Source organism: Morchella sextelata, assembly GCF_020137385.1.
Source record: "Morchella sextelata strain SCLS chromosome Unknown scls_4, whole genome shotgun sequence".
Lineage (NCBI taxonomy): Eukaryota > Fungi > Ascomycota > Pezizomycetes > Pezizales > Morchellaceae > Morchella > Morchella sextelata.
Window position 1 is genome coordinate 353,859 of NW_025408619.1, and position 137,453 is coordinate 491,311.

At 47.1% G+C, this 137,453-nt stretch overlaps 38 protein-coding genes across 38 annotated transcripts; 17 read left to right on the forward strand and 21 right to left on the reverse strand.

The window, feature by feature from the left end:
- Positions 1-1,121: 1,121 nt before the first annotated feature.
- Positions 1,122-5,044, reverse strand: H6S33_010013 (uncharacterized protein; the record flags this gene model as incomplete). The annotated part of the gene is made up of 3 exons (XM_044841930.1): positions 1,122-1,341; positions 1,404-2,223; positions 2,278-5,044. 3 exons carry the CDS (start codon positions 5,042-5,044, stop codon positions 1,122-1,124), a joined length of 3,807 nt encoding a protein of 1,268 aa, XP_044697156.1.
- A 2,178-nt stretch (positions 5,045-7,222) lies between these two features.
- On the reverse strand, positions 7,223-8,953 carry H6S33_010014 (uncharacterized protein; the record flags this gene model as incomplete). Its single annotated transcript, XM_044841931.1, has 1 exon — positions 7,223-8,953. One exon carries the CDS (start codon positions 8,951-8,953, stop codon positions 7,223-7,225), a length of 1,731 nt encoding a protein of 576 aa, XP_044697157.1.
- Positions 8,954-15,367: 6,414 nt separating this feature from the next.
- H6S33_010015 (uncharacterized protein) lies at positions 15,368-16,076 on the reverse strand (the record flags this gene model as incomplete). The annotated part of the gene is made up of 2 exons (XM_044841932.1): positions 15,368-15,559; positions 15,624-16,076. The coding sequence occupies 2 exons, from the start codon at positions 16,074-16,076 to the stop codon at positions 15,368-15,370; spliced, it is 645 nt and encodes a 214-aa protein (XP_044697158.1).
- Positions 16,077-19,178: 3,102 nt separating this feature from the next.
- Positions 19,179-20,250, reverse strand: H6S33_010016 (uncharacterized protein; the record flags this gene model as incomplete). Its single annotated transcript, XM_044841933.1, has 3 exons — positions 19,179-19,484; positions 19,611-19,677; positions 19,763-20,250. The coding sequence occupies 3 exons, from the start codon at positions 20,248-20,250 to the stop codon at positions 19,179-19,181; spliced, it is 861 nt and encodes a 286-aa protein (XP_044697159.1).
- A 603-nt stretch (positions 20,251-20,853) lies between these two features.
- H6S33_010017 (uncharacterized protein) lies at positions 20,854-21,354 on the forward strand (the record flags this gene model as incomplete). Its single annotated transcript, XM_044841934.1, has 3 exons — positions 20,854-20,961; positions 21,029-21,100; positions 21,166-21,354. 3 exons carry the CDS (start codon positions 20,854-20,856, stop codon positions 21,352-21,354), a joined length of 369 nt encoding a protein of 122 aa, XP_044697160.1.
- A 1,112-nt stretch (positions 21,355-22,466) lies between these two features.
- Positions 22,467-23,082, reverse strand: H6S33_010018 (uncharacterized protein; the record flags this gene model as incomplete). The annotated part of the gene is made up of 2 exons (XM_044841935.1): positions 22,467-22,658; positions 22,732-23,082. The coding sequence occupies 2 exons, from the start codon at positions 23,080-23,082 to the stop codon at positions 22,467-22,469; spliced, it is 543 nt and encodes a 180-aa protein (XP_044697161.1).
- Positions 23,083-24,381: 1,299 nt separating this feature from the next.
- Positions 24,382-24,754, forward strand: H6S33_010019 (uncharacterized protein; the record flags this gene model as incomplete). Its single annotated transcript, XM_044841937.1, has 2 exons — positions 24,382-24,562; positions 24,660-24,754. The coding sequence occupies 2 exons, from the start codon at positions 24,382-24,384 to the stop codon at positions 24,752-24,754; spliced, it is 276 nt and encodes a 91-aa protein (XP_044697162.1).
- Positions 24,755-25,627: 873 nt separating this feature from the next.
- On the reverse strand, positions 25,628-29,227 carry H6S33_010020 (uncharacterized protein; the record flags this gene model as incomplete). Its single annotated transcript, XM_044841938.1, has 6 exons — positions 25,628-25,909; positions 25,966-26,079; positions 26,133-26,209; positions 26,390-28,781; positions 28,832-28,917; positions 28,981-29,227. 6 exons carry the CDS (start codon positions 29,225-29,227, stop codon positions 25,628-25,630), a joined length of 3,198 nt encoding a protein of 1,065 aa, XP_044697163.1.
- A 2,158-nt stretch (positions 29,228-31,385) lies between these two features.
- Positions 31,386-37,741, reverse strand: H6S33_010021 (uncharacterized protein; the record flags this gene model as incomplete). The annotated part of the gene is made up of 9 exons (XM_044841939.1): positions 31,386-31,448; positions 31,507-32,501; positions 32,566-32,767; positions 32,824-34,389; positions 34,448-35,019; positions 35,069-36,745; positions 36,804-36,921; positions 36,978-37,194; positions 37,323-37,741. The coding sequence occupies 9 exons, from the start codon at positions 37,739-37,741 to the stop codon at positions 31,386-31,388; spliced, it is 5,829 nt and encodes a 1,942-aa protein (XP_044697164.1).
- Positions 37,742-38,020: 279 nt separating this feature from the next.
- H6S33_010022 (uncharacterized protein) lies at positions 38,021-38,883 on the forward strand (the record flags this gene model as incomplete). The annotated part of the gene is made up of 6 exons (XM_044841940.1): positions 38,021-38,223; positions 38,294-38,309; positions 38,374-38,445; positions 38,526-38,655; positions 38,716-38,739; positions 38,813-38,883. The coding sequence occupies 6 exons, from the start codon at positions 38,021-38,023 to the stop codon at positions 38,881-38,883; spliced, it is 516 nt and encodes a 171-aa protein (XP_044697165.1).
- Positions 38,884-39,271: 388 nt separating this feature from the next.
- On the forward strand, positions 39,272-39,882 carry H6S33_010023 (uncharacterized protein; the record flags this gene model as incomplete). The annotated part of the gene is made up of 3 exons (XM_044841941.1): positions 39,272-39,494; positions 39,609-39,731; positions 39,818-39,882. The coding sequence occupies 3 exons, from the start codon at positions 39,272-39,274 to the stop codon at positions 39,880-39,882; spliced, it is 411 nt and encodes a 136-aa protein (XP_044697166.1).
- Positions 39,883-40,805: 923 nt separating this feature from the next.
- Positions 40,806-41,135, forward strand: H6S33_010024 (uncharacterized protein; the record flags this gene model as incomplete). The annotated part of the gene is made up of 1 exon (XM_044841942.1): positions 40,806-41,135. The coding sequence occupies one exon, from the start codon at positions 40,806-40,808 to the stop codon at positions 41,133-41,135; it is 330 nt and encodes a 109-aa protein (XP_044697167.1).
- A 1,603-nt stretch (positions 41,136-42,738) lies between these two features.
- Positions 42,739-43,591, forward strand: H6S33_010025 (uncharacterized protein; the record flags this gene model as incomplete). Its single annotated transcript, XM_044841943.1, has 4 exons — positions 42,739-42,885; positions 42,945-43,078; positions 43,145-43,438; positions 43,501-43,591. 4 exons carry the CDS (start codon positions 42,739-42,741, stop codon positions 43,589-43,591), a joined length of 666 nt encoding a protein of 221 aa, XP_044697168.1.
- Positions 43,592-44,745: 1,154 nt separating this feature from the next.
- H6S33_010026 (uncharacterized protein) lies at positions 44,746-46,103 on the reverse strand (the record flags this gene model as incomplete). Its single annotated transcript, XM_044841944.1, has 6 exons — positions 44,746-44,891; positions 44,961-45,237; positions 45,288-45,716; positions 45,781-45,811; positions 45,878-45,919; positions 45,985-46,103. The coding sequence occupies 6 exons, from the start codon at positions 46,101-46,103 to the stop codon at positions 44,746-44,748; spliced, it is 1,044 nt and encodes a 347-aa protein (XP_044697169.1).
- A 2,825-nt stretch (positions 46,104-48,928) lies between these two features.
- Positions 48,929-50,165, reverse strand: H6S33_010027 (uncharacterized protein; the record flags this gene model as incomplete). Its single annotated transcript, XM_044841945.1, has 2 exons — positions 48,929-49,731; positions 49,781-50,165. 2 exons carry the CDS (start codon positions 50,163-50,165, stop codon positions 48,929-48,931), a joined length of 1,188 nt encoding a protein of 395 aa, XP_044697170.1.
- Positions 50,166-50,742: 577 nt separating this feature from the next.
- On the reverse strand, positions 50,743-51,083 carry H6S33_010028 (uncharacterized protein; the record flags this gene model as incomplete). Its single annotated transcript, XM_044841946.1, has 3 exons — positions 50,743-50,755; positions 50,815-50,929; positions 50,999-51,083. 3 exons carry the CDS (start codon positions 51,081-51,083, stop codon positions 50,743-50,745), a joined length of 213 nt encoding a protein of 70 aa, XP_044697171.1.
- A 425-nt stretch (positions 51,084-51,508) lies between these two features.
- Positions 51,509-53,116, forward strand: H6S33_010029 (uncharacterized protein; the record flags this gene model as incomplete). The annotated part of the gene is made up of 6 exons (XM_044841370.1): positions 51,509-51,623; positions 51,847-51,966; positions 52,021-52,124; positions 52,176-52,747; positions 52,805-52,992; positions 53,046-53,116. The coding sequence occupies 6 exons, from the start codon at positions 51,509-51,511 to the stop codon at positions 53,114-53,116; spliced, it is 1,170 nt and encodes a 389-aa protein (XP_044697172.1).
- Positions 53,117-53,280: 164 nt separating this feature from the next.
- Positions 53,281-54,699, reverse strand: H6S33_010030 (uncharacterized protein; the record flags this gene model as incomplete). Its single annotated transcript, XM_044841371.1, has 3 exons — positions 53,281-53,605; positions 53,666-53,892; positions 53,950-54,699. The coding sequence occupies 3 exons, from the start codon at positions 54,697-54,699 to the stop codon at positions 53,281-53,283; spliced, it is 1,302 nt and encodes a 433-aa protein (XP_044697173.1).
- A 779-nt stretch (positions 54,700-55,478) lies between these two features.
- H6S33_010031 (uncharacterized protein) lies at positions 55,479-57,208 on the forward strand (the record flags this gene model as incomplete). Its single annotated transcript, XM_044841372.1, has 3 exons — positions 55,479-55,485; positions 55,562-55,923; positions 55,985-57,208. The coding sequence occupies 3 exons, from the start codon at positions 55,479-55,481 to the stop codon at positions 57,206-57,208; spliced, it is 1,593 nt and encodes a 530-aa protein (XP_044697174.1).
- Positions 57,209-58,047: 839 nt separating this feature from the next.
- H6S33_010032 (uncharacterized protein) lies at positions 58,048-58,665 on the reverse strand (the record flags this gene model as incomplete). Its single annotated transcript, XM_044841373.1, has 1 exon — positions 58,048-58,665. The coding sequence occupies one exon, from the start codon at positions 58,663-58,665 to the stop codon at positions 58,048-58,050; it is 618 nt and encodes a 205-aa protein (XP_044697175.1).
- Positions 58,666-58,959: 294 nt separating this feature from the next.
- Positions 58,960-60,682, forward strand: H6S33_010033 (uncharacterized protein; the record flags this gene model as incomplete). The annotated part of the gene is made up of 6 exons (XM_044841374.1): positions 58,960-59,152; positions 59,214-59,287; positions 59,356-59,534; positions 59,598-59,743; positions 59,809-59,864; positions 59,924-60,682. The coding sequence occupies 6 exons, from the start codon at positions 58,960-58,962 to the stop codon at positions 60,680-60,682; spliced, it is 1,407 nt and encodes a 468-aa protein (XP_044697176.1).
- A 2,982-nt stretch (positions 60,683-63,664) lies between these two features.
- On the reverse strand, positions 63,665-65,054 carry H6S33_010034 (uncharacterized protein; the record flags this gene model as incomplete). The annotated part of the gene is made up of 4 exons (XM_044841375.1): positions 63,665-63,850; positions 63,902-64,816; positions 64,876-64,905; positions 64,986-65,054. 4 exons carry the CDS (start codon positions 65,052-65,054, stop codon positions 63,665-63,667), a joined length of 1,200 nt encoding a protein of 399 aa, XP_044697177.1.
- Positions 65,055-67,395: 2,341 nt separating this feature from the next.
- H6S33_010035 (uncharacterized protein) lies at positions 67,396-68,578 on the forward strand (the record flags this gene model as incomplete). Its single annotated transcript, XM_044841376.1, has 3 exons — positions 67,396-67,857; positions 68,159-68,376; positions 68,509-68,578. The coding sequence occupies 3 exons, from the start codon at positions 67,396-67,398 to the stop codon at positions 68,576-68,578; spliced, it is 750 nt and encodes a 249-aa protein (XP_044697178.1).
- An 11,577-nt stretch (positions 68,579-80,155) lies between these two features.
- Positions 80,156-80,974, reverse strand: H6S33_010036 (uncharacterized protein; the record flags this gene model as incomplete). The annotated part of the gene is made up of 3 exons (XM_044841377.1): positions 80,156-80,412; positions 80,476-80,777; positions 80,844-80,974. 3 exons carry the CDS (start codon positions 80,972-80,974, stop codon positions 80,156-80,158), a joined length of 690 nt encoding a protein of 229 aa, XP_044697179.1.
- A 9,549-nt stretch (positions 80,975-90,523) lies between these two features.
- Positions 90,524-90,691, reverse strand: H6S33_010037 (uncharacterized protein; the record flags this gene model as incomplete). Its single annotated transcript, XM_044841378.1, has 1 exon — positions 90,524-90,691. One exon carries the CDS (start codon positions 90,689-90,691, stop codon positions 90,524-90,526), a length of 168 nt encoding a protein of 55 aa, XP_044697180.1.
- A 1,557-nt stretch (positions 90,692-92,248) lies between these two features.
- H6S33_010038 (uncharacterized protein) lies at positions 92,249-93,357 on the forward strand (the record flags this gene model as incomplete). The annotated part of the gene is made up of 4 exons (XM_044841379.1): positions 92,249-92,458; positions 92,527-93,067; positions 93,127-93,248; positions 93,304-93,357. 4 exons carry the CDS (start codon positions 92,249-92,251, stop codon positions 93,355-93,357), a joined length of 927 nt encoding a protein of 308 aa, XP_044697181.1.
- A 1,712-nt stretch (positions 93,358-95,069) lies between these two features.
- H6S33_010039 (uncharacterized protein) lies at positions 95,070-97,065 on the reverse strand (the record flags this gene model as incomplete). The annotated part of the gene is made up of 3 exons (XM_044841381.1): positions 95,070-95,171; positions 95,334-96,438; positions 96,599-97,065. The coding sequence occupies 3 exons, from the start codon at positions 97,063-97,065 to the stop codon at positions 95,070-95,072; spliced, it is 1,674 nt and encodes a 557-aa protein (XP_044697182.1).
- A 5,638-nt stretch (positions 97,066-102,703) lies between these two features.
- On the forward strand, positions 102,704-103,423 carry H6S33_010040 (uncharacterized protein; the record flags this gene model as incomplete). Its single annotated transcript, XM_044841382.1, has 3 exons — positions 102,704-102,979; positions 103,041-103,308; positions 103,383-103,423. 3 exons carry the CDS (start codon positions 102,704-102,706, stop codon positions 103,421-103,423), a joined length of 585 nt encoding a protein of 194 aa, XP_044697183.1.
- A 1,852-nt stretch (positions 103,424-105,275) lies between these two features.
- H6S33_010041 (uncharacterized protein) lies at positions 105,276-107,621 on the reverse strand (the record flags this gene model as incomplete). The annotated part of the gene is made up of 1 exon (XM_044841383.1): positions 105,276-107,621. One exon carries the CDS (start codon positions 107,619-107,621, stop codon positions 105,276-105,278), a length of 2,346 nt encoding a protein of 781 aa, XP_044697184.1.
- A 2,617-nt stretch (positions 107,622-110,238) lies between these two features.
- On the forward strand, positions 110,239-111,855 carry H6S33_010042 (uncharacterized protein; the record flags this gene model as incomplete). The annotated part of the gene is made up of 4 exons (XM_044841384.1): positions 110,239-110,433; positions 110,671-110,797; positions 110,880-111,399; positions 111,456-111,855. 4 exons carry the CDS (start codon positions 110,239-110,241, stop codon positions 111,853-111,855), a joined length of 1,242 nt encoding a protein of 413 aa, XP_044697185.1.
- A 1,897-nt stretch (positions 111,856-113,752) lies between these two features.
- H6S33_010043 (uncharacterized protein) lies at positions 113,753-114,190 on the forward strand (the record flags this gene model as incomplete). The annotated part of the gene is made up of 1 exon (XM_044841385.1): positions 113,753-114,190. One exon carries the CDS (start codon positions 113,753-113,755, stop codon positions 114,188-114,190), a length of 438 nt encoding a protein of 145 aa, XP_044697186.1.
- A 1,831-nt stretch (positions 114,191-116,021) lies between these two features.
- Positions 116,022-116,999, forward strand: H6S33_010044 (uncharacterized protein; the record flags this gene model as incomplete). The annotated part of the gene is made up of 5 exons (XM_044841386.1): positions 116,022-116,096; positions 116,295-116,367; positions 116,479-116,723; positions 116,786-116,851; positions 116,913-116,999. The coding sequence occupies 5 exons, from the start codon at positions 116,022-116,024 to the stop codon at positions 116,997-116,999; spliced, it is 546 nt and encodes a 181-aa protein (XP_044697187.1).
- Positions 117,000-118,852: 1,853 nt separating this feature from the next.
- On the forward strand, positions 118,853-121,067 carry H6S33_010045 (uncharacterized protein; the record flags this gene model as incomplete). The annotated part of the gene is made up of 6 exons (XM_044841387.1): positions 118,853-119,170; positions 119,243-119,271; positions 119,342-119,673; positions 119,730-119,927; positions 119,995-120,200; positions 120,258-121,067. The coding sequence occupies 6 exons, from the start codon at positions 118,853-118,855 to the stop codon at positions 121,065-121,067; spliced, it is 1,893 nt and encodes a 630-aa protein (XP_044697188.1).
- Positions 121,068-123,479: 2,412 nt separating this feature from the next.
- On the reverse strand, positions 123,480-124,869 carry H6S33_010046 (uncharacterized protein; the record flags this gene model as incomplete). The annotated part of the gene is made up of 9 exons (XM_044841388.1): positions 123,480-123,515; positions 123,734-123,769; positions 123,874-123,911; positions 123,974-124,023; positions 124,086-124,129; positions 124,274-124,368; positions 124,542-124,548; positions 124,717-124,760; positions 124,842-124,869. 9 exons carry the CDS (start codon positions 124,867-124,869, stop codon positions 123,480-123,482), a joined length of 378 nt encoding a protein of 125 aa, XP_044697189.1.
- A 2,352-nt stretch (positions 124,870-127,221) lies between these two features.
- Positions 127,222-128,214, reverse strand: H6S33_010047 (uncharacterized protein; the record flags this gene model as incomplete). The annotated part of the gene is made up of 3 exons (XM_044841389.1): positions 127,222-127,333; positions 127,394-127,514; positions 127,578-128,214. The coding sequence occupies 3 exons, from the start codon at positions 128,212-128,214 to the stop codon at positions 127,222-127,224; spliced, it is 870 nt and encodes a 289-aa protein (XP_044697190.1).
- Positions 128,215-128,366: 152 nt separating this feature from the next.
- Positions 128,367-128,826, reverse strand: H6S33_010048 (uncharacterized protein; the record flags this gene model as incomplete). Its single annotated transcript, XM_044841390.1, has 4 exons — positions 128,367-128,421; positions 128,473-128,529; positions 128,677-128,714; positions 128,770-128,826. 4 exons carry the CDS (start codon positions 128,824-128,826, stop codon positions 128,367-128,369), a joined length of 207 nt encoding a protein of 68 aa, XP_044697191.1.
- A 95-nt stretch (positions 128,827-128,921) lies between these two features.
- H6S33_010049 (uncharacterized protein) lies at positions 128,922-129,775 on the forward strand (the record flags this gene model as incomplete). The annotated part of the gene is made up of 6 exons (XM_044841392.1): positions 128,922-128,926; positions 129,017-129,071; positions 129,151-129,228; positions 129,415-129,479; positions 129,576-129,667; positions 129,759-129,775. 6 exons carry the CDS (start codon positions 128,922-128,924, stop codon positions 129,773-129,775), a joined length of 312 nt encoding a protein of 103 aa, XP_044697192.1.
- A 6,980-nt stretch (positions 129,776-136,755) lies between these two features.
- Positions 136,756-137,387, reverse strand: H6S33_010050 (uncharacterized protein; the record flags this gene model as incomplete). Its single annotated transcript, XM_044841393.1, has 2 exons — positions 136,756-136,817; positions 136,877-137,387. The coding sequence occupies 2 exons, from the start codon at positions 137,385-137,387 to the stop codon at positions 136,756-136,758; spliced, it is 573 nt and encodes a 190-aa protein (XP_044697193.1).
- Between the last annotated feature and the right edge of the window lie 66 nt (positions 137,388-137,453).

The following is a 137,453-nucleotide window of genomic DNA, read 5'->3' on the forward strand; positions in this document are numbered from 1 at the left end:
GGGAGGGTGAAACGGAGGCTTAGTGACTGACTGACTGACTGCCCTACGGACCCGATACTACATGACATGTACCTACTAACCATACCGTACAGTACCGTCCGTACTCGCTAACGGGGAACGCCTAACTGACTAACTGTTGAAAAAATTGCCAACCCACCCACCGGGCCCCTACCCCCCCCCCCCCAAGCTTACCCTACCCTCCCCCTCCGTCATTCCCCCCTCCATGCATATGTCACTGCCATCAAGAATTAAGAGCCTCAACTACATACATGTACCTACCTGTCTAACCGCCTTACACAAAAAACACGCGAAAAAAAAAAAAAAAAACACTACGAACAACGTTATCCCGGTCGATCGCCGCAAGTCGATGCGCACCACTAGCTCTGTTCCACCCACGAGTGACCAGCCATGACCTCACCACAGCTGCTTATACTAGCATGTACTACAGCTAGCATAGCCTCACTGCCATCATAACTGTGACATGTTGGTCCGTTACACGGCTTCATGTTCGTGCTCAGCGCCGTTCTTCGTGCTCAGCACGTTACTACGTGCTGTAGATCTCCAGGGCAGATTCTTGCCGGCGCACTTTTTCGGTTTGATCTCCCGAGCAGTAGAAGTAGTGACGATCGCGAGGAGTAGAAGTAGAGGGAAAAACGCCCCCCTACATCTGTCTGTCTATTCCGGCCCTACCCGATTTTCGTGATGAGTTTATCCAGGACTACACTGCTGGCTGACTAACGCCCCGATTCACCGAGTGATAATTTATGACTTATACCAACCAATCATCTATCCCACTCACCCACTACACGCCAACCACACCGTGAGATTCTTACGCATTATATTTTGTTCATCTATCGGCCGACATTACACCCCACACACATCTTATTCTAGCTACCCCTTTACCTTGACCGCTAGCTAATACAGCTAACCTACCCTGTAAGTACTAGTACATCCATCCAACTTTTATATCCCGAGCAGCACACAGCACAGCACACCAACCACATATCATGATCACGAATATAAAGCACACAAAAAAAAAACGAAAAACGCCAAACATGCACCACACATCATCCTCAAAAACGCAAAAGCAAAAGATAAAAAAAAGAAAGAAAGAAAAAAATCTAAATACCCTGCACCTTCGCATAACTCGGTGGCTTCAACTTCCTCCTAACCGCCTTTGCAATCCACGGCGGTATCAGACTAATCGCACTGATGACCGCAACCCTCCACACGAACCCTATTGTTATGATGTAGCTGAGGTCGAAATACTCGCTCAACAGCGGCATGCTGGCGAAGAAGAGGACGGCCGTGCCGACCTCGGCGAAGATCATGTATGCGTGCCTATTTATGCACCGTTAGCATTCACCTAGGGGAGGGAGGGGAGGGAAGAGAGGGGAGCTTACCAGGTCGTTATCTCGAGCGCAACCATAATCAGCTCGTTAAGGATAAGGACCGTGAAAGAGACCGACACCATACGCTTAAAGTTCTCCTCGCCGAGGCCGACCAAGATCTGTGACAGGCCCTGTATGATACTACCCTGATAGATGCTCACCAGCACCCACACGCCAAAGCTACGGTAGCTCAGACTGCGCCCCTCCGTCAGCTCCTTATACAGCTCCGGATACAGCTCCGCGAGGCGCTCATCCACGTCCCGATCGAGCACCAGCGAGAACACGGGCGCCATCGTATACACACTCGCATACCCGACAAGCAGCCAGCCCTGGTACAGCGCGATGGGCTCGAAGCGGCTCGCGATGCTGAATATGGTCTGGCAGACACTGATGATGAGGCCGCGGTGCATGACGAACTGCGCGAGCTTTGCCGAGCGCTTGTACGAGTTGCGCCCGTGCCACACAAGGAGTTTTGTCAGGTGGCAGAACTGCTCGACGGAGAAGTCGGCCGCGAGGGAGGCCTGGCGGCCCTCTTTGCCGACGATGCCGACGCCGACGTCGGCGGCTTGGATCATGGAGACGTCGTTGCCGCCGTCGCCGATGCAGCAGATGCGTTTTTGCGTGTGTGTACGGATGAGGCGGGCGATGTCGGCTTTCTGCGTGGGGGTGCAGCGGCAGGCGATGACGGCGGGGAGTTGAACGGCGAGGGTGATGAATTCGGTCTGGTATACGGATAGGAATAGCGCCAATGACTCTCCGTCAATTAGCAGGCAGGAGTCAGTCTTGTTCCGAAGAAACTCCAGCGCATCGTAGGCAAGATCCTTCCGTTTTACTATTGCATCATAGGTCAGCACTCGCCGCCACTTCCGAGAATGAAAAAACTTACGTTTCGCAATTGTATGGACATACTGTCCCCTCGCCACCAGCTTCGCACTAACCGCCACACACCGCGCCGTCTCCACCTTATCTCCCGTCAACATCCATATCTTGATACCCGCATTCCTCAGCAGCTCCAACGAGCTCTTCACATCCTTCTGCAGCTTATCCTCCACGCCCGTAACACCCAGCAGCTCCAGATCCCGCTCCAGGTACTCCTCGACCACCCTCGCCATCTGCGTATCCCTGCTATGCAGCTGCAAGCTAGCGGCCTTGTACGCGGCTGAGAACTCGGCATACTTCGAGTGCGAGAGCTTCTTCCGCCCCACAACGAGCGTCCGCAGCCCCTCGCGTGCCATGTTGGAGCACTCCTCATCCAGCCAGTCATTCGACTGCACGATGGGCGACATTGTCGTATCTGCACCCTTCTGATAGAACCAGATATCACCACTTGGCTCGTCCGGTCCGCTGAGAAGGTCGGTGGTGTGGCTGTTGACAATGAACTGCACAACAATACCCATACGCTTCCCCTCACTCGTGAACGGGAAGACCTCCAAGATCTTGACACGGACAACGACTTCACCGGTCGAGACAGAGACCAGCCGCATTCCATTACGGTCGCGGTGAACAAGACGCAGCCCAACAGACTCAGTCCAGCGGACGATCGCAATCTCATCGGGTGAAGAGGCCTGATACGTCGTCGTCGCCTCAGTCGCGCCCTCCTCCGTCGCCGTCGTCGGCGTAACATTATGGCACAGCGCAAGCGCCAGCACCACATCCCTCACCCTCGTCCCAATCTCCCTGCGTGTCCTCGTCGTATTCCCGCCCCCCGAGCTCGGCACCGCAACGGCGTTCTGTGTGCCACTTCCCGCACCGGCTTCGCCGGGGAGGAACCCTTGCTTGATGTAGTCGGCCACCTCCTCCATTGCCTCGCCCGCGTATGATACTGTGCCAACGTGGATCTTCTTGAGCTCCATGTCGTTCTGCGTGAGCGTGCCCGTCTTGTCACTTAGCAGGTACTCGACTCTTCCGAGCTCCTCGGGGATGGTGGATGTGCGGACGACGCAGCCGGCGATGTTTTGGTCGTGCTCAATGAACCAGGCGTATGCGGACTTACCCATGTCGAGATTTACACGCAGGGAAATCGGGATGATGGTGGAGAAAAGGACCAAGAAGCGGAGGATCTGGAGATACCATGGGATTGGCTTATCGCCGCCGTCTTCTTCTTCCGCTGGGTGGCCTTCGGCAGCTTGCAGGACGACGAGCGCGATGGAGAGGGAAAAGGTGATTGCGCAGAGAATCTTGGTCAGATTATTGATCTCCTTCTCGAGCAGACCAGTCTTACTACGACTCCGAGAGGTAGACAGAGCAGCACGGGTTTCAGGACCCGTATAGATAATTGCCGCCAGAGTCGTCGAATTAGATGCCAGTACCGTATTTGCCCACGCCGTATTATCAATCGACAACCCGACCTTGAATCCCGCCTGCGGCGTACTCGGGCTCGCAAGCGACGACTCTGCATTCTCATCCTCCGGTATCGAATGTGGCTCGTACGCCAGGGACCCCACAAAGTTATTCACCTCTTTACTCGGCGCACTCGCGGTGACCGTGACCCCCGCCAGCCACCCGGCCCTCAACGCCTGTGTCGGCGCCGGCGCAAGCCTCAGCTTCCAGTCCGTCTCTCCGTCCAGCTGGTCGGTACGGATGAATGCCTCTCCCGAGGCCGCCTCCTCGTCTGTGCTGTTTGCTTCGTTGGATATCGTCTTGAGGATCACCACGTCTGCGGGTACCCGCTGGTCTTTCTTCAGGATCAGTATGTCGCCAACCTTGAGGTCCCGTGATTTCCTCATGAGCGTGAGGGTGTCGTCTAGGTGGCCCACGTTCTTCCGCTTCGTTCCGGGGGCGAATGAAAGGACTTCGTAGAGCTCGCTGTTGGCCTCCTTGTCCCGCCGCCGGCGTGCAATGTCATCGTGTGCCTCCTTCCCTAGCGTGATTGCGAGCACAAACACCAGCGGGACGATATAACTGCTGAGGTAGCCTATCCGTAGCGCAGGAATGCACTGACTAAGTGCCACCAGTAAGAAGTAGAGGTTGAAAAAGAAGCTAAACTCATGGTACAGTGTAAGCGGGAGGAACGTGATGGGTGTGAACTTATGGTTCGAGATGATATTCGGCGGATACACCGCCTCTTTTCCTTTCCGCTTACTGAGCGCCTTCAGGCCTCCCACCCCCGCCACCCCCGACGACCCCAACCCCACCACCCTCGTCTCCTTACTCGGCTTAAACGCCAGATCCACCTCCGGCTCCGCATCATCCCCCGCCGCCGCCCCCGCCGCCCCCGCCGCTCCCGACCCTCCAATTCTCCCCGGCCGCAGGCTCAACCGACTACTCAACCTCCTAAGCAGCTTCCTCTTCCCCCCGCCGCCGCTGCCGCCATGCAACGATTCCCGATCCCTCTCCCTCCCACTATTATTTCCGTCCTCGTCATCGTGCTCTCCGCCCAGCAGCGCCTCCTCGTCTTCGTCCAGCTCCTCCCGCCGCACGCCCCGTCGCCCCAGTCCCATCCTTAGACTCCGCAGTGCAATGCGCGCGCTGTCGCCGCTCTCCCGTGTGTTTGTGTCACGCTCCCGATCCCGCTCGCGCTCGCGCTCAGACGAGAGGATTGAGCGGCTTGCGGCGCCGTCGTGGAGCTCGGCGAGGTCGAGGTCTAGGTCGGAGGATGAGGCCGTCGAGTATGTGGGGGAGGGTGGGCGGTAGTGCGGGTGGTGGTTGGACATCTCAGGGAGTGTTTTCGGGGGGGCGTGGGGAGACGGATCCCCTATTTATCAATGGGTGTGTGGAGGGAGGGTAGGTGCGTTGTTAACTGGACCGGGGGGGGGGGGGGGGCAAGATGTGCTGTGCTGCTGCTGTTGTGCTGTTCTGGAGTTATAAGAGGAGGGTGGTGGTGGTGGTCGTGATTGATGAGCTGTGCAGAGCACGTATCGGGATAGGGAGGGTGCGTGTGTAGACAGATAGCGGCTCAAATGGGAGCTGTGGGATGGCTGGCAGGATGGATGGGATGTGATGCAGGTGTGCTGTTGTGTGTGTGTGCTGTGTGTGTGTGTGTGCTGCTGCTGCAACGTGTGTGGTGGGTGTTCGTATTCCGGATGTTGATCGTGTGCTCCTTGCCTTGCGTATAATAAATAATAAAAGGGAGCAGCCCGAGGAGCGAGTGAGTGAGTGAGTGAGTGAGAGAGTGAGTGTCGAAGGGATGATGATGAACGATGACGATGGAGCAGACAGATCGATCCAGCGTAGATAGATAGATGGTGATGAAAAAGACAGAAGACGAAGCAGACGAAGAAAGAAAGAGAGAAAGAAAGAAAGGGAGAAAGAAGCTCTCTCTCTCTCTATTCCCGAGATATCCGTATATTCCAGCACGGCTCTTTTTCCTCTTTCCTTTCACTTTCACTTTCAGCTCCGCCCGTTCTCTGCTACACTCTAAACATTACGGACCACGCGGCGTTCCCGGGGGCCTACGACCAGTCGGGGTTCCGGAGAGCAGCCCACGGTACGGCAACGTAACACCCCGGCTTGGCGGGGGGCTGTTGGGTTAGCTGGGCGAGGTCGGTGGGCAGCTGGTTACTAAGGCTTGGTCGGGGCTTGGGGGAGGGATCATGGGAGAGCACTCGGGGGGGGCACGAGAGGGGAGGTTCGAGGTACATAACAGCACTTTGCAGAGGTGGTACAGCTGTGCTACTTGGGGGGACGGGGGGAGAAGTGCACGTCGTACAGAACTTTTGGAAAATCCACAAGGTATGACGGTATCGCTTGTTTACGGTTAAAGCTGTACAGGCATCTGTGGAGTACAGCGTTTCGGATACAATTGGAAAATAGAATTGAGTTGCAACCAGGAATAAGCCCTACTGCTAAACTAGAGTAACCGCATCTCACTCATCTTTCAGCTATGTAGCTCCAGCTAGACAAACCAACTTTCTCTCTCCCTCCACATTACCAGACACACACCGTATCTCCCACTCCTCAAACTCACAAGTATACCAGCAACTAGAGTCGATCCTCAATTCCGGCATCAATGCCATCATCTATCTACACTTCTATAACACCTCTAATCTATACAACGCCCCCCTCCCACCCACCCCACAAACCAAGAAAGAAAACACACGATATCACCAGACTACAACCAGCCACACACCTTCACATCACAAGAGCGCCGCTACGAGTTATGATCGCCAATGATTCGCCCACCCACCAAGCCAAGACCCAGCTGAAAACGACGTAGCAGTAGAGCAAGTCGATAGGTCGCGGCCAATTAAGGTTTAGCCACCGCACCACACGAAAGAAAGAGAGAAAGGAAAGCCCACAACCGCCAACATGCAAGAAAGAAAGTATCTCCGATCCAGCCCCAATGGCTAAATGTGGGGTATTATATACGCCCCAGTCCACGGCTTAGTCCAGCCTCACATCACAGATATAGGTACATGACAAAAATAGAAGAGAGAGAGTGAGAGAGAGAAAAAGTGCACCAACGGCACTACCTAGTATCTAGCTAGCTAGCCTGCATACCCCAGGGTATCAAAGAAACTGCGAAATAGAGAGCCACCCTTACATACGAAAGATTTCCAGGAAGGAATGTCCGAGTGTGAGTGAGTGAGAGAGAGGAGAGATAAGATATATGCTCGAGAGAAAGAAAAAAAGCGGAGAAGGTATGAAATAGAACCGATAACAACGCAACCCGCCCAGCTTTTTTGTAATATGATACCGATAAGGAAAGCAAGAAAGAAAGAGAAGTCCTAAAAAAATGCCCGTGAATTGCCCCTGTGCAGAAAGTATATAAAAAAAAGCGAGAAAGAAAAAACAGCCAAATAAACCAGCAGCAATAATGGTACAAACCAGAGAGAGGGAGAGAGTATAATCCAGCCTGCCTGAGGGGAAAAAAAAAATCCACTTTTTTCCAACTACGACGTTGATCCCGACCTCCTCAACGTATCAAATAATCCACTAATCCTCCTCCCCCATTTCCTTTTTTCCCTCTCCGATTTCCTAGTTTCCTCAGACGGGGTCGTCGACGCGGCCTGCTTCTGCTTCTCCCTATGCTTCGCCGGCGAATTGGGTAGCGACACAGAGTTCGTATGCCTATGCCCCTTAAAGCTCCTGTGGATACACCCCACCGTCGGCGGCGTTGTCGGCGGCACCGGCACCCTGATCGGCGCCTCCGGCGTCCCCGCCCTCGACCTCTCCATGACCGGCGACGCCCTCCCAAAGTTCCTCAGCACACCTGTCGAGTGCGCCCTATCTCTCGGCTGGGCACCGCCCAACGAGTTTGCGCGTCTCGGCGGGGTCAATGATCCGGCCTCCCCCGGGGGCGGCGCGCTATGTCTGTGGTGGTTCGTCGTGACGTCGTGTGCCAGCAGCGTCCCCGTTCGACGGGGCCTCCGGAGTGTGTGCTCGTCGTGGGCGCCCTTGCCGCCGGCGGGGTCGGAGACGGAGCGCGAGGCGATGGAGGGGCGGTTGTAGGCGGGGGAGAGACGGCCGCCGGGGAAGAGGGAGGAGGAGGGGGTGAGGGGGTAGTGGGGTTGAGAGGGGTCGTCGAGGCGCATGCTGCTTGCGACGAGGCCCTCGCGGAGGGCGATCCAGATGCCGGAGACGAGCATGAGGGAGCGCATGTGCTCGCTGGTTTTGACCATAATCCGCTCGTCGGATATCTGGAATGCAACGCCTAGGGGACTGGATGTTGTTGGGGTACCTGGCCGCGAATGAGGTGGTGTTGTTGCGGGGGATGCAAGAGGGGATCCTAGTGGGGATGATATTGATGGCAGTGGGTAGGTGTCGTTGATCTCGATTGTCTGCTTCGTCAGGCTCCCGAGGATGGGGTGCTTCCTGGAGTTTGGGTTGACGAGGGAGAACTGGAACCTCTTCTCCTCCTCTCCAGTCTCGCTCTTGGTGGTCTGGTATGACCGCCTGCGTGGGTTCGCAGACTTTGGGTTCCACCGCGCCATCAATATACCCCCATCCTCGTCATGAGCCACAAACTCGTATCCCCCAGCAGCCGTTGTCGAAACCTCCCATTGCGGGCCACTGCTCAGTTGAATAACTGTGATCCTTGAACCCTTGCCATCCTCGCCATCCATCTTTCTATATCCTGAAGACACTGATGCAACCACTTGCCTAGCATTCAAGCTATCCTCGTCATCATCCTCGTCCTCATCATGTCCAAAATCCTCGCTCGACAAAAATACCAAATCCTGCATCCCGACGCCATTCCCAAAGAACTTCCCAAGCTTCCTTTTTAACCTTGGAGCAAACACTGACGCTGGCAACACATCTAGCGTTGGTAGCGGCCGTGTGGTATTCGAGAGCTTCTGCAGCTGTACCACAAGTGACCTCGACGGTTTAAATGTGTGATGTGAGCCCGGCGGGGGCTGTGCAAGATGATATGATGATTTCGACCTTGGGAGCTTCTTTGGTGGTGGTGGGGGAGGCGTTGGGATCTCCTCAAAGATGGGCGAGGAGGCAGCGACGGGGGCCGGCACTGGGGCAGTGGTGATAGAGGTCCTGGGGGACTGCTGCGCGTTGGGATTGAGCATCTGGAGGGCACACGAGGCCAGCCCGCTGGGTGATGTTGGGCCAGAGAATTCGTGGCCGTGGGCCGCGGCGGCGTTGGCTGTGAAGAGTGTTAGGAAGGACATGGTGCCTGGGGCATGAACCCTGGTAGCTGGAAGAAGTGCACTGGAGCCAAGTTGAGCAATGCTTCTTGCAGGTGGATAAGTACCTGCCTGGTAGTAGTGTGGAATTGGTTGTGAGAAATTGGTTCAGGTGTCGGGGGGTGTTGTCCTGCTGCTAACTGGAGATGGCAGTGAAGTTCCGAGACACGCAGTGAATAGTACCTGGATATCGAAAATCAGGTACTGTGGTTTGTAGATGTATTTGAATTGATATATCTATCGATCAAGAACTTAGGGAGGCTGGTAGTAGATATAAGTAGCAGCAGGATGTAGTTGCAGCAGCAATAATAGTAGTAGTAGTAGCAGCAACCAGTGACAGGGGGAACCTTTTAGTATATGAGCGAAAAACGAGCGAAGGTGAAAAGGGACTTAAGGGAAGGATGTGAAGGAAGGGGGGGTGGAAGGATTAGATAGGGCTGGAGGGAGGAAAGCCATGATGATATAACCCATAGCTTCAGCAGGCACCGGCAGGTAGTGGTAATGTCTGATGAGTGGGCGTTCCTGTGCATACAAGGCAAGGTTGCTCAAAGCAAGGTGGAGGGGAGGGGGGAGGGAAGGTTTCTTTGCAGGGCGGCGCCAGGAAGTGTGTGCAGGCCGCTAATACAACCAACCCAAACCCAAAGCTTTAGACACGGAAACTCAACGTACCCACACACCGACGTCTCTCGGTGCCCCGGGGCTCCGGATACCCGTATGAAGGGAAGGGGAAGAAGGAGCGTTCTGGATAATTTATTGACAGTTTCTAGATTCCCGTGATGTGCAGTGTCAGAAGTCTATCTCCAAATATACATCCTTAGTAGTACTGATCGCTTAATTGCATGTTTTGGTCATGGTGGTGGGAACGAACACGAGCTGATTGATGAGTAGCATGTTGCGTAGGACCGACCATGTGGGTTGGTACTGGTGGAATTAAACTCAGAGACAGAGCCAGGCAAGGACAATGCGCAGAGAAAAGACAAAGACAAAGAGCCTCTCTCTCTCGAACTCTCTCACCACCCAAATCCTCTATCTACATGTATGTACGGAACTGTAGGTACAGGTACATACACTACGGTAGGTACCTCTCCTCTACTACGCCCCCATCCTACACACTCCCTCCCTCCCTCTCGCTGGCCATCTAAGGCGCTTCTTCTGGTCGCCGTAGCCGGACCACGTCTCAAGGCCTCTGCATCCTCTCCTCCTCTCGACCTGGTTCCATCATTTTTTTAACCACCACTCTCCCAAGACGATGATAAACCATGGGAATGAAAGAAAGAAAGAAAAAAAGCCCTACAAATCCAGTCTTATTGGCCGAAAGCTTATTGACCAAGATCACTCACTTTGATATGAGGTTAGTCACTTCCGGATCCTGCTTTTGGAATTCCTTAAGGCCTTCTTTGTGGGATCTCGCAGCTTTTATTCCTCCGACTCCGAGTCCCCAGTAAAAAAAAAAAAAAAGGGAAAAAATATCCCCGATCACCTAGTGCATCCTGAACCACTCATCGGGACTATTGGGACTATTCTTAATCCCAGCCACTATTTCCCTTTGGAGAGCCGCAGCTGGCTGTGCATTAAGCGAACTTTTCTCCCATTGGCCAGATCTGTAGTTCCAGAGATGTGTGCTTTTTAAGCGTAATCTTGCTGAACATGAGACGAAACCCAACCAAGTGCCCTGTGATCCAGAAGAATTTCCAACCGGGGTGGATGGGGACATCGTCCTTCTCAGAGGCCGGATTTGTGCGGGGCTCTACCTACATCTGATTATTGCTGTTGTTAGATCTGCCGACATTTCTGAAATCGTTCACCTGGATCCCGCAATTGTTTCTCTCCCTCGGTGTGAATTACGAAATAGGTGAAAGATGCCAGTAATCTACCCTATCTTGTTCCTACTTTACACATACATACCAAGACTCGCCTTTTTCCCACGTTACGTGCCCATACTCGCACGGGCTTACGACTGCAATTAGTCGAGAAACCCACCAATGAGCGCTGGCCATTCCGTCCCGCTAGAGGTTGCTACCCTTTTCTATTATTCTTCCAGAAACGATAGCAGTGCAACTACTTGTAGATCCACCTATCGATTGCGCGGGTTACCTACGTACACCCATGGCCGTGGCATGCAGACTGGCAAATAGAGCAGATTCGTAGAGTACCTACCCAGAGAGCACACTCATGGGCAAAGGGCAAAGAGAGGAACGTCGTACGTCCATGACGAACTCCTCCATGCCAAAAAACCCCCAATTCCAAAAACAGGGTATTCCATCACTAAATTAATGAACAGAGTACATAGCTGTTGCTCATAATGACCACCTACATGTACCTACATGTACCCACTCCCTCCAATCTGCCTGTCCCACCAGTTCAAGAGGGTGTGCAGCTGCTGTGTCCAATACTCATAGCCAATATGCAGCTCGCCTACCAACCACCCTTGACCCCTCCCTCACACACTCTCACTCTCTTACCCTATCGACCCCAGCCATCTCTGTAGTCCTCACCAATAAACATATCCTCACGCCTCAGTAAACAACCCGCGTTATAGCAGCCAGTAACCGGGCAATCAAAATTGGGGGCCAATGCTCTGAGCACTCACTCATGTGGGCGTCCCGACCACATCCATCCTGTAAGTCCAAATAAGCTCTGTACTCCACACACATAACGTGCCAATATTGATTATAATTCTCTTTTCTAGATACCGATAACCACTGGTTACAATCCCGAGGAACGTTCGGGGTCTGGTGAGGGGTTGGTTGTTGTTGAAACGGAGCACCGATGCCATCCATCGAGATGTTAAAAAGAAAACAGAAAGAAAAAGAAAAAGGGAGCCACAATCAAGCCTGACGTCTGCAGGCTTTTACGCCGACTCAATTAAACTTTGCTTTCCTCTTCATCTTCTCTCCTCCTCATTGAATCAAAATCTTCAAAAGAGGGTATCCACAAAATGATCCACAGACCCAGCAGCAGAGTCTATGCACAACACTGTCACCTGCATATTGGCATATTGGCACCCACATGGACGCACCTCACATCACTCGTCCCTTAACCCGTCCAACGGCGAGATGGAAAGGAAGGGGGGGGGGGGGGGGGGTTGGGGGGGTGAAAGAATGATCGCTTCTCGGATTCCGGAACACCACACATCCCGGCCCGGACAGACACCACAAAAAATCTCACGTGCGACGTCGATGGGATAACGTTCCATACAGGCAACGTTTTACAGGAAGGGCAAAAAACGTTTTTTTCTCGGTGTCACGGCTGTCGGAAAAACTTGTACCGGAAGGGAAGGGAAGCAGGAGGAGGGAAAAAAAGCTTGAGTTTGGACCCTGCCAGGGAAACGCCAAGAATATAAAACCACTCCGGTCCATGGCCAGGCCGCCAGCCAAGCAGCATTCCATGATTGCCGTTTAGTGTCGAAATGGCCGTTCCTTTCTTACTCCACAGTACTACTGAGATCTGGATTGTGAGGGCGCGCCACGTATTCTTCTCTACGAGGTTCGATTTACTTGACTCTTACTGTAAGCCAGAAAGTGATTGATCTTGTACTCGAGCTCATGCTACATAGCTGCTACTACCTAGCTGTTTTGTTAGGATTGTTTGGTCTGTCGGCCAGCCTCAGAGCTGGATATGAATGACATTCCTGATAAGTAGGAAGAATGCGAGCCTCACTCAGGAAGATCTCACGCACCCCCGGAGAGCCTTATCGAATAGGGTTTGATATCTCCAGTATTCTAGATACCTACATATAACCCATGGTATCATATCTTTTGGCCCATCCAGCCAGCAACCTAGCAATTTCCAGGCTGCATATGTCACATCGTTTTTTCCCTCTCTTCCTCCGCGACCAGAAAATCAGACACCCGCGTCTAGCTCTATAGATCTAGCTATGATATAAATCCGATGGCCACATGGGTATGACAGGATCCAACTAAATAATCAACAATCCCCGCTACAGAGCCAGCTAGCTAAGCCTTCCCGGTACCAGTTGTCACTTGCAGACAAATCGGCCCACTGGTAGATCCAGAGAGGGCGGTTAAGTAATCATTCGTTCGTTCTTTCGGGGCCCGGGACAACCTCCCAGCCTGGCAAAAAGAAAATCTGCATAGTCATGGTGTTTCCTCATCCGATCCGTGGGGGTGAAGGTGGAGAGGAGATCATGATTCAGCGTCCTAAACTTCTCCTAGCCTTACCTAGCTCAATTATATCACACTCGATTCCTTACTCATCATGCCACCCGCCGCTGGAATCTAGTAGACATGTATGTGTAACTAGCACGGCGCACCCACATCATATAATTATTATATACCGAGGCTTTTCTACTCCTCCGCGTCCTCCAATTGCTGCTAAGGCCAGCCTAGTAGCTAGGGCTCGCCCGCCCTACGTTATAAATCCCGGGCTCTACTCTACTCTAGCTAGCAAGGCTGCGGGTGTTCCCGCCTAGCTGGGTCGGCATGATTCATTAGCTCATTCAGTAGCTCTGGCTGGCCTGATGATCCCCATCGCCGAGGTTGGCGAGAGGGAAAAAAAATTATCACTCGCCGACACGCTCGCTTCTTGGAAGAGCGTCATGAGCTGTAGCCGGGGAAGCCGAGGGAGAGGGGAATTTTGTTTGTTCAGATGTTTGATACGGCCGCCTGGCTAGTTAGCTGGCTACTCGCGCCGGCCGCACACTCATGACAGGGCAAAGACTAACGAGCATTTTTCGACATTGGAATGAGAGAGCCCAGGAAGAAGAATGTGAAGGCTCGAGAGAAAAAAATTGGAGCGAGAAAAAAAAAATTTCTCACGGGTGGATATCTTCCTGGGATTTTTTTCCCCTTCATGGCCATAGCCCATGGGGGTATTTGGCAGTTCATGACTCATGACCGCTGGTTAGCTGGCTAGCTAGCTCGTTCCAACCCGGGTATGATCCGAAAAGGGATAGAGCTCGCGTGAGGAATTTTTCTCTCTCTTTCTTTCTTTCTCACAGGTTTGTAGAAGTTGCTTCGGCGGGCGGAATCCGAGGCTGTGGGGCGAGTGATGGCACGTGCTTGGGATTCTATCTAGACACATACACATACACACACACAAAGGTACATGTAGTTACCCCTCGTTCCTTCTCCCTCCTCTTATGGGAGAAGCCGGAGGACGATGATGATGAGGGGGGGGGGTAGATAGTATATAGCAAAATATGGTCCGCCGGATCCATGGCCAGCTGGACCAGTTAAGTACCGGGCCGAAAGGAATCCGGCGGCCGAGAAGCTGCTCGCGCATGCGGTTGTGAGGGCCTAGCTATATATCAGCGCCGTCTGGAAGCCGGCGGATGGTCACGCAGTGTAGAGAAGAGGCGCTTTTTGGCGTGCATGCAGGCCGGGGCATGGCATGGGTGAAGGCTTCTTTGGATATCGGCCCGAGAGGAACCCGACGGACAGAGGTGGGGGGCTTCGGGTCATTTTGCGCGCAATATTGTGGTCATGCGTGGATCTCCCGGTGGCTGCCGTGGGGACAAAACGTGCTGGAGGCCAACAATCTGATCTGTTCGTCTGGCTCGATGGATGGTTCTAGCTGGATGGTGCAGTGGGTGGATGATATGATGCAAGTACCGCACGTCATGGGACGATATTATCGTACTACATACCAGACCAACCACCCGGTGGATATAGATTGGCCTCTACACAGTCACTGTCGGGTGAGTTGCAAATTGTTATCGTTGTCTTCATTTGATAAACGACGGGCGCGGTGCGGTGCAGTTGCGGGCGGGCGCCCTGGTTGCGATGCCATGCCGCGCCGCACCGTATTAATTGCTGATGCGGTATTCCTAGATACCTGGTTAGGTACCGTTAATTCTCGAATAATCCACTATCCCCGTATTTGTGTGTGGTAAGTCTGGACCAAGGCGAGTTGGCGTATCAAAATTCACGGATTCGTGCAGATACACACTTTTTTCACCCGGAATTAAGATTTAACGAAGCGGAGATAGTGGATTTCTCGAGAATTAACGGTATTGCCCTGGTTGCCTCTATTTTTGGAATAGTTGGTTACTATCTACAGTGTCCTCTCAATTACGCGGAGGATAGACGCCGCGCCGCAGATAGTTGCGCCGGTCGCATGTAGAGTAATCTATTGTTGGCCCGGCCGCGTGCTCCTTCTGGGTGGAATGAGCCAGTAGCCGGGTGTCAATGATCGCAATGCTCAGAAATTGGATCCAGCTGCGGAAATGATATTTCAAGACAATGACGGATTATGTTCATAAAAAGTGACGGAGAGAAAAAATGCAGCAATAATTATGCCATTCAAAAAACGATAAAAAGCCATTCAAAGCTTCGGGGCTACGGGGTAACTCCAGGGCCGTAATCATAATGTGATAAAAATTTGGAACAATAAAGCCTCCAAAAATATTTGCTACTACAGAAAGTCTACACATATCCCTCAATGACTATCCCCCTTCCCACGCTCCAGCTTCCACTGATCCGCATCCTCTTTCGTTGTATTCATCGATAACTCCTCCCTCAGCTCCTCACTCAGCACATACTCCTTCTCCTCCGGCACAAACTTCTCCGCCTCCTCAATCTTCCCCTCATCCACCAACTTCTTCATCTCTCTCGCCCTCTCCGTCACATCCTACCACAACATTAGCACACACACACCCCAAAATCGAAAAGCAACAAACGGAATAAAGACATACCTCAATCGCCACAATCATCTCCTCCACCCACTCCTTCACCATCCCCCTCCCTACGCCCACCTGAATACTCCTATACGGCAGCTTCTCCAACGCCACCGTCCTCTCCGGGTCCCACTGGACCCGTATCTCCTTCCTCTCCTTCCACGCCACGGACGCATTCTGCAGCAGCTTCTCAAAGCCCTCGCGCTTGACCTTGAGCGCGAGGATGTGCGCCTGCCGCTCGCTCTTGTACGAGTACCCGCTGCGGTACATCATCCACGTCCAGCTCGGCTTGATCCATGTCATGCGGTCGAGGCTGAAGTCGGGCGAGGCGGAGAGCTTCTGCGAGGCGACGGCGGGCAGTGCGATGCTGGATTGGTAGGCTTGGTAGACGGTGATTGTGTCGGCGTCGTAGAAGGCGCGGATTTGGCGGTAGGGGGTCTCGGTGCTGGTGGTACCGGTGGTGGCCGACATTGTGGTAGTGTTAGTTTTTTTTGTCTGGGCTTTATTTTCAGGGTTTGGTTATTTTGAAAAAAATTGCGGAATTGCAATTGCAGGATTGCTTGCTGATTTAAGATTTGTAGGTGCTGTGGTGGGATTTTATACCCCATATCCACAGGCTTTCTTAATTCATTGACTCAGCCCTATAATACCGGGTCTCCCATGCAGCCAAGACTGATATACAGTCATTGGAATGCTGAGCCCGGTGAATGAGCCATACAAGGACAGAAATGAAGAAAAAGAGAGACAATCCTATTGCTCTGGAAGCTGGCTTAATGTCTGAAGCTGTGGTGCCTATTATCGAGGTTAAGCTATATATGTATATTCGCTTAACATCGGCCAGGGGTGCACGTAGCACAGAACAAGTGGTACCAGAAAAAGCAAACAACAGTGGCACTAATAAATACATAGTACTTACGATACGACCGCTTTTTGGTGCCAGCGCATGGAAGGCTGAACTTGGCCGGGCTCGATTCATTTGGCACGGGTTGTTGTTGTTGTGATGGTCATGGTGGGTCACTCGAAAGTGCAGGCGGTTACAAGGGGTTCGAGACAGGCAGGGCTTGCGTCATGGGCGCTCACTCGGAGCGCATACCTGCTACACTAGGTTAGCGGGGTTCTGAGGAAGATACGACGAGCAGTGCTATGTGGAATCTCGGTGTGTAGTTATTGTTATCTGCGCACCGGGATGTGCGGAAAGATATAGGTTGGGAGTCTTCTACTTGTGTTGTCGGGGGCCGGGCGTGCTGCTGCGGGATAGGTACGGTACGGTCATATCGGTCAGACAAGTAAGGCACCCGGCACCGCCGGCAGAACTACAAAAGCCTCGCCCGTGAACTCCCGTAAATAAAAAGAACAAAAAGTACTTCTGGCCGAGGAATACATTTTTTACGGGGGGGAGCAGGTCCGGTTTATTATATATATTCCACAGGACCTCCCGACCCCGGAATTGACGATCATGGGGAATTCAAAACACCCGGTGTTCCTTACCGCTAGATCGACCCACATAACTCGCCCACACAATTTTCTGTGGCCGGGAGGTAATATTTAAAGGCGTGCAGGTAGAGATTTAATTGGGCACCCAGGCCAAAATGACACAGTTTTCGGTATACGTGCTCTGCAATAACACATGATTCAAATGGCACAGTTCGCTACTAATGTTCCAAAAGTCTACTCGACCTCACGCCGAGAGTATAGCGGTAGGTAATAAGTGATGGAACGCTCTGAGGTACAGTTATACCTGCAAACACCGTATGTTGGTGGCGTTTTACCTAAAACAGGTATCACTGTGTCTCAGGGCGTTCCATCACTTATTACCTTCGCTGTACAAAGACATCGGGCAAAGCCAGCAATAAGGGGTCAATCCCCACCACTCAACCCCCTCCTCCTCAAAAATCAAAATAGTCTGCTAATTTATTTCACTATAAATAAATAAAAAATATAAAATAAAAAAGAATAGAGCGTTCTGCAAAAGGTACTGCAGCGACTTATTGGTCAGTGTGCGCTACTACCCCCACCCCTGGTTTGAACCCAGGACCTGGCGTCCTGGGTAAACACTCGGTGTCTAACCCGACGAGCAGTCTAACCACTAGACCACCCGCCCATAGTGGATGCTGCGCTGGAAGTGATACTTAACCTTGGCAGTGTGCCAAGATGAAGCAGAACCCCTAACCCTTCGATGTCAAAGCTCAGTCACACATGTACTGGGGAAATAGTCGTCCACAGCAAGTAATGATTATAACCGCAACAACTTGCTACAAATAACAAACACCCAGCGCAATAGAGTGGGAGAACTCAGGGACAGACAGAATTGGGTCTAGCTGGTTGGCTTTTCACCCGTGCTGGTAGGGACGCGGTGGGGTTGACATTATCACTGCTAGTCATAGATTCTCACTCGCTGCTACGATGTGATGCTGTTTTTTTTTCTGTTTTTTTTTTCTTTTTTTTTTTTTTTTTTGTTTAATTCATTAATTGTATGCAGCCCTTAAGCCATGACAATATCACACTACCCCCAGAACTACCCTTCTAGCCTCCTCCTCCCACCTCTCACTTATACAAAGGAAAAATAAAAATAAAAATAAAACAAAGCAAAATATAATAATAATAAAATAGAACTCGTAACTCGTAATTTTTCCTGACAATTTCCCTTTTCCGTCCGTGTCTTGCTCGTTATCCCTCTATATATATGGGGGCTGTCTCTCAATCCTCCCCATCCTAGCCCCCCGCTTCCCTATTTTCCTTCCTCTGCCTCTTCGTCTCTTCCCCCCCTCACGATGTGATGCTGGCTGGCTGGCTGGCTGGCGCCGACACTACATGTACATGTACTTACCGCGCAGGATTCTGCTCGCATGCGCATATATATGCGTATATCCCGACGACACGGCCGTGAGTCAGATCAGTGCCTACTACGTAGCTGGGGAACAAGTGGCTACACGTATGTAGGTAGGTCCCGCAATTACATTAAACTCTCCCAACAGCCTCTCGAGCATCGAGCGTGTATCCTTCATTACCTTCTCCCTATTCCTAACCTACGGTTCTACCTCTACCTTGAAGCGCAGCTAGCCATCACTGCCATTACGCGCGCTGCCAGGAGATGTGCCTACCACATATGCATATCTTTTATCTGTGTTGCCGCATGGAGGGGTGGTGGGGGGTCTATCGCCAGGGAGGGAGGGGCAGATGGGGGTGTTTTTGGTGTAGTTGTAGTTGTAGCTAGCTGTAGTTTCCGCTTTGTGTTTTGGTTATGTGGTTGGTGGTTGGTGATTGTCGATTGATGGAGTATATTCACAACCTATCACTCGCACGCCTTTCCCACAACCACACCTGATTACTGACACGCACGCGCATGCGCACGTAGTACTGTACCGCCAGCGCATACAAACACATCTTTTCTGATACACAACTTGGTATACTCCTACACCACCACAAACACTACAGCAATAAAATACCGCAACACAGCACAGCACAATCCGAACAAAACAAAAAAAGAAAAAAGAAAAAAGAGAAAAAAACACAAGCAAGCAAGCAAAAAAAAAAAAAGGTCTATTAATTCCACCCCCCTCTCCCACCACCACATCAATACGCCTCCTTCACCACATCCAGCCCCCCCGCCCCGCCCCCCGCCTTCCCCCTACTCCGACACTTCACCCCCCAATCCACCAAGATCGGCAAAAACTTCCACAAATCAAAGTCCGGCCACAAGCACTCCAAAAACACAATCTCCGTATCCTTGTGGCACTGCCAGAGCATGAAATCACTCAGGCGCTCCACGCCCGACGTGCGGATGAGCAGGTCGAGCGGCGGGCAGTCGGCCGTGAACATGTGGTCCGTGAGCGTCTGCTCGGTGATGCTCTCAATGTCCATGTACGACGGCGTGGCCGTCTTGGAGGACGTGGTGGAGGAGGTGGACGTGGCGGATGAGGTGGATGAAGTGGAGGAGGCGGACGTGTCGGATGTGGGGGAGCCGGGCGGGGGCGTGGAGTGCGAGGGTGTGGTGGAGAGGGAGACGATGGTGCGGATTGCGGTGGTGATCTCGTCGCGGGAGGTGTAGGGGAAGCAGACGTTCAGGATCGCCCTGTTTCGTATCTCTGTTAGTGTTTCCGCAGCTTGTAACCAACTTCACTACCCAGGGGAGGGGGGGGGGGGGGGGAAGAGCGCACTTGTTATTCCCCCTCGTCATCTCCGTCGCCTGCTCAATCACCTCCAACACATCGGGCCTCAACAACGGCAGATGCCCCAGCACCCTCAGACTCGCGCCATAGCGATCCATCAGATCCCCATGCTGACACAGCTGGCCGAGCTTAATCTTCGCAATCTCCATGAGCGCGTTGACCTCGTGCAGCGGGCGCTTGAAGTTCTCGATGCTGAACGCATAGATGGTGACGACCTTGACGCCGCTCTTGTAGCACACCTCGAGGATCTTGGCGAGGGCTTCGAAGCCCATGTGGTGGCCCTCGACGGTCTCGATGTGGCTGCTGCGCGCGAAGCGCCGGTTGCCGTCCATGACGAAGGCGATGTGCTGCGGGACGGGGCCCTGGCGCAGCGCGTTGATGAGCAGCTCTTGCGTGAGGGAGATGACGTACTCGATGGGCGGGGAGGAGAGGAGCCATTTGCGGGTGCGGGAGGAGCCGTGGAGGGTTGCGGGCATGGCGGCGGCGGTGTTTGGGGGGGAGGGGGGGGGGGGGGTGGTCAGGGAGTGTTGTGGGTGCGCTGTGGGGAGTGCTGGTGGAGGTGAGTGGGGAAGGGGGGGAGTGGTGGTTTATCTATGTAGCAAGGTGGGTGAAGTGAGGTGTGTGAGGTATCGGTTGTTTCCCTCTGCCGGTTGCTTCTCGGATGGCGCATGCAGCTGCAACCGCAACGACGTGCGGCTCCACGTCATCCCCAAGCTTTGATTCCGGCTATTTCACGTGCAACAATCGCCAGCTCCGGAATGGCAGCTGCGGTGTCTGCAGCATACAAACATACAATACACTTGCAAATACATACAATTCTATCAGAAAAGCTCTCCAGGGAAAACATTGTGTGCATGGAAAAGTAGTTCACTATTAGATAACTCAAAGAGTGCCTGCAAATGTCTCAGCACAACCAGCCCACCACAATGTACTAGCGCACCCCCTATGTACCTGCATACATACACGCACTCCACCCATACCACCATAACCCTCCCCCCCCTCCTCCCCCACAGCTACCACCTCCCCTCCCACTCCTCCAACCTCCACTCCACCACCACCCCCCCAACCTTCCACCACAAATGCCCACCGACGCCCTCCTCCACGCCCTCACCGCCCTCCACCACACCCTCGCCACAAAATGGCTCCTCCGCGAATTCCGCATGCGGGGCGCACCCCCGACCGCCGCCGTACCTCCCCCCCCAAACCCCCCTCCTCCTCCTCCTACCCTCCTCCCCCGCTAACCGACACGCTCAGGACATGGCCACTGTGATCAGCTTCGAGCACGCGCTCGAGGCGCTGCACGAGCGCGGCTTCGAGGACATGGGTGTACGTTGCGCCGCCCACACCCCCCCCCCCACAAGCTGTTACTAACGCGAATGTATACACTACAGGCGATCACGAAGCTGCTCGAAACACTCGCGGCGCACCCGACCACGCCGCGAAAGCTGCGAGGGACCGCGAACGAGTGTCTAAGGAAGCTGCGCGAGGAGGAGTGGGTGGAGGTTGTGAAGGACGAGGAGGAGCTGGAGAGCGGGGAGTGGGTGGGTGTGGCGAGGGGGGACGATGAGGTGCATGTGTAGCTGTGCTGTGGTTGGTAATTATAATTATAATGGGCTTTTTTTTTTTTTTTTTCTTTTTGTGGGGGTTTGGGGGGGCGGGGGGGCGTGGGGGGTTGTTTTGGGGGTATATATATATTTTTTTATTTTGTTTTGGTTTGTGTAGTAGTAGTAGCTGTTGTAATACTAGATGAGAGCTATGCGATAGACCCAGAGAAGGGAGAATGGAGAATGGAGGATGGAGGGCGGGCGAGTGAGGTTCCATGAAGCCCACAGCCAGATGAGACCGTTTTCCGAGACGAGACCTTTCCGCAATTGCAACGGCCGTACCAAACGCCCGCATGCAGCTAGTGCGATCGATAGCTCCAGACAAATAAAATAAGGTTTTTCCTTGGCAGGGTCCGCTAGCTGGCTGTGGATCATTGCCTCACTGCTTCTCACTCGCACGCTGATCTGCGCCGGCCGGGTTTGAGGACGGTGACTGCGTCTATTCTGCTTGTCTTGGTTGGGCGGTGATTACATGGCATATAGATCGGAGCTTTCCCTTCCGCGCTTGTCGGGGGGGGTTAGCCTGCATGTTGGTCTCGAGCTCGTTCTCGCTGTGGGTGGCCGGGCCGGGTGGCGAATAAGTCATTGACTAGCTCTAGATCTTGTGGCGGATATCTCTGGCTGGCTGCACATACAATCCTCACTACATGTACCTTAACCAACGCAATTATCACGACCACCACCACCACCACCACAAGGCTGCAAATCGATGCCCGAAGAAGAAGAAGAAGAAGAAGAAGGGGAGTGTACGGGAGGCCTAAATCTACAAAGAGGGAAGGCCATGAATATATCATAATTCCCAACAAACTAGGGCGAAAGGATTGTATTTACCCACAACTGGAATGGACAGCCCGAATTGGAAGATGGGATGCGCTCCAGGAGGAGGAGGAGGAGGAGGAGGAAAGTAGTTACTTTTTCACGACAGGCCTCTGATCTACCCTAACCCTACAAACATTATCACAACCGCACTTTCAACCCTTCATGATCTCCAAAAGCACACCTCCATTCCCAACGCCAAACAGCAATTCATTAGTTTCACCCCCCCCCCCACTATCTATCCACGCCAATTGCAATTACCAACCCAACCCCTAGGACATCCACTTTGACGCATTACTCGGGATCAGCACCCTCAAGCTCTCCACATGCATCTCCAGCAGCTTCCTCCGCGCGCCCTCCTGCCCCGACTTATCCATCCTCCTCTCTCCGGCGCCATACAGCACCGTATAGTCCTCCAGCACCTCGCCATCCGCCACCCTCGTCAGCGGCGCCAACTTACAATGCTGCCCTCCCCGCACCCCGATTAGCCTCCTCTCCCCTCTCTCCCCGCAACCCCATCCCCAAGGAATCACATACCTTCCCCACCCTCGCCCCCTTCCCCACCCTCACGCCCACCTCGACCGTCGACCCCTCGCCCACCTCCCGCGCCTCAACAAGCGCATTCACCTCGACGACCACGCCGTCGCCGATGGTGAGCCCCTGCGCGTCCGGCGCAACCAGCTGCGTGCGCTCGCCAATGATGCAGCTGCGCCCGATGGTGATGGGGCCGAGCGTGCTGTTGAGTTTTGCGCGCGGGTGCACGACCGTGTTGGACGCGATGCGCACGCGGTGTGTGCCTGTGAGTGAGGCGCTGTCGGCGAGGACGATGGAGGGCGAGAAGTCGACGGGGGGTTTTATCTCCGGGGCGGGGGCGCGCTTGGGTGGCATGCTGGTGTGTGGGGTTGGAGTGTGGTGGTGGTGGTGGTTTGGTGGGTGTGAGTGGTGAGTGAGTGGTGGTGAGCGGTGGTGGGTTGGTGGGTTTGGGGGAGTGGTTGGAGATTAGAGATTGGAGATGGATTGTGGTGGTGGTGGTGGTGGTGGTGGTGGTGGTGGTGGTGGAGAGCTACCTCTGTGTGTGTGTCTTGGCTGCATAGGCGAGCTGTCGAGCTAGCTAATGATCTGCAGCTTCACCGTTCGATCCGATATCACATCGTCTTGGTGTTGTTTCATATGTATATCGCAGTAAGTAAATATCTCCTCCTCCTGCTCCTTCTATGCACTATCACTGCTATTGCCAAAAGTAGAGTACATGTACCTTGGTGGGTTTCGTAAAACTGCACGTATGTATGCAGTCGATTTATCCTCGCGGCGCAGGAAGTCTGGTATCCCCGCCAGGGTTTAAAAATAGCACACAGCGCTCTCGAGCTCCCCCCCCACATGGGTGCAGCTAGGCTTCGATCTGGATATTCTAGAAGGAAGCATTGCATGCGCGAAGGGGCACATGTAGGTATCGTGAATGCCGGCAAATAGTAGTAAAGCACATTCCAACTCAATACTTAGAATCCTCCATTTCCGTAGAGTCCAAATTCGGTATTGCGATATCATCGATCCCTATCGAGTACCAGGATCACAACCTTTTCCCACGTTTTTCTACATATGGCGGCGGTTGACACAAACCCATTCCCACACCCCCACCGGACTCTGGCGCAGCTTTACTTACATATATACTCCACATAAGCACTCTAAGTCCCCTCCCCTCCCCCCCCCACCCCCCCCCCCTCTCTTCCCCCTGCACCCAGGTACACGCTCCATAATACCCTCACCACCGCGCCGCCTCCGCCATGCTGACATCTCACTGTTTCAGCCTCCCTCTCTCTAGAATACTCCCAGTATGTATATCTACTGTGGCACACACACATACATACCCGCACACCGGTGAGATCTCATGACGCTGAGGCAAAGACGACGCGATATAACAACGCTGCTTCCAAAAATACCCTTAAGCTTGGAAGAAGAAGAAGAAGAAGAAGAAGAAGCAGTATATAGCCGCAGAGACATCGTCCTATCCTCCCGACTGGCTTTTTTGTCACCGTATCGGATACCCCATTCCTCTGAAGTCTGTCTACATCTATCTACACAGAGTCGAGTCGCTATCACAGTACTAGTGTACTCTTGATAAATTACTACATCTCTCTAGCTGCCATTGAACCCAATTCTCCTCAAAAATCAAACCACATAATTCCCAACATGCATTTCAAACTCAAACTCCCCACTGCTGCCACCCTCTTCCTCGCCCTAGCGCAGACCGCCCTCTCAGTCCCCATCTTCAGCAGCGGCAGCATGCCCTACGGACTCAACAACTACGACGACTACAAAGCCGAAGCCGACGAGAGCCGAGTGTTCCGCGATATTGGTATCACGCCGAAAGGTATATCACCCCCCCCCCCCCCTCTTTTCTTCTCCCTCTCTCTCCCGAATAATGTAAGTGGTGGTAGCGCAGTGCTAACGGATATTCTCGGGAGCAGAAATAAGAGAGATTCAAGAGTTTGAGGAGGAGTTCGATTTGACGCTGCTGGACGATGTGTTGGATATGATTAGTGAGAGTGCTAGGGAGCTGTAGTTGTATTGGGAGAGGGGGAAGGGGGAGGACTGGGAACGGGCCTTAGGGCTGGTTTTGTAACAACAAGGCATTGGGATTGGAGTTTATTGGATAGATATTTAGAGTTTAATTTCTATGAGTGCGCTTGATTGCGCCTAGATTCCGGATTAAAGTTTTTTTGTCGTGATTGTGATTGGGAAATGACCGTAGCCTCGGTTTTTTTGCTCCAATTTTATTAAAAATGACTAGCCTGATATTCAAAAATCTACATAGAGTGTGGAAGAGAGAAACCTTTTCTTCTTCTTCCAGAATAATTGGTACCAACAAGGATTAAACACCAAAGGAAGTTCAACATCATCAAGAATAGATGACGAGGAGAAGATAAGAGCGAAAAAAAAAAAAAAAAAAAAAAGGAAAAAGGAAAAAGGAAAAAGGAAAAAGGAAAAAAAAAGGAAATTTGGAAATTGATTCAACTTCTCGACTCATGACGCCGTTTCGTACATTTGATCTGTCTTTCCTCTCAAACTATGACCTAGCTCGTATCATTTATTGTAGCACATTGTTCCGAATTTCTCTTCAACTGAGACATTCCAGGTGACAGACGTAGATTTTCATTCCTCTTTTCTCGTTGCATATTTCCCTGATTTCTTTCCGGGCTAGTTGTTTCCATATGTTTTTTTCATAACTCGCAGCAAAAACGAGGTAGGTAGTGCCCAAAACAGGAGTTGAAAAGGTCTTTTTGAGACCTCAGATGATGCCAAGCCAAATATTAAAAGCAATCTTAGGTAAATCTGTTCACTGAAAGAAGTTCTCCCCATCATTTCGTGATTTATATCTCCCAAACTGAAAAAAAAAATCAAGTAGCCTCCCAGTATTCCTTGTAAATCAGTCGTTTTAATTCCCAGCACCATTGTCGGTATAGGAGCGACGAAAAGCAGCGCTCTCATCGATTAGCTTGCACAAAGCGGCACCACAATCAGTGTCGATTTCCTGTCCATCACGTCCAATAAGGACCGGTTGGTCCTCGTTCAACCGGTTGTTAAGATGTGCTACTCGGTGGAAGCTAATGTCACAAATAGTGATCCAACGAATGCGGAACGGCCCAGAAGATTCCCAGAGAAGATTTTTGGCCCAGATGGGAATCGATGCTGTTCCAGGGGCAGATTCCATACGGGCCTTCATTATGTTAACACATGAATCATAGGTAGAGTGGGTGGCTATGAAAAACTCACATAGCCTTGGAACTTCCCGCTCTTGTTGACAGAAAAGACTAGTATAACGTCACGTGAAGTTTTGAAGGCTTCATCAAAGATCTCCGAGTTTTTCTTTTGCGTTGCCCAAAGTTCCTACGCAATACCATTAGGTCACAAAACCAACATGGCAGAAAAGCTCATCTTACATCTTTTTGCGCCATTGTCACATTATCGTGATTAAAACTTTTTACCACAAAATACCTCGTATCATTACCCCTTGTATCTAAAAGATCAAGACAGTAAATTGTGAGTTACTTTTTTTACTACAAAAAACAATACTGCAATAGTTACCGAAATTCACTACCTGATTCAAACTAGCGCTCAATGCCACGCCATGAATGCAATATGGTTTGGTAGTTTATTTCGGTAACTATGGAGACACACTAAGACGCAGTCGACTTACCAATGGTATGTTCTGGCCTCCTATCGACGTCCATAGTGTCGGCATAGAACTCCTTGTTTTCATGACGAGTGGAAGGATGGAATTCTTTATGAAAACCTCCGCCACCACGGCCACGACCCCGGCCATATGGTTTTTTCTTGAAATCTTCAAACGAAGGTCGTCGACCTATGTTACCTCCTGGGTGAGATTCATCAGAAAAACGCCTTGGTTGGAAGGGCTTTCGAAATTCATCTCGAGGGACAAACTTCCCAGAAGCTGCACGGCCTGGTTTTTGAAATTCTTTTTGAAACCTAGGCGATTGTTCCGGAGTACGATGTTCTTTATCGAATGCCTTGCGCTGAGGACGACCGTCCTCTCTGTGGAACTTGTTTGGTTGTCCTGTAGCACCGTCTTCATGATCCCGCTTGACGAAACCCTCCTTGCGTGAGTCATTTTCATATACACGACGAGATGGGCTCGGCTTCCGGATACGACTTTCTAGTAGTGCTGGAGGCGATGCCTCGCGGCCGCGACTTGCAGCAATTCTCTTGGATAAGCTTTGACGCACGGCAGAGGCTTCATCCTCAGTATCTTCAAAACGTTCTTCCTTGATACGTCTCGATGGATGTCTATTGTCAGCAGGCTCTGTATGCCCAGAACGGGCACTGGAAAAGCCCTTGTTATGTGCACCAAATGCTTCATTATTGATATATTCTTCTGATTGGGGTGTACGGTGTGAAGCCTCGTAGCTAAGACGAGCAGATTTTCCAGTAGGGCGGGATTGATCCTCATAATCATCCTCGCGAAAGGAGATCCGCCTCTTAAGATTTCCAGCATCGCCCGGGGGAGATGCCCGAAATTCATCTGCATAACGTGGTCTTTCATCCCTTGGAATAGGTGGATACATAGCTGCCCTGGATGGGGCACGAAGCGGTACACCTTCATGAGCACGGACAGATAATTCTCGCTCATCACGGGATGGTATTCCTGATGGCGGTGGCATAGCATATGCAGAAGATGCGCGCACTCTTCTTATATCGTCATCCCGAGGAGCAATTGTCTGCGAACGTGCCATGTATCCTCTTGAGGCCTCTGGATCATCTTCTAAAGCCAGCCTCCTTTCCTCTAAAGCCCTGTTTTCGCGGTGGCGTACTAGAATCATCTGACGATGATGGAAGTCGTGGTAGCCGGTAATATCAAGCCATTCCGCCAAATCCCTGTAATAAAGCGCAGCGTAATCTGTTTCTGGAGGACGGATCACGCGAGGATCGTCGCGGGGAGGAAGATAGCGGCCAGGAGGCCCAGCAAGATAAGAAGCCTCGATCCCAAGGTCCTGTCCATGCCAGGCTGTTTGTTGGTGCCTTAAAGCTCTTGAATAAGGGTCCCTAGATTCATCTCTGGGAGCTTCTGGAATTTTGTATAATTGATCATCTCTGCGCCCACGAACTTTTTCCTCTTCTTCTGCATAATGGCCACGATGGTCACTATCGCTCCTTCGACCTTCTCTATCAGACGGGCTTATTTTTTCCCCTGGGTGTCTTAATTCTTTTGCCGAAAGCGGAGGGTCTTCATATCGATGACGAACATCCTGGCGGGTGCTATCTCTTCTATCCCGTTCTTCATGTTCATAACGTGGACCCCGAGAAAATTCTGAACGTGTCGCTGAAGTTGGTGTGCGACTGAAACTACCACCGTGACCTTCCTTGTAATCTTCCCGAGAAGCATTCCTTCCTCGATACTGCTTCTCATTCCGATTTGAAGGGAAATATTGACCTCCAAAACTGCTCCGACGAGAAGAGTCAGGGTCATGATCTGGGCCTGTCCTGGGGGAAGCGTTTTTATGGTGCTCATTTCCTGTCGACTTTGTGGCAAGCTTCAAGTCATCTGGATAATGTTTCTTGCGACGAGCTGGGTCAAATGAGTCCTCAATAGGGGATCTAAGTCCAGCTTTGGGTGGTTCGGTAGATGTGGTATCCGATTTACCAGATGATGGTTTTACCGAGCACATGGCTTCAGCTAAAAGAGCGTTGACAGCTGCATCACGCTCAGGGTTAGATGCAGATCCCTTACGTTGGCTATTCTCCACACCGCTGGCATGATCACCGTTGCTTGCAGCAGATACCGTCTTAATTTCTGGGGAAGGGTCTAGTTTCCCAGTTCCCTCTTTCTCCTGATTCATAAAAACAGCAGCCTTTTTCTTCTTTTCAGCCAATGACTCAAGGACTTTCTGACGTAATTCGTTCGGATCTACATCTTTAGAAGCGGCTGAAGAGTCTTTAGAAGTAGTTGGACTCGTTTCCTTGTCAGCCGAACCTCTAGATATCCCACCATTCTGGTTCGTGTTGAGCCCTAAATATCCACATTTTTGATTGTCACCCGCCATTTCATTGTTAAGGGTCGATTGTACATCCTCCTGCGAAATTTAGTGAATTTTCTGTAAGCAGTGATAGTCGTCGCCCGTACCTTAGAAGACCCCAAAAGCCTTTGGTTCCCGTTTGTAGAATTGTTTTCGTTTTGATCGATATCTTCATTCGCCCCTGGGGAAGCATCTTCATTATAATCTTGATCAGGCATGGAATTAGAAATGCGATCCTCAAGAGTTTTGTTGGGACCTTCATTCTTTTGCTGTTCCTCGTATATGTCCTCCATATTGAACCCAGCTGGAGTGCTATCGTCGTATTCAAGCTGTTCCTGCTCGCGATGACTATGCTGCTTTGCGCGGTTATCGATCGACCTTGATCTGGAGTATCCCTGATTGCTGTTGTTGTACTGATGATAACTTCTGGTCTGGCGAGGTGGGGGATAGTCCATTCTCTCCTCCAGGCTTCTACGCGAACTAATTCTTCCCTCGGGAGGCATGCAAATTTGTACGTCAGATCCCTCTTTCTCCCTTAGGATACGTAATGTGTAATGTTGCTGAATCATCCCCACGTTAGGATTATAAAAGCTGTCATGAAAGCTGGTAGGGTTATCAGAATGTCTTACTCGATGTTTAATTGTAGCAGCAATGGTACTTCTGAATTGTTTTTTTTTTCAAATTATTGCCAAAGAATCCGCATGTGAGTCGAATTGCGTTGTTGCTTCAAAAAAGAAAAAAAAATAAAAATAAAAAGAGTGGCTCTTAAAGCTTTTATCCGATGAAGTACTTCAGGAAGGACTCGTAAATACCAAGCGCAAAAAAGCCTACAGTAGATTGAAGAACAACAGTGTCTCTGGGACGAATTAACTTGTGACAATGCAGCAGGATTCGGGATTCGATCTGTGAACGAGACCACAGCTGGTCTGAAGAAAGTAATTGCACTCAGCGGCTCGCCTGGATGGGTGAATACAGTGAGCTGAATATGGCTGAATCCTCAGGAGCGCAGAGGAAACTAGCAGTGTAATTAAAATAAGCGGGGTTGAAAGAGTGCGAATGGGGGATGAAGAGGGTAGAAGGGGAAGAGGAGAGAGGGGGTGTGAATTATGTGTGTGGGACGGATGATGAGAAAAAAATCCGATGGGAGAGAGCTGTAAGTTGTCGCTAATATGCGACGGCAGAACCAAAGGGCACCTGGCCCGTGTCGTCACAAACTCCGCATCCCTAGGCCCATGTAGCCATGTAGCGCACTAACCACCCTAACATGTACCCAAATTCTCGAAAGTAATCTCTCTTCTGTAAACCAACTGGATAAGTTCCTGCTCCAGGTTCGGCACAGAGATATACTACATTCTTATTTGCACTCTAGCTATTCTTGCATTCACAAGCTGCAGAACTCTGCTTTGGAGTACCTACGTACTCTAGGTGTGTACCCTTCTACTGCACAATATGTGCCTATAAACCATCCAATTGTTTACGCTTACGTGCGCTTGTAAGGCAGAAAAGGCAGACACGGCTTTCTAGTATGGAGTTAAGAACCCAGAATTTCAGACAAACGGCGGCCCTCAAGATTGCCACGTTTAGATCCATAGGAAATCTCGGTATCTACCATCTTACGATACACCCTCTCTACCCTCCTAGGACATGCATGGGCCATCCCAACTACTGGTGCAAGATACATACGGCGCAAACTTTGACTACAAAATAACTGTTGTCAGACATATTCCGATTGGGCCATGCCATGTCCCAGCCTCGCGAAGTCAGTAGCTCATCGTAACTGAAGAACCTAGTTGGATAGGAAGAAGTTAATGGGCACGTGCGCTGAATATTAAAACCGGAACACTACTACTTACAAGAGCGTTACGCTCACCAGTTCACGGAGTCGACTTACTGAACACTCCTGTACTCATAAATCCCCGGATCTGCTGGGCTCAACTTATGTAGGAACTCTCTCTGAGATAATTCCGTGTGGGGACACAGCATGCAGATTCATGCAGTGTGATGTAAATTAGGAAGATCTTCGACGGGGTTTCAACAAGATACATAATAAAAAAAGAACGGCATCCAGATAAAGTCAACACATGAAGTTATAAAATCATCCCACAGAGCTGTTTGATATCGCCGCCAAGCCGAAGAGGTGAACAAACGAAATGGAAAAGAGCCGATGGATTGATAACTCCTGTACTATACCCGAGCACAAACTGTGAATATATGCAAGCCTAGATGCGTTGTACTCGAGTTCTCTATGTCGTTATCCGCGAACTCTTTTGGTTCGCAAATAAGCTTTCCGAGTGACACCACATGCCCCAAGGAAATCTTCCGAGTTTAAAACGAACGAAGGAGCATTAGAAACAAATGATTTAGGTATTTCGAAGTACGTATAAGTACTACGTGCGCTTATTTATAGCCAACACAGACCTTCAGACGAGCTAGCAATGCAATGATAAGATATTTATGTTACAGATCCAAATCCTCATTAGGTGCCCAAATGCTAGGAGTTTTATTCGACTAAGGGCTTATCAGGGAAGAAAATAAAAGAGACAGCCTCATAGCCTTTGCGTATTAACTCTAGTATAAAAGAAAGGCACACTGAACCGACTCCACTGGAGAACACATATTTCTCTGCCCGCTTCCCCCGCCGCAATACTCTGTTTTCCGTGTTTAAGCAAAGTAGCTCTTCCACAGTACACCCTCAAGGTCTTCAAGCTGATCCGAAGTAAAGGCCTATAATTTAGAATATTAGTAAGAGACTAGTCCAGGATATGGTATATCAATGTCATACCTTCACATCTACATGCCAGGTGTCCTGTCTAGTCTTTTTGAATTCCCCCAAAGCTGACTTGACACTCTTACCCACCATGCCTGGGTCCGCTGCAGCTTTTACTGCCAGAGTTGCCAAAACTTCCGGTAGCCAGGTAGGTGGTGGAGATGTGTAAGGGAATGCCTGTACCAAAGCGCCGAGTCCAAGTACTGCTGCGTGCCGTAGCAAGATTATGCGATTATAATCTGGTGTTGGGGTTCCAGCTGGCAACCTTTTCGGCAATCGATTGCTATTCAACATCTTGGTGAATTTTTTCTTGAGTTCTTGCACAATCCCCTCCCGGAGGCGGACTGGCGAGCATCGGACCATCCCGGAAAGTGTTGTTGCAGCCCCAAGCCTAACCTCGAGCTGCGAGTCCTCTAGCATGGTTGAAACACAAGTGAAAATTCGTTCTTTCTCCTCGGCAGTGATAAGGAACAGGCGCCGGAAGTATATGACCTGCATGTTGATTAAAACGCGCAGTCTTTGATGCCACAAAGGTGATGTAGTTCCAATGCGAATGAGAGCCGAAATAAAGGAATGGTCTTCTTTGTAGGGGAGTGGGATATTGGGGAGATGTCTGAACACGTGATACGCAAGCGACATCAATTCCGGATCTTCTTTGATATCCATCATGTGTAGCATCTCACCCATGAAGATATCTGGGAAGAAGGGGATCAACTGCGTGCATTCGTGTGATGATAGAGTTGTATCTAGCCATAGAAGCACCGTCTTGCTTCCTGCCGTGTATGATGATGGAGCTTGTTGGCCAGGCGTGCGTTCATGGCGCCATTTCTCAAGTCGTTTAAACACATCGGTAATTGTTTCAGAGAATTCTGTAGTTGGTTTGTACGGAGTACTTCCAACCGATGAGATCTTTCCTTGGATATCCATCAGGGTCTTCACGTTTTTATAGGACTCATAATGTCTGGATCTATAAAGACTTCCTAATGTTTGCCCCATTGCCTCTCTTACACCTACATCCGAGGGTTAGCATGCCAGTTGATTGGAAATTTGGGTTGACGGGCTTAGTTAAATTACCTTTGTATGGATGATCAATATGTTTGAGGAAATCTTCCAAAATTGGTTTTTCCAATCTAAAATGCCACCCAGCTTCAAGAATACACTGCTGCAAAAGTTGAACCTTGGAGCTTTCCTTGAATGCAGCATTCGAGCTCATATCTAGTCTGAAATTGGTCAGCCATTCAACAATGGGCCATGACCGCCTAAGATCTTTCCCTTGCTGTAAATGAAGTCAGAAAAATGCGCGAGTTATATCCAGGATCCCAGTTAACCTACCAGAACAAGATGTAAGAATGAAGACCAATACGATGAATTCTCCGGAGTGAGGCCATCCTCGAATATTCCCTTCACAATTGGAAAGACATGATTCCACATCGCATCCCGATTCTCGACTGTAGAATCCCTGTACGCAGAAACAAGAGCTCCAAGTATCTCTGCGGTTGCTCGGTGTTGGTGCTTATCACTTCCGTCTTCAAAAACTGCAGCAGTCTCTTCCTTAATTTCATTGTAAGTTACAGGCGTCAAGCCATCTCTAACCAGTTCAAAAGCAAATTGCAGCAACATTGAGCTGGCCATTCGGAATCGATCTGGTGACCCATCGCGAGGCTCTTGTTTGAGATATTCGAAGAAGGATCTGAACCAATTTCTGTCAAGAATATTCGCGATCGTCTTGCGGGCGTTTGTCTCAACTTCATCAAACTGCAGTCCCTCCTTTGGATTTACTTCGTATGCTGGAAAGTCTTTCCCCCATACCAGCCACCCAGGGTAATCGTGGTCCACATAGTATTGTGCGTCTGGCTTCGTAAAAGATTCTAAGAACTCTTCAGTCCAGTCTGGGTCATCTGATCTAGTCGATACCAAAAGCTTGTTTGGTAGGGTAAGCTTATCCAGGAGGAAGTTCCGATAGTTGTGCTCACAGGTGGCCCTGAGCTCGATAAGGCAGAATAGGGCGACCAAAGCCCCTGAGTATAGACCCCTTAGACCAGGATGACTATCGATAGTTCCCTTAGTTGTTAATTCTAGCATGGAATTTGGTGCGATTGTATGGAATCTCAGCCCGAGATTGACAACCACAGTTGCCGTACGACTGGCAGTCTTCCAATGCGAGTTCTTCGCAAGTTCAACAAGCTCCAGCGCAAGGTCAGCTTTCTTACTTTCGATCCGCTTTCTTTTCCTTGCAATCTGTTCTCGTTTCTTGGTAATAATAGCAAGAAGATCTTCGTTCGGCGCAATTCTTCTGACGGTTTCCTCATTTAAGATTACCATACGCTCTAATGGCCGCCCATAATCCATAACTTGGTAAACTGCATTTGTGGCGAGCTTCTGAACGGATGGCTTATCCGCCGTACTTGCTGCAATAAATGCTTTAATCAACGAAGGGGTATATCTCCAATCTCGACCAGCAGTCTTAGCCAGGGACCCAAATAGAAGACTATACATGGCACCCTTCATGCGTCGGAAATCATTGGTCTTCAAGGATTCTTCAAAAGCGGCAAGGAGTGGTGGGATCACAAGAGGCCTTGCACCAATGATAACTTTCGTGGCCGAATCTCCAGCACTCTGTGCATGTCGGCGAATCTCGGTATAAAGTGATACACATGATTCTGCAAGATCCAACAAGAGAGTTTTGTCCATCACGGATAATGGTCGAGGACCAGCATTATGCCTGAGACGCTGGAGATGGTAAACATTCGCTCTTCGCAGCAAAAGCGGCCGAGGATAGTTTTTTCGCAATCCGCTGACTTTAAATGGATGAATATCCGCGGCAAAAAGGCGGGTCACTCTGTCTAACACATGCGCCGATCTCTCGATGCCAATATCTACGAACCATGAGCGATAGGCCTGAAACAAAGTTAGTTTTAAATGAACAAATAATAACAAATAGTCAGAAATCCTTTACCGTATACAGAGCATTAAAACAAGGGACATCGTCCTCTTGCGATTTGGTCAAAAAGACATGCACTTTATGCAATACTTCTCCCAGTTTATCACGCAATTCATGAACAGTGATGTAGAGTGAATCTTCGGGACTTTTGAAGAAATACCCTGCTGGATATCTGTAAGTTGGCTTCACATCGTCATCTTGCGCCTCGCCCATGGGCTCATCGCTATTAGGGCCGTCGTTGGACTCCCCGTCGGCATCTTCCATCTCAACGTCTTCCTCTCTCTTTTCCTTCTCCGCTAGAGTTCCACATGGGACTCTTAAAGGGTCGAATAACACAGAAACTCCCGAGATGACAAGTCTGAGTAAGACTAGGTTCCTGGAAACTTCATCAGACCATTCTTTTCCGGTTCCGTCGCGTTTCACGTCAGATTCACCACTGGTGAGTGATGTCAGTGCCTCCAAGGCATTTCCAGCCTGAGACGTGAATAATTCTACGGCAAATTCGATTTCTGCTTGCGAAGGATTGTGCCAGCGAATACTGAGGTCATTAGGATTATAGACCTTTCCCCAAGCTTCGATGCCGCATGCTATAAATTATGTTAGCTTCTTAATCAACTCTAAGAGTTAAAATCCTACCTTCAGTCGGCTCGACAAGTCCATAATCTACAGTATACACGACTGTCAAATTAAGTAACAAATGATGGATAAAGTTAGAGACATGAACTGTAGGAATTCCCTTGCACCTCTTTTGCATGAATGCTGCGATATCCAACAACTCTTTCTTGTGATTCAACACCGCATCCCCGATATGGACCACGCACATGCTTAAAATGCTCACGTTCCAAACAAGACCTCTGTCTCTAGGAAGAACATCAGAACCTGTGTTACGCGTTGAAGCAGCGCCATTCTCGTCGATTTCCGTTCGAATATTGCGAATCAATACCGGTACTAGTTGTTTCAAAGCCTTTTCCGGATTCACTTTACATAATGAATTGCAAATAAATGCCATTGCATCACGAGCTTGATGGATGACATGGCTGCCCACAAAATCAGTGATCTTTTGGAGGGCAATATCATAGAGTTCTGGGGATAATGCAGCAAGAAGAGGTGTAAAGGCCGCCGGTAATGTGTTAACAATATGCTCTTCTGGAGAACCGCTACGAACCCGAGACGCATCTGGCAAATTCTCCAATAAGGTAAAAACACGTCCCAGAAATGATATTAGGAATTCGCTCAGTCCTGCGGTTGAAGATCTGAGTATTGCAGCTTCAGTCTCATCATCCAGCTCTCCGTCATAATTGATCACAACTTCTGCGCCCTCTCTCTCGAGCCTTTCTACTTCGGAACCAACCCACTCTAGGGCAAGAAAATTTCCACCTCCCCCACCCTCTTCATCTTCAGTTAGATTTCTGAATGGGATGTTGTAAGCCACAGCTTGTACGAACGAAAGAGTATGCAGTGTCTTGTCTAGATCGTTGGCGTCAATTCCAGGAAGCGCAAGGCCTAGTAAGGTTGTGACATGGTTTCGAAATCCTCTAGTCCTAACCATGATCCGAGAAAGAACCTGCAGAGAGCGCAACGAAGAGGTTGTTCGATGTACTTCTACCAAGCCCTGCATACTAGGGTAAATTCTTTGTAAGGCTCCTGGTAGAATAAGATCGGGCTCCAGATATGCCAAACTCTGTAGGGAAGATAGTGAGAAACTCATTGCTGTGCTGCTCTTTGCATAAATACCCATAAAAATGACCTCTTTCAGGCACATTACAAAACGTCTCTTGAGCTCGGGGGTGAGCTTCCGATCTTCTGGGACCTCCATTTCGCCACTTCGCTCCCTATTCCATCTCATAACGAAGAAATCGGCCAGATAATATACAAGCTGGGAAAGAGTCTTTGTCCAGCTGCCTGTATTTGAGGGGTGAAAAAATGTTTCAACGGCCTGAATTAGACCCTCGAGGTTGGAAAGGATAGAATCTGGTTCATTGAGTGAATGGGGAGACAGAGACATAACAATCCATCTCGCAATATGATGCGCTACGGGGTTTTTTCTTTGGTCTCTCTCCAAAGCCATAGCTAAACCGATATTCATATCCACGACGGTGCTGTATGGAGAGGTTGCTTGACCAACAGGTATTTCCAAAAGTCGTAGAATAGCAGTGAATATTAAGGTGGATTGCTCTTTGGTGAAGATACCATACTGGTTAAATGGAATATGCTTGCACGGTAACATATCTCGAGCCAATCGAGAGAGCATATCCATAAAATTTACATCAAACGTTCGGGAACGATTTACGAGTGACCACAGGTGAAACAAAGCTATTCCGGAATTAATATTACGATTCTCATATTCTATTCCACAAAGGGAAATGCTCACTGGGAAGATAATAAGCCGGCTGTAGCTCCGGGTTGTCCGGCGGCGGCGGCCCAGTTGGAAGAAGTAGATTCAAGAGTCCAACTACCACAAAACCTCCTTCTGAGAAAGAAGTACTGAACTATATAAACTATCAATATTTCCTCTCTCATTGATAGTGGATAGACTAAGTCTCACATAAGGTAGGAACTCCTCAAACATTGATGTAATTTCTTCCGGGTCAAAATAAAGTTGCGCAAAGGAACACATTTTCGTCAATGTCCTCACGTTCTTTTTTATTGAGGTTGTATGGACAAATCCTGACTCTTGTGGTAGCACAAATACTTTGAGTTCCTTGAAGAGGGGCCTCCAATCCAAGATAAGGTCTTTTCCAGGACGCAGATAGTGTTTTCGCCTTGTATATTCTTAGCATGCATTATAATTATGGGATCGTACAGCATTATGAGAGACAAAACCAGTGGGTGTTTCCACGCCAGCAGCAAATCAAAGGTACTCATAACAAAGGGAATGTAGGAAAAATACTTTGTAAGGACCATAAACATGCTAGCAAATCTCTCGGCAACTCCAGGATCCAAACCAGGGGCCATAGCTAGCTCATAGTAGAGCTTTGCAAGCTTAACTCTGGTCTTTCGTGGAGGATCAAACTTCAATGTCAGCCAACTTCTGAGCTCCCTCGACCAATGGACCGCCCCTGGAGCAAAATCCCCAGCTTCAATAGAGATGTAAAGGTGCTTGATGATCTCTTCAAGGTTCCTCTGTCTCTCGGCCTCGTCTTCAACCTTATAAGGAAGGTATTTGAAATATGGGTAAGATCGGGGTCTGTAGCGGGTCTGCGAGTCGCCTTCAACATCATCCCGCCACTCGGCTCCGGGACTGGTTGCGCCTGAAGCTGCCTGATCATTCCCGTTGGCACCAATATGGGCCGCCAGGTACTCTGACATTTTGCTCATGATGGCAAAGAGGAAGGCTTTGAATCTCCTCGGGAGGAGACCTCGTTAGGTGAAGTGATAATGCGAGTGGGATGGTGGATGAAGCTTTGATACTGGGAAAAATTAGCTTGTTTTCGGATGATTCAACCCGGCAAAATTAGCCAAACGAAACGGCCTCGCTTGAGGATGAACAAAACGGTGCCTTCCCAAATTCAAAGAAGGCCTGGTGAGGATGAAAACAATGAAGTATGCAATCGATGTTTGATGAAAGCGATAGCAGCAAGTAGATAGATGGGTGGAGGAGGAGGTACTGCAACGACGAGTCTTAGGACTCTGGAGGGGCACGCACGACACAACACAACACAAGGACTTAAAGCCGCGCTGGCTTCTAAAGCTGTCGCTGGATATTCTGATGAAGGGATGGAAAGCTTTATCTCTATATTCCAAAGGAACGAGTTCGGAGATAAAGATGAGGAGCGTAGAGATATTTCACAGTACACGCTTCTATTTTCGATTTGATTGACTACAACAAGAGGGGGATTGTACTTATGTATCAATGCCAAGGCTTACTTTTTCCAGGGTCAGTCTGTACCACGAGGAACCGTAGGTACAGGTACTGTGTTCTAGCTGACATTTGTGTACAGGAGGGCACCATACCGGTTGATCAATCTACATGTATGTACTCTATGGATTTTAGGTGCCTACTACAGCTACATGTATGTACCTATTCTACGTTATTGCCACTTTCAGAGCCGCGATAAGTTCACACAAAGGCTCTGCGCATAAAGCATTTTAGGCGCCTTTAATAAATTTAAAACAAGGCTTACTTACTCCCCTTGAATCAGCTGCGCGCACTGAGGCGTCTCCGGTCTCGCCTGGTCCCTCGTTAGATTCTACGTACCCCACATACGTCAACATCAATACTGGTACCTACCATAATACCCGTTTTATGCACTTTAATAATCAAGAGGCTTTGTCAGAGGCAGTCGATCAAAAGCAGTATTACCAAGGTCTTAACTACACCCTTAGATATTACAATAGTTTCTTATTGTCCTGATCGCTGAGGAACGCACTCATGTTCAGATATAGTGGTAATAAAGGCCGGTTGTGAAGCATTGAAAATTATTCCGAGCCCTAAATTTCTGTTTGATTGATGATCACAATTGTAGTAATACATGTAATCCATGCGCTCGTAGCTTCAAGGCATGGTGGTTACTAGATCTGTAGTACAAATAAGCAAAACACAGAACTGCTGAATTCGCCCAGGTCTTCCTGCAAGGTCTTTGCAGTACTCCATGCTGTTTTGAGACTTCTATATGCAGCTTATGAAAACCCCCATTCCTAATTCCACTGTCTGAAATGAATTAGATACATGAACCTCTTTTCTAGGTATGGTCACGTGATTGATGCTTTATGTAATCTAGGTCCCCGCCAATCACCCGCGGGTCATTTCAGATTCCAACATCAAATCTTTGCCAACTTCAACGTTCCGTTTCCTTTTCGTATCGACTCAACCACCCCGCTTCCCCGCCATTATTGAAGATGTCGCTCTCATCATTCATTTCTGATATCTACAACTCCCTCAGCATCTCTGAGGTCCACGCCGAAGCGCCACCAACTGAGGAGAAGGAACCACAAACCCAGGAGCAGGAGGAGCCCAAGGAAGAGAAGGAAGAAACCGAGGAGGAGCCTGAGAAGGAAGAAGCGGCGGAGGAAGAGGAGGAGGAGGAGGAACCCCAGGATCCTGCTCCAGCGATCACTGAAGGTATACCTTTCTCCGATTTGTGTTTTATCCGGGAATTCCGAGACACCACGGCATTGAGGTTTTGAGTGTTTTGAGAACGAAGAAAATGAATTGAGTTCGCTGATGATAGTATAGAATGCGCCAACTCTAAGGAATGCAGACCATACAAGCACCATTACGATGAATGCGTTGAGCGCGTCACTGCCGCTGCCTCCGAAGAGAATGCTAACGGCCCAAAGGAGGACTGCGTTGAAGAGTGTACAGTTTCCCATTACCTCGGCGGCTGCCTCAATATTCTCAGCGTTTAATACTCTGACTGACTTGAATTTCTACCTATAACATAGTCTTCCACGTCCTTCATTGCGCCACCACATGCGCCGCCCCCAAGATCTTCGCAAAGCTGAAGTAAACCTTACCAATTAAGATCTTTACACAAAGTAGATGATTCTCCCAAAAGATTGGTGTGTAAGGTCGCATCTACGCATTTTTCTTTCCTTTCTGCGAGTAGCGAGGTAAAATTAGAAGTGGTTTGTATGGAAATGATACTATGGAGATAAAGGGCGGGGGACAGAGGGAAAAATGATACCGTAAAAAAGTGTATTTTACTTTTTCCTCCTCCAGTGTTTTTGCGCTTGCAGTATATGGAACATTTGTGAGCGAAATTATAGAGCTTCTTTCCTTTAGCCACTTAGAAGGCTTGAAGGCTCATTCTGTTAATGTCGATTTCGTTTAGAGTTTTATATTCATTAGTAAATATTACCACCTGTGATACAAAGCATTCACATTTGAACCTAGTATTTTCCCTCTGGAAAAGAAAATTATATCCAAGATTTGTCGGGGTATATCGCTTTTTCTCCCGTGAAAATCTTCTGGATCTTTGAGATCCGACATGGCGAGGTGGGACGGACTGCCCGCGTTCTATGTTCATCTTGCGCGAACCGTCGCATAGATCCATAGAGGATGGTGGGGTAAGGGAGACAACGGCTACCGTGTTGTGCCGACCTTCTCTCCTCCACCTTCGAGATTTTCTGGCGTGACAGCAATACTCGAGTCCAACCCCACCACTTGCTGGTCTGATAAACGAACTCCCTCCGCCACCAATCTTTCGTTAAAATGGCCCTTGGTGGGAAAATTCCTTCATTATAATAAGATCCCTTTTCTTCTATCCTAGACCGCCCGTCGAGCTGTTATTAAACGTCCTTCACCTGCCGCGAAATCTCCAATTCCCTGTTTTTCCCACCAACGCACGCCGGTACGAGCCGAATCCAACGATATCAACATCCGTAAAACCGAAAATCGGCATCTATCTTAGCTCGGGCTACACATCTCAAAATGCCTCCTGCAATGCATCCGAAGTCTTTCTCGACAGCTAGTCTCTTCACATCTACTGCCGTATTAGCATTCCTTGTTGTGGCAGCTCCACATATACTACCATGCCCCGCTACGGGCCCCGAGCGCGCCGAATCGGCTTCAACTCCTGCAACTCTCTTGCAAGACAAGCAGCGCAAGAAAAGGCGAAAATGCCCATTGCCACGACCAACCCCAGGAGGACTTATTGGAGAAGTATTGGGAAAGAAAGAGGTTGGGACAGTCGCGAAGGAAATTGAGGCGTTTAAGGGGAAGAAGGTTGTGTTCGAAAAACGGACAGGAGAAGGCAGGTAGCAATTGCTTGCTATCGAGGACTCATTGAAAAGAAGTAAATCACAAGGGTTATATCCACTCTTGTTTTCTTCTACTTCTTCTACCTTAGCGGGGGGCGTGTACAGTCTCAATCCCTTACCGATTTCATGTTTGAGAGTGGTTCATTTTCATTTGCGATCTTCCCATTATACCCGTCTTTAGATGAGTTTAGAGGTGGAAACCCTTCCAGAAAGCTGTGCACATATATACCACTATAAGCCCGTTTATGTAATTACTTTTATACCCCTCTTGTATATATTCTTTTTGGGGTGATGAAATTTGAGAGCTTTGAGACTGGAGCAATAGCGGAAGTTTAGGAATCAGAATAGAGTACGAGCTCTTAAGAGGGGGCATTTTCACGTCATACTTAGGAATTCAGCAAAAGGTCGTGAGAACAGTTATAAATTATATTTCTATATGATATGTACTTACCTTTCAAGAACCCTAAACACGATGTATATGTACGATCTAAGCTTGAAGGTCGAAAATAGTCCTAATTGTCATAGAAGCAATATGCTTATATCTCGACGTCATCACTAGAATCAATTGGTCAGTACAGGATATTATGGCCAGTCGATCATACATGTGTACTGTAATAACCGGTACATACTGGGCCGATGTACATACACTATAAGAACTACAATGCTAGAAACGTCTAGGATCTAATCTCTTGGATAGGCGAGAATTGTTGAAGCCTAGAGATTTTCTAAAAATAAAAAGAAATATAAAAATCTTACCAGATAAATTAAATACATGCGCCATATAAAAAGAACCATTGCGAGAAAACTACATGGCGTATGTACCTACATATATATAAGTATCCATCCGGTAAAACCGTCTACACAGTCAAACCCTTATTCCTGAGAACCACACAACCAACAAACTACAAATCTTCCTAGTTAAGAGAACACTTACGAGAGCCCAGGATTAATTTTTCAGCCATTTATATCAATTAGAGGCTGTAGAGTACGGTAGCGAACTGGTGAGGCCTTGTTGCGCTGCGCATGCCACACGGGTCCCATTTATATACTAGATCGAGGCCACAGAATCTACAACCTAGATAATGATTACAAAATCCGCTATTAATATAATAGAAAGACACCATTCGTCCCATCTCTAATGATTCGAAAACTATAAATATATATATACGGACATCATTCTCTCCCATGGCAATCGCTACTTCTGGTATGTATACCGGATTAGAGATCATTGGAGTCTTGGTACGTAAACTTATTTGTCGGAAACTACATTATATAGTAGTAGACGCATCTAGCCCTAGATTATAGTAGCAACGGGACCTCTTCGAGCTTCGCACTTAATATGTTTCATGGTAATTGGCGAGTGACAACACATGATGTTTTAACTGCCTGTTACCTGATTTGGTAGCAATTTCGAGTGATATTTGATGATGTCGTGGTCGCGATCGGGACTCGGTTATCGGATCATCGGATATAAGTATCATAAGCTATATGTAATTACTCAGCCAACAACCCTCAAAAATGACGTCTTTCCCGGCCCCACCAACAAGATTCAGAAACCATCACCATCTCAGTCAAACAATTCGAGGAAAACAATAATTCTAAAAATGTCTTTCGCACGCCTTGCCCTTCGCCCTGCCGCCTTTGCTAGCCGCGGATTTGCTACTTCTGCAGTTGCTGCTAAGCATACGCTTCCTGACCTGCCGTATGACTATGCTGCCCTTGAGCCCGCAATTTCGGGAAAGATCATGGAGGTCTGTAGTTCTACCTTGAATTGTGCAAATTGAATAAACCACTGATGTGAATATAATAGCTTCACCATTCCAAGCACCACCAAACATATGTCAACTCCCTTAACGAGGCCGAGGAGAAATATGCCACCGCAGTTAATTCCAAGGACGTCAAGGCCCAAATTGCTCTCCATCCTGCATTGAGGTTCCACGGAGGGTATAAATGCTCCTAGCCATCGAAAATTCAGTAGAGGACTCTCTCTAACCCTAATATCTGATCAAGTGGGCACATTAACCACTCCCTCTTCTGGGAAAACCTCGCGCCTAAGTCTGCCGGCGGTGGAGCACCCCCTACTGGTGCCCTTGCTGAGTCTATCAACCAGACATGGGGAAGTTACGAAGAGTTTAAAAAGGTGGTAAATGCTTCACTTGCTGGTATCCAAGGAAGTGGATGGAGTTGGTTGGTCAAGGACAAGGAGACCAAGCAACTGCAAATCGTTACCATGCCCAACCAGGATCCGATCGTTGGGAAATATGCGCCATTGTTGGGTATTGATGCATGGGAGCATGCATACTAGTGAGTTCCTCCTGAAACCGCGGTGAGATCAAAAGGAGGTATCAAAGCTGACAAAACAATAGCCTCCAATACCAGAACCGTAAGGCTGAGTACTTTAGTGCAATCTGGGACGTTATCAACTGGAAGGCTGCCGAGCAGAGGTTCAAGGCATAAACCAAATGGATAAATTCCATAAATGGTTATTAGCTTGAAAAATCGTTACTGTATATATGTGAGGTATTGGTTGATAGGGCAGCGTAGCGTGGGCTTGAATTCGAATTGATCGTCAGAAGTCACAATCGATGCATGTAGCTTAATGCGATTTACATTCCAATATGAACAAGCCATTGTGACATTGGCCTACTGAAAATCGACCTTTATTCTTTTTCAACAGGATTTCTTCGAACATTTACAGAGTCTCAATACTGTACATACGTAGGTGCTTACATGATACACGTTTGTATGTAATAATTCGGGCAAAGAAAAAAAAAAAAAAACATGCGTTTTATCAGGGCGCAGAAATAAGTGTATCACGTCCTATTCAAACCATAGGGACTCGGTATTTAAACCTCCGGGTAAAAGGATACCTGCATCACCATTCGTGGTACCTACATGTACCATGCATCTCACATATATATGTCCCGTCCCAGTCGCAAACACTAATTATTGGCCAATGGGCCATAATTGGTGAACGAGCTCTTACTTTTCGCTTATAGGGGATTTTACTATATGATTCTCATCCTTTTCGGCGGAAAGTTGTTGGCCCTAGTTACATGTAATTAGCTATTTATTAAAGAAATATTTATTTGCATTACTTTTGTAGACCTAGGATGGTAGTATATCGGGGGCAATGGTACATACATGTAGGTATGGTAGAATGTGTTCTTTGAGTTTCTCAGTTGTTAGGCGATGGCTTTTGGAAGTTTACATATGTAGACAATATTAACAATCACCGCTATATATTAGTCAACTTTGGTCAAATTCTGGCAGGCATTGGCCAGCCGGACAGAAGATCAGTGACTGTTTGTCAAATCTCAGGAAGCATTGGTCAATAGGCAATATTTGTCGACAGGATGGCCAGTTAGGCAATGGGCCGGCCTGTTGGCCAATGTGATATACTCGTGACTGGGACGGAACATATACATGTACTTAATGTGGGGATGTTCCACCAAACGCTTTTCGGATTAACAAGTACGAACCAAATCCAAACTACAATTTGTTCTGAAAGAAAAACCAAGACTCCTATTTCCTACAATAATACAAATGCCATAATATGTAAACAGAAAAATGAGCTGCATAGTACAGTGCTCCCCAGAAGACTGTATTATTTACTTAGAATCGAGTTTATCGAGGATCTCTTTTGCTTTCATAACCTCATTGTATGAGCCCATGAAGATTCCCGACCTATCATGAATGTGCTCAGGTACAAGGTCAAGCATCCTCTGGCGGTCACTGGTAATTGCCAATCCGCCAGCTAAATAATCGCGATTAGCTACTAATTATAAAAGCCCTCAGGGAACTGAATGTTTAAAAAGGAACTTACCATTCTCCATGACCATTGCCATAGGCGCACACTCATAAAGAATTCTGAGCTTCCCCTTGGGGCTCTTCTTGTCCGCAGGGTAGGCAAAGATTCCGCCATAGCACAATGTTCGGTATGCATCCGCGACCATAGATCCGATATAACGTGCGGAGTAAGGCTTTGCGCCTGCCTCAGCAGGGTACTTGATGCTCTCGAAGTATGCCTTGCAACCTTCAGTCCAGTATAGAGAGTTTCCTTCGTTGACAGAGTAGATTGAGCGTGATTTTGGCATTTTCATCTTTAAGATGTTAGTAGAGGATATTCCAAGGAAAGCACGTGGGAACTAACGTCGGGATGGGTGAGAATGAATTCTCCAAGAGCGTTGTCGAGTGTGAAACCATTGACATTTCCTCCCTTCATGGTAAGCACCAAGTTGGCTGAAGCACCGTACATGGTGAATCCAGAAGCCACCAATTCAGTTCCGGGAAGTAGAACATCTTCCGCTTTCCCAGTCGCACCGTCGTCAAGTTTAAAGATTCCGAAAATTGTTCCAACTGACACGCCAGCGTCCAAGTTGGAAGAGCCGTCGATAGGATCACAAACAACAGCGTACTTGCTGTTACCGGGGAATATTATAGCTTTATCTTCTTCTTCCGATACAAGAACCTTTACTTTACCGCAACCACGCATGGCATTGATGAAGATGTCGTTACCGATGACGTCAAGCTTCTTTTGGTCGTCTCCAGTAGAGTTGGCAGAGCCAGCAAGTCCGATGAGCTATGAAGAATATAAGCTCTCTTGTCTTTTTCCACCTATAGAACCGAACACTTTATATACTTACGTTAATCAAAGTCGCACGGCGGATATAATAGCTATGCGATTAAGCTTAGGTTAGCTCTCGAGGAACTTCTATAAATCTTTAATGAGGTTTAACGTACGCAATACTCTTGAATGAGAATTGTAGAGCGTGGCATAGTAGTCTGTTCCCACGATATTATGAGCTTTCTATAGACAGTATGATATTTTAAATAGTGGTAAAGCGCACGTAAAGTCACCGGTAGCATATGAACCAAGATCATGCTGGGCCTCAGTAAGGTAACGGGTCAAGGTGATGATGTCGGTTTTGATTTCTGCGTCCGCATTTGATTTGCCGTTTGACGCCATTGTGAATTGAGTTCTGGATTTATGGACGGGATACGAATAGAGTGAGAATATCAGAATCAGTAGGGCAAATAACGTTCAAAGCGATGGGCCAGAAGAGATGATGAGATGAGCTGCTGTATAAAGAGAGTTTGAAATCCTGCGAGCTATTTAAATAAGCTCGGGACTAGGGAAGCACACAAGGAACAGCCATTCCTCGTCCCGAATTGCTGCGATTACCGAGCTCTACCCAGCTCTACCCAGCTCTGCACACGATGCGAACAAGGCCCGTGCTACATAAAAGTTGGGTACACGATGCCCTTCTATTCTTTTCCTCGACTTTTCCGTCGTTAGCCGCCGTTCTTATCTTTTCTTTTTCTTGAATTGTTCCGTCTTTGATATGCATCAGTTATTGAGTATGTAGAGTGGACGCAGGATCCATCCCAGCCAGCTAGAATCTAAAGGTGACCCGCAAAGTTTGATCACGGGTACAGCCCCTCTGCTCCCACGCACAGAAGACAACTACTGCATATAACTGACCCCCGCCTATCCCAGAATCTGTCAATTAAGCAATCCCTTCTTCCCCCGGACCTCCGATCCATCGCGAGATTTCGGCAAGGTAAGAATCCAGACATCAACCGGTGCCTTCCGAGATTTTCCGCCACCGGAAATGTTCATGGCCGAGGTTGAAGATCAATTGTTTGGTTCGATACAGCGTTTAAAGGTCTGAGGTATTGCGCAAGGGATCATCGGACATAGTCTTAGCCTTATTTAGCCGGGCAATCATTGGTAGATCTCCACGTGATCGATATTTAAGTAAGCATTACCGGCACATACATGTATGTAGGGCTGAGGGCGAAGGGTCGGGGACCAGGTTAAGGGTTAAGTCGATTTACCAGTCCCATGCCTTAAAGTTGCCAAGGCGGTGAAAAAAATTACTTGAGCTACAAATAGAAATTTTCCATGCGCTCCACACTTTTTAACCTTTTTCAACCTCATCACCATCATAAGCATCACAAAAGTCGTCAATACACAATGCAGCAGGTAAGCAATTGTCCCCCACTCTTTATGAATGTCTTCCCAAATCCCCACAATCGTTCGACCAATGGTTTCTTTGGTGATGATTTGTACAACCGCATAACTAGAGTCTTTGACTTCTTCCCAACGGGTTGAGGCGTGAAACTACTTTGCACGTCAGGCTGATATCGAAACCTCCATCATCACTTTGTCCCTCACACTGCAAGAGACTCTATTGGTTCTTTGCTAACTGAAATAGATGAGTGTACATAGGAACACAATGCTAACCTCGATCAACAAGAAAGCAGCAAAAACTCTATGGTAAGCCCCACTCCTCCCTTATGCCTCACTACCCTTCACACTTGCCCTGTTCCAGTCCCAGATCGCAGAGATGAACAATTTGACAACTATATACGCTGGAAATTACCGTCCAAGTGCTTCGGCGCGTTGCGGAAATAAAATGGCTATTTCTGAGCTTTCAATTCCCTACACTCTTTAATATACGTCGAACAATTTTTTTTTTTCCTTATACTAACTTTTATCTATTTCAGGTGAACCATGGATGCATCAACGAATGTAAGAACACTTCTTCTTCCTTTGTGAACATCGTGCGTGCGGGCCATCTTGAAGGATGATTTGCAAGAGCACTGGTCTCTGAAATCTAATGATCGAGACGCAACTTCGGCATGGGCCTCAGAAACCCTGCCACCCTGACATCTTGCCCGCACTTGTTGTCATTTCTGCTACGTTATCGTAGGGGATGGTTCATTACTGACATTTATGTTTTTAATTAGTAATGAGAATATATTTTCCGCACATAGACTCAATAACCAAAAGGTAAACCATCTCTTGTTCCTGTGCTTTCTACCCCTCCAATGATGATATCCACTTTAGATGACGAGTCATATCTGGCATTTTGCCAATGACGAGAAAAACTTTTAATACCATTCATGCAATATCTGAGCTTTCAGCTTTACCCTCTTAAATATAAGCAACGCATCAAATTGACAATTTGCTAACTAGTTTTTTTCTTTCTAAGATACAGGGGAAAAAGGAGAATTTTATCTATTTATGACTAACACCAGGCTTACAGCTGTACCATCAACTGTAAGATTCCTATTTGTTTTTAACTTTGCCCTACCCTATTCTGTATGATGATATTTCCTTTACAAAAGACAAGCATATGTCCGAGCTGGAGTAGCATCCTTGCAAAAGACGAAAACTTGGAACGTCTGACTTTTGCCCGCTTATTCTCCCCATTAATCGTTTTTGTTCCTTTTTACAAAGACTAACATATTCTAGAAAATAATACTTTAGGACTCTTTAACACCCACTACTCAATATCCACCCTCAAAGGTTAGTCAATTCCCCTTTCCTTCCTTTTATCCTCCTCCAAAGAAGCATCTTATATGATGATACCCCTTCTACAATCTCACGACGGTCTTCATAAGCCCCCGCCATACGTGGGGTATTGATGAATCTGCCCTTTGACCGGGGCCGTAGCCTGATATTATGTTTCTTTTTTGTTTTTTTCAAACAACACGTCTCTTCACGATTCGATGATGAAACACCATTCTAACTTGGGCTTCTTTACAGATAATAAACTCAATGTGACGTTTCTTTGGGCCAGGTTGGTATAGACCAATCTAGATTATTTAATTATCTACAAATCATAGTAATAATAATAAGAATAATAATACTAAAACACTTGTCCGTGATCTTAAGAACTTTGTGCCTCAAACTCGCGTGTGATATGTGATTCAAATGGCCAACAGTAATAAAACAAGCATCTTAACAGGAGATTAATTATAGTAAACGTAGCGATACGCTAATTAAGGTTTGTTTCTCTTTGAACGCCTCTCTCCTGTGCTGTTTTCTGCTTTCCCATTCTCCCCACTCCTCTTCTTTCCTCCTCTGCTTTCGAGCTTTTTCTTAGCAGCTTGGAATTCCTCCTCTGTTGGTTCCGCGGCATCTCCGTCTAGATCCTCGTCGACAGCTTTTCTGCCCCTACCTGTCTTCCTGCCTTTCTTCTCTTTCTTGACCTCACTTCCATCAACACCATACTTAGCTTCCAAACTAGCTAGAAAGCCTGCCTGTCGATCCGCCTGCCGGTTCTTGATCAGGTTCTCGAGGGCGGATGTGTCGTCCTCCTTCTTTGCTTTCGTCTTCTTCTCAACTCGCGTATTAGGCCTACCCGCCGGCTCAGCCTTTTTCGCAGTTCTCCCCTTTCCTTTACCGCTTGTACTTTCTGCAGTCTCTTCATCCTCGTCTTCCTCGTCCTGGGCTTCATGCATTTCCACGTCTCCCACTGCCTCTGCAGCTTCCTGCTCTTCCTTACGTTTCTTTTTCTCTCCAAATAACACGTCCCATACGCCCAACTCCTTTGCGTACTCCTCTGCTTCTTTCTTCTCACTCTCGGCCAAGTCCCGTCGTGCCTTCTTAGATTTCGCAGACTCCTTGGTAAATGCTCTGTAGGATTCTACTTCGCCGGCATCGATAGCTTGCTGGATCATTATCCTGAAACGATCCTCATCATCGAGAACGCTGGAAACCATGACGCGCTGAAATATCTCATCGAGGGAACCTTTAGTATCTGTATACGCCTGTAGAACTGCTGAACGCTCCCCGTCCGATCCTATATTTTGTAAGAATTGGTATCAATGATTCGCATAGGAGTAACAAACCTTGGTACTCCTTCTTAAACTTCTCTACAGCCTCTGGACTCACGAGATCCTTTACCTGAGCTCGAAAGAAATCCTTCCAGTCAAAACCCTCTTCAAAGACATCCTCACTTGTGCTTCCTGTAGCATCATAGCGTGCACGCCGGTCCTCGTTGTTTAAAATGGCGTATGCGAAGGCTATCTCTTGGAACTTGACATGCGCAGCTTCACGCTCTGCGGGTGGCACTTTGTCGGGATGTGTTTGAAGCGCGAGACGGCGGTATGCAGCTCGTATTTCATTTACGGTAGAGGTGGGTGGGATGCAGAGGACTGTGTAAGGGTTTATAGAGGAAGGCGGCAAAGGGAAGCTGCCTGAATCTGCGGTGGAATTATCTTCGGAGTCTGACATTGTTGATTTCTCTATTTCTAGAAAGACAGGTGGTGGATTTTTGGTTGTGGAGGAGTTGGGAGCACTTCAGAGTAGGAGGATCCACGGTAAATTCCCAGGGTGAGACGCGTTCTGGAAATGGAAACGCGCCGATTTGAGTTAGCGAAATCGTGGCTTGGAAGGGACGTGATTCGGGTAAGTGTGGGGTCCCAAGCGAGGTAGGTGTCGGGTCTTGGGTCTGGATGTTCTGCATTTTACGTCTGAGAGCTCGAGCCACGCACATGTATTTACTATCATTTCTATTTCTCTCATTTGAAGATCTCACGAGTTAAGGTCACTGAACACCAAAACTACACTTAAGTTCTATATCGTGGCTGTGGAATCTAATCCAATGCTTTTTGAACAAAGAAAAAAAAGAATGAAAGAATAAAACCGCGCCTAAGTATCGTACAGTAATAGTTGTTAAAATCGCCACTCATCGATAATAAAATCCCCTGCCTTGGTTTTCCTTGTCCACCAAATACCGCTAAACTCCAGACCCAGTCGTACCGTTACTATCTCGTAACACCCGGTTTGAGAAAATGATTAAATTGTTTATTCAAGCAGCGCCGCTGCAAGAATTGTTAGCATTTCTGTTATACACTCGCGCAATTTAGAAAGGAATACATACACCAAGATATTGTTGACGGGAATGTGAATAAGCTTAACAATGAAGCCAATGGCGCCCATGACAACGAAACCGATACCAACGGCCTGTGAGATCTTGATGAACTCTCTCTTATCCGCTATAGTAAGTAATAGATGTTAGCGCACTGGAGTTGAGAAACTGCGATAGAACAATGAAGGCGGCATACGCTTAGTGCATCTGTTGATGAATAGGGTTCCATCTTTAAGGAACTCTCTGGGGATCTCGGCGAATTGTGCAAATTGGTCAGACATTATGGATGTATTTGAAAGAACGGCTTTGAAGGAATGGTTGGTATCAAGTGGTGGTAGTGGTCGCAGTATGCTGTTGGAAGAAGGATCGAGGCGGAAATCGGGCTACCTAAATGCTCTGGAGGTCAGGGGAGAGGCGAGGTGTTCTTTTGTGTTGCAATGTGATCAGTGCTGCCCTGAGACAGGGCAACTTCCATCATAAGGTCCCTGATGACAAACCGATTGTTGAACACAGATCACGTGTGATTCAATGTCCTACTAACTGCTCCAACACCAGTAACTCCGCCATCCATCATCCATCATCATCATCGTGAACCACCTCCCCATCAGCATTATCCATCTATTCAGCTAGCCTACGGTCATCAAAGATCTAATAAAATACTGTCATTGTCAATTTTCACTCATACAGCATCGTTTGGGCAAGCAACATGGCCCTTAACAGCTTCTTCCACAATAAGATCGAGTCGTTGGAGCTGGAGATCATCGAACGGAACTCTAAACTAAGAAGATTGGAGGCCCAGCGCAATGATTACAACTCAAGAGGTTGGTAGATCTTTTATGTATACATTCCTATTTATCACATCTACAGGATGAGACACAAGCTGGCACCAGTCTTAGAGACTTGTACTCTTTTAATGCGGAATAGCTACATGGCGGGGTCTTCGCGGGCCCTTGCCTTCTCTGATATTTGATATTACCTTTTGTCGCAACTTTGCTGTCCATAATCTATCCTTGATGTCTACGGATGCTGATAATATTTCTCTAGTTCGCCTTCTTAGAGAGGAGCTTGGATTACTCCAACAACCGGGTTCATACGTCGGAGAGGTCGTGAAGGTAATGGGTAGTAAAAGGGTTTTGGTTAAGGTTCACCCAGAAGGGAAATATGGTATGGTCTGATCAAGCTATAATGTTGGGAGGGGCCATCTGATTTTAGTGGTAGTTGTCGACGTTGCGGAAAGTGTCGATATCTCGAAACTCACCCCCGGCAAGCGTGTCACTCTCCTTTCAGATTCATATAGACTAGAAAGGATGCTGCCAAGCTCTGTGCGTCTTTCCCTACTTCTTATTAATTGAAGCTCAAGCTAATATCTTCAGGTTGACCCCCTTGTCTCTCTCATGATGGTCGAAAAGGTCCCCGACAGCACATACGACATGATTGGTGGTCTTGATCAACAGATCAAGGAGATTAAGGAGGTCATCGAACTTGGATTAAAACATCCCGAATTGTTCGAATCTCTCGGTATTGCGCAACCAAAGGGTGTCCTCCTTTACGGCCCGCCCGGTACCGGCAAGACCCTTCTTGCTCGTGCGGTTGCCCATCACACAGATTGTCGATTTATCCGTGTGTCTGGTTCTGAGTTGGTGCAAAAGTATATCGGTGAGGGATCTCGCATGGTTAGAGAGTTATTCGTAATGGCGAGAGAGCATGCACCCAGTATTATTTTTATGGACGAAATCGATAGTATTGGTAGCAGTCGTGTTGAAGGAAACTCTGGAGGAGATTCTGAAGTTCAGAGGACTATGTTGGAGCTGTTGAATCAGTTGGACGGCTTTGAGCCCACAAAGAACATTAAGGTTATCATGGCGACAAACAGATTGGATATCTTGGACCCTGCACTGTTACGGCCTGGGCGAATTGATAGGAAGATTGAGTTCCCTCCTCCAACGTATGTCTCACGCGATCTCACCTACTCTCTGATCAATTATTGACATCCTTATCTTAGTGTCGAGGCCCGTGCCGATATTCTTAGGATTCACTCCAGGTCTATGAACTTGACTAGAGGAATCGATCTTAAAAAGATTGCAGAGAAGATGAATGGTTGCTCTGGCGCTGAGCTGAAGGGTGTGTGTACTGAGGCGGGAATGTATGCCCTCCGAGAACGGCGAATTCACGTAACGCAGGAAGATTTTGGTATGCGATCCCCCTCCTCAGTATTATTTCACCTGTTAACAACCTTTATTCAGATCTTGCAACGGCCAAGGTTCTTAACAAGCACGATGACAAGGAAATGTCATTGTCCAAGCTGTGGAAGTAGGAGGTTTACCATTCTGTATTCTATATTCACTTCTTTTTTTGAGGGCAGGCCAAAACATTGTCTAGATTACCGCTTTGATTGCCGTGATACATACCCGGTCTACACTGTACACTTTCGTACTTATACAAGCCCAGTTTTCATTTTCATGTCTAAGCGATCATTTCTCAAATTTGAACGCCTTCCAGGCCAGAAGCGACCAAGATAGCCCGTCTCAGGTCACTCAGTCCCACTTTTTTCTCTCCCTTCTTCGCAGGGTCTCCAGCTGTAGCCAGAATCTCCCCAAGGCCAGCATTGGCACCGGGGATTCCATTTTCCATGAGATCACGTACCTCCTTGAATAGCTTTTCTAAATCCTTTGGCTTGACCCTGTCGATTTTCGATAACACAATCTGGTATGAGATACCCTCCTGCCCAAACTGTTCTAGAAGCTGCAAATCGTTCTTTTTAAGTCCATGCTTCGCATCAATCAGCAAGAAAGCACGTCGGAACCTATATATGCTAATATCAGTACGCCACCTCCAAATATGTCAATAAACCAAGCCCACATACTGTTTTCGTGACTTTAAGTACTTCATAATCTGCACTCCCCATTCCTCTCTAGAGGCATGCCCATACCCCGGCATATCTAACAACACCAGCTTCCCGTCCGCGATACCAAATGCATTCATGAGCCTCGTTCGCCCAGGCTTAGACGATGTATATGCCAGGTTCTTGTTATTTAGCAACGCATTCAGCAGCGAAGACTTTCCTACGTTCGAGCGGCCGAGAAACGCAACCTGTCTATAGTATTAGCAGAGCATTGAGGTAGAACAAAGAAAAGGGAGACCTCACACCTCAGGCACGTCCCCAAAATCAATCTTCTTGAACTTAGCCTCAGACCACAGATGCTTGGGCGGGTATTTGAGGAAGAAGCGGTCGGCGTCAATGAGCTCGTCGGGGGTAGGAGCGAGCGTCTCCCAGCGGTAGGAGTATGGGGTGAAGCTCTCGGGGATGAGGTCGGAGAGGTGCAGGCGGGGTTCTCTGACGCGCGGTTCCTTGGGAGGTTTTGGAGCACGCTCTGTGGGCTCAATCTCTGCATATGATTCGGCCTTTGACGTGCGCGAGTGGTGGGCGTAGTCGCCTGAATCTTCTTCATATGCCCTGCTCTTTGAAGAGCGCTGACGGGAGCTGTAGGCGCTGACCTCGTCGTTTTCTTCATGGCTCTGATATCGGGGCTGTGACTGGGGTCGAGCCCTTGAGGCGTGCTGACGGGGCGAGTAGGAGGTTATCTCCTCCTCTTCGTATTCTCTAGAGCGCTGTCTCGGAGTGTAGCTACTGGTTTCCTCCTCCGCATCGTAATCTCTGTTTCGGTATTGCGATTGCTGTAGTTGCTGACGACTGGCCGGTATACGGCTCTCCTGCAGTGCGCTACGAGTTGGCGAACTGAGCTTACTAGGCGGCTTGTAGCGGGTGAGTGATTCTGCTTCTACGCCTTCAGGCACATGGGGGTGCGGTTGGTAGTGCGCGGGTGAGGCTTGTGGGGGTGCGCGAAGGGAAGACCGTATATTTGGGCGGATACGAAGGTGACGGACGAAGATCTTCATGGCTGTCAGTTCTTTGGAAATGCGCTCTGTGGTGGTGGAAATGGTTGTCGCAGGTACGGGATTGACGCACAATGACGGAAGTGAAGAATTAAGCTGTGGGTTAGGGGTGGATTGGTATTCGTCATGGATAATCACTCGGCCAAGCGAGTGAGGAAACGTCAGGACATAAGAATCCAAAACCAACCGAGAGCGAAGGTGCAGTATTCCGGCCCCATTTTGGCTGGTCGCTTCACTTTGTTTATCGCAACTGTCCCCGGTAATCATAACCTACTTACAGCACTACATGTAGTTTCGTTGTCTCTGATATCATCCCATACTGGCAGCCGTACTCAACAGATGACACTCACCCAAGAGCGACTATAACGGTCATTTCTCACGCTTTATAAAGTCGAGGGGGTAGAGTGGAAGGAATATTATTGATGTCGTTATAGTGCACTCACCCTACAGAGTTACTATAGAGTAAGGGTCTACTCTATATATATACCCTTATTTAAGCCTGCTCGTCAAATGGAGTTTCCGACGCTGTAAACGGTTACAGTATGTCGAGATCGTTGAGAGGGCCTGGTCAATATCGACCCCAGAAGAGGCTCTGTTTGCTCCCCTCCATGTTTGGCGGGGTCGGTCCTGCCTCTCTCATCTTGTTACCCGGCCTCACTGCGACCGCCCCACGAAATTTTCCTCTGGTCGCAAAAAAATAAAATAAGGCAAGGAAAAAAAGCTTCCTTTCTCTCACTTACAACACAACCACAAAACCCCATTTCAAACAGCAAACCTTCAAAATGCCAAGTGAGTTTGCCATTATACAAATAGCTTATATGTCAATTTGTTAGAATTTGAATTGACATACATTGTCCCTCTGCAGAGAAGAAGTCAAAGCGTGTTCCCGTCCGCCTACGACACAAGATCGAGAAGCGCAGTGCTGAGAAGCAGCGCAAGGAGCGTAAAGATGCAAAAAAGCACCCTGAACTCCACAGGGGAAAGAAGACGGAGAAATTGAACATCCCGAACAGTTTTCCCTACAAGGATCGACTACTTGCGGAGATTGAGGATGGCCGAAGAGCGAAAGAGGAGGAACAGCTCAAGAGAAGGGAGGCTGCAAAATTGAGGAAGAAGGCTGCTGCGGAGAACGGTGAAGATGTGATGGTGGATGCTGACGAGGTTGACGAAGAAGAGGAAGATATGTCCGAGGAAGAGGAGGACAGCGATGAGGACATGGACGAAGGAGTGGGTTTTCTCTAGCCGACCCTAACCAATGCTTAGACAGTTACTAACTGTCTTTCCTTAGAATGGAACTTCAGCAATGGCAGCTCTTCTTGCCTCCGCCCGCGCCCGCGCCGCTGAGTACGAAGCCGAGCATGGTGTCTCCAGCGGCGAGTCAGACACAGAGGAAAACGAAGACGAAACAAACATCACAAAAGATACCTCCCGCAAGGCTTTTGACAAGATGTTTAAGCAAGTCGTTGATGCCGCCGACGTTGTCCTCTACGTCCTTGATGCCCGTGACCCCGAAGGGACTCGTTCCCGCGAGGTAGAGCGTGCCGTTATGGCTGCAGATGGCGGCGAGAAGCGTCTGATCTTAATCCTCAACAAGATCGATTTGATCCCGCCGAGCGTTCTCAAGGGGTGGTTAACTTACCTCCGCCGATACTTCCCGACGCTTCCCCTCCGTGCCAGCAACTCTGCAGCTAACGCTCACACTTTCGACCATAAGGCACTTACTGTCGCCGGCACTTCGGCTGCCTTGTTGAAGGCGCTCAAGACCTTCGCTCACAGCAAGCAGTTGAAGCGCTCAGTATCAGTTGGTGTGATTGGATACCCCAACGTTGGAAAGTCCTCCGTCATCAACGCACTCTGCGGCCGTCTCGGTGGATCTCAAGCATCCTGTCCCACAGGAGCTGAAGCCGGTGTCACCACATCCCTCCGCGAGATCAAGCTCGACAAAAAGCTCAAGCTCATTGACTCCCCTGGTATTGTCTTCCCAGGCAGCACTGAGAGCTCATCGCAGGACGACCAGGCGCGCCTGATCCTCCTAAACGCTATCCCACCCAAGCAGATTGTCGACCCTGTCCCCGCGATCGCTCTGCTGATCCGTCGTCTCTCCACCTCAGACGCTCTATTTGCGAAGCTGCTTGCGCTGTATGACCTCCCTCCGCTTATTAACACAAGCGCCAAAGACGTTGTCAACGATTTCCTTGTACAGGTTGCTCGCAAGCGTGGAAGGCTCGGAAAACGTGGTATTCCTAACATTGATGCTGCCGCAAAGACGGTAATCATGGACTGGCGTGATGGGCGCATCCAGGGCTGGATTGACCCTCCAGCACTGGCGAACACTATAACTGCTGTTGCGGCTGCAGCAGCGCAGGGTGGAGTCAAGCAGGTCTATGAGGAGGTTGGAGAGAGCGACCAGAAGGAGATTGTCAAGGAATGGGCAGCAGAGTTCAAGCTGGAGGGTCTCTGGGGTGATGATGGTGTAGAGGAAGAAGTGCAAGAAGTAGAGATGCAAGATTAGCTTTTTGTTTGAGGACTTTTCTTACTACTTTTCTTCGTGCTGGTCTCTTTTTCCTACCATTTTCTATATTTCTTTTTGTAGTCATGTGTGGCATTTTTTTTGTATGATATAGGACAGGCTGTAATTTGTTCGACGTGGAGTTTTCGGGACATAACAAACGATAACGAATGTCAAAAGTTGTGGGTTTTTTGTTTACTTTGCTTTACTTTGCTGCTTCCGTAATCAGTGCGAGCTATGATCGATGAGTCGAGTAGACGCTGTTTTGTGGAAACCCAGGTGATACTTTTCAATATTGTCAGCTTGTCGTACAGCAAGTGTGTCGAAGAATAATAAAAATGAGAATTATATTTCTTCTATTGGCTGGGTAACTTGAGTTGTTCGTGACAAGCTGAGAAGTTGTCAATTGATATCATGACGGGATAACTCGGGTCGGCTTGCTGAAACGATAGGTGAGTTTGAAGCCACCACTGGAAAGGTGCTTACGCACGGATGAGCCATGTGAGAATTTATTTGATGCAAAGCTTTCAATAGGCGGTACTGCGGTGTTGCTACGTATTACAAGCTAAAGGCCAATGAGGGACTTATAATTATATACAGGGCCCGATTTGGCAGTGTACAAAGAAATAGTTAGCTGCCACAGTTGCCACGGCAGTGGATGCCGTGAGTTTTACTGTGAATATCAAAAATATACATTTCACTTCATTTCACGTCATTTCAATCTTATCATTTTCGTCTTGTTTTACTAGGCCCAAATATATCAATCACGGAATAGCCATTTGAATGTTGAGAATATATGATATATTGCGATTTGATATCGAAATCTAAGCTCTAAGTATCAATCATTTCTCCTCGTCTAGTTGATCCTCTTCTACATCCCTTTCTTCTCTCCTCTTTCTCCACTCCCTGACACCCTCATCAACCACACCCGGTTCCATACCATCTAGCACATGCACCATGCACACTCCGAGTTGACGATCGACCTCCGCATTACGATGTTCATCATCAAAGAACAGCATATCCTCATAGTCAATGCCAGTTTCTTTCATCAATCGCTTGAAATGGGTGATCTTCGAGCCTGGGTAGATCTCCATATAATCAAAGTACCCAATCGCCTTCTCTCCCTCAATCTCAAGGAGCGAGAGCGCTTGCCTCGCTCCCTGCGGGGAATGAGTTCTTGATGCTGCGGCAATTGGTATATTCCTTGCGCGTAGAGCATGTAGAATACGCGGCACAGAATCATAGAAGCCGTAAGGCGTGTCTACACGGTCGAGGACTGTTGTAGGGTTTGAATACCGGAATGGGAGCGTGGGGTGCGTGTCGACCCAGAATGGCCATAGAGTGTAATCCAGATCGAAGGCGAAGAGTTTAGGTAGTGGACCTCCATCCGTAAATGTTTCCGGAAGGACTGCCCCCACGGTGGAGGAGTCTGGAGCAACAGTCTTTGTTCTTCTCGGCATACTCTCCTATATCAGATATCAGTTACGAGGAAGATTATTCGATCATTTGGCGGGGTTACTGGATGGTTACCCGGCTGCGGAGCTCCCTCGAGGTCCAGAATTACCTAATAAAGTATTAGTGGGGGGGGGAGGGTCTGCAGGCGGCTGTCGGGAACTGATACTACATCACCTTAGTAATAATCCCGCCACCACCCCCGGTCTGTTTCAAAGACCTCAACTCACCCCCCCCCCCCGCCGCGTTCTCTAATCGCGCCTGCATCTCCCCTCAACCTCCAATTGAACTTGACCGCCACTATGGCAACTTTTGCTCGCCTGGCTGCGAAGAGACTATGCTTCGCCCGGCCGTCCGCCTTTAAGGCGAACCCGCCGGCGCTGAAGGCATTCGCCATACGCCCATTCTCGAACACAATAATATCGAGGGCGGAGGCGTACACACCCACTACACTTACGGAGTCTGGCCCTGCAGGGGCGGCGCTCGATGCTGCTTGTGGGTTGACTGTGGCGGGCGGATGGATACAATATAGCCGGGCTAACTCTTGGGCAATCAGTTATTACGGACGACGCCAAACACGATCCTACTGCGATCGAGAACAGAAAGATCAGACACTATACCGTCAACTTCGTATGTCGCCACTCAAACGATATACTGCAGAGGAAGATAGGGAAGGCTGACCGAATTGGTTTCGATAGGGACCCCAACATCCGGCTGCTCACGGAGTGTTGAGATTGATTCTGGAATTGAACGGAGAGCAGATCATTCGTGCTGATCCTCACGTCGGACTTCTTCACAGAGGTACGGAGAAGTTGATTGAGTACAAGACGTACTTACAAGCTTTACCATACTTCGATCGTTTAGATTACGTTTCCATGTGAGTTTGTATTCGCCTCCGGCATTATATCTAGGGAATTGCAGAAATTAATTGATTATATAGGATGACCAATGAGCAATGTTTCTCACTGGCTGTGGAAAAGCTACTTAATGTTGAAATTCCGATACGAGCTAAATTCATCCGTACTTTGTTCGGGGAAATCACTCGTATCCTTAACCATCTCATGTCTGTCTTGTCACATGCTATGGGTAAGCCCTTGCATCAATTTTTCAATAATACCGGAAAGAAATATCATGATAACACATGTTCCTAGATGTCGGTGCCCTGACGCCCTTCTTGTGGGGATTCGAGGAGCGTGAGAAGTTGATGGTATGTCACCTATCTACTCTATTTTCCCCACATCGGATAAATTCTCACTTGCCACCCAGGAATTTTACGAACGTGTGTCTGGTGCTCGTCTCCACGCCGCCTATGTCCGCCCCGGCGGTGTCCACCAGGACATCCCCATCGGTCTCCTTGACGATATCTACCAATGGGCCACCCAATTCGGTGACCGCATTGATGAGACTGAAGAGCTGCTTACCGACAACCGGATCTGGGTCGCCCGTACCAAGGGTATCGGTGTCGTCTCCGCTGCTGACGCACTCAACTACTCCTTCACTGGAGTCATGCTCCGTGGTTCCGGTGTTGCCTGGGATGTCCGTAAAGCTGCCCCCTACGATGCCTATGACCAAGTAGATTTCGATGTTCCTGTGGGTATTCACGGAGACTGCTATGACCGTTACCTCTGCCGCATGGAGGAGTTCAGGCAGTCGCTCAGAATCATCCACCAGTGCCTTAACATGATGCCTTCCGGTCCTGTCCGTGTAGAAGACTTTAAGATTTCTCCGCCACCAAGAGCAGCAATGAAGGAGAACATGGAGGCGCTCATCCACCACTTCCTGTTGTACACTAAGGGTTACGCTGTTCCCCCTGGTGAGACCTACAGTGCCATTGAGGCACCGAAGGGTGAGATGGGTGTGTTCGTCGTTTCAGATGGTAGCGAGAGGCCGTATAGATGCAAGATCCGAGCACCAGGTTTCGCGCATTTGGGATCGTTTGATCAGATCTCTAGAGGACATCTGTTGGCTGATGCCGTCGCGATTATTGGAACCATGGATTTGGTGTTTGGTGAGGTAGACAGATAAAGGTGTTTCAGTCAGATGTATAAAGAAGCGAAATATATAGCAGAGCATTGCATCGCATGAGGTTATAACTCATATTGTTTGAATTTTGGGATAGATTATATCCGTGTGTTTCAAGAATTAACCTACTTTTTTTTCTTTCTTTTTTTGAACTTATATATAACCTTTGAGATTTACCCACCATCACCAACCATCACTCGTCACAAGAACCACCAGTAATAATTTTTACTATCCATATTTATGGATTAGAGTTACGTGGAGAAAATACAGTTGATCATCGCGGGCAAATGAGTATACGAAATAACATCCCTCATCATCTGACAGTGTCTAATATCAAGATGAAACGAATATCAATCTTGACAACGATCACGAAAAAAGTAAGACAGCTAAGTATTTTGTTGGTGCCATACCTTCCTTGTGATCTGTGATCATTGTGTTCTTTGATATTTCAAACCAGAGGTTTATGCCGTTTTATTTGGTGGAAGACGAATTAATCTGAAACATAATTTTCTGCATGGCAAATGTTGAATAAATCTTAGACCCTGAGACCCCACCATCGTTATTGGCTTGTGAATTTTCTAGGTTGGATTACTCCAGTCGTTGGAACACCATGGCTTACACTACTCCTAGCCAAGAGGTACGGGTAAAGGGAACGATTGGTACATATATCTCAAGTCGCCGACATTCACTGTGTAAGTGGCCCCCAAGCCAGACTAAAACACATCCTACCACACCGACCTCTCCATCATATCTGCTAGAACCAATTGAACATTTGCCTACACTAGATGCATTCTGGAAAACTAACCATGTAAAGGAAGCTGGGAATACCTGGAATACGGTAACATAGATCAAATGACGTCCAGCAAAGGGAATCGATGCATGCCAAGAAGGCCACCTACAGTTACAGTAGAGTACCCTGAGTAGGGCACATATACGTGTAGCCATAGCTACACCCTTTTCCTCCGAATGTTACAAACAGGTTTCGCGCAGAAGACATTCATCACGCAGATCGACAGGCCCCCAAGGCAATAATAAAATACGTGACTATCCGAGGGCTGAGGAAAGTCAGGTTGATATGTATGTAGGTGCCCCACGCAAGTACTACGTAATGAAAAGAGAAGACATGATTGAGGAGAATATCATGGTCGGCCCGGATTGACCCCTCACCTGGAGAAACGGCCGGTTATCTGCTCCTCTGTCAACGGTTTCCGCAATGTGCATAGCCTGTTGCATGCGCCAGTTATTTTCTAATTCGATCTCGCAGCTGTCAAGAAAACTCGTGGTATCCAAAACGTGGCTGTGTTGTTAGCCAATTAAATTGCGTGATCCACTACACGACCAGGGCAGCACACCCAATTGTATGCACGCCCTCGTTTTGTCCGAGTGATATGTGATATGGCAGTGCTCTGGTTAATAATTAATTACATGCAAAATACGCGTCACAGAGAGTCACTCGGATCTCGGTGCCAATTCTTGTCGCGATGGCGGAGTAAAAAAGCACTCGTAATTGTAGAGAATTCTGCCAGGCGCGCGCAGTATGAGATTCGTATGCTAGTGATTCGTATTCTAGAGATTCGTATGCTAGAGACGGTTTTCAATGACGACTCCATTTGGCAGCCTTGAGCTGGCTTTCATAGCCGGAGCTAAAGATATGCATTCGCTGCAGAACTAAAACCTGAGGGCTTTAGAGGAATATTAGTAAAGTTTTGAGAACAAGGGGCATATATGGGAGTGTTGATCACGGTGATGAATCATATGCCTGGGGGCTGGGGTAGAGAAACTAGGGCTAGGTAAGAAGGTGCTGGAGGCTCACACAAGTGCTCGTGTTCGCAAAGGTTTTTGGTCTTCATACAGTTAAATCCAGAACATCGCAAACTGAGGGTCCAATGGCTCAGGACCTGATATGATACCGTATAATGTATGATAGGACATCTATGCAAATAATTCTTCATAATTTAAGCCACGCGGATTAGTTTCTTGACCAGACGGTTGCAAAGTAACAAAATATATACCATTACCGTACGGTATATACATGTATATCATGCACGTATTACAATTCAGCCCTATACTCGGGATATACCATCAGTGCATATAAATCAGTCTCACTCAAAAAGTGCATGTCTCGGGGAACTTAGGCTCGGTAATCTTCACTGTGTTAAAGCAATAGATTACTTACTCTAGAGTATTCTAGAGTACCTATGTATGTACAGGTTACATACAATTGCAGTTTCTGAAACCGTAGATTAAGCGTGCATTAGCAAATACTCTACCGAGGTGTATTCAGCTTGCGTTCGTTCAAGACATCCGAGCCCACGCGAGCTCAATGCACCACGCCTGAAAATACTTCCTTAGGAACCTGCAACAGCAACGACAACTCAATTGACAACGGCTCGATGAGGTCTGTGGACTCGAAAATAAAATAAAATAATAACAAATAAAAGTAGCCACAATCTCAGCTGAGAGCTGCTGTGCAGTGCAGTTCTTTGAAGCCAACCGGCCGCAGATAATCCCGTGTCGAGTGTAATGCCCCAAAGTCTTTGACCTTCCTCACATCGGTCATAGCGTCATCTCCCCTTTTTCTTATTTTTAGGTGTAAGCTACTTACATGTACCCTATGCATTTTTCGGCTTTTCTTACTTCGACGGTTGGGATTTCTGACTAGGGCGGCCCGTTGAAGGATAGCCCATTACCAGCTCTCTGGTTGTTCCTGCATAGAGTACACGAGTGACAATATGATATATCAAGTTTGTTCTATACCTGTATTTGGATCTCCCATGCATATTTACATAAAATCTTCAGGCAGGAAAGCAAGGGAAAATGAAAACAAAACGAAAAACTGAAAAAAGAAATAGGAAATTTCAATCCACAACCCTGTCATTGATATCATCCACGGAACCAAAAGAAACGGAAAAAGAAGGGAAAAAACACCGGAGGAATATGATTTTATGATATGATTGTAATAAAATAAATTCCAAAACAAATTGATCAATCCTGTCTTTTGAATAACTCCGCGGGATTAGATGCTTCATCTTCAGAGAGAATAGCTTCCTTATTGTCGAATACAGTTTCAACCTCTGTCTTCTCGAGCGGAATATAATCGTTTGTAGTATTAGATTCGGGCTTTGAGTAAAGCCATGTAGCCAGAAGGACAACGCCGGAACCAATCATAAACTGTTAAAAGTTGGTTAGCCCCAAATATAAGCAGCAGAAAAGGAAACTTACATTAATGGTAACCTCAAAATCGAAGAAATAAACGCTCGCCAAACAGCTAATCAAGATGCTAATGCTAGTTGCAAAGTTCTTGGCAATATTATCCGCAAAATTCACACAAAGTGCCACAACAATTCCCCCTGCAGCTTGGAACGCAATTGCGGTCCATACAACGCCATTATATCCGTCAAAAAAACCTCTGCGCATGATTTCCGATCCATCTACGAACGCAACTCCAATAAAAAAGGCGGGGAATAGCGAATAAAACGAAAGCTGAATGTTCCGGACCCAGAGAGTTGCGCTTGAACCTTTGAGAACTTTCTCAAAGTATACACCAGCTAAACCAGAGATCGTGCATGCAATTGCGACAGCTAATAACCCAACTGCTCGGTTCATTTGTAGTTCCGCAGAATTATCACTGTGGGTACCATCATCAGTTGTTGAACGGCGCTGGTGGCTACCATCAGTGCTTTCCGAGGGCTGTGATTGTGTTGAAGAACCAGGAGAGGGCAGCTGGACAATTCCAACACCTATTGTCAACAGTACTAAAGATACCCATTTCCTCAAAGAAAGACTCCTATGTAGCATTGTAACGCTAAACAGAGCAGTGGTCAGAATTTTAAGCTGGTAGGTGACTTGGAAAGTCGCAGCATCCAGATTAGACACGGCAATATATTGAAGAGTGTTCTGAAGTGTGTAAAGACATGCTGGAATGGCCAGCTTCCAGTTATCTGGGCGAAAGACCTCGGTGTAAAGTTGTCTCACAGACTGAGACATCGTAGTTGTTGGGCCGTCTATTTTACGGCGGTCCCGAAGTGCAACCCAGACACAGATAACAAGCTTGATAACTTCATTGAGGAATACTGCTGTTGAGGTAAAGTATCGATGTTGAGATGTCATGGGCATGACGCGGGAGTAGTGCATTATCTACAATCACGTGTGAGTAGGTGAGATCCATGGCAGAGCATAGACGTAGGTGGCTTTACAAGTATCAATGCTGAGTTTTGAAATGTTAACTATATTATAGTTATCGAAGTTAGCTTGCCATTAACTACATGTATCGGCCTGCATTTACTGAAAGAAGGGGGCGTTGTACTGTAACAAGTGATAAGTGCTTCATTGGCACGCCCATAAAGGAGGGAACTTCGGGGGTTTCGGCCACCATGATGGCGGCTTGGCTATTCGTAGGGAGATATGGGAGAGGCGATTGACTGATATATATCGATCCTATCAATATGGTGGTGGTAGTGGTGATAGTGGTGTTGAATAGGTGGTGGCAGTGATCGAGGGACGAGTGAAAGCAAGGGACAACAACGGGCTGTAAATGTTGCCCGGCGATAATAGATGATGCTAGCTTTGTCAGACCCAAGATCAGGACGGTATAGTTTCTTCAGTGAATTCGCGGCAGTCCCTAGATCTAGGTATCGTTGTGTTCAGGGGGCGGCGACAACAGTGCTAATGTTCCGTTCTGGAGCCTACATGTACTCTACAGCGATGGGCATGGCTTGGCAAGTACCAATACATACGCTAATACGCTAGCCACACTCACTAGAGTGGATGTGGCTTTTTTTTCGACATCGGCAAGAAAAGTCACCATAAGCCCGTCCAGAAAAGGTACGGGATTCTCGAACACCCACATACCCGGTATATATCACAGTTCACCGTGAATATTCATTTATTTACATGGGCACCCCTTTGGGATATCATCCCTACTGGCAAGACGGAGGCTCCCCCGATGAGACCAGAGCTTGATCTCCTTGGAGAGAATATGACGCTATGGATATGCCCGGGACCCATAAAACAGGGCAGTGATAGTAAAGTTCTCGAGGTTCTATAGAACGCATTATCTATTAGGATAGCGTTTTAATACCTCTAGAAAGGGCTTTATTGGCTGTAATTTTTTTCATTACTATAATTGTAAGAGGTTAGCCGTAAACATTGGACAATTTGTACGTCAGGCAGCAAGTGCTTTATAGTACTGGGGTCATCTCAGCTCCCAAATCTTACTTTGAAAGGGACGCCTCTCCTCCTTCTCTTTCTTCTATTCCTCCTTCGTTACAATTCAAAATTCAAACACCCCCTTTCCAAGACCTTTTAATTTGTGCTCTTCCCACTCTGCCTCTGTCGCCTAGTCGCGCTTTTTTATTGTCTCCAAGCTCTTCCCCACACCACTATCTACCAGATCTAAAAGCACAGCCTTCGGGCGCCTGAGACTCTAACAGGTTCGCTTCCGAATTTTCGCTGATAATCCTCGTTTCGCATCACAAGGTCGTTATTACTTTGGACTCCTCAGAAGGACTCACTCACAACGTTCATCTGCGTTATCTAGCGCCTGATTGTTAGCACTTTACCGCTCGCTCGTGCGTCCATAATATACTTAGGTCACCTTTCGGCACCTACCACAGAATCTTTCCTACCCGTGAGAGGGACCCATAATGATGTGTAAGTACATCACTTTAGTGGCTGTACACGCCCCATAATTTACGGACCAAATATATATGCCCTTCCCCTCCCCATCTTCCCCTCCATCTAAATGTCATTTTGAACCCATCACATATCGATGATACTTTTTGAAATATTCGTTCTTTCCCGTCCAGCTTTACGTTCCTCTTCATCCCTCTCAAATATCCGCTCCTTCAGCCTTTAAATTTAGTTCACCAAGAACCGGAGTTCTTATTAAATCAGTCGAAGTGTTGGACCCAAAGCTAACCACTACCGGCACCGTGCCATATTGGCGCCGTTGCTGGAATACTTTAACAGGGGCTTTAAGGCGTAAAACAAACACAATTGCTCGTCGACGTACTAAGAGCATTCCGACAGAAGTTATGAACGGGCACACAAACGGAGAAACAGCGCCTCTCCTACCGCAATCCAATGGCCATAGAAGTTACAGCGGCCACAGCAGCAACAGCTTCGTTCATAGAAGTAAAATCTCTGTGCAAAATATCAGCAAAAGCTTTTACCATAAATCGAAGCTCGTCCTCTTAAGTAATTACGTTAACATATTGCTTATTTTTGTGCCATTGGGTGTATTATCTGGATTCTTGGGCTGGAATCCAACTGCTACATTTATACTAAACTTTTTGGCCATCATTCCACTTGCGTCTTTGCTTAGTTTTGCTACCGAGGAGCTGGCCTTGGTTGTGGGCGAAACTCTTGGGGGTTTATTAAATGCTACATTTGGAAATGCTGTCGAGTTGATTGTAAGTATTCTGGGAGAACTTGACGCAGTATATGAAGACAATTTTAACTAACATTATTCTTCCTTTGTAAAGGTCAGCGTGGTCGCTTTGACCAAGGGAGAGATTAGGATCGTGCAAGCCAGCATGCTGGGAAGTATTCTATCTAACATTCTTCTGGTATGTTTGGATTAGACATGGAGTTTCATCATCCTCATCCAGAAAGCTCGATTGACAATTTTCTGTTTTAAGGTTCTTGGAATGTGTTTCCTATTTGGTGGAATGAAGTATAGGGAACAAACCTTCAACACTACGGTCGCTTCTACCATGTCCTCCCTCATGGCCGTCGCCACTGCTTCATTAATCATTCCTGCAGCGCTCTACTCAACCGTGGATGTCTCGAAAGAGGAGGGATTTTCTCTTGTCCTTAATCTCTCCCGAGGTACTTCGGTCGTTTTACTCATCCTCTATGTACTTTATCTGGTTTTTCAACTACATACACACTCCGACTTCTTCGACGCGGAACTTCAGTCCGAGGACCAGGAAAATACCTCCCAACAAGATAGCAACGAACAAGATACCCCTATCCTTACAGTTATCGAGTCTGGCGTTGTCTTAGTTGCTGTTACACTCGCGGTTGCTGTCTGTGCTGAATACTTGGTTGGCTCGATTGACAGTGTTGTTGGGAGCTCTGGAATTAGCAAAACATTCATCGGATTGATTTTGATACCAATCGTGGGAAATGCAGCTGAGCACGTTACAGCTGTGGTGGTGGCGATGAAAAACAAGGTTTGTATTTGCCTTTTACACAATCTGCACACTCCAGTCACTGTTCATAGTAGTCCCAGCCTGTTCAAAAAAGAACGTGGATGGGTTCTTTGGCACAGTTTCCTTTTCTTTTTATGCGCTCATGCAGCTCATGCAACTCATCCTTGCAAGATGTACCCCACTCATTCAGCCCCGACAACCTCATCACATTTCTGCCTAGTCCTTTGAGTAGAGCTCTAGCACCAGAATCTATTGTCGTCACTCATCCTCAGCGTATAAGCACATGTCGCTTGTAAGAAGTACACTGACACTATGGTTTTAGATGGACCTTGCAATTGGAGTTGCGATAGGAAGTAGCATGCAGATTGCACTTCTTGTTACACCAGCCCTTGTTATTCTCGGATGGATTATTGGGCAGCCAATGAGCCTTTACTTTCAGACTTTCGAAACAGTGGTTTTCTTTATGAGCGTCCTTATTACAAATTATCTGATACAAGATGGGAAGAGCAATTATCTCGAGGGGGCTATGCTACTGGGAATGTGAGTACAACTATGTTGAAGCCTACCATTGTCGGCTTTTTGTTTGGTGCTATAGTTCTTGGCATCGTGCCGCGATAAGATTGGATAAATGATGGTTACATTTGATTCAGGGCTGACTGTTTTAACTTATAGATACACCATAATTGGGATAAGTTTTTATGTGTACCCAGATTCAGCTGGAAATTCGGGTCCACCCTATTAAGTTACAAATACACCGCCTCAACTCTTTATTTTCTAAACAACGCACACATATCATAATCACCAATAGACCGCCAAACAAGGAAAAGAAAAACGCAAAAGATCAGTGCTGAAAGACTCAGGGCCCCCTCGACGCTCATGTCAACAACACACTTGATGTTACACGATTAAGATACTTGCATTTATTTTCTCAGTGGATAGCAACATAACAACAGTATTGCGTCTCATGTCTCCTAGCATTTACTCTTTATCGCCAGAATGCACAGGGCGTGAAATATCTTACTCTTAGTTTGCGCGCCTTTTCTTTGTCTAAATTGTGTCTCATTCCGGGCACCTCTTTTCCTTCTTCGTTTTCATATGTATTGATAGCATGGATTATTCTGAATTGGGTGTTTACGGGGTCTGAGGTGGTCGGTCAGGTCTCTTTATCTTGCTTCTTTGACTTGTAGTTTTTGTTTGTATTTTTTTTTTTGGCCTGGGAAGCAGGGCCTTGTACTATCTACATATGGGACCTTCCTTTCTTATTTCTCTACCTTTTCCAATCACAACTACTCGCGACAGGCATGAAGTACCCGAATATGCAGCTGCAAGTTTTTGGTGTACTTTTGACTTCTACTCCAATGGAAATTGCAGATTAGGACGTGCATTTTCGGGTACTTGTTACCTGCTGCGAGTACGCGACTGGATTTTTCTGGGTTGGTTCCTTTGTTGATGATTGGGTTAGCAGCCGATGCTGGCCGCCGGGTTGGGTCACTACATGTAGTGTCTTGCCCACCATCATGCGCTGTTTCTTTACCGCCCCTTATACACCTTGTTGCCGTCGATGAAACGACCATTGGCTATTTGGCGCGATGGAATCAGGTTCTACTAGTAGGAAGATTGTTGAGTGAGGCTGTCTGGCGATTTGATATTCAACGCCGCGCTGTGACGTCGGTTGGATGGACTTTCGAAGCCTCGCTTGTCGACTTTGTCGGGTACAAACATGTAGGAATCGGGTTAGTAGTTGGTAATACCCTGCTGCTGCTGTGCAGTAATACCACTACCAACTGTACGGTTACGGTGTTACTTTTTCTTAGTCTAATAAATAGTACATGTCTTGCAATCATCTTGTTGTGTCTTGGGAAATTTAGTTGATTACTTATTAACAAATGTCCGTCTAGGCATCAAGTACTTCTTCCCACGAGTACATACTATGAGTACATACTTACTTGGAGGCTGGGGGCTACAAACGCGCGGTTATATCTTGATCGATCACCGGAGCATCAGACGTTCGATAGATGAGAGGCACCTGAGGATTGAAATCACCCCGGGTGAATTCGAAGGCATCATCAGATCCAGGCTGTGTGTCTCGGATTTTTAAAAAGTCTTGGCTGTTTACTCTTTGTCCACTACCCAAATAATTACCGGACCTAGGCATGTTCCACACTTGGTATTGTCAATTAATGAATCCGTTACAGTATGTACATGTATGTACATACATATTGTCCTATTTGTAATTAATGCTGACATCAATTATGGACCAGGCTATTCTCCATTCTTGAGCCACCTGTCGATTCTTGCGCGAAGTCGCGCCGAAGCCTTGCTTAGACACTGCACTATATTTGAGGCATAATGAGGCACGAAGTTTGATACATAGAGCGCCTATTGACGCCGCACCGCATCTTGGATCGGAGTTGAGTGCGATTACCTAGGCCTAGGTAGCTGCCGAGAGAAGTGCAAAAGACCATCAACAGAACAGTATTCGCCGAGTAACCTCAAGATGGCTTGTAGCAGTTTCAGTCGGAATAATGCACTGCCAGATGGACACGAGGTGCATATCATGAGCGCATATCATATGCCACTTCTACTCTATTCCTCCATCATAGCCCCAGCCTTGTCGGTCGAGGTCGGTATTTAGCATAGGATCGGCAAGCATATCGATTGGCCCGATAACAGGTCGCATGGCACCTTTGGAAGTTTGGTACAATAGTTTATTCCACGGTACGGGCCTTAAAACCCCGCCGTACCTTTGGTCCTTGCATCCCGCGCGTGCGAACATCAAGGCTGCGCACGCACTCGGTCAAAGGCTCTACCACGCTTCATTTAGACTCGCCTGGCTTCCGATACGGCATTAAGCGAGGTCCATGTTATGTAGGTACAATACCTATGTAGGTACATCCAGGTCGATCACGGATCTGTGGGGTTACATTTCTTCTTCTTGTCCGACTTTGACCTTTTGCATAGCCTGGTGGAGGCTGGAGGTCAGACGATATCGCTGGGTCACAAAGTTCAATGAGGCATAAGAAAGGGGAAGGAGGAAACAAGGGAATGATATTGTCAGACGGTGCGCCGGATTGCTACTTAGTAAGCCAACAACATCATGGGCCTTGGTCAGAGTAATTCTCCGAGAAGCAGACGCCGCCTTCCGTCTGACCTGTAGCTGTCTATTTTCGACCAAAAAAAGAAGGGACAGCCTACTTACTCTCGACACTGACACTCCAGAATAATCCGGAATATTTGCTTAACGGTCCGACTTCGGTTCAGCCCTGCGTGCACCCTGCGCAGAATACCTATATGAATGTCTTATTAATGTTCCCCACACAGATGACGCAATTTCAACTTAGGCAGGGCGGGCAAAGTGGGCTATGCGGGTCTGTTCAAATGTCCACCGGTCTGAGAAAAAGGTTTCTGAGGGTATGACCACCTCCGCCCCACCCCCGCTCGGCCGGGTTTGGTACCCGTACGTGCGTGCATCGATGTCTCAAATGCGCTCTACATATATGTGCACTTTGTGGTTGTGTAGAGTAGTATCCCATGATAACTGGCCATGGCATCAGTCACGGATCTGGTAGTTCTGTATAATGCCTATCGGCACTTTTGACCCTGGCCTGAGGAAAACACATTCATGCCCAACGGGATCGACGATTGTGAAAAAAATTTCCCGTGGCCGTTGGAAAGCAACGCGGTGATTTATTGCGGGTAGAAGCCTTAAGATCTTCTATAGCCTCCGGTTCCTGCAGTTGCTAATCTACATTAAACCGGTGATCGAAATCCCGAAAGAATTAAAACTACTGTCACCTAATGTATCATGTGCTACTATCATGATCAGTAATATAATATCGTCAGGGGCGAAGCACTAGGAAAAGCAGAGACTTGTGAGTCGGAAAAAGCAACGCGCAACCGATATATGTCGCACTGTGCTGTACCACTACGAGGACGAGGGTGAGATGTCCTGTTGCCGCATCACAATTCACTCTAGTATCGTCAGGCTTTACCCTCACCCTAGTACATGCTTTAGAGGGAAATGCCTGCATACTAGATTCCATGGCTTAAGGTTTCGCAGCATAATCCCGTCGTCACTTATACAGACTGACCCTCTATACCCGAAGTACAAAACTCTACTCAGAGCTCCTGGTGACCCGAACTGATATACCCGCTCTGTGCCTCCCCCGTCACAGTAACGCCGCAGGAACTAGCCCGCAGCCCCCGAGTGAGATACCTATTGATTATGTAACTATGGCGCTAACTAAATGTGTACTCCTTGAGAAATTAAGTGCCATCATGTTGTATCACTCGGTGCTTTGGTATCGTGAATCGCGGCGGATTTCTGTCCGATTGGAGATGTTGATCGTGGTAGATCTTGGTCACCACAGGAAATGAGAAGCCCTCGCCAGAGTCGCAACCAGATGCTCGACTTCTCAAATTTGCTGTGTCACATCCAGGCTGGGAGCAGGATAATGATATCCAATAACGCAAACACGTGCACTTAATTATTTCTACGAGCAGAGATAGTGCTCATCAAATACTCTATTCTTCTGTGATCTGCATAGAGTACCGGTCTCTTCCAACAGAATTTGGCGGTATGTACACACTCTCCACAGCCCGACCAGATCGATATCCGAACCTACTTCTGTTACCATCCAGCCAGTACCTCCGCCCTTTCTCCTCCTCCTTCCTTCTTCTTCTGCAAGGAACAAAAGGCAAATGGAAGAAAGAAAAACCTTATCGACCCGAGTGACTCACCACACCGTAACTAGCTACGGCGATCACAAGACAACCGCCGCGCCGCCCGATGTTGTACATAGACACACACTCCGCCGATCATTGGCGGCCGGATCCGTCCATGTCGCCGACAATCTAAAACTCCGCCCGGAGTCTTATATCGGGACTTCTTGGTGGGGGTGGGGCTGGGGTTTGTGCTGGTTTGGTAGGTGAATAGTTTTGGTTGCAATTGGCTTGTGATGCGTCGTAAATCGATATGATATCTCGCTGTTAATATTGACTGCACATACATATGGGAGGGGCTGTTACGTGGGGGGGGGGCCTAGATGGTAGTATGATTCTATGAGTAGATCTTGCATAGACTCATATGTAGGTTGCGGTGTGCAGAAGTATGCCTGGGAGGGGGGGGGTAAGCACTCTCCAAGAGTGCTCATGGTTTGGAACCCAATCAAAACAGTGAGGCCAAAATTTACCTACCCATCACGAACATGCAACCGGTGATCGTTAGGCTGCAATACGTGCTTTAACCGACTCGCGGCCGGTAAGGCTGCAAGAGCAGGGCTGGGTGAAGCTGCCAGCCCCCGTCCTCAGTTTCGAGAATTTTTCTTGAGTGGAGTGAAAAGAGCTGTGGTTGGGTTGTTAGGTAGAGTTTTGATTGGATGGTGGACGGATATGAGGAGCTCGAGGAATTTGATGAAGAGGAGGAGGAGTAGGAGGAGGAGCAGAAGGAGCAGGAGGAGGAAAGGAAGTTGGTCCGGTGAAGGAAAAAAAAGCGGTTGTATTGGATTGACAAGCATTAATTACCCTGGGGTCATGCGAATAAACGGCCGTCTAAAGGTAAGGGGATTGATAATTTTAGTCAGATACTGTTCTTTTACCATGATTGGCGCTTTCAAAAGGAGTGGTTGGGTACGTATGTTAGAGCATCGAGATCTCTTATTAATCAAACACGCTGACCCGTATCGATGTTTTGTTTATGCTCCTCAAAAGATGTATTAGTAGTAGCTAGAGTTATAGTCGATCGATAATACTTAGGAGCATAAGGTAGTGTGTAGTACGGTACATTTGAAAAGTTGATTTGCTGGTTCGATTTGGATCTGGTTTAATGCTCGCAATCATTATAACGATTCAAACTGTGTATGAAAGAAGTTAATACCAAACTTATCTCGGGAAATATATATATAACACCGGCCAGCTAGTTAATTAGTAGTCCTTCAATGAATGGAGTATGGGATCCAGACCGAATTAAAGCATACCCTTCTACCAAATCTCCCTAACTCTCGTCTCGTGAGGTTTCCCCCAATTATCACCTATCCCATACAAACCAACTACAGCACCCTCGGACCTCCAAATTCAATAAAGTCCTAAGCCTACATAGCACCGAGACACTAACCAAAGGTTCGTTCACTTACTATACTTTGATTCGCGCACGGAATATCACTCGGTTGCCCCTCCCCCCGCCCCGCTTTCTGTTTTGTGCTCGTCTGGTGATTCGTCACGACGACCTAGTTGATCAATTGATTGCTAGTAGTTCTAACAATTGCTTGCTAAGTTATGCATTATCTCTTGCGTAGCTGTGAGAAGCATTTCGATAGAAGTATCATAGATGATGATTCTATTATATAAGAGGTTTGGAGGGAGCCTCTACTAGCTTTCCCTTAGCGTTATGATAATACCACGTCTTCGCCACGGCACCCTTAATCTCTATTGTACAGCTGTGCATATAGCTATAACTACATGTACTAACGACTCCCTACACTTACCAGCAATAACTGGAAGCGTCTTGTCATATAACTATCTCGTCCATTTTGGATCCTCGCACAAATCTCCGCCAGAACCAGTGCAACATATGAGGTCTATAGCCATCATACTAACGCTCGCTCTACATCTGTCCTAAATAGCTTGAACTGTCTCAGATACCAACCCACCACCGTAAACACCAAAGATCCCTTGATACGCCCCTCCCTGACCTGTCATGGGCAATCCAAGAGCGGGGATACTTCTGTCAGTTTTGGTTACTGAATGGGGGGCTTTAGGCTTTCCGTTCATCCCATGGGAGGTAGTTTATCCCACCCCCCACTTTCCTGGCTCTTCTCTGATCATAGAGCGCGGTATAGAGTTAAACGACCTTTTCCACGCCGAGTTCCAAAAGCAGGAATTGGCCTTTTTCCGCTTCAGGAACCATCAGGTAATGGCTATCCACCACGTTTCCGAATTGTGGCGGTTGCGAAACCCACCCGACTCCTCGACGTCTTGTACCTCGGAGGGAGCGAGGGAGGCCGTAGCTGTCAATGGCTAGAGCGAGTCACCACAGAAGGCGGGTGCCGTGGGGCAGCTACTCTGGATATCCAGAAAACCTAGTATGATCCTGCCGGATGGTAAATAGTTAAGCCGCGTTCTGTTCGAGCAAATGATGGTTTATCTAGGCCATTTACCGCAGGGTCCGGCGGCTGGAGTGGCACTCGTCCATACATGGTGCATGCGGTGCATATCTGCTTGACCCCCGGGTATTCAATATTTTACTCGGTCTTGTGGCGACTATATATTGTTTGTCCCAGACACTATCTTTAGCTCCGGGTTGACTTCCATAGGCTAGGATCTTGAGATACCTGTCGCCTGGTAGTGGAACAAGCGCGGCCAGTCTAATCATGAGGGCTTTCGAGTGATAATTTATGATTTCAAGATTTTCACCTCGAGTCATCCGTACTCAGTAGCAGAGCAAGAATTAAAGTTTCTTTGCGTATTTTTTTAATCTGCCGAATAGGGGCCGGGGACGTCGATGTCACCCGATGGTGGCTGCCGTCCGGCAGCGGTGATCAGACGTAGACGCAAACCGATTATTCCGACCCATGCGCAACAACAGTAGGTACCGGGACGCCCGCGCCGCATGGAGGATTCATTGGATCGCTAAACTGAGTCGAGGTTACATATGTGCATTGTGCGCATTGTGCGGGTAGATCTTCCCAGCGAAGGCTCGGCTGCTGGTCTCGTCTGACCTCAGCCGGACTCGTGGTTGTGCGGGGATCAACACAGCCCGGGTGTGGAACTGTAGCCTGTGTGCGTATGTACACACCGAAGGGAATGTGACCTGATAGTTACTGGACGGACCGACACCTCATCTGGTCAAGCAGTCGAGAGATTGCACTATGGATCTGCCGGTACGCAGGTCCGACAAAACCCCCACATAGTCGGGACCCGGGAACGATCCTATTTTCTTCACCGCAGCTCCACGCGCGAATCGGCTTCAACGGGTGTATTCGCGGTTTACCAGTACCATACCCCTCCGACCAACATCTTGCAGGAGGATTCGGTATTGGGACTAGTTACGTGTGGGGGTGGATAAATCTGCACATCTAGAATGCCGGATGTCATCTCGTTAGCTTCCAGGGTTCTTCGGCCGCATCTGTCTGGTCTTCTGGTTAACATCAGATGTCGGTGTTGGGTGTGCATCATGGGCTATCACTCGTGAATTTTTCGTTGCGGGTGCTGCAGCTCTGGAGATTGTGTGGGGTCTGTTAAATACTGGGAGTCAGAAGACAAAAAAAAAATATATCATACCATCAGCGAGTCGCAATGGGTGTGGAAGAGCGTCAGGAATTAAGATTTGTTCTGTCTGCGGGCGAGGATCGTCGTAGTCCTGGGAGTGATTAGCCCTTTTTGTGGTTTGGGGGTTTGGTTCTTGCTCTCGTACCTGTGGTGACTGGAAGGATATGGCTGATACGATAGCATTTAATTAACAGTATGATACACCACATATTTCCTACCCCATACAGAGCGCATAAGAAGCATCTCTAGTTTCATTCATGACGATGTTTTCGCCATTTATAAGCTGTCGAAGCAACTAAAAGCTCTAGATTTCCCAACAACTTGGTCGGATCCATTTTTCTTCTAACTGGCTATTCAGAAACAGAGAGCTTAAGTTTTTCGCACCGCAAAAACACGGAAAAAGACGAAATCAATCTATTTGCTATGGCATACATCAAAAATAAATCAAAACACAAACTATCACTCGTAACTATCCCACATAAAAGCTATTGTAGCGCCTTGGTTTCACCTCCCCCCGAGGAGTACGTATATGGCGTGACAAAAAATCACCAAACACCGGCTTATGAATTTCTATGCAATAGTGTATGTATACAAAAAATTCAAAAGGGTATTTTGACACATGGTAAACTGGCGATTCGACTTTTTTCACGTGTAAATTATTAATTGCTTCAGTATCTGTTGTGCTGCTTTCCCAGGATCCTATGGCGCTACGTTTACATTCAAGTGATGACACGTAGAGACACAAGTGTCTTGAAGAGTCACAACGCGCGGATGGTGGGGTGGAGATATTCGAGTACACGCTAGGTAGCTGGCTGGCTGGCTAGTTGGGGAGGCTGCATATTGACGGACTGACTGACCTAGCCCCGCTTTCGTTAATTCTTCCTTCTTTTCTGTCTTCCTTGCTTTGCTTCTCATCGTTCTTTTCTCATCATACGGGAAGGCGTAGATAAGGAGCATCATATTAATTCGACTGTGCCAAAGCTCAGTTAAAGAATAGCTAGCTACCGGATCAGAGGGGACGATTATTATTGATTGCAGAAGCATGGAAGCTGTCGGCAGGCAAGAGAGAGCGCGGGCCCTCCGTAAGAATAGGGTGACAGCACGTGTTGTATACAGGATATATGTATAGATCTACATAGTATGTATGTACGATACATGTATATATTAATACATGTAGTTTAACCATCCATCCACTAGCCAGGCTGCTATCCTTCCTCCGTTTAGCTATCTAGCTGTCGGATATGGGAATAATCAGTCTACACAGTCAACAATCACTCATGATCACGTCTTTGCACTTTGGGTATATATTTGGCGTGGAAAGTGGCTTGAAAAATCAAACGCCACCATTCGATTTCCTGCCTCGCCACGGCCCTTCCGATTCGCCTGGCTGGTCTAGCGTGACTGAGTGTTACTGGCAAATCAGCTATTCTGTCGTTAGCATTAATGAGCCTATCAATCCGTCAGGCAACAATCTTACTCTATTGGCCTATACGTCCTGTGCTCGGACTTGGCATGGGGAAAAGTTCGAAACAATTGTTCCTACAGGCACATACAACGAACGAACCTGAGTATTTCAAGTACGTAACGGAAATCACTCGCTGGCCTGGCTGGCTGCCTCGTGATGTGTAATCCGACTTGGACAGCATATAATGTACTAGAGAAGGTTCCCAATACTTCTAGGTGTTGATGTTCGAGCCTTAGGCAGCCTCATAATCATGAGCAAGCCACTCCCTCGCCGAGAGCATCAACACTCACCTGGCTGGTGGCGGATGCATTTCCCCGTACGGATATGCGGACTACAATATGTACTTCTACCTACCTTCTACATCTCCTGCATCCGTCTTCAACCATCCGTGGCATCGACCCATTCCCACGCCCAACAGCGAACCAGCTTCGTCTTCGAATTCATGAAACCTCAGTGATCACTGATTACCCCCGCGTATGTCATTGCATTGCATTGCGCAAGCACCCACCCACCCAACTACCCAGCCCCGATCGAGTGATGTACCATGACCGGCATCGACTCGCAGTCCCAGGAAACAGGAAACAACGCAACCCACAACCCACAACCCACAACCCACCCACAACCCACCCACAACCCGCAACCGCCCCGAACCAAAACCAAACCGCCAGACCGGAGCCTAAAATAACGCACGGACCGGGCCCTGGACGCGTGGTGTAACGTGTCAAAAAGCTTAGCACCGAGCCGCTAACGTTTCATGTTCTCCCCTTATGCGGTAGGGGTCCTTCCTTGTTCTTGTTCTACACGCTTCTAGAGTAGTTTGAAACTTCGAGTACTGGTGTAGGTGGGTAGTCGGCATGTAGAGAGGGGTAATGATATATTTATAGACTTATGGAGTTGAACACTAATGCGGAATGGAATGGGACACCCATTCTGCGATACACGCCCCGCTATGGCCATGGCCATGGCTGTGTCTGTATCTATCTAGGGAAGGGGGGGGGCCACGATGTTTCTCCAACCAAGAGTCAAAGCAAGTCGCTCACTCGGATGAGTCGGGTCGGGTAGGTCGGTCGGGATCTAATATGGGGCCGGACGTACGGTCATGGGAACAATTTCTCCTGCCCCATCGTCCATGCACTTTTTTTTACCACATAGGTATGTACTCTACTCCTGGACTCATTCGAGCTCGTTGCCCTGCCCAGCCTCTAGATTAGATGTGTACATGTACCTACATACATGAACACAAAATATGACGATGCATACAGTATCCTAAGCAGGTACCGTTGGGGTTTTGGCTGGGGTTTAAATTGTGTGCTGAACGAAAAGAAAAACTTTCACTTTTTCTGCATGAGTAAAATTGCACAACCAAGGAAGGGCGCACCCAATACATTTACTCTGATCTTCAGCTAGCTGGGGCAGTCGTCACTGTGTGCAATGTCAATGTCGCGATTGGGCTGCCTACCGATAGGAGGCAGAGGAGGCGTTTCTTAATTCCAACCAGCTGGCAGCTCAGAAATGACATACACGACCAGAATCTTAAGTTTGAAGATTGAGAGTGTTTGCCTCTACTACCCCCTCGTCCCTCGTCGTCCCATCTTGGCCCAACAACAAAACAAACAATAACAAAAAAACACCCGCTCTAAACCTCACTTCCTCTTAGCGAAAAAAACGCTGAAAAGGGAACCCCAAAAAGCAAATAATAAAAAAAGGCACAGTCGCCCTCATCTCGGAAATTAGGGCCGTCAGCGTTGTTGACCACTCTACCCTGCCCAATATGTAGTGATCGTCGCACAGGGTTCAGCCATCACATCCAGAAAGGGTCAGGGGTGCCGCCGAAAGCAGCTACAGCCAACCCGGTCTTGGCTCCACAACCGTGGAAGATCGCAATTATGGGTAGCGTAGGGTTACCTCGTAGGGAATAAGGTAGATTGCTAATGGCCAAATTGGAGGAGGGCTGTCGCGCATACGGTACGGTGGGGAGTAAGTAAGCTTAAAGACACTGCGTCACTTGTGAGGTTAAAGTAGAGGGGTACAAGGCGGCGATAATGGAAATTGGAGCTTCTGGTAGTGGTATACGTAGTAGTACGGCTCACATTTCAAGTAACTAAACACCCTCTCTGGCACGCAGAGAAAGATGATGGGGAAAAAAGGATTTCGCCAGTTACATGCAACAAGAAGTAATATACAAAAAAAAAGACAACCCGAGCCCAAAATAAAAAAATGTAAACACAGAAAAAAAAGCACAAAACACCATGTTACTTGACCACCCGTCCTCCTCACGGTACTCGAGAAAAAAAGACAAAGAAAAAACTGTACAAACTTTGCACGTTGTATTTGGTGAAAGACCATGTTGGCGTGGAGAATCCTCAGTAGTAGTTATCGTAGCCCCCCATCAATCAATTCTTCAGAATTGACCAACAAAAAAAAAGCCACATCCAACCCACCAGAGAACACCCACAAAGAGGCCGCCGCGGGGGAGAGGGGAAACATTACAACCCATTAAAAACAGACTTCTATATTTCATCCACCATAACTATTCCCCTCCCACCCACTCCCTCCTCCCCATCATACCCATTCCATCCCATTGCACATTTAGAGGGCGAAGACAGCAGCAACAAGCATACCACCAAGCGCAAGCGCGGACGAGACTCCAAAGCTGGAAGCAGCGCTCTCATCGTTCTGGAAGACAGGCGTAGAGGTGTTGCTGGCGCTGGTGCTGAGAGTGATGTTGGCACAGAGGTAGCGGCCACCGCCGGCCTTGTGGATGACGACGGAGCGGTTACCGATGAAGGCGCCGATGCCGGACTTGGTGGAGATGTAGTTGTCGACGTAGCTGTCGTGGAACTCGACTATAATCAACCAATTAGCATTCTACCCTTCCCCACATTCCACGTTAGAGAGAGAAAACATACTCAGAGAGCCGTTAGTGTTGGGGATCGCGTTGTGCTTGCCAGACAAGTCGCCGACCTCGCAGGTCTCTGGCGCAGTCTTGTCGCAAGCCGGGGTCTGGCCGCGCTGGTAGGGGTCGAGATGGGCGAGGGTGCCGTTGCAGTTACCGTCGGCGGGGACGGGCTGGTCGTGGACGTGGTAGTTGAAGGGACCGGTGGCGTCCTTGAAGCCCTTGAGAGCGACATCGACGGTGACGCCGGTGCCGTTGGTGTTGGCGGTGAAGGTTATTGTACCAGTGACATTGCCATCGAAGGTTGCGGAGTAACTGGGCGGGGTGTTAGTGCGGGCTTGATTGGATTGGATGGGATTGGATTGGGTATCAGTGACTTACGTTGTGCCAACGGGGTTATCGTTGATGACCGCGGCGGAGCCTAGGTAGTTGGCGGGGAAGCCAGTCGTCGTCTGGGCAGAGACCGCGGCGACGGCGATGATAGAGGAGGCGATGATAGACTTGAACTGCATCTTGACTGCTTGTTGTTGGTTGTTGTTGTTGTGGTAGGTAGAGTTGATTTGATTAGAACTGAGTATATGAGTATATATAACAAAGTATTGAGTAGTGAGTTCAGCGAGCGACGAGACAGAAACAGAAACAGATCAAGATGTGTGGATAGAAGGGAGGGGGGAAATGGAGCGGAGGTGCAGTGCAGTCTTATACACTCAGGCCTGGCTGGGGGGGGGGGGGGGGGTGGGTGTTGGAGGGGGGATGGATGGGTGGGCTGGGGGGAGCAGGCACAGAGAGAGAGAGAGAGAGAGAGAGGTTGCTGGCAGCTGTATGTCTCTCGATGGCCCACCCCACGAACCACGCACACACACACACACACACGATCACATACGCACATACATCACATCACATAAAGGAGAGAGGGGAGGGATACCATGATAGATTTCTTTAGGTCTAGCCAAACAAAGCCCGGTCTGCTCTAGGTACTCTACTTTCGTCCTCTCTACTCTCTTGCCATATTCCCGAAAAAGTAAAGAAACCTAAGAGTAGACCAGCAAAAAAAAAAGTGTCTGTGGGGCACTGCGAGTTCCTACTGGTCCAGCGTTTTTTTCCTTTTCTCTCTCTTTCCCCTGCTGAACCACCTCCTCCCCAGCCCCATTAGTGATAGAGATCCTGTTCCTGCGCCACTTGGTGGTGAATAGAAAGTGCTTATTCTAGCAGCGTTCCCATTATATTTTTGTCTATTGGGCCCTGCTGCGTCTAAATAATGACTGATAACAAATGGCTACTAATCGAGCATCTATCTATATGTTCTTTTTAGATCTCGAAATCTAAATATTGGTAAGTTTCGTTTCTGATATTTTAGATCCCCCAAACAAACGTGGCGGAGCAGTCTTCTTTAACGCTTCTATCCATCCATCAAATGGGGATGACCCGGAATAGATTCTAATCGATAAGCCAAGACACGAAACCCCCCTCCCAAAATGCAAATATTGCAAATGTTACCCACCTTGCTTGCTTGCTTGCTCTTGCTCCCCTCGGCGGCCTGGTACTCCAATGTACCTGAGTAACATTAGCAGCATCGAAAAAAGTACCTGGACATATTAACATACCACCCCTACCAATATGTAGGCAGTACCAATGCACCCGGCGCTCCGCAACCCACAACCACAAACCCCTACCTTATTTTTAGCCCTGCCTTCCCGTACGTCGCGCGCGACGTTCGGGGAAAAAGCGAGAATAAAAAAAAGTCAACGTCGTCGGCCGGCGGAAAACCCTGGATAATTCTATTGCGGGTTTTGACGTCGCACCGCACATACAGCAATGTGCAATTAGACTAGTACTAGTAGTTACTCGAAGTGCATTATTTACACGAGGAAAGTGAGGGTGAGTGACCCAAGAAATGAAATCTTTACTCTGGGCTCTCGCCTCGGTGTCTGGGCATAGTTGTACCTACCAGCACAGTTGCTACTCTCTCTACCGAAGTAGAGTACCAAGATCACAAATGTGCCTCTACTACATACGTAGGATACTCTACCTCGAGTAAGTAATCAAAATCGCATATACCCAAACCAATCGGGCACTTGTCGACCTCTGCTTGGCCAATTCTTCGATGATCGTGCAAAAAAAAAAAAGAATAAAATGGTTGGTAGTATTTACTCCGGCTCTAGCCAGCCTAGCTGCGTGATATACGATACTCTGGGTGTTTCTCCCTTCTCTTTCTGTCTATTTTCGATGACATACTCGACCTACATACATGTACATCACTTACCTACACGAATACTCGAAATACCGGTGATCCACTGCAACGGCCGCGGTCGAGCCGCCTAATGCATAGATCTGGGCCGCTCGGATGCATCAATAATCATATGTATCACGGCTACCTATCCAGCCTGCCACCCGTCATTCATTTTGGAGGACCGGACGGACGCTCGAGAGTTTGTTACAAAGTAACCAAGTCACTCTAGTGAGGTTCCTATGTAGGTACAAGTTAGACATTATGACAATTATGACAATGCGTCGTCCATCGGATGCGGAGAAACCGTCCCCCTTCCGATCCCCAATCCCAATCATAAAAAGGGAGGAGGCAAGAAGACGAAAGACCACTGGGTGAAACACGATTAGCGGAAAACAAAGACCGGGCTGGTAGGGTTCGGTTCGGTCGAGCTGCCACGAGGGAGGATGGATGGAAAGGAAGAAAAGACTCCGGAGCGAAGGAGGAGAGGATCAGCCTGGTAGAGACATGGTTGGGGATGTGTAATTGGACAATTGGCAGTACAGGGAGGGAGTGCGTGTTTGTCGTTCGATGTAAAGTACGGTGGTAGGGAACGATCCATCTACTCTGTATGGTTCAATTGTAATTGTAATTGTAGACAGCTAGGGCATGTCTGTTCGAACGCGAGTGGTCAATTAATCGAATGGCCGTACTCCTCTTCGGGGCAACCATCAGTGCCAATCGGTATGCTGCAACCACAACTCTCTACTTTCACTACCTTTCTCCCCAGCCCTCTCTAATTGATCTCTCTCTGATCAGGTATCGTGAATTAGTCAGTTAGCGAGGAGTGGCTGACATTTTGGACATGTTCGGAATATGCAGGCCCGCCCCGGATCGCCAGAATCTTGCCCCTTCAATTGCACCCCAGCTCTCTCCCCGGCCTCCCTGTCTGTTGCTATTGGCGAGTCGAGCAAGTGCGGCCGGCGGGCGGTGAGTTAGCTACGTTAGCTAGGTGCAGTTTATTATTTAGAGTTGGTGCCATGTATGTATGTATGTATGCATAACGCAACAGCAACAGCGACACCAACAATAACAATAACGTCCGGAATCGGTCAGGACCTCTAACTAGTTCTCACCTCTCTCACTCGGTATCTTCTGGGCAATTAATGTTGGTAAAATAGAACATCTAACTACACTCTACTTACCCACACGAGCGCTTGGTGATTGATTGTCTCCGCAATTCGTTTAATGTGGCTAGTTTGCAGTCCCGGTGACCTGCCTTCTGCTTGATCTGCGTCCCTGGTTTTCCTGGTCTCGTCTCCCCGAACACACAACAAAAACAAAACAACAATAGCGCATCCATCTACCGGTCATGTCAGACCGGCCATGTGACTTTGCTACAGATGTGCAGATTTTCCTATGGCGATAAATAAAAAAGCATCGACACAATAACACCACCGGGTCCCCGCAACATGGGTGGCCCGCACCGATGCTGGAAAAAGGTAATGTAGACAAATTTGATATGCAGGAACAGGAACAGCAACAGGGACAGCAGGCAACAGCAATTACAGCGATAGGAATGATCTATGGAAAAAACGGTTATATGGTGCACAGATATTTGGCCATACAATTTCACCCCCCTGTTTTTCCATAGATCATTCCGGTCGCTGTACACACGGCACACACACATACACACAGGCACAACAACAAAGCCCATTTCTCCCGGCTGCCTGCTTGCGCTTGCTTGGGAGACAGACAGGCCGTTTGTGTTTTTGTTTTTCTTGTGTTTTTGTTTGAATTAAGTGATCGAACTGCTACTATTGCGCCATGGTTGTGGAAAACGTTCAGGGGGAGATTTAGTGACTGACTGTCTAAGGCAAGACAGAGTAGGTATCCATGTTGTGCGACAGATTGATCAAAGAAGGACCTTTTCATGTTCCACGGGAACGTACAACTGAAGCGTATAACTGAAGCGATAGGTTCTTCGCCAAATTTACACATTATTGTCACTAGGCCCGTGGAGTAGCTGGCTGGCTGTGCCTGACGCCCGCAGGCTGGATACATGGGTATGATCAAGCTGTCACATCACATCACCGGAGGTGAATGCAGTCAGCTTAAAGTTTTTTATAATGAAGTCATCTAGACTACATATGTATCTCTAAGTATGTAGCTGGCTGGGTACCTAGCTACTACATACATGATCTACTCTATCATCTATCACCCTCCCTCGACTCAACCCCCGGATGTCTTATCTCAATCTTGTCTAGCCCTACCTATGTACCTACCTGCCTGTGTATCCCTAATCTGATTAGGTATGTAGGCACCTCTGTCAGATGAACAAGCGAGAGAAAAGCTGGTCAGCCATAACGATGATGTGTGTGGGTTTGGCAATTTCGAGAAGGCATGTATGCATCGCGCTTATCAAGGGCGCTGCGGCTGATATATGATTGTACTTCGTAATTAATCGTTTACATTATCGGTCGACGTGACGTTACCAGGAAACTCACATTCTGCAGGTTTGGATTGTTGGGTGCGAGTGGCTTACGCTACTCTACTCTACCTACTGACTTTGGAAATTAAAGCTGCAGATTTGGATTGTTGAGTGGCTTACGCTATCTACTTACTGACTTTCCCTTCCCTCCCAGGAAACTCAAATTCTAGCTGCATATTTGGATTGTGTCGAGTGGCTTACTCTATCTACTTACTGACTTTCTCCTCACTCCCAGCCTACATAAACTCTAACTTAAGGATATGGAGGCTGGCGTTTTGGGTTGTGGTGGGTGGGGTACATACCTGGGGCTGGTGTCGATATGATATGATATGATATGATACGTGAGGCGGGGTGGTGGAATAACTTACAATTATGCAACTGTGCATGAGCTACGCTGGCAGGCATGGGAGATTTAAGCTTAAGCTTATCTGATTGATGTTCTCCTTCGATCTCCCCCCTTCCCCCGGACCTCTCCCCCTGTCCGGAAGTATATATAGCTTGGCTATTACACACAGTCAGGACCTTGCTCATCACGCGAGAGAGTCGGAGTCGGAGGTGAGGTCGGTGATCGAGCAAGATCAGTGGAGATGAGGATTAATCTATTTTGGCGCAGTGGTCGTGTGAATGAGAAAGTGAGTGAGAGTGTGAGTGAGAAAGTGAGAACGTGAGAGATTAGAGAGGCTTGAAACTTAGATTTGGGTATGGGATTTGGGTTTTGACATTTGGGATGAGATATAGGATTTAGGTTCGGGATTTGGGGTTTTGGGTTTAGGTCGAGTCTGCCCTGCGCCGCCCTTTATTAAATACAGTAAATAAGTATTCATTCTGCCATATAACTCTGGGTCAGTCTGGATGTAGATTTGTGATGTGGCAGAACGATTGAAAGTACGACTGATCTGAGTTACCTAGTTACTCTAGTTGGAGCTCTGACAGATAGGGATATGTTAAACCAATGAGAAGGGACTTACTATTTCTATTTTCACCAGCTATATATATATAGACGTGACAATATCTCATTACAATACTGCCTACCTAGAGTAGGTAGCTCCATAGAAACGTGTGTTTACTTAAAGAAAGTGGCTTGCGCGAATAAGAGCAAAGTGCAAGCCAGGTGGCTTCTAATTATAAGCTACCATCCCACGCAAGTCGTGATAGGACAATTGAGTTATTTGAGCTGTGCGCGCCGGGCTGCGCACCGTAACCACTGGTACTAGTGTTTTCAATTAATTCACGCGCAGTACTCAAGAGGCTACATATATTTATATTACTACATATAGTAGGATAAATTGTACACCCAGCTGTGAATCTACAGTACTAGACCTCTCCGAATACCCCCACCACGCCGCGCCCACTATCACCACCCAACACCCACTACCACCCACAACCCGCAACACACTACATCATCATGATAAAATGAAATCAACCTTACTTAAAGTCCGTTATCTTTCTAAGCTAATAACCCTCCGAACTGTACATATGAAACTGCCATATCATCATTAATTCTGTGTTGTCACGCATATTAATGCATCACCACCACTAGCACTACAAAGGCATTGTTTCATGTGCAGGGGGGCCGATGGGGCAGAAATCTCTCCGTTTCAGTCGGCACCCTCATGCAGGGACGTCGTGTACAACGCATATTTTTTCTCTATCTTCAAGGTGTGTATTCTTACAGACTTGAGAGGTTCAGACCTCGCTAACTAGCATGCTTAGCTACAGTGCAAAATAAGTCGAGTCGCGAATTGTCATGCCGGTGTCTGAGCGAGTCTGACTCTTCTAATTTTTATTAGTCACCCACCATGATCATGGTGATGAGACCGGCATCATAATGGTGCTTTGGTGATGTGGACGTTGTCGCACGCGGTGATAAAAGGTGATTGTGAACATGCAGTTCTTGGAGGGCAAATGACTGTTTTCACGGGAAAATTGTTGAGTGTTTGACGGAACGCAATCGGTGGCTCAGCGGGCGGGCGAGGCGAAGTGAGTGTCGAGTGATAATCCATGATTACAAAGATTACGGAATCAATCATGTGTTGATCATTACCTATCAATTCTCTGTCACCAACTATCACCACCAACCCACGCGGAGGATCTGGTGGCTGGTCTGAAGGGTACGCGAACCGGGAATATTTCATACGCACAGAATACGTGCGTAGATGGCGTGCTTTTTTCATTTTTCTTGGTGGTGGTGGGGTGTCGTCACATGCATAGATGGAAAAGCTGTTGCTAAGCCGGCGGTCTAAGATCGACGTTGCAATTGGCGAGCGATATGAAAATATTTCTTCTTGAACGCTCGCTCAGCGCTGCAGCCTTGAGATTCTTTTTTGGTGGTTTTGTGTAGAGGAGCGCCGCCTACGCCGCCTGTGGTATTGTAAGCTACTTTTAATATCTTTCTTTTTAGCCTTCGTATTTTCTTTCCTATTTCATTTTTATTCTATTCTGTTAGGTCCTTTGTAGCGAGGCCTAGTCGGCGAGGTGGAGATGTTTAATTACATACATACAATTACACTTTTTCATAAGCCATTTTGCGGTATTTTCGGAGATAGAGCATGGTAATCATAGGTAACTACGTGGAATGCTTTTTCTCGGATCATGAGATAAAAGTCAGGCTACAAGTACTACGAGCAGCTAGTTGCGCCTCTAAAATCCAATGAGTCTGCAGTGGTGCAAAAGCGAGATTCAATTAATTCCGAAGAAGAAAAAAATCTCCACCTGATCATGGGGAATTAGTTTACGGAAGCTAGGTAGAATTTATTTTATGGGGTGAAATTCCTTTTGGCGGGAGTGGTGCTTTTGCAAATCTATGGAATTCTGGGGAAAGTTCCTTTTGGCACTAGAAGCATGGCATTAATGCCCTTTTTTTCTTTCTTTTTCTTCTTCTGTACCCTACGGCCAGCTGATTCATGGAGAATTGCTGTGGAGCATGATTTATTTAAGTAGATCATCAGTTTGCATATTCCATCGGTGGTATGGGGTAATATAAGCTTCGCATACATATAGACGGAGAGAACACGGGACCAGGTTTTGATAGTCGATATAGACACGTACCTTCAAACCAAGTCAGCGCCTGGTAAAGATTACTTAATTCTTACCACTTGATTCTGCCTTAGTTAACTGTGTTATCTTTGTACAATATATAAAATTGCACTCTCTATGGGAGACTCGTAAGTAATGCTGATATAACTGGTAAGTCTTCAAAATTATGCAGGGTCCTTGCCACCCTTAACCTTCGGAGATCCGGTGTTACCGACGCTATAGTGATAGGTCATAGTGTGGTTTCGAGAACGATGCGGTTGCCCGAGTTGAAATTGGTAACCAATAGTTTCCTAACCGGCGAAGCTTCGAAGAGGAAGAGAAGCTCGAGTTGTGATTGTCGAGAGATGATAAGTGGTCCTTGCGACCTCCACATTGGTATATAGTATAATAGATGTTCTATTAATCAGAACGAGGCTCTAGTTGTGACTATTCCAGATCTAGAGGTGGTCTCCGCTGGCCTCTTACTTGCCCATAATCCCCAGTGTATGGTTCCGTATGAAAGGAAGAAAGGGGATCCCAAAAGTTGTAAATCCCGTGATGATATACACAGATCTGTTATTGAATTTGTTGAATTGTAATAGGCAGATATGGTTCCCACAGCCAATGCCTTGGAGCCTAGTTAGGAGTGGGTCCTGGCTTTGATCTTGTTGCATCTTGCCGCCGTTAAAGATCTCCAGTTGCATAGATCTTAAAAGATGCAGCCAATAATGGACTTGATCTTCAGGGCCTCTACTGCAGTTATCGAAATATCTAGAAGAAGATAACGAGTTTTCATAGTTCTTAATGCAGGCTGCGTATTTACACACAGAGTGCCTTAAATGGGTTCCTGCTGCCGCTGCGCCGCTACTGGCAATCGGGAGGTCTTGAGGCGGTTTATCCTCGAGCCTCTACAGATCTTGGTATAGACGTACATATTAGAATGCCTTAAATGGTTCCTATAAGCCTGGAAACCCAAATAGTCCTTGAGCCTTTGTTCTTGCATCAATTCTGTAGTTCTGTTCGAAATATATCGATTTTCGACTCTCCCATCAGACATACCCCGCCCCCCCGCCCCCCAAGAGAAAAAAGCACAACACAGCAAGTGGTTCCTGCAGCTCCCCAAGGATGGAAAGATGACTCAAGTGTTCCTGCTCTTCTCTTCTCAAAGATTCGGGTCATTGCCACCAGTACCGAAATTTTCGACCTGCATTATACTCTGCATGTTTCTATATATTTTCTCGAACCATGTAGCGACCCTTTTCCCGTCAACGAGGGGATAATAGGCACATACCGTCTATACGCTTATCATCCATCACCTGTAACCACCCAAAGAGACACACGGATCTCCTTTTCCATGCAATATGGGAACGCTCGTTCCCCTTGGAAAGGCTTGAAAAGAATCAAGGATCATTCTCCTCGTACCCTACCATACAATTATCCGCGGCAAGGCATCCGTCCCTGAGTGAGGTTTTTTATGGTTCTATTTTCATTAGTCCATCCGGCAAAGAAGAAAACTAGGCAGGAAGTAGGAATGTAGATATGGTGATATCGTGGTCGATTACTCAACGACGGATAGAGGGGACGTACGGGTACGCGGCATGAGGGGTGTTGATACAAGCTTTCCATATATCCATGCCAGCCGGAGAAGAAGAAGCGAGGCGGAGCAAGCCAGGGGGGGTGCTAGTAGTGTAGTTGATGAAGTGTAGAGAATAGAGTGAATGTGCATCATCGGAGTCTAGTGAAGGGTCGTGTAGGGGGAAGTCGTTCACCCTTCTCCACCAACAACCCCCTATCACGAGACCAGTCCCAGATCTACAATACCCAAGATTACGTTTACCCTAGGCTCGTTCCAGAAAAACAAGCTTTTCTGACATCGGCGCTTAGGTCGGTTCTAGACAGAGGGGCTAGAATACACTGGGCCCCCGGAATTGCTATGGTAATTTCTTTAAGCGCCTGTTGGCGTCTGTCTCGGAGGGAGAGAGATTTGGTATAGGATACATGTAGTGATTCATGGTTCGTCACTCGTGGGTTTTGCGACACGACGTTGGGGTCGGTTGGGCCCATGGGCTGGGCGAGTGCGTTTGTTTGGTCCAAGAGGGTGGTCGAGTCGATGGGTTCGGGGTGGAACAGATCAATCAGGCTAGGGCTGATTGATGAATGAATGCCTTACGGGGCTGGGGTACGGTATTGCACGTAGGGGCTTGAAATATAGCGAATCTACATCTCAACATAGTCTAACCTCTTCCTGCCCTTTCTCTGCTTCTCATCCTCCTTCTTCTTCCAACGCAACCTTTGTGGAGGATCGAGGAAGTTTGTCGAGCACTGACAAGGGACGCCGGTACCGCACCGCTAATAATTGATTTCGGTCTCTATCAGTGCTTTCTGCATGGCATGGGCGTCGGCATTAAACGTAATCGAAGCTCCCAATTTGTCGGAGTGAGTCTTTCTCTCCTTGTGTGTGGGGGCGCGGGCGTTGTTGCATAGAGCATATAGCTTGTAGCTACTAGGGGGTGCCATCGTATGTATGTGTGTACAAGTAAGATACATACCGATTCGCATTAATTTCAAAACTCTTGTCGGTTGTTCTTTAATTCGATATTCCCTGCTGCTCTAGAGACACACGTACGTACGCAGACAGGCAGGTAGTAGGAAAGACGGTTCATTTATGCATGACGCTCTCTCTGTCTTATACTTACGAGACTCACTCACTGATCACTGTCTATTGATCTCTCTGTCTTAATTCGAGTCTGCAAAATAAAAAATAAAAAGAAATAATAAATAAAAAAGGAACCCTACACTCCCCTATCGCGTTAGGCACACACCGCAAGAGTCTAGGCCCTCCACGCGCCCGTTGTAATTGGGATTTTTCCAGGGACCCTCTCTGTTCCTTGGTCCTCTCTCCCCAAACAAGTTCTAGGCCTTACCGTTCACTCTTATGAAATCCGATATAACTGTGTGTGGTCGAGATTTTTTTTTTTTTTTCATTCGCGCCCCGGCGGTTCCTGATCAGTTGTTTAGTTTGTGACTGTTGGGCCCCTACCTACTGGCCGGGAGAGGGAGAGAGAGGGCCAATTCAATCAATGCTGGTCTCTTAATATTGTTAGCGTAATATTGTAAAGGGTATTGTAGTGGTTCCAAGATGGGCCGGCCATGGGGGGGGGATCTTAGTTATGTACGGAAATATTGTCAATTTGAAATTTGAATGGCAGCTGGGGGGGGGGGGGGGGGGTGTGCATGTCAGGGTAGCGTAGGTTGGAGGAGTATTAGTTCAGATGTACTCATGTCTAAAAGTGGTGTATATATATATCATGGTATGATCCCCCCCCCAGCTGCCTGCATTCCCGATCATGGTCGACGCCTTCTTTTGGACGCCTTCTCCCACCCCATTGTGAACTAGCCAGGGTATTTTTTGTCCTACGTATTACTAGCTACATTCTTCTCGCACTAGTTAATTGGGACGCTTGGTTTCTTCCGTTCATCTGCTGCTTAAATTTCCCCACGCTCTGTGCTGCCCTCAATTTTCATAACAGTCGTCATTTTGTTTCGGTACTGCTACCACCACCACCACCACCACTGCTGCTACTATTGCTACTAGCTACTGCTGCCACTACTACCACTACTATTCCTGAAGGTATGGAATTGCCTCATTCTGGCTTATTTGCATGCTAGAGTGGGCTGGCGGTTTAAAACTATAGTTAGCTGTCATACGAAAGATGAATTGCTAATTTTGAGTTGATAGGAAGAAAAAAGGATCTAGAAATATCGATTCGAAAACAAAGTCACAATCCAATCAAGCCTTAGCTAGGCCCTAAAAAGAAAACCCGGAAAGAAAGAAAAGGTTAAAAAAGAAAAGTACTATCAAAAGGAAACTGCCCTCCACTATATAAGCCAAACAAATACCTTCACAGATCAACAAGCACGAATTCCTCCGTCAACTTAAAACTCAGGGGAGGATAAAAACACTCATTTATACCTAAAGAAAAAGCAAAGTGGGAAGGGCGTACCTCTCGAATTCAGTCGCATCACCCTCCTCCTCTTTTTATCTACACGCCCATATCGATCCTATTATTACCTATGCCTGCAAAGAAGAACAAGAAGCTTCTCGAGCTGGGACTCAAGAAGTTTCTCGACGGTTCTCCCATAGCCTCGGCCGCTGAAATTGCGGACGCTGGTCCACGAACTATCTACCGCGCAAAAGAACGTGTCCGCAAGTACGGCGCAGTGTATGCGCCTAAGCCTGAGAACGAGGGTCGCCCGCGGGAGCTGGATCCGCATATGATGGAGGTATACATCAACCTTCGATCGACTCTATTATTCTTAATCTATATGCTAATCTAGAAACAAACATACAGTGGCTGTTGATGCTCCTCGAGGGAAAGCCAGATATGTACCTTGATGAGATGCGCGATGAGCTCGAGGACGTCTACGACCGCAAGTTCAGTCTCCCCACAATCTCACGGCGCCTCAAAGAAGCCAAGTGGTCCAAACCCGTAGCCGTCAAAGAGGCACGGCAGCGGAACTCTGTGGCGCGCGACAACCATCAGGAGCAGATGCGCCAGTTCCGCCGTTCGCAGCTGGTTTTTGTGGACGAGAGTGGGGCGAACGAGAAGGTTGGTGACCGTAAGAGGATCTGGGGCTATCGTGACTTTCCGCCAAAGCATTCCAGCAACACCGAGGCCAATAGCAGTGGTGCTTCTGGCGTGAATGGGGGACATCGTGAGCGCGAATCGCCTCCTACACTAGGGTACCCCATTTCACCGCCGCGTGAGAATACTAACCCGGGGCCATCTAACCAGAGTTTTACCAAAGAGGCCCCGGCAGGACCGGCGCTTACCCATAAGGAGGGAAGGAGACATGAGAGATACTCGATCCTCCCGGCGTTCACTATTAATGGTAAATATCTTATATACACCCACTTCATGTCAACAAATTTCTAATCAACTTTTCTCTAGGTTTCTTGTGCCATGACATAGTGGAATCAACGCCTGCTCCCCCGTGGGACACCGAAAGCTTTTATATCTTCCTGCGAGACACTCTTCTACCTCTATGCAACCCTTTCCCGGGAGAAAACAGCGTAATCATCATGGACGACTCACAGTTCCATCGTGGTGCTGACATACGGGAGCTAGTGGAGGCTGCGGGGTGCAAACTCATCTACCTGCCACCGTGCTCACCTGACCTGAACCCGATCGAGTATTCAATGATTTATGTGAAGAAATGGATCAATCTACACACAATCGAGTTCCAGAAGGCGGGCGACGAGGGATATCTTCCGCAGTTCTTTGAGGCCGCGATGCAGGCTGTGGACGCAAGGGCATGTGATGGGTTCTTTAGAAAGGCTGGGCTGTAGTAAGTGGTGGAGGTTGTCGGAAGCAGCTGCTATTACTGTTTACTACTAACGGTGATCACGATGATATTGCGATGTTGCGAGTAGTGACTAAGGCAGTTGTAATCTGGTCATACAGCGGCCTTTGTTTCTGGAATTTGTTTTTTTCTTTTCTTTTCTTTTCTCTTCTTTTCTTTTCTTTTCTTGGCTTGCTTTTATCGTTTTTATTATTCTTTTCTCTTCTCATTTTTTTCTTTTCTGGGACAAAAAATTGGCATTGGGATGCATATGGGCATGGTTTGAATCCAGTACTTTGTGGCTTACACCCAAGAGCTGATGAGAGACTGACGGCATTCTCTTCCTCTCTATTGGGTGCTGGGTATACCCTACAAGTACTATTGCATATGGGGGTTTTCTTTGGTTCTATTTCTCTACTTCATTTCCCCCATATCGGCCGAGGAAGCGGGCGAGCGGGGGCGGGAGGGCGGGGACGTGGGGGGTTGTGGGGGAGCAGCAGGAGTTTTTTTTGATTTTTTCTTTTCATATTTTCATTTTTACATTTTCAAAACTGTATAGGGAACCCGCGGAGGGGAACACAAATATAGTACATTGAGGATTCTGGCGGAGCCCAGGAGCTCGGAGCCCGGGGGTTTTTTTTTTTTTTTCATTTTCTTTTTCATGGGGTTTTTCTTTTCTTACAATTCGCTTTCATATTCTTCTAATAAATTGGACATTTTTTTTTCTTTCCCGAGCTCTATGGTCCCTTTTTTTTTTTTAATGCGGACGCATGAAGTCGAGAGAGATGAGCTCGCCAAGACAGCCAACCAGTTACACGGTAAAGCCAGTCACCTTAGGCCAATTAACAGTCAAACTGCCTGAACAGGGCTCCCTTAACCGAAGTCATCTCGTCACAACCAATTGATTACCAGCCAAAATACAGTGGTGTCCATGACTCTGCTGGGGGGCGAGGCAGTGCAGCTGCCTATCGATAAGAGGACCAGTTTGAAATATGCAGAGAGGATCTACAGCAATACGCAACGCAGAATGTCTATTTCAGCTCGTTACTGAGCTCGGGCCTTGAGCATGGGGAGAAGGATGTTCAAGGGAGATAAGTATTAGGTAGGCTGGGAGCTGGCAATGGAGTATTGAATCTACTCGTTGATAGCACGCCACATACAAGTTGCCTTAGGCTGGAAAAATGTCTCCATAGTCGGCAAGCTAATACTCATACATTCCTTGGGATGGGGGTATAGATGCTAGAACAGAGTCTGTGCTGTGCAAAAGACTTTTTTCAAATTGACTGACCGTCTGCTGTTTCAAAACTACTACATGGCCATAGTACATAGGTGCACGTTTGTTGCGTTGGTTTTGTGCAAGGCTACATCTTGATGTATTAACGGGATTGGACCAACCAATAGGAACCGGGCGGTTCTAAATATATAAAAGGTATAGTTGTTCATGCTAGCTAATACTAGTGATAACACAACCGGGAGCCCGAATGATTGCTCATGAGTCAAAACGTTGGTCTTTATTTATTTTATTTTGATGGTGGTGGTGGTGGTGGTGGTGTCATTTCCCTTTCTTGCCGCTAATCATCTTCTTCTTGACGTGTTTAGGCATTTTGGTTTTTCGCGCCTCGCGTTTCTCCTCTTTGACTTTTTTCTTGTGATCCTGTTAGGACGGTCAGCGATGTGGCTTTTGGAATGGGGGTTAAAGCTGAGTGAGGAGGAGAGAGCCGGGGGAAAAGCCATGACAGGGGGTTTCCCAGAAGATGTTTGGTGCGGATTGCTACGGTAGATAGGAATTTAGGAGGGAGGGGGGAGGGGGAATAACCTTCTTCTCGTCCTTGTCTTCGTGTTTCTTCCCTCGAGGCTTCTTGTCTGCGTCTCTGTCCTTCCTGTGAAGCTTTGGCGCACCATCCTCGTCCTCACCGTCGCTCCCCTCCTCGCTATCATCGCCGCTGTCGCCTTCCTCGTCTTCGCTGTCGCCTTCATCTTCGTCCTCAACGACCTTCTTCTCTGCCAGAAGGTCCTTGTAGACCAAATCTGCGCCCTCTCCGCGCCCGACCTTCTCTGCGTCTCGCTCGACATCGTACACCTCCTCCAGTGTCCTGGGCACATACGCCTGTCTGTAGACCTCGATGTCGACCTCCGTCTCGAGCTCTCCGCCCCTCTGCAGCGTCTCCACAGGCTCGTCGCCCTTTGTGATCCACTCGAACGTGCGCTTCTCCGGCACCGTCTCGACGCCCTTCCTGCGGAAGAAATCGCGCACATTCTTGATGTCCATGCGCAGGAACTCGAGCGATCGCGGATGATCGTGCTCCACCGACTGCGACACATCAATGATCCACAGCCGTTTCTGGTGATATAGAACATTGTACTCGCTCAGATCGGCGTGCACGAGACGGCACTGCCGATACATGGCCTGCATGAGCCCCAGCAGCTCAAGGTACAGTGCATCCCACACCCGTTCGTCATCGATGGGAGCGTCGCGCAGACGCGGCGCTGGCCATCCCTTCTTGTCGCCAATGAAGCCCATCACGAGGACGTGCAGGCGAAGGTAGAGGGGCTCGGGGCACGGGATACCGGCGGCCCAGAGGCGCTTGAGGTTGCGCATCTCCTTCTCGGCCCAGATTTTGACCATGGCGCGGGGGTTGGACTTGTTGTATCCATTGCGAAAGCGGTGCTCGCCGCTAACGTACCGGTCTCGGTCTTTGAAGACTAGGATGGCCGTCTTGTAGACCTTGATCGCGCGATGCAGGGGTGAGGACGAGTCTGGTGAGTCGGAGAGAGCATGGTAGACGTTGGCTTCCTTTCCGGTGGAGAGGACGCCGTTGATGGTGTGGATGGTTGAGCGATTGATCAGCTGCAGGAGGATCATGCGGGTGCGGGGGTCTAGAACTTGTTCAGAAGTTGCGCGCTCGGATTTGTCCGTGGTTCTGTAGGCAGTGTTCCAGTATCAGTAACAGTACCAATACCAATGTCACAAAGCAGTAGCACAGCACGCAATACGCAATGCAATGCGCAATAAGCAAAAAAGCAAATAAAACCTCCTTCAATGAGGGGAAAGGGGGGGGCAAAAAGGTGGGAAACACAAACCTACTAGCACCCCCCATTCCACTCTCCATATCCCCCAATTTGATCCTGGCCGCAAACTTGGTCAAGCTCTGTATCTGGTCGTCGACGCGTGCCTTGACGTTTGCCTTTGGCTTCAATTTGTTCCCCTTGACCACACCCTCTGCACTTGCGGCGTTAGTCGCCTCAAGCGCTTTCCGCTGCCGGTTGTACGACTTTGTAAAGTCGCCACCTCCGCCTCCTCCGGACTCTGTCCAGTCCTGGTCGTTTAGCTCGTCGTCAAACAGCTCATCATATGAGTCCTCGTCCTCCTCCTCGTCATCATCATTGTCGTATTCCTTTTGGAGCTGTGTGGGCGCCACTGCCTGTGATATCTCTTCTGCCTGCTCAGGGTCGGCGAAGCGGTCAGGGGTTGTGATGTAGCCTTGGTTGGGGACGTAGTCGTATTGCGGGGTTGCAGCGGCTGTGTACTGTGGGAGTGACTCTGCCATTTGTATTGTTTCTTGGGGGTGAATTAGCGGAGAGGTTTGGGGTTGGTTGGGGAGTTGTGAGAGGTTTCGGAGGTAGTGCCCTTTGTATGACGTAAATTATGCCTTTTTTTTTTTTTTTTTTGTAGGACGCACGCGGGGCATGGAGGGGCAAAAGTGAGGCTCTGTAAACGGTCTTGGCATATGAGTCATGGGGTATCACTCGGTCTTACTTAGGCCTGTTGAATGGCATATGGGATGAAATTAATACTTACTCGGGTTCACGAGGGTCGCATACGCAAAGGGTAAGCACGGACATAGGTTTTAAGGGATGATATGTCGGGCAGTAGTTACTGTCAGTCCTATTTAGTATCTAAAGACCGATCAACTATGTAGCTCGCAGCGCCGAAATAGTTACTACATGTATATATATCGTGTAACAACTACAGGCTTTGCAAATTTGAATAACAATTGTAACGTCTGCAACCATGGGCTACCTAACCTGGCAATAGGTACTACATGCAATTATCTCAAAACCAGATTCATATTGAACATGTTTCAGAATTCTAAATATGGGGGGGGGAGAAGTCTGATAGTTTGCATGTAGCTGTACATACATGTATGTACTGCTACAAAGGGTTAGTGTGAGAGAAAGTTCCTCTCGCGAGATCACTCTGCATTTAAATTTTAGCTAGCTAGCCCCATTAAGTAAATTCACATGAAACGGCCATGATGTTCATGAGTCATCTCCCCCTCCAATTGGCCAACTCCCATCGTTATGAGCTGACATTTCTCCGAGAGCTAAATACATGTATATATCAGAGAGCTATAGCTATATCGGAGAGCTCGAGCCACACCTAGCTAGCCAGCTATTAATGAAATATGCCCCTGAATATTCATCAACGTTGCCAAACCACAGCTTTAGAGACACACGAGCTGATCTCCGCTACCGTACGCAATATTGCAGCCCTCCCGGTCCTTCGATGACTTTCGCAAGCTGATGACTCGATCGACGACGCCCTTAACTCATGTATATACTAGCTCCACGGGAGCTCCCGCCCCACCTATGGCTGTTATACACACCATTCCACTCAATAGAGTCTCCGAGGCGTGGGAGAGAGAAAAAACCCTGGTCGCTGCAGGTAGAGTACGTGGTTTTATAAAACCTAAGTAGCTGTCGGTACGTTTTCATAATATTAGGCAATATTGCAAGGTCAAGCGTCACCAGCTAGCTGCCGGACAGCTCCAGAAATATTACTGCATCCGGTAGTTAACTCTCCATCTCCGATAGCCTCATTATTAAATCGCCGAAATCGATAGATCTAGGTAATATACTGACTAATCAACCAGCTAGCTGCAGACGATCGTATCCTAATATCCCCGCACCGCCACACCATAGGATAGGCTACACTCAGTCCGGTTGACTGCTAGCCACATGTAGTGGTTGTACTCCATTTAACGCCATTCATTTTCGGCCGCGGGCTAGCTACATGTAGCTATGGCGTTGATTTCCTGGGTATGCCGATACATGTAGTCTCTGGTTGGGTGGGCCCGGTTGGGTCTCCCGGTACAAATACAAGATCTCACCGCAAAAGTGCACTTTCATTTGCTTCTTCTTCCGTACTTATCGTACGCGTTATTGAGACTTAATGCTTTTGGGCCCGGGGCTGTCGAGATCTCGGTAGGTTTATATGTACTTATATACGTATTATTATACGTGATTTCAAAATCCGGAAGCAGCCTTAAAATTTAGTAATAGACTTGGATTTCGAATTTCCTCGGGTATAAAGTGTGTAACACTATTTTCGGGGGTGGCCGTATGGTAGCTGATCTGTGGCATACACAGTGATACAGTACTCCTCCCCGGCACCTAACCCTCAATTACTAGTACCAGCTGAGTCAATTTATGCAATCGGAAGTGTTGGCCCTATCACAAGTGAAACAAACACAGTAGAGTCGATTACCACGTTAATCTAACTTTATTACTCCGAGTTTTGTGCATTAGAATTTCCTGCAGAAATGAAAATGAAATTACGAGCATATTATGTATCTATTTATATCAAGATTTATATAATTAGTTGATAATGTCTCAAAAGTCTGAGCAGAATATGTACCGATGCACATACATTGGGCCCGTGGTCACGAGATTCTGATATGCCAATTGCTATTCGAAAGATCCGTATGTACTTCTGTGCATGGCCGCTGGCGTCCCCGGAAAATAAGACATTAATGGTTGCACTTTGATTTGTTCCTTGCTCCCGGGGCTCGGTTATTCACTGAGTCTAATTAGCCTATGGGCTTGACGCTAGCTAATATTCAATCAGCAGATTAAAGAATCATGATCACATACTACATGTGAACTTGTCGGACTGATGATCAGAGCAGCCTCGCGAAATCTGTAGCTGTGAGTTCGAGACTGTGAAAAACAAATTGGCTGTACTAGCTCGACAGCCTCACAAAGGCCCATAGAAAAATAAATATATGTGCAGCTGAGATCTAGAACCCGGTCTCATACTTTATGGTTATCCCGGATAGCCCTTTGCACTAATGCCGTTGACAATAAACTAGCATACCCGTCAGTTACGTGATTTACAGTGTCAATGAGTATCGGTACCTTCGATCTTTGGTAATATTGTTAATTCAGTTACCTATCCAGTCCCCTAGGGTACGAGTGAGAGGGTATGTCGCTAATAGAAAATTGTCTTGATACCAAACTAACCTGATGTTATTTTTTGGCTGATGTCTCCTTGATGGGTATTTGTGCCAGAATTGAGTACATGGAGTCGATCACAAATAAGACAAGATCATCCTGTCGTTATCTTTCCAATTGCACATGCGAGATGAACCATGTAAATGAGCTGTCGTTGGAATAAAACGCCTGGCTATCCATGTTATCTCTAGTCGTGAGAGGAGCATATCCGCTTTTGGAAACTTGAAGACCACCTATATGCTAGTTGTAATTCTTTAGTAAACAACAAGACCTTTACTGTGGATTGAAACGAGCCAGATATATGGTTTCGGGCTAGCTCGGCATGTTGCCTAGATTAGTCGGACCAATAGCCTACAGAGATAGATCCATTAATATTAGTCTCATTCCATCCCATCTTCATCTCAATCTCTACGTCGATTGATAAATTTTTTCAACACGAAACAGCAACTCGGCAGCAGATAAAATTCTCCGCCTAAGAATGATCATAGACTCCTCACATACGTCGTGTAATGGATCCGCGGAACCGGACCTCATAAACCTAACGATCACTGAATCGGCCAGAGACAGACGAAACGAAAATTGGAGAAGGTGGGTGTTTGGAATTTTGCGAGGTGGGGGGAGAGGGGGCTGTCACTCCATTTTCCAATATACCAGGGCCTAGGGCCTTTTCTCCGGTAAAGTATACAGTTACAGTCAGTTTAATTACCCGATATGATCAAAACCACCTCCGGTCGAAATTGTGGTATGCTAATCACAGATATCACTCGGATCCGGTTTCGTGTGCTTGCCGAGATAGAACCAAGATTCGGAGTGATTTGATTTATTCATAGACACCTCCCACGCCCGCAGGTCATGGGATAGGGCAAATCGCAAAGTGGTGTCATGACACGATTCATGTACCTATCTATGTCCGGACACGTACACGGTCTCATTGGTATTTGAAAAGCCAGATATCCAGCGGTACCAATATACAAGAGATGGATTATCTCTTTGATTTCAAGCGCTGAATCTCATTCTTGCCCATTATCTCTCGTGGAGTAGAGGGCTAATCTTCTGTTTTTAACCTTGTTTGAGAATCGAGTGATAAGCTGTGCAGAAGGGCTTGCGGGCATGGTGCTTGCTGGTCCGAATTCAACACCAAATATACGGAAATTTCTTGTCGGGGATCACCTTCACGCATGGACCTGGTATTTTTGTGGCGGCTCACCGGTTTACAGCCCTTTTCAAGACTCAAATAGCTGGAAACAAGACGCTCAAGCCGGACAAGTCTCGTCTCGCTAAAGGGAGCACGTATTGTTCTTTCTGCCTTGTTATCACAAACACGCATTACGACCACTAGTATGAATAAGGTAATTTAACCCCGATTACTTTCTACCGCTGTGATTTATCATGACAATTGACAAGAATATATGCAAATGGATTGTCAGAAAACCAATTGAGTTACGATAATAACAGTCAGTCACCCTGGGCAGTACTATTATCACATGTAAGGCAGCAACTAGGGAGAACTATCAAGTACAGCAGCGATCAGCCGAGCATTCTCAAAATACTTGACAGCATATTATATGCTGTACGTTTCACTATCAACAATTGTGGAGCCGGATTTGGTCTGATATTACTATTCGCATGTCTCGCCCGCGTACAGATCGGCAGCCTTGTGTGTCAGCTGCCCCAGTCCTCATAGGCTTGCCCTCGTGGCTAGCTTGGACCTAGTTATTGGGTACGGGATGATAGAAATGGGACGAAACTGTAGATGGTGATCTCGAGTTCTACTATACATACGTCGGAGAGCTAGCCTATCAGGCACTTGGGGTGTATACATCGACCACCTCTTGGGCAGAATAGAAACTTTAGGCCAACGATCAATTTTGAAAATTGCTATATATTTGCCACCCAGCAAAACGGTTCCCGCAACTAGCAGTTTTGAACCTATTTTTGTATGGGGATCGACATGGAACCATCAATTTTGCTACCCGCAACCATCAATTTTGCAACCAGCATTTTCAAAATTGATGGTTGGCCTAAAATTTCTAATGAGGAAGGAGGATACAATTTATACGGGTGGTTGCCAAGTTGCCTGGCTGAGGAATATTCACTGTTAGAGAAATGATCGGTGTGAACCAGCTAGGCAAGCAGAATCTGAGCCAGATGTTGCTGGGAGATATCGTAACTGCGAGTCTACAAAAACAGTTCTAGCACGTGTAGAGATATAAACCGTTAAAACTTGAGGACTTTCACATCTTAATGAATTATGCATCTTGTGGGACAAAGTCTGTTGAAACCTCAAGGCGTCTTTGCATCGCAATTGCCTTTGTGTTCAGAGTTTGTCATTTCAGGCAGAGCTATTGAAGATTCTTCAAGGTGCGGGCAGCTTCTAGGATTCCACGCGTATGTATAAGAAACCACCGCAGGCCCAGCACTAAAAAGAAGCAAACGGATACCAACTAGGCAGTTGCATGCAGCAATTGACTAATAAATAATTAACTCATGTGTAGTAGGTAGAGGTACATTTCCCGTATACGACAAAATCCCCCTTACAGCATGCGCCAAAGTGTCATTACCAAAATCAGACACCCGTTTTTCCTGCAGTCATGTCAGTCGTACAAATAAAAGCACTTGTTTTATGCTGAAATACGGGACCAATCAGTACCATCTTTTCTGTCGTTGGGATTAGAACCCCATGATTTAGGAAAGCTTCCGTGACCTAGAGTGAGCAAGTGGGGCTACTTGAGGCAAAGTGCAATAATCCCCCCACAAAGCACAGGGTACGGTAGACAGAGAGTCTAGCCCCACGATCCCGTTCTCGACCCGCCAGGTCCCTGAAAATTTAAGTTTTACCTGCGGCTCCGCGTGGGGGGAGCGTGAGGATCTATTCTTGGCAGCAGGGGCGAGCCGCGACTCATCTAACGTCACTCGTCAAACCTCAATTGAATTTTCAAAACCTCCGAAACAATGAAGCTCCTACTCCGTCTCGGCAGCAGGGTCTCGGCCCGTTCCATGATCCCAAGACTTCCCCAATTGGCGAGGACGAGGGCATTCACAATATCACACAGCACCTACTATGCACGGAAGGTTCCGCACCGCGCTGCTACGCTGAACAAATTCCGGCAGCAGGAGAGCATAGCGAGCATCAGCCACACCGAGGAAATTGACTACGATGCGCTGCTCGAGGAGAAGCTCATGCAGAATGCAGAGGCGTTGGAGAATGTTACGGATGAGCAGCTGGCGGTACTTGACTACTCCCCGCCTGCACGCCCACCGCCATCACCACCGCTGACATGAAAAGTAGTACTGGGACTCGGAAGGGTTTGGAAAGCTGCTCTCGGAGTGCCCGGCGATAGCGCTCAATATTCAGGTCCCTCCTGGAGCACCCGTAGCGGAGGTGGACGACGAGATGGCGGCGGACCTGGCGGTAGAGCTGTATTTCGCTGGGTATCTGGCGGAGTTGATGCAGTCGCTGGACGCGCAGGAGAGGTTTGCGGAAATGATGACGAAATTGATCGAGGAGTCGATCCCGGTTATCAAGGAGGGATTAAGAATTGGCTGGTTGGCTCCGGGTAGGTTTCCCTCTGTGTGTGGTTTTTTTTTTTTTTTTGTGGAAATCTTTGCTGATCTAGGGTTGCCGGAGTAGTGGATAAGAAAGTGGCTGCTGTACTGGATAGTGGGGCATAATTGTGCTTGCTATGGACGGACTTGAGTTGTGGTGTTCCGACTCCTTTTAGTGGCTACTACTTCAAAGTCTCAGGAATGCCTTTGAATAAAAACACTTGGTAGTTATTAGACACCAGTACTTCCAGAAACTATTCGGGATACAGGAAAATATGAGGTATCAAATCCTGGTTGAACACCGGAAAGATAAAATACCCACATTGTAATGGGATGGTTGCTATCTGCCTACATATCATGAAGGCAAGCACGCATTGAAAGTTTGAAACCGAATATCTGGAAACCATAAACTGAGCACTCTGGGGCTCCTCATGCAATCCTCCCCAACAAGTTACTGCGTATTGGGATCCCATGGTGATGTTCTTCCAGATGATGTAGGAGGATAATAGCATGTAGATTCGTCAGTCGTCAGTCATTAGGCACCATTGCCCACTCCTCGTGATAACCGGGGAGAACAGAAACGCCAAATCGCAGAAAGGGTCCCGCAACCACATATGATCCGCCGAGGAAGAACCTTACGTTCTCATACTGTAAGGAATACCTCTTCGGGGGATCAAGGAGATAATAATGATAAAAATGCCTCAACAAATCAATCAATCAACAAAAATACCCCGTGAGATTCAATGAATTAAATAAAAAAAAACGTGTGATTCCGTAAACTACCGAGTGATAATTTATGATGCACACACCAACCGGCCAAACAAGTGTAGTTAAAAACACCGTCCACATATACGATAAGTAGCACGACAAACCCCAACACGGCTGAGCCATGTATGATGATGGACCACAACACACGACCAACCCTAACACAAACCGGACGTAGGTTTGAATCGTATATACACCGATTGGCCAGCGGTAACACCTTCGCCATCTCGATCCTAGTAACTAAAACCTCCCTCCGGGGACACAGGCCACAATTCAAATGCCTGGCCATCCCCCACAAGCGGGGTGGGTTTTTGGGGAGGGACGATAACTAGGGCCGAGTATCACAACCCGTTTATCGTAGGAGCGCAAAGAACACCAAAACACAAGATCCAACTCTCGATCTCTACACACAAGCTTATAATTAAGCACCACCCTACCACAATACCACCATACCACCGTAGCACCGTAGCACCAACGAGAAACCCCGCTGCTGCGACCCTTGAATCCAAATATTGCTATGGCCGGCCCCGCGGCGGGATTTGTGGCACCACGTGCAGCGGAGAAGGGGTCTTTGTTTGGTACTTTCCTCCGGCCGGGCTCGGCGCGATGAAGGGTACAAGATGTGTGAGCTCTCGGAGCCATAGTGTAGAGCACCTTTGGCATCGCCGGTGACCCCTTCTGCTAGAGGTGACTGTCTACAGCCCTAACCCTGGAGTGTTGGTGGCTGCATGTACCTATATGACTGTGTTCGGCGTTTGAGGTTGGTATGTTGCTTTGGAATGTTGCGAGTGCAGGATGGGCTTGGGTGGTGTTGGGCTGGGAGTGCTGGGTGGAGATAAGTTATTGCAATGCGAATTGCGGGATTTTGACATGAGATGGGTCCCCCCGAGTATGTGCAGAAACCGATCCGCAGACGCACCTCGAGAACGGCGACTGTTTGTCTCCAGACCGGGCTCTGGAGTTGTGGTTAATGGTAAGTAATATCGATTATGCGTATTAAACCGGTGCTTCTAATGCTACATATAATCTACGTCTATAAATGAATAAATGGGAAATGCAAGGAAAGAAAGAGAACCATGCACCCAATATTCCACAAACATGCATCATTCACCCCATATATCCGATTTGCAGAACCCCCCCCCCCCCCCCCCCCAATAAAAAAGTCTCTCAAACAAAAATCAAAAGACGCTGATACTCATGCGAATCATGCACATCACAATCCCTTGATGGGATGCATAAACACACCCTTCAAACACATCCTCCCGCGCTCCCTATCCCACGCCTCTCCACCATCGTTATGCGCCTCCCCGCCCAACCACCGCGTCCACAGCACTGCCGGAAAGCCCGAGACGTAGAACCACGTACTGCCGAGAAAGTTGTACTGGTTCGCCTCGCCAAACACGGTCTGGCCGCCGTAGACACCCATGTTGAATGTCTTCTCGAGATGCTCGGCGGGCCACTGTCGGTCGATGTAGGTGGGGTGCGGGACAAAAACAGCCTTGAGGCCGTGCTGGAAGGCGCATGATGCGGGCCACATCTCGGAGAACATGGTGTGGCCCTGCACGGCGTTCTCCCAGTGCATGCGGTTGAGGAGCCGCCGGGAGAGGCGGGAGATGGCGACGATTGCGGTGCGACGGGGCGGGCCGGTGGGCGTTCCCGGGGGTGGTGGGGAAGGCTCTTTGAGGCGGTCTTTGCGCGGGTCTTGGTTGTAGCGGTAGGAGGCTTCTGTATAGGTTCCATAGCCGGTGGTGTCGGGACTGAGACCCCAGTCAGTGCCCTCGGGGTCGAATATGGGGTTCATTGTGAGGAGATCGGCGTCTTCGCCGACTCCCCATTCTGCGTTTACGTCCTCTTCAGCCGTTGCGAAAGGTGGGACGGGGTCGTCGGGGTGAATGGTGACTGTCTCGACTTGCGGTGGGCCCCAGATGCTAGAGTTTTTGGGTATAGTCTTGGAAATTGTTTCCGAGAAGTTGGCGTAGCTGCCGTGAACTTCGGGAATATAAAAGCGTTCGTTACGCTCCCAAAGGTGCTTACGTGGCTGCTTCTTCGCCCAGGACGATATCTGCTCGAAGAACTGGTACCAATGGCCCGTGTAGCGCGCATCGACTTCCAAGTTCCAGAAAAACTCGTATTCCTGGTGGCGGTGCGCGAACCACTGGACTGGCATGAAGGTGCTACGGTACACACCGTGTAGTGGGAGTTCTCTGTACTTCCACGGATCCATTCTCGCATAAATGGATCCCATCATGGCTTCGTTCCATAGTTCTGCAATTCCCCAGAATTCTTCTGGGACATTTTCTTGGAGAACCTGTCGGTAAACTTCATTGTCGGACCAGATGGGGACCTTGTTGTCCTTGGAGTGAACGAGTAAGTGGATACTGTATTCTCCACCGGTGTTGATGGATAACTCAGAGATGAGGGATCGAAGGAATGCAATGTCGCCGGCGCTGTATTGGTAACCGGTCCAGGTCCGGACAAGAACTGCGGTCCGCGGAACGTGTTTCTTTTGCTTGTGAAACCCGCCACCGGGCATGCCTCGTGCCTTTAAAGTGCTATGTTCCCGGTCCTCTACAACATTGACGGCCATATAATCTTCACTCGGGTACAAAGTATCCTTTGTCTCCACATTTTCGAACCGGCCTTTATTTTTCTCATAACAGCTCTTTTGAAGTGTGCCCCAATCAACACCTCTCCAATCGATTCTCTTGAATGGCATTTTGCCCGGTCCCCAGCCAGTCTCTATATCGGTCTCATTATCACCACCGTCATACACGGCTTCTCCCAAACCGCCCTTAAAATCTTCGTATCCATATCCATATGTGCCATATCTGCCATACCGGTCATAACACACATCATCATTGATACCTAATAATCTATGCGACCCGAAGATCGGCGCAGGCATACCCTCCGGTGCACCATCGAAAACTCTAATCTCTGGTCGACCTCTTGTCTCTCCCGAGTTCTCGTCTTCGTCAAATGAGCACTCTTTGTACTCCCCTTCCCAAGTCCGCCGGTATTCGTCATGGTCGTACTTAGGATACGGACTAAACGCCCTACTTCCGGCGGTCTTTCCGCCGCCGGTTACTGCATCTGGCCGTGATGACCCTAGGACCAATTCTCGCTCATGCGCAAGACGCGGTGGGTACTCGGGGACATTCATATCGCTGTTGGCAAGGCTGAATAGACCTTTATAGTAGTTCTTGAGGAACGGAAATGTCTCCGGCCTTGGAGGCGGTGGAGTAAGATTGGGAGAGAAGGATTCTTCTGCGTTATCTGACGAAATCGTGGGCGGTCTCGAGGGCGAGGCTCCACCGACTGAGAATATAATAACGAGAAACATAAAGACTGTCATGGAAATGAGGATGCGTGTGAATGTGCGCCGACCGGCGAATGGGGGGCGGCGCGGCGTGGAAGGCCATGATAATTTGCTGGATTCGAGATCGGATATGGGGTCTAGAGGGACTTCTGTGGGAGGGGGAGGAGGGACGAAGCCGGGCGGTCGTGCGCGACGAGGCGGAGGAGGGTGGAATGTATCCTGGAGGCTTTTCCACCAACCCATTGTGAAGTTGGCAATTTTGCAATGCCTTTCGATCTGTGCCTGTTAGTGATTATGATGCGGTTTCCCGAGGCTCGGAATGGTTACATACGGAAAACTGCTAGTTATCGAGTTCGTTTTAGCGTATAGCAGGCGAAACCAGTTAATTGTATGTCAACTTAAGTTTGAGTTCCCGATAGCATTGATTGTTTTGAACGTTTAACGCTGACTTTTCTGTTGTCTTAAAGCGTTTTTGTAGCTGACTTGACATGCTAACTCAGGGGTTCCCCACTAATAAAACACACTAACGTGTCTAGCGTCTTGCCTTATTGTTGTTTCGCGTGGACGAAGGATATCTAAATTAGAGGGAACCAGGTAAACTGATTATCATAGATTCGTCGTCTGGACTGCCTTTTGTGGAGTAGAAAAGGTCAAAGAGGTCCTTTAAGGAAATGCAGGCGCTGCCGATCCAATCAAGCTCTGCATATCCATTCCTCTTTTTCGGCGTTCGGGTTTTAGACCTTCCTTGTTGCCGCAAAAGAAGGAATTGAAAGTTCGATGATCGCCACTGAGGAATGTTTTAGGGTTTTGTTTTTTCCCGGTGAATAGTTTTTGTGTTGAGGTAAATAATTTGGAGTTCGACGATCACATGTGCTCATCTAGCTAGACATCTGTTGCTACAGCAACAGCATGAGCTATCTATATGCGGTGACATATGCATGCCCTAACAACCGCTTCCGCTTTTCGGCGAGATGTACCCATCCAGGAGGCCATTAGTGGACGATCTGAAAGTAGTAATCAGTACGGATTGTTCTGAATATTTGTGAGTGCTCTTGCTACCTAAGTAGAGTACTAGTTCAAGAGATATCGAGATATCGCTTTATGAATCCACTAGTGGTTGGCCCGGTGTTACCACTGCAAAGAGTAATTCACGACCTACATGTAGATATCAGTACGTTTTTAACCTAGTACCGTGCGAGACCGAGAGATGGGTCATTGGCATGCAAATTTGGTTAACAAATTTGGTTGTGATTAGGCCAAATACGTTACTGGTAACAATGATCATGGATATAACTTTTAGGAGATGCCCACAGTAGATATGTATGTTATCTGCAGTAGAGTAGATTCACGATGTACCACTGATCCTACTTGCAGGCCAAGCAAAGACTGTTCTCCTGAGCTTCTGGAAGCAATGCCTACAACTGGCAATAGATTAGTCTTAATGACGACATAGAGTGAACAGTGTATAAATGCGCTCAGCTTGAGCTAGGAGGTTTTCAATTGTGATAAAAATTGTAGCATGTACGTACGTATCTACCTACAGTTGTCACTTGAGTCTATCCAACCGTGGTTTGTGCAGTACGCCTTGCCTTTAGGCGATTCGGACAAATGCCTGCTCGATTCAAAGCCACAGTTTGTTGGACTGTGATCGAATATGTAGAGGTGCATAAATTGCGGTTTCTTGTGCTCTTCTCGTTTATATGTAAGTTGTACTCTAATGGGTAGTCAGCTCGCAATTGGGTAACCTGCCCCTGTACAGTGCGCATGATATATATCACAATCAGCTATACCCAGGCTTCTTTGCAATTTTCTCACATTAATCTTTGAAACTTCGAACATCACGCGAGCAGGTTATGTCGCTAAACACTTTTAAGTGGTTGAGGAGGAGGAGAGCTCAGACAAACAAAGGTTGCAACTGGAGAACTGGTCACGTTACTGATAATTAAAATGCGCAGTCGGGATCGAGGTGAGCTATGTAATATATCAAGTTTACCATCCATTGACATGTGCATTAAGGTGATGATCTGGACAGCTTTTATGGACACGATTGTAGAGCCCCACATTTTTTGTAATCCGCGGTATTCAGAGTAAAAAAACCCTACTCTAATAAACCCCGCCAGCGGCAATTCCCACGGACCATGGCTACCTACAAAACAAGCAATCAACCATGGGACGGCCACATCGACTAGTACATAGCCAGAGTTGGTACCATGGTGGTCCTCTAGAGTACCCACTAGTACATACATGTAGGTAATGTACAGGTCGGATTAGAATTTCGAACCTCTTCTTGTCAGGTAACTCAGGGGTACAGCAGAACATCTTATCCCATCCAAATGCAATGGCCACGCAAACCCATCCAAGGGATGCTCGAATGAACCGGGCACACCGGTGACATGGTATCAATGGCCACTCATTCCCCCCGATACATGAATCCCTCCCCACCACCATGAAGGAAATTATCCAGATGATATGGTCGGATCGGGCAGGGACGTCTGGGGGACGACTCGAGAATCAAAACTTGGGAGTGTGTTAGATCGGGGCACGAGACCCCGAGCCCTTTCTACTCTATATCCTCTTACCATTCTCTCCTTCTCCCTTTCTCTTACATCTACACCACGCCTACCCATCTACAGTATCATCACTTTCATCCTGAAATTTGGGTTCACGTTCAGTTAAGCAATAGTGAAATTCGCTTTTCTAAAACTTGCACTCAATCCTGTTTCTGTTACCCATTCACTTGTAGCCCATTTCAGTGAGCTTGCTTCTGTGAACCTTCCCGTTGTCTTCCACTTGCTATCTCCTCTTGTCGTCATCTACTCTCGGTGTCTCAACCAAATCCGTAACAAATTATCCAGTCGAAATGTCTTCATCCAAACCAACTCTACAAGCTCTGGCGAAAATGGAGCAGCTTCCAGTACTTCCACTATCCTATAGCCCAGCAAATTCAGATGATTCAGCAAAACATCTGGTGTATACTTTACTGCCCCAGTGGGACCCCGCCAACGGAGGAAGGGGCATCACCCTCGTGAGATTCACAGATGGAATCACTAACACTGTATGTTGAAGCCTATTCTGTGTTTTTGTTGGGTATTGTAATTTGCTTTTTTGAGGCGAACTCAACGGGTTTCCCTGCATCTCCTGCCTTAGTGCGATTTGCATGTGAAAGTTCATGATCCCTACAACAGTGGATCGATCTGAATGATTGAGCAAGCAGAACTCTTTGATATCCGATTGTCATTGACTTTGGCTCTGAATTTCCGACCTATGCTAACTGAAATACCCTGGTGAATAGCTTCTTAAATGTGTCCACAATCCTCCAGAGGGTGTGTCCCCAGCCGAGGCGAAGAAGCTTGCAGATGAGGAGTCGGTCCTCTTGCGCGCATATGGGAGAGACACCAGCATCCTGATTGATCGTGAACGTAAGCTTCCGTATATATCTAGCTTTAGCTATCTCAAGAAGACGGTTTTCATTTCGCAAGAATGTCGATTAACAGAGAACAGGCGAATGCGCATCCCACCTTCTCCTCTCCCGACACAATCTGGCGCCCGCACTCCTCGCACGCTTCGAAAATGGTCTACTCTACAAATTCGTTGCCGGCAGAGTTTGCACGGTCCCGGAGATGTCCCAGCCCAGCATTTGGAAGGCTGTTGCCGCACGAATGGGTGAATGGCACGGCACTCTTCCGACTAGCACTACCCCGCCGCCATCTCCGGCCTCGTCGAGCTCAGCTTCTTCATCTGAACCAGACGTGACTCTCTGGAATGTGTTGCAGAAATGGATCAGCGCATTGCCAGACGCGAGCAAGTCCCAGAAGGAGAGGAAGGAGTTGCTCCAAAAAGAGCTGGATTTACTGCAATTGGGAGAGGATGAAGGCGGATTCAACATCAAGGGACAGGATGGTGGAATGGGAGTCGTAGTTGGGCATTGCGATTTGCTGAACGGAAATGTCATCATATTGCCCGAGGATGACGGCGTTACATCTGCGGGCGGGAATACGAAGGTTCATTTTATCGATTACGAGTAGGTTCTCACTTTTAATGATCCATTAAGGATTATGGGTTGTTAACAAGTAACAGATATTCTACCCCCTGTGAGCGTGCTTTCGACATCGCCAACCACTTCGCTGAATGGGGCGGTTTTGATTGCGATTACAATCTCCTTCCAACTCGCTCTACTCGTCGCGAGTTCATCAAGCATTACCTTCAGAGCTTTCATCAGCACCGCAACTGCTTTCACAGCGCGACTCTGGAAGCTGAAATTGAGAGCCTCATGACCGAGGTAGATCTGTTCAGAGGTGTTCCAGGATTTTACTGGGGTATCTGGGCACTCATCCAGGCCGAGATCAGTCAAATCCACTTCGACTATAAAGGATATGCTGAGATCAGGCTGGGCGAGTACTGGGATTGGAAAGCTGAGAAAGAGGGTACCAGGGTTGGAGAGATTGGTATCAGAGAAAAGAGATGGGCGATGGAGTAGGTCCAACACCCCACTCCTTCATTCAAAGAAGAAAGAGGATCTGGGTACTTTGGCAGCCGCAGGCAGCAAAGTCGATCTTCCATTATGTCTTTTTGAAGTAAAACGAACCATTTATTAACGTCTTTTCTTTTCTTTCTTTTTGGTCATGGTTTAAAATGGTGTTTCAACAACGGGGGTTTCTTTCTTCGACTTTTTAAAAACTGGACGGGTGGATGCCTTTCTGGTAATCGTTCTTCTTTTTTCTCATCTTTTGGCTTTAAGTTTTTTTTTTGGCATTTTCTTTACGATATTTCCTATATCTTTCTGTTCTCTGTTCTCTGTTGGCGGAAGGCGTAAGGTCTGTTTTTTCAACAATAACGACGGCCACGTTTGTGGGGCAGTTTTGTAGAGCATTTAGTAACTTCGGGCGGTATTCAATTCAATGATGAAGGTATCGTTATTTCTGTTCAAGAGGGCGAATAATATCTTTCGATATATGTAGAGTGCTATAATTTTATTCGGCTGAATATATTCAATCGAGTGAGAATTATACATAGTCATAAGATCTCACTCGTCCTTTTAAGCACCCCACTTAGTGTCTCGGCAAAGTCCAGGCTAAATTTCTGGAAATGCGACCATTGGCTTTCTTGAATACAGTAAGCGCAAAGTTTTGGCGATTTTGTGTTTTGATTGAAAAAGACAATAGTAAAAATTAAATATTATCGAACTCGTCACATCCGTATATTGTCTCGTTTCCATGCTTATTTTCAAGCCTTTCCAAGGAGTGGGCACGAGACCTCATGTAACAACCATTTCGAAAGAGGGGGAGAAAGTACCCTTGAGCAATCTATGATGTGATATGCTCATAACCTCGTGTCACTCAAGAAAACTACGCATATATATCATAAAATGAAATCATCAAGATTCCAGTTTGATAGGACTTCGATATCTCGATTAACCTACCTATCAGATCATGACAATATATCGAGGTGTTTTCCTAGATCTCATCTCGTTTTAAAGCCGAGACAGTACTGCAGTCCAACCACCTATCAAAGCCTTTCATGGTGCCCTGCGGTCTAGATTTGCTGCAACTGGTGGTCGTGAACAGAAAGTCCTTGGCTGCGTTTTCTTTCTCAATGGAAAAATTATCAAAACGGGTTATTGGCGTTTCGGGGGTGGAATAACATTTCCCCGTAACTCCTCGGATGCAGGGACTTGTCGTGAATGTACTGATCGGCGGAAACCCCGCGAATTATAACCTACCCCGGGTTTTGAACTCTAGTTAACCTTTGGATGTCTTTGAGGTGCGCCTCAGTGGAAACAATTGTCTCGGCGTGGTTGGGTCCTGGATTGGGTATCCTACTGGAATACTTTGTATCACACCCCGTGGTACGTACCCCCCCCCAACCCCGGTCTGAGCTAGGGACGTGTCTTGTCTGACATTACAAGACTCAGGTCAATCGCATAAATACAACGACATTCCATATTCCAGGTTCCAAATTGATCAAGTACTTATTGCACTCTACAATATTGTGGACTTCGACATGATAGAAAGCCCACTTGAAGATCTTGGCCACGCGCGGGCCAATATTAGTTCTGGTTCGGGTATGCACGTACTTACTTGAAAGGGAAAACACGGTCCTTCAGAGCTAACACATCGCGGCGCTCGCATCAACAGCTGGTGTGTTATATTCTGACTACGACCCCGAAAGGCTTTTTCAACACTGCTGGCGACGAAACTCTTGTGGGGAGTGTCTAAAAACCCATTTGCCGTGTGGATGGTGCCCGACTGTAACCAACTGCCTCCCTTTTGGTGATACTATACGGTTCAAAGCCTGACAAAAGCATCCAGAGTCAAGCCTGTGTTCCAGCATTTTCAGGATTGTTCACCCCACTCGGAGACCCGAAAGTCTGCCCAATGTCTTCTGAGCGTTTCGAGCTGCGCACGAAACCCCTGGGCTGTAAAGTCAGCACCGTAACGGCACTCACTGCAGTCATAAGCGTACTTTCGACACTTTTGCTTGTGGGGATAATCTTCGCCGTCGTGAGATACCACGCCTCGGTGGGCTCTTTATGGCGACGTATTTGGCGCCGGAATAGTGGGGAAGAGGAGAATGGTGAGGCGAATGAAAATACACGACTTTTGTATTCAACCAGGAGGGCTGCGGCGGGGATAGGGAGGAATTGGAGCTTTTGGGTTTACAATACGACGCCGGCCACTGAGGGTGGAGGGGAGGGGCCAGGTCCGGGGACGTTGGAAAGGAGTGATACGACGGGCGACGAAGGAGAAGCAGTGGGAGGAAGGGAGTTTGAACAGAGAAGGGAGCGGATCTTGCACAGAAATGCAGAAGTTTAGGCGATGGATTTAGTCCATATGGGTGGGCAGAGGGAAATAATACATGTGTTGGGAGCTATTTTCTTTGCAAGGTTGGTTTATTATTATTATTAACAATGATATTACCCATCGACAATTGATGAAACTGTTTCCCAATTTCCGGGCTACCCATAGCTGTGCCCCATAGCTGTGGTTATGTGATTGTCGTATATGTTTCCCGAAGTGCTATAAAGGGATCATTGAGGATATCTGTCAAGTGGGCATTTAGTCTCCAGGACAGATCTCCACTTCCCCGTTTTGGGTCAACTTGTATTGAAGCACAAATACTCATGACTCTTTGAAGTCAAAGGGATATGTGGCCGAAACATATTGGCGACGACCCCAAGCAAGATTGTTTTATCGAGTCATATATTGGGCCAAAGCCAGGATGTGGATTTCTTCAGCTCTTGCTAAGCTCTTGGGAACTCATTGCCATATTTTGCCGAATGGGGCTAGAAATGAGATATAGGGTCTACAGCTCTCGAAAGCGTGGCCTGAGCTCTGAGAGTAGGTAAACGAAGATACGAGGCAACCTAGATAATTGTTTACAGATAAATGCATGTAGTCCTGAGCCGAGGTAAAGACTTATTCTATGTAGACACTGCCAGTTGAACTCAGGTACCGCGGAAATCCGGGGTTATCAACGGGCATGCCATAAAGCAAGCTAGAAATGAAATGTCACGGCGAATGTCTCAAACAACTGAAAGAGACACTTATCAACCAGTTCATCCGAGTTACTAAACAGCTTAGAGTTGTACGCACATTGGAGTCAATGAAATGCGGGTACATGTACTCTAGAGTACCTACAAGGAGATGGAAACGCAGTCCGCCATTGGGTCAAGCCCACAAGCTTTGACGTGGCTAATGCCATGCTGTCATCTTCGATAGGAGTGAATGGCAGCTAATTGCCCTATATTGGGTATTTGTGGCGCAGCAACACTAGCACTGGTGATACATCGATACTTCCCCGTGGCTCCCTCATTGAATCGATGAGCAATAGCCATTCAACGTAGTGAAGTGTCCTTTTCGTATCTAAGCCATAAAACGCAGGTCCCGGGGGTCTACTTCAATCATCTTCTCCTGCATCATTATCTCACCGCCTTCACATAAAACTTCAATAAATTCCTCTTGCGTTGTAAAAACAGAAGCCAATCGAAAATAACCTGGTATCCTTATCCTGATCAAGCCAACCTACGCGGCAAAAGCAAGCTAATTAGCCTCCCCCAGTCCCAAAAACCCGTCGACGCCCCTTTCCTTTGCGCTTTTCCCAACCAACCTCTCCATCAACTTTGCAAAGGCCATCACCGCTTCCTCTACCCACCCTCACGACACCTGGAGCAACGTTCAACGTCTGTTTCTCAACGCACGATATCTGTCGTATTCATCATCACCTGTAAGTTCCGCTATGTCCTCATTGCTATAGAAAAACCCCATGCGCTTCTAGTGTGGTCATCTCTTTAAACTGCTGTTTCTACCCCTCCTGTACAATTTCGTTGCTGTCAGTGTAAACCCCGTCGCACCCCTTATCCTTCTAAGTTTAACACGACATATCACCTCACTTTTTGGGGTCGGCTGCTTGAAATCTTGCTTTCGCTTTTCCTCAGCTTGAAGGCCTCGAGAGTACTTCCTTGCTGTCTTGATCCTCCCCGCACGCACTGTTCCGGATTGTTCTGCTCTTTGTAGCCACGTGCCAACAGCACCGAGCATTTAACGCTAACACCTTCCACCTCATCCTACAGAAGCTTTTCCTCTTATCTTCGTCACGAAATAACGGACCTTTTTTAAAGAAGATTAATCAAAACCAAAATTCACAATGGGTCTCTCAATATCAAAGCTTCTTTCTGGCCTCTTCGGCAAGAAGGAAATGCGTATTTTGATGGTTGGATTGGTAGGTTCCATTTCCTAGTCTTCCTTCGTCCGTTCGCCTTATCGCAGCTGTAGGCTGCCAGCTCTTTACCAGTGCCCCCGCGTAATAGGACACTGGATGCACAAAGCTTTTGGCAGTAATATGCACGTTTGAAGGGATGCGGCGGATGTGGTTACAGGGATGTCCGAGGCTGATTCTTAATTTTTGGGAAATTTCTAGGATGCTGCTGGTAAAACTACCATCCTTTACAAGTTGAAGTTGGGAGAGATTGTCACCACCATCCCGACCATTGGTAAGATATTCTCCTCGCTCTCCCCCAAGCGATTTCGGTCTAGTTCCATCGTGGCGCAAGCTCGATGATAGGCTCTTAGGAAATGTATGCTAAATTTCGCGCCCACCACAGGTTTCAACGTCGAGACTGTCGAATATAAGAACATTTCATTCACCGTGTGGGATGTCGGTGGTCAGGACAAGATCCGTCCTCTCTGGCGCCATTACTTCCAGAATACCCAGGGTATCATTTTCGTTGTCGATTCCAACGACAGAGAGCGTGTCACCGAGGCCCGTGAGGAGCTGCAGAGAATGCTGAACGAGGATGAGCTCCGGGAGGCTTTGCTCTTGGTTTTTGCCAACAAACAGGATTTGCCTGTGAGTTTTTTGTTTCTCGCTTTAGCTGCGAAAAGTTCTTAATTGACCCCATTGTGTAACAGAATGCGATGAACGCTGCCGAGATCACCGACAAGCTTGGTCTGCACAGTCTGAGGCAAAGGGAATGGGTATGTTCCCTATTAATATTTCCTTATCGAGTTTTATTTGAGCTAATGGGGCCACTTTTAGTACATCCAATCCACCTGTGCCACTTCCGGAGACGGTCTCTACGAAGGATTGGAGTGGCTCAGCACCAAGTTGAGGGGACCTCGCTAGACTGCCACCATTCCCTACTCCGCCATCCCCCTACCCCCTTTTTCCGTCTGCCAGCCAGCCTTAGTGTTCTTGTCAAATCTTTTTTAACAATCAAATAAACAAAAAAAGATGGTAATCTTGTGTGAGACATATTTTTTCCCTTTTTCCTGAAGGCCAATTCTGGATCCAATGGGATGTGATTTTATGATTTTGAGATACTTTATCATTTTCTTCAGGTCCAGTCAATGTTGATTTTTTGCCTTCAACTTTTGTGTGTTTGTTTTATTGGGCTCGGTTTAGGTTGAAGGTTTTTTGTTTTCCCGCAATATGTTTGTGCTTGGTATGGGGTAGTTATGTGTAGAGGATGATGATGATACGAATAAACAACGAAGATTATTGCTCTACAATCCTTGTAAGGTTTTATGGGATCCAGGCTTATTAAGTTACGACATGGTAATGGGTTGGGACTGTCAATATCTATCTCATGCTTCATCTAGTGAAGTAGATCAATTTCTAGCTCCTAATCGATCTTCGATTACTAGGTAAAAGCTTGCGCAATTAACCTGCAGTCTGTCCCTGCGCGATATTGATGCTGCTGCTGATGTCGAATTGGTTCTGGCTTAGAGAAGCCGCTTATCCTACCTATCTGGTTTGTCTACTTGCTGCTGGGTATTACTTGGTATTTAGGTGAAGCTAGTGGCCTGGATTAGAAACAACATATGTTCATTCCTAGTATTAATAGCTCTGAGGATATACCATATTAAGTAGCGCTGTAATAATTTAGGCTTTCCTTCCACCCCACCCAATGACGCTATCAGTTTATCGATTATCGACATAGAGTAGAACACACGCAAGAAAGCTTATCCCTGCACGTTAATTCGCAAATTGGGCCCTGAGAGCTGAGACATACGCTTCGAGGCTATATACACAGGGCTATGGTGCGACCTGGAGGGTCTGAGGGTCTGAAAGTCAGCAGCGGCCGGCGGTCGAGTAATAAGTAGAGGAGAGAAGCTCGACGAAGGTGGCAGTAGTCTTGTACTAGTAAAGGAGGGAATATGGGTGGAAGTATGAATGTTGATGGTAAGATCAACAATAGTAAAGCCAAAGGGGCTGTAATAGTTGAGTTATTGACATTATCGAGCTTGCTAGCCATACCGCAAGGCGTTGGAGTTGATACAAATGTGCCAAGCCATATATACATGTGGATTATCATCAGGGTTAGGTTTTATTTTGAGGCTCGAAGCTGGTGCTAGGGGGCTTGTGTATCGTCAAATATGCAGAGAGCGGATGTCTGCAATCCATGACTGCCTTGCGGGGAAGGTACTGGGGAGTAGAAATGCCAAAGACGCTACATGTACGCATATAATATGTGGTTTGCTTCAATCGAGACAAGGTACATGTAATCACCTTAAAAGCTACATGTATGAACATGTATGTAGGTACAAGAGCGCTACGATAGCTGTATTTCACATGGTGATTGATTTATTTTTACCCCTGGTAATAAAAACCTCTAGGATCGATCTCAATGAACTAGATTTGTCGTACAGCTCGAGCTAGCTGTTCTATAACATTAAGTTGTGAAGTGTTTCTGAAACACCTAGGTAGAAATACATAGCCGGGGGAGCTGAATTGAAAATTAATCTCTAGAAGCGCAGCCGCGTATTAAACTGCCCAATTGTTTCTTGGAGGTGAAGACAGCAAAAGCGGATGTCACAGGCCATGCCTACATGTATGTTTCACACGTCGTAAGCGACTTCTACAGCTCCCATGTATGAACCTAGCTACAGTACATAAGACCTACAATAGTCTCACCTCCAGAATAATTCAATATTCATACTCCTAGCTGCTCTTGAAAATCTTTGAAAACCGCTATAATGGCTGGTACCGCTCACAGCACCGGAATACAGCTCTCCAACCTTGCTCCCAACCCAAGGCCCGCGAATAAACCTAGCAACTCACAACCAACACACCAATACTACCACTCTTTCCCGACGTTATGCAGCAAGTTCCAAGATCTCGACTCAGATGGGGTCTACGAAGAGTCCAAGGAGTCTGTCATGAATGAGGCGACCTGCAACTTCATTATCGATTTTGGAGGTGCAGTAGAAGAGGGGGGTGCCGCGTGGTGTGCACTTGATCTTGATGATTCGCCAGCTACAGTGGAGGCAGTTAAGGGCTTGTTAGGAAAAGAGGTATTTGGACTACTCTAAAGTAACAGCTATATTAATGTTGAAAAAGTGTTGACATGCTGCGAATGTTTGTAGAGACCGCGAGAGCTACGAACTCGATGGATGTTAGTACTGCCTATTCCACAACCTATACTTAAACCGTAATAATTGGAAGCGAGCTAATACTATCTATAGAAATATCTTCTCCCCACACACGCAGCAGCCACTTGTTAGGGCCATCGCGCAACACTATGGACTTTCGTCGCGGCATACTAGCGCCTTGATGGCACCTCCACAACGTGTTGAGCATGTTCAGAAGAAACCGGTTCAGCACCAACAGCAAATGCTGGAGAGGCTCCGAAATAGTTTGCATAGAGGTCGAGATGTCGAGAATGCAGCTGAAGATACCAATGAAGTTACCCGTTTGGCTGGGGGAAATGTGCCGCCAGGGCGAGCAAGGTCACAGGGATATATGGATCTTGTCAGTAGTGTGTGGCACTGGCATGCTGTGGAGTGGGGTGGTAGATGTAAATTATATTGCATTATTCGATCCTTTAGGAGTATGTGCTGATTTTCCCTTTAGTTATGTGTATCGGCTTCAACCTTCTTCATCAAATCCCTGAGGAAGGTGAAGATTCCAATGCCGAAAACGGGGAGGACACAGACTACGAAGATGAGTGGGAGTGGTCCGGCGACAAAGATGGAAAAGCTTCCATGGATAAGGGCGAGAACTACCCACAAGGAAAACGACTCTGGAGTTGGCTAGTTCTCTGTGATGATGGTTCGCTACTTTCATACCCACAGAATATTTTTTGGTGATAATAATGTCTAACTCGTGACTATTTTAGGCACTGTTATAGCACTACACGAGCCAACTGGAAAGGTCTCAGTAGACCAGATGAAGTTGATACGGAAAAACATGTTTACTGTGTTTCGATCATTATCTCAATCACCCAAGGCTCAGGATGAAGCGAAGAACTCCTACGACCTCAATTCAGGATTGGAGGAGATGCCGTTCAGGCGTATCCATACCAAAGGTGATAAGAGGGAGGATGTATGTCTCAAGGTCCTTTGTACCCTATACCCGTCCGCTAACAAGGTTGATAAATAGGTTGATAGCGCACCGAGTTTGCTATTCTATTACCTTTTTGACGACTGGTACTCCTCTCTTAATCTTGTAGTTGGCCGAGGTTACCCCTACAGCATCCACATGAGCAATTTACGGCAAGAGATGCAACGCAATCCCAAGCTTTCCCATATCTCTCGTCTCCATCGTCTTGCCCGCCAACTTGCCACACTGAAACGGATGTATGAAACTAAGAAGATAATAATTGACAATGTTCTCTACCGACAAGAAAATTCTCTGTCCAACCGCTCAAGCATTCAACTACAACCTCCTCCCACTCCTCCCAACCCTCATGACCCAGCCCCGACTCTCGGCGACCCCAATATCCTTGGTGTGCCCCTCTCTCCGACTGCCATCGCAAAATTTGAGCGTCTTCGGGACCGCGTGAAGCTTTATGCTCTCGGCGAAATCGAGGACTGTCTTGCCGAGAAAACGGAGTTGATATCAATGACGTTCAATCTATTAGCAATGCGGGAATCACAGGCTGTAGAGCGCCTCTCTCGTGTAGCCATCTTCTTGACAAAGTTCACATTTCTGTTTCTGCCGCTCACACTGATCACGGGATATTTTTCGATGCAGCTGAAAGATATGGACGACTACACACAAGCACATTTTTGGGCCGCGAGTGGAATTTTCGTGGTGTTGATGATATTAATACTATATACGGTGGGTAAGAGCACGGATACCCTGGAGACCGGGGTTATATGGAAGAGCGTAAAGGAAATGTGGTTCCCATGTTTGGGAAGGAGGAAGAAGAAGAAGAAAGGAGGAAAGGGCGGAAGGCGGTCATATTGAGGTGGCGGAGTTATAGCTGGAGTAAAGGATTCGTTTCTGGGATATATATGCTCCTGTCATACGTTGATTTTCTTTCTTTTTGATTTTTAATTTAGGTTTTTGATTTTATTACTATATATCTAGTTAGTGTATCACGTAGAGCGTATTCGATACCGTTTATTCTCTGTACCAAGGCGCTCCAAGGAAATTATGTATGTTCATGACAGTGTTCTCAATCTCAAAGTACATACATACATGTATACGGCATCCTTAAGGCTCGACATACATTACCGCCTTTACCCCATAAGTTATAAGCCTTATTTTGAGCTCTAAGACGTAGAAAACCCTTAAATAAGGCATATGTCTCAAAAAAGCAAAAATAAGCCTGTTTTGGGCGAAAGCATGACATTTTGCTCAGCATTATCTCTAAATCAAGCTCTTCTAAGACCTCTTCTGGTATTAGATTTATCGAATAAATAAGAATTAGTAAAATTGGTCAGGATTATAGGCATTTACGGGTGCTAAGGCTGGGTTAGGGTTAGGCACTTAGCAAATATTAAACCGTGTTCTTCCATCTGTTCTTTAATACCCTCCCCTCTACTCTCCTAGCACCACCCCCCCCCCCCCCCCCCCAATCTCCTAATCATCAAAAACATAGGCTAATCAGCGAATCTAGCAGCAGCAGCAGCACCGAACCAAGCACCAAATCGAGCATCAAATAGAGCAGCAAATCGAGCACCAAATACAGCACCAAATACAGCACCAAATACAGCACCGAATGCAGCACCAAATCGAGCACCAAATCCACCTAATTGAGCGAAATAGGTCGATAGGTCGATAGGCAGGTAGGAAGGTAGGCAGGTAGGTGGGTTAAATAGATTGTCTTAAATCAATGTACATATTAAATTCAGTATTAATAAAAACTTCATTTCCGAAATTCACTATGGCGAATAACTGTAAAAGCATACCTATCAGGCTATCATGCTGATCTCACGAATAAACATTATTCAGCCTTATTTTTCAAAAATACCTTAAATAAGACTAATCAAGCCCGTTAAACCTTAAAATATTTTAAGATTATCAAAACCATAGTCTAATAAGGACCTTAAAAAGAAATAAGAGAAAATTATCAAAAAAGGCGAATATCATGCTTATATAAGCCTAAAATAAGGCTTAAAAAAATACCCCTCTAGGCGGTAAAGTACTGGCGTCAAACTGAGGATTTTAAATTGTAAAGTTAGCTATGGTTTTGTGTCCAGACAGTAAATGAACTATTAATCAATCGATGACGTAAAGTTTGTTTCTTTCTTTACTTTTCTTTTCTTTCTTTACCCCGAGATGGCGGTGGAAGTACATGTAGGGTATATGTAGTTCTGGGTAGTGCTATATTGTAATAGACTAAGGTCTGCATGCAATTAATGAATTAAACAAAAAAAAAAAAATTGTTCTTTCATAGGCACCTACCCCGAGTGATAAGTTGTGACCCAATGATTTCACTGTGGATGCTGGTGTCTCGATACAATATATAATTAAAGGAATATGTTAAGCCACTCGATTGTATATCATTAAAGAAAGAAAACAGGTAGAAATGATATCAAAAATGGGAGTCATACTCTTAATTTTCGTCTTTTCAGAATGATATTTGTTCCAAGACTCACTTTTTTAGTGGGTACGTACATATGTGCCCGGGGGTCCCTATAAGTGATCATGATGAAACGATCATATAATCCATATTTTTCAACAACGAAACTAGCCAACAAGATGCGCAGTGAATTTATGATAATTTACAGGTGGGGATCATAGTTTTGGCAAGAGATATTATGAATAGCTGTTGCTTGTCCCTTTATCACCTTTGTTGGTCGGAAGTTGTCCCTTTTGTAGGCTAAAAAACACAAATTAATGACTTAAAAAATGCAGATTCTATCCTAGAGACTCCTGTGTCATGTGTATGATCAGAATATCTATCTTATTCAGCCGTTGTGTTTTGTTAAAATATTGGAATCCGGGTGCCTTTTGGCGTTGTTATGTCAAACGTTGCATCACTTTTAGGGACCCCCGGGTATGGTGCGCCCACTCTTAAAGGTAGCGGATCGCGACGAAATGTCAACGGCTGCTAACTTTGCAACGAAAATGGTAAAAAAAAAAAAGCGGAATGATAGAACTCTAGTACTAGTGATGAAGTTTAGTTCTATCATTGCAGATTCTTGATATCTGTCTGGGTTGTAAAGTTATCAGAGGTTGAAATTGTGTATTTTTGTATGTAAAAAGCGCCAAGACTGAGCAAAGTGGAACAGTATTATACCCATTTATACCCCCTCAAAAGTGAATTGCGGCAGGAATACAGCAAAGTGGCTAGGAATAAGCCCTCTCATTGGCCTTGGAGTTCACCTTGCAGCCACGATTGTTCCACTTCCAGATACCGCCGTGTCACCTTTAAGAGTGTGCGCACCATACATGTAGTATAAACATCTATAATATGTGCGTTATTATATAAAGCCATTACTACCGCAAAGTCTGAGAAATTTCGTTGCGCTGCAGCAGGGGTATAGGCCAACCAGAGGCAGCCTTTGGACGTCAAAATGCAAGTTATATGCAACTTTTGGTGTAGAATATCCCTGCTGCAGCGCAACGAAATTTTTCAGATTTTGCGGTACTACCTATAAGAATCTTCAAGAATTCTGTCAAACCTTAGAAGTACTCAAAGTCTTCCCTTCGCCGAAGATCTAGGATATATTAATCAATTAGCTGTTGTAAAAACCACGTACTCTATAGATGTATTTCAACATAAAATAACGTTTTCATCCTATGAGGGAGAAGTCCTACGTACATGTGTGTAGGTACATAAGCTAATAAGTACGATGCAAACTTTTGGGACACCATGTTAAGTCACAATGGAGCATGAAACATCGTGAGTCAACGGGGCTTACCGGGACAATTGTACAAAATGAACAAATGATTTAAAGGCTCATGTATGTTACTATAGACTACGACAGCCACGGAGCACGATTTAAATATTGTAGCATGCTGGTTGAAGATTACCATTGATCGTTTTCGTTCCGGGAAGAAATCTGAGTCTCGGCCCTCTGATTGGCTTTCTTTCGATTTCAATCCCAACTAGACGTCGATTTCTCGTGACTATTAATTTTGTGCCTCACCAACACACATGCAATAAGGATCCCCGAACGAACAAAGAACGTATCTCATCTAGCCCCGTTCTTTGAACTTACATCGATTGACGTTCCAAGAGATTCTACTAGGTGCAGAAATTTTTGAATCATGATAAATGCACACAGTTCGATCTTGGTGGAAGTGTAATAAAGTCCTATGCTCTAGGATAAGTGGAGTGTACACTTAATCGATGCTGGATTTTTGCTGCAGGGACCTGCGTGGTCTATGATCAAGCAATGCATGGAGATCCCCCACTCCAGTTTTTGACACATTTGTTCGGGAGATGTGATTGGTTTTGAGAAATATCTTGCTTTGGAGTGAACTCACTCACTAGCTTTATTACTCAGCAATATATTGATAGCCCGAATCCACCTGTGCTTTCAAAATTTCTATAGGGAGACAGGCCGTTTCAGCTGCGACTAGCCGATAGGCAGAAAAGACCGAGTTGATGAAGAGTCATTGGAGGGTCAAGGGTTTTTTGTTTCGATTGTTTCGAGCGCACATTAATGCGGCCTCCCGATATTCCTTCCTTAGTTTCTAACTGTTCTGCCATAATGCATGCCTCAGTTGAGCTACGTATAGCCTTGGAAATGATTCAACTTTAAGGGAAGTGTAGGTGTTACGTACTTCGATACCCATCGGCGGTAGAGCACATGCAGCTAATATTCTGATACACACGAGGAGATCGACCTCAACTCCGCGTTCAACTCTCATGCCACTCTTGCAACATTGGCTCCTAGATTTTACTAGGCGCCAACGGCGGCGCCAGCGCCGGGGAAGAAAAATGAACGGACATAGGTGGGGTAATCGGGAGTGAGCCATTTCATGTCGCCGCGGAAGAGTGATACACCGTGATTCCTAGGCCTGTGGGCCAGTGCACCGGCCTTATGGGAGATTCTGCAAGCTTCCAAGAGCAATTACGTGGATTTTTTTCTATTCTAAATATACGACGTAAGTCATACTCAAATTCAAAAAAGGAACGTCAAAAACATAGACGAATAGAGATATTGATACTTCCTACGAGGTGGCAGAAAGAGTACTTTGCTGCGTTGTACTACCAGCTGTAGACTTAGCTACACTGACATTGTGGACGGAAGTGGTTACCCGACCCTATTATGGTGCACATAACTGCATACATAAGTGTTGCATGTAAGAACAAGGCCAAGAAGCAATTTCTCCATAGCTAGAGTGATATCTCATGAACCACCCCAACAAGGCGATTAAGTTGCGCGTGGCTTTAAAGAATATAATAGCCAAGACGTAAATACGTGCAAATGACTTCCGCCATGGCCTCTTCCCTTAGGGTACTTTCTGTATAATTTGTCAGTGTGGGGTGCGTGTGTCGTTTTCATAGGTTACCCAATTCTGAGCCCCGTAATAAGGCGCCTCGAATAAAAGCCTAGTTCACGTTGTGACACCCAACCAGAGATACCGGACATTCCTCTGAAGAATTTCGAAGAACTCAGAGCTCAGGAATACAATCGGTTTGGTTGACCGTTGAAGATGGAGGCGGTGGGTGTCAAAGCGTAAAGGGCGTATGTAGCAACGGGGGGGCTCTTGTCCCACGGAGATTTGTTGTTTGTGCTCCAATTGGTTGAAATCAAGGTCATCTCCTATGAATGTTAGCCCTAACCCTCTCTTTGTAATTAGTGGATTCTAACCATTTCTGATTACCCGGAATGCAATGCAGCTGTTCAACGCCACTCGAAGCTAGTATGTACTTCGCCAGGCCTCCCCAACCATCTTTCAATATCCAGCGTTCTATTGACCATTCCGTCAAAAACATTGGACTCTAGGCTGGTACAGTCGTTTACCGTCGCTTGACGAATACTGCCAGTTGATGGACAGGGGACTTTGAGCCAATAGAAATTAAAAGAACTGGAGATCTCGCAGCTTGGCTGTTGCTTGCCATACTTGGAACCCCTCTTCGTCAAGTGGCAGTATTCGTCAAGAGACGGTAAACGACTGTAGGTACTGCTTAGGCGATGGCTTGAAAAACGGAGGACGAATGAATGAATTGGCCAAAGGATGATTCCAAGAGAAGCGCTATATATGTGGATATCTATGGTTATACGTGTCTTGATAACTGTGACATGTGTTACTTTAACCACCACACATAGTATACTTCAGCCACTATCCTTTGCCACAGCGATTCTTTTCTTACAACTCTAAATATTTAGTACATTTATAGTATTAGCTTAAACACTCAGAAACCACCCTATATCAAGTTGGAAACAGAGATGGTGTATTTACTACAATGGTATGTAGACCTATTGTACCGGAAGGGTTGCCACCGATCGGACAAATAATCATCCCTTACCTACTCGATAAGTGTATACAAAAAGCACTATTCGCTGTTAAATGTTTTTTATACCTTGTGATCCGCCTTTATGTGCGCAGAATCAAAGCAAACACAAACTGGGCACCAGACTATTTCCAATGAGAAGAAGAACAGCATATATACTGCATAAGTGTCTATTTTACTGGATGTTAGTATATCATTGGGTTTCATCAAAATAACCGGGTTCATTTATGATCATGTAACTGACTGATTTTAATTAATAGCTCGATCTTCGTAGTGATTTTTTTTATTAGTACAGTGTGATCTTCTGTTTTACAGGTACTTGGGGTTTTAGATTTGCCTATGGTCTAGTTTGAATGACACTACATGTACTTTGGGGTAGTGGAATGGATGTGCAAACATGATAACCCAAGTAATACGAAGTGGTACTGCATTTTTTCAAAGACCTTTTTTGCAAGAACACACCGAAGACTGCCCTAAGAAAGGAATTCTTGTTGTAGACTAGGGTAATAGGAAATTTCATTAAGAAAAAGATAAAGTGAACCCCCAACACAAAAGAATGTGTGGATAACGCCTAAAGAAAAAAAAAGAAAAAAAACCCTTTACCTCCAGATTCTCGCTACTAACCGATCGATTTTACGCCCAAATCTTTGCAAGTTACTACAAGAAAAATCCGAAGTGAGAGGAATTAAGGTTTGCAGCAAATCAGGCAGTCTCCATAATCATATTCGCAACACCTGTAACAACCCCGGATTCATTTCTTGGAGATGTGGCTTCGGGGTGACAATCGCGGTCGGTACGGGCCGAGACATCAATCCTTTCCGAACAGAATTCAGTGTTGGAGTCGCTCAGAGCTTCGCCGCTGACCCACCCATACCCTGCCAAGATGATATCCATAACGGTTTTAACTTCTTCTTTGGTGCGTGGGGCGTAAACCATGATGAAGTTGACCGGAACAAAGCGTGTGCACCATCCACCACGAGCAAGAGGGTGGCGTTCTATATTGGGTAACAATAATTGGTTAAAAGAGCTTTAAAGGTGTGAAGTAGCTGATTACATACCTCCCCATCCCGCTTCAATGACAGCCTTGGCGTCTTTAGGGTGTAATGTCAAGTGTAAACTCCCATCAAACGGATGAACGTGAGCTACCTCTCCATTACAAGTCTTACTAACCCCATTTATGGAGAATAGGCCGGAGCAGTGCTTTTCAAAACAGCTGGTGGCCATTTTCAACTTTTTTGGATGATCATTTGCTAGCTCCACGATCGATCGACAAAGAAGGTCGTATATTTCCTTTGCGGGCTTCTGGTTGGTTTGTCTATGCGGTGCAATACCAGCCACATTAGGACGTTTTGAGTTCCGCTTTGGAACCCCAATTGGTGAAAGGTAGCCACCGTCTTGTAATTCTTCGGGAATCGGTCTAGCAACTCGAGTATTGCGGAGAGTTATAATACGGAGGGCTGTGATTTTCAGGTAGCCTAAAAAGGTGGATGGGGTTCCTCCAGGGCCAAGTGATAGAAAGGCATTATAGTCCTTGTACGTTAAGTACGCAAGAGCAGGAAGAACCAAAAGCGCAAAAAGAAGATAGCCATTGGGCTGAGATGTAAAGAGAGGGGGAAGACTTGGGGTTGTGTGCACAGATGGAGATGAAGGGAGAGGAGGAGAAATAAATTTCGATATCAGCTGGACGGTCTCCATTGCTTTATCTATCAGGATATAGGAGATGGTGAGAGGATGACACCAGAGGAGATTGAAGCGGATAGATGAACGGATGAGGTAGAAGAGCAGAGGAGGATAGTAGGAGAAAAAAGAGAATGGGAAAAAATCGATTTGGCGTAGATTGACGCAGACTATTGAATTTGAATAGAGCTTTGCAGGTTATTGGAGTAGGCACTAGCACTAGCACTAAGGTCTCATTTAGTATAATGAGTGGGACCGGAGAGAGATATCAGCGACTTTATATATTTAAGACTGATCTCCCTCAGCCCGGAGCTCAAACCTTCTCCCGAGCAGCTGCAGACACGTCAACATACCGCACCAATGCTTCGTCTCTCACGAGCGTTAATTTTTCAAATAAAAAAATTGAATAAATACTTTTACTCAACACCTTACCCGCGGCTCCCTGCAGATCGAATGTGTTTAAGGAAATATTAAACCGACCTATAGCTAATATAGTATCTTCTGAGAGCACGAGCCTTCTTACCTCACAAAGCAGCTTCTCGTTTTGTTTGTGGGCTGAGGTGATATACAAACAAGGGCAAGCAAAATGGAAGAGTAGAAGGCAAATAGATATCTGTAGGGAGGGAGCATGGTAGCTCGCGACTGAGCAGCGTGCAGGCACCGCCGTGGCCTACCACTACTTGAACGCGTTGACAGAACGCGCGCCGCTGTTCAGAACTGCAGGAATGCTGTATTTTAGCTGCATAATTCCGAGGTTTCAAGCGGTATCAGAGTAATCTTCAGATCCCGCAGAGAAACCTGTACAATCGCACAAGCGCAGAGTTGTTAGTCCGTATCAATCAAGGCCAAAGCAGGCAATCCCGAATGAAAAACGTGTGCGTCAAAATCCGAACCACATGAGCCCGATTCATGGATCAACGGAGCTGAGTACCAACCAGAAGAATTTCCATCTAGTTTGGCTACGAATATCTCTATCTCAAGAACGCTGTGGCCCTCTCTCAATACTCCTCTCAAGAACTAAGCTCAACCGGGGTAATTTATCACTGCCATCATGTGCTACCTGTAGGTCGATGTCATTTTCGATGGTGTTCCGGACCAACGCCTAGCCGTAAATCCGTCGCTTCTCCTCAGCTACATACCTACTTACTTTATCTCATACAATCGATTTTAGACGCCAACATACTGGCAAGACGTACGGGGACGGATTTATCTACTTAGGGCGGTAATAAAGGGTTAGAATTGCTGGTTCCAGTTTATGCTCGTGGTGATCCATTTCTGGATCTGTAAGTAAACTCACCTAGCCATTGAAATTATCATCGGTTGGCTCGATAATTACTAGAGGCATTTTTATACACACGCAACTAATATATCCTGAAAAGCAAGGCCCAGGTCCGCACTCCTCAAGTGATACGATTCCAGGACTGTCAGAGGTTACACTGCTGGTGTACCCGGTTGATCCAGATCAATGTAGGTATGTACTTTCATATGCATCCAGGTCCGCAACGACGCTTCAGGGTCCGTGGTTAGTACTTGCATTTCACATGCTAAGATAACTTCTAAAGTGGTCTTTGATGTCTGATTGGTGGGGAGACGCAGCTTCTCTCTACTACATACCAATTTCATGACGTTTCCGAACACGACTGCTATTGCATGCCATATAAAAAATCGTCAAGCCCTCCATTTTGTATGGTATGCAATATCGGTCGTGTTCGGAAACGCTATGAATAGACGAGTAGCTCGTGTGCTGACATGCTAGAAAGGGGATTAAGATGGTATCACGGTTGTGTGTACTTGACTCTGGAACTTAATGAGTCGATTTGACAGCTGGATTTGGAGGTCTAAACTAGTCAAATCCAAGTGAGACAGCCTTGAAAGCAGGGGCCGCATGGCGGACGAAGGACATGCGTGGGATGGCGGGGCCGGCTGACATCTCCATCTTCGGGCCAAGCGGGACTACGAGAGAGAGAAATGTTCCAATGAACAGCGCAACAGCTCTTCCCCTCATCCCTCATGTCATTCTCCGACCAGTTACTACTAATATCATCCCACCTATTTTATGTAAAGAATATCTCTCCTTGAATCGGACAGCACATTCTTTGGAGACTACCTGTAGTTATGAACTTTGGATCACGATGACACAAGGACAACTGAAACGAGGCATCATGTCATGGAATTGGTTAGATGCCTACTTTAGATAACAAGAATGCTGATTTTGTCCTAGATCTATTGGAATACAATATCGTATGTCCTTTCGGTAAAAGGTCTTTATCGGTTGGCCGTCCTCAAAATCTTAATGTACATGTATGCAGAGTAGTTGCTGTTTTCAGCAATATACATACATAGATAAAGGGGGAAGACGCTATGCTTTTTCCATAAAGCTCTCTTATGATCTCTTCTCGGCAGCGGGAAGAAGGGAAGACACTTTAAGACCAGCTTCCGGGATATTTAACCCCACGAGGACTAAGCTTACGTCGTGGTGGGGGAATTCCCAGTACCATGGTTGAAAGTCGTGGGTATGGGGGCACCAACGTTCACAGTAGTACTACTACTATCGATAAACTTGAGCCGCAACAGCATCAAGATCAAAAGAGCTAGATTCTTTAATCTATAATCTTTATGAGTATTGAACAGGGTTAAGGTTTATCTACACAGGAAACTCTCGAGGTTCATTTCCCAATCTTTTGATGACCAGATTTTTTTAATTTGGGGTTGTAAGATTGTTCTAGGGGCTGGGCCTGGAAACCTTCCCTGGTTTACCGATGTTTTAAGTTGAACAAGCGATGGAAAACAATTCATAAACCTGGTTTTTCTTATGTCTCGTACTGCACGGACCCTTGTTATGCGTGGGGCATGTTGGCTGTGAGTATATGGGGAAGTGAGTGGGGAGGTCATACATAATTGCATGTATCATTTATTTATACGCACAGCAGAGGCGGGAGTTCGGGTACAGACTCGTGGATCAAATTTTGCAACAACTAAGTACTTTTGCCCCCTTCTGTGCTCGCGCATGATAAAACGGTGTACTTCACCGGTTGAAAAGTTCAAATCACATATGCTATGCCCAGATCGATAGAAAGTGGACGATTGTACCTTCTGGTTAGGAGCTATCATAAGACTACTAATATCAGTTTTGCCCTGGCGGCACAATCGCCGGATACGCGCCTAGGATCGAGGCCTTCAACAGGATAAAACCCATGGGTTAAATATTAACATTTTTCTGCGTCCCCTGAATCTACCTAAATCTATTCTCCGGTATACATCTGCTTAGAATTTCTTTTCTGCGACTTCTCGATGAGGTACTTGTTAAAAGCGATTTACGAATTATTTGATATATTCCTGTTTTGGAACAAGGAATCGGCCTATTCTTTGAGTTTTCATCGACTCAGATCGATACATAATATTGTTAATAAGAGAAAATCTTCAAAATGGCAAAGAAACCATACTCTACTGAAGACGCAGGAACGGCTCGGCCGGCGAACCGCGGAGTTTGAGGCCGGATCAACATACAGCCCCTTTTATGGGATTTCCCTTTTGCCGCCTTACATAGAGATAGAGATTTACACCCGAGAAGTTCCCCTCGGTGATTTTGAGACTTGGTCATCCGATACAAGGTACTATCTCAAAGTTGGGTTTGTTTAATACACAGCACGCAGCTCTCAAGGGCCTCGGCCTGCCTGCCGCTCTGCTTCTGGGACCTGCATGATACTTGGAACATACGTATCCATTAACTGGTTAAGGTAAAATCAGAATAATATTCGATTATGTCCGTATAGCCCCCCAACGTGGCCCACGAGACCCAACCGAGTCACTCTTTTAGTGAAAGGCAACGTGGTATGGCTTCAATCGGACAATCGGTGAAGATTGTCACATCTAGGCTCGGAATTTTCGCACAGCCTAATAACGTTCCAATAATCGGGTTGTAACTATACTCTCCTGGGTTTCCCCTCGCTCATTGATACTCATCCAATGGGGCTCTCTCTGGAGATATCTCATCTTCTTCATCGATGATAGTACTGTGATAGTATCTGAATGTGTTGAGGCATTGATACTATGTGGACCGGGAAGGCCAGTTACACTTCCTGGCCCCCACTCTCTTTGTATACGTATGTGTGTACAGACCCGAAGAAAGCACACATACTCATCACCAACTGTCCCGACTTTGAGGAACAGGTGGAACATTCATACTGATGTCCACCACATATGTGTGATTACGAAAACGGGAAAAGGGATTTCATTTCATTCATATTCCTCAGGTACCTGTCCTCCTTGCTGAAAGCATGTTCTTCATGCAAGATCTCGTAGATCTCTAAGATTACTAATTGAAGAAGGTTAACTATGTACTTTACCCAAGTAGATAAGGGAGCAAGAAAGGGGTGGCTTTCTTATTATTGGTACCTTTTGATTTGTGCTTATTCAGAATTACCTGCTACTCAAATCCCTGCCAGCCTGCAGCTTGCATTCTTAAGTTTTGCTTGTCCAAGTATACATATGTCAACCGAGGTGCGCCCTCCAAAGCTTGCCTTTTCTCTCGCCAGGAACCAGGATTTCTCCTGTTTTGATTCGCACAGGTTAACGAAGATCGAGTGATATTGTGTGAAGGTCCGGTCAGGTTGAATTTACCACTCATCTAGGTACATTGTACCTATATGTACATGTATATAATCACAAACCGCACCCAGTTTATCATCATCGGCACACTTAAATCGAGATTTACGCAAGAGAATCAATGATGCATGGATTAATAAATTGCGGCCCAGTGCAGGAACAGATATTACACAGGGCGAAGGATACGTACCCGTGCATATTCATTTTTTATTATCTATAAAATATTGCGTTACCTCTGTACCGGCTGTCAGTGACTTATAGAACTTGATCGATCGTATCTACCATATTCCCGCCACCAGCTCTATAGTTCGATCTATTTTCACGGACTAGTGCAATCTAATTGGTTCTTTTGTTCTAGGCTACCTAGATCTTCTTTACCGACGGCAAGAGTTGCAGAGGAAGCGGTAAGATATATTATCGGTTATCTAATATCAAGTGGAGAAAGAGAAACGTAAAGCTCTGAATCGAGATTCTAGATCGTTAAATTGCGCCATTCGGGATTCTGCAGATGGCACTATAGTCCTTTAGTTTGTCGCAAATTGCTTTTTTTGTTTGGGTATGGACTACTTCGTTTGACGACCTAGCGGTGTAGGGTGGTGTCGCCTCTTCATCAAATATCACTCATGATGATATATGGATTAGGCAATTCGGGATACTCTTCCGTCTTTGGGACCATTGATTGACAAGTTTGAGTGAGAATCAATCGACCCACTAATTTCTATAAACAAACACGAAACCACTGAGTTTTGTGCAAGTCATATATTCATATTTGTTTGTTCACACATTTCACACGTAAAATGTAGGTAAAGGCCCTACCCAAAGGTTTTCGTCAAAGCCCGAAAGTAGGTGAGTCGTGAAGTCCCATACAAAGCTTACCTAGAAACGGGGTTCTCCACTAGAATATTTTATTACACATCAACCACTTCTTTTACAAATTCGAAAATCTGCAAAAGGCTTCTCCCGAGAGGTAAAAAAAATTACCTGTGTTCATCATTGTAACTAATTGTGTTGTGGTTCTATACTGGGAACCCGGTTCCACCAGCTAGTTTAGGTGGTAATTGGCCCTTTCACGAAAACTTTTGGGTAGGTGCTTTACAAGTAGTTAACTGCGGATGGTGCGGATACCCTCGACACAGCAGACATGCTGAGAATTTCATGTGCAATTTGCACATGAAAGCCTCTACTCGTATCAGATCTTCCTGACGTTTGTGGATGCGACTAATATTGCATACCATACAAAAAATACGCCAAGCTCATAGTTTTTGGTGTATGCAATAGTGGCCCAGTTCAAAAACGTCAGGAATACGATCGCACCCAACACTGTTTCTTATCAGGGACCTTAAATATTTCTTGGTTCTTATTGCTTAAATCGATATTGTGAGTGGTCAATAGAACCGATCATAACTTCGAGGTAAATTTTTTTTTAAATCATGTCAAAACCTCGAAGTAATAACCTTGTTGATATAATCCGGATTAAAATCATTGTAGGTTATTGGTAGCTGCATTTCTGCTTGTAGCTACTCGATACATGAAGCACTGTTAAATATCTGGCCCAGATTCATCGATGTACCCCCACCACTCCTTGCTGGAGACATGTACAGCATAAGTGCATATAGAGTTCATTACTATGATCGCTCCTACTCACCCCGCTATATTCGTAGCCTTCTAACATACTAGATTTATACGTACGGTCACATACGATATATCATCTCTTAGGGTGGCACAATAAAGCAGAGAAGTTGGAAGAATTCGAAAGTAGGGCTGAAAATGAGACATAATTACACGGACATCTCTGCACTAGTATTTAATAAACTTGCATACGCAGAGTGGATCAGAACTTTGTGTGTTTCGATCAAGGCTGGCCGTGGCGCTATTCTAGATTGTATCAGTGTGAGATATATGTATGTACAGCTAGAGTACGTACGTACTCGTATCTTCCTGATGTTTGTAAAAGGAACCACTATTGCATACCATACAAATACGCGCCAAGTCAACAATTTAGTATGGTATGCAATAGCGGTTCCTTTCACAAACGTCAATAAAATACGAGTAAGAGCATATGGAACTCGGACCATCCGCCAAGGATAGGCTGTACCCGTAATTTCATAGCGTTTCGAACACGACCAATATTGCATGACGTACAGAAAGGTGGATTTGGCGCTTTTTTGTATGGTATGCAATAGCAGTCGTGTTCAGAAACGTCATGAATTTACGAGTAGAGACTTGCACAACCGGTTGGGACCGAGCCCTTACATACTATGTAAGGGGAAGAAGAAATTTATCTTTTCTTTTTATGTTACAGGCGCATGTGTAATCAGACCAATAATCGCTGCCGAGAGTACATATATGTATGTATGCATCTAGTACCTATGAGTACATGTAACTACGTACATGTAGCTATATACTCAATTAACCTAGCAGATTTACGACCGTTATTTACATCAAGAGAAAGTTATATCACGTACCAGAAAGATGATCATCAGTATTAGTCTCCATATCGCTGAACCCTGATCATGATTCTAACGCGTACGTAAATACCATCTATGGAGTTAGACTGTGGGGGTTAATCGGAAAATCTCAAGGCGTGCCTCAAGACGGATTATAATTATCACAGAAATACTTGTTATAGTGCAAATTGCAAAAATATAGTATAGAAAATAAACCTCACATCAGCACTAAAGGCATTGCAGTGTTGAGTTTCTTGAATTTCTAATACGATTTCCCTTGGGCCAGCTAATGTAATATTTAGCGAATGATTGTCTCTACCGATGAATCCAAATGGAGTGCTTCACATCGCTATCTAAAAGGTTACTATGCGTTATATATGTACAATGCATATATCTCCGGATAAAGTTGCCGAAATCTCAAAGGTACATGTCCTCTTACATGTGCTTAAGCACTTATCATATTTAAAAAGGGTCGAGCTCGGACCGGAGCTTATTTCTGTGGAGTCTGGATGTCCAAAATCTCTGGAATGGTAAAAGAAAATCAGGAAATCAATCAGGGGGCACAGCAAAAATTACACTACCCCCCTCCGAAGCAGAAGGGTTCCGTTTTTTTCCCAAATACTCAACCTAGGGCCAAAGTCCAGGCCACCCATCGTGAAAACAGCAATAATAAAGAATAACTGACTAGTCCGCGATCGCGCGGAGCATAGAGTACAAAACGAACCACAAAACGAACCACAAAACGAACCACAACACGCATTCTGTCGCCGGTCTTGGCACCGATAACCGAATATTGATCTGTGATGCAGGATTAGGCTTTGGACGCGGAACCAAGTATGTCATGTGAAGCTGATTTCTGAATTTTTTTTTTATATCACTGTAGATTTATAACTCATAATCAGGACCCGATGCCCCAGATTACACGTAGACGTTCACGAATCACAACCCATCATTCACGAATCGCAACCCATCATTCACGAATCACAACCCATCATTCACGAATCACATCCCATCACTCGACCTCAATCTTCCTAGCCCAGAGTATTACTGCAGTGGTATATAGATGGGGAGGGTAGAACAGAGACAGACTAAAAAGTACATATATACTTTTACGAAGTCTAGACATTCCCACAGGACTTCTATACTAATCTATAGCGAGCAGAAGTAGTCTTGATTGCTCCTATAATGCGCTCTATATAAATTCATATGATGATATCACAATCTCTGGGGGGATACTGGACCTACGTGTAGTACTTACTTATATAATTTAATAAACCCAAATAATTATGATTAGGAGTAGTGCTGGGGTACGAGTACTCGGGGGCAGCTCATGAGCTGGCTTTATGAGTCTATAATCATAGAATATCACTCGTTAAACTGGACCCGTCAAAAAGGATGAGCTCGTTAATATAAGCGCCATCAAGTGCGCTTTTTTTATCTTGGGTTTATATACCACTCTCAATAAATATATTCTTAAACAATCTTCATGTCACCCCTTATGCTTGCTCTACACATCATGCACCTGCACTGATCTATCGGGCGACTGCTGATCGCGCTCCATAGAATCCCCTGGAAACACAATGTACACAATCTATGTCCACACGGAAGCATAACGCCCGCAATTATACGTTCATAGCATATTGGGCAGTCCGCATCAATGGACTGATAGCCTCTCGACGTCTTTTTGTCGATGTGGTTCTTCCGTACAGAACTCGCAACTTCAGTGTAATATCGTATTACTCCTCCCGGTCCCGAGTAACTAAGTGTTTGTGGACCACTTAAGAATTCCAAAAGTCCGAAGAGTAGTCTCTCGTATTCCTTTATCTCTCTCTCCATATCCTCTTCATCGTTGTCACCTGCAGGTCGGACAGAACGTTGTTCTACACGTAGTCTGCTCTCTTGAACTACCGCTGCGCTCCGTTCGCTCGCAAATTCACCCATGCCCGGATCAGTTGTTCCGATATCTTCATTGTTTCTATTGGGATCACGCGGTGGGAAAGCCGGTAGCGATTGCGTGCGAAGCCCGAGCCTGGCGCCGAAGTAATAGTAATCCAAAGGTCTGGGGCTCTCATGGCTTGCGAGCCCATATACTAGACGACGGCTGGCGCCGAGCCAGGTGAAGCGACGGTCGAGCGGCATTTGTGCTAGTTCTTTTGGTTATGAGTGCTTAGTGGTTTGTGGGGTTTTGGATAAACGGGGCGTGTG